Below are 144,179 nucleotides of genomic sequence, written 5' to 3'. Positions count from 1 at the left end.
TGGAGATACACACACACACACACACACACACACACAGGCTTACATACATGTGTACACACAGTCATGCGCACACATACCTGCGTGCATGATGTCCGCACACACACAAACACATGAAGTTCTTCCCTCATTACTGTGGCAGGAGTCACGTAGGGGAGAGGGGTTATTTTAGTGCGCGGTTTCACGGTGGGGAGGGCACTGCAGCTGGAACAGCTCAGTGTGGCTTCTTTACTGGAGGGTAGGACGTGAAGAGGGCCCAACACTCAGAAGGACAGAACCGGTCTGATTCCTTGACTGTTCTTCCTGAAATAAGTCCCCACCATGCTACATCCCTTTAGATTCCCCCATGTCCACATGAGTTAGACTGAGGAGAGATAGCTGGATTTGCTTCTCATAAGGGGAAGGATCTGGGGTACTCTGGGATTTCTGGGATGGTTTATTTGCTGATAGCATGGGACGTTGTCTGCATTGTTTGGCTGAGCAGCTGACTTAAGGGAGACTTTCTCAGCAGTACCCGCGGGTACAGTCAGTGAATTGCCTGTGTTTCCTGTTTGACTCTTCTTTCCCCTTCCTTAGAATGCCAAGGCATGTGAATGTTTTTTTCCATTATCACACACACACGCACACGGACACGCACACACTTTGGTGTTTTCCCAAATATTTTTTTAAAGGGCATCTCTTACTTTTTAGTTTCCAAGATTTTTAATTAAAGAAAACATAACAAGGCTGAGGATGTAGTTTAGTTGGTGGAGTGTTCTGTGGTATGCACCAAGCGCTGGGTTCAGTGCCCAGCTCTTCACCAACTGGGTGTGGCAGGGCATACCTATAATCCCTGCCTCCGGGCTCTGATGGTAGCCTCCCGGGATGGGGTTCTGTTTCAAAGGTCTTGCATGCTGATTTTGCTCTGTGAGCTCCCGTTTTAGGGAACTGATCCTGTCCCGAAGCCTGCCCACTAGCGCAGCCCAGCTCTGCAGACACTAGGCGCAACCTCCATGTTTGTGGGAAACCCGCCCTCCTCAGAGAGTCTCTCTTCATTCCTGGGAGCGGGACATCCAGCTTGGTGACAGCTGGGAACAGCATGTCGAGCTGAGAGTGACAGCTCAGTCACATGTAGAACTGCAGATGCTGTCTGACCCTGCCACTCAGGAAGTGGGCCTGGGATCTTGTTCTTTAAGGGGAGTACACGCCATTCCTCTCAGGGTAGTATAGATGTGTGGTCCCACAGTGGGTCATGGCCTCTTCCTTGGGCCTCATCTGGGACCCTGAAGAATCCTCCCACCTCACCACTCTATCTCATGCAACTGAGAAGGAAGAGTCCAAGACATTGTTTATGGAGTGTAGACGGGCCCTGAATGTTTAACTCTCAGAAAAATACAATGCACCGCATTTAAACCCTATTCGGCGTATGCCTAGATCCATGCATCCATGCTCCTAAGCGTGTGCTAAGTTCTGTGCACTCACAATCCATGCAGGGGCAGGTTTTAGGTTCCGTTAGTTAAGGCACACATGTGGGTATGGGGCAGGCCATTGTGAAGATCTCCAGCACTTCAGAGGGGTCTTACATCTCATCTCTGCTTGGATTGGGGAAGGAATCTAGGTGATGGGTGGGGGCTGGCCTCCAAAGGGCCTGGGGAACCCCAGCCTACCCCTGCAGGTCGTTCCTAAAGACTACACCCAGGCTCCCACAGACTGCTGGTGGAGTGTGTGGTGGGATCATCTCTTTCCTTCCTGGGGTGGGGGCTAACGAGGGGAGAAGAGCTCAGATTGCATAGGCCATGGGGGAGGAGCCATGACTGAGAACCTGTCTGTAGAAGTCACTCTAACCAGGGCTGTATGGGCCGCACCAGCTGAACAGGTCCAAGGGAATGAGGCCATGCAGGGTGATGTGCCCTACACCTGGGCGCTTTGTGGGGCATCTGATCACGTCATTCATCTGAGACTGTGCTCCAATCAATGCTATTTACACGTATCCTGAGAGCTATTGAGAAAGGTGTCTGCACCTTGACGAAGAGCGCCGGTGACGAGGGCTAATTATTGGTGGAGGAATGTCATCCTTTTCAGGCAGCAGAATCAAAGCTCTCCGGGTCTCCAAGCCATATCCACACTGCTTTGTGCTGCAAGAAAAGGGGTGATGGCGAGGAGCGTCTCCTCGTTCCTGAACGTGCGCTCAGGACCACTTCCACACAAAGTATGACTCACTGAGCTGGAGATTTCAGAATTAGCTATCGGCGGAGAAGCCCTGCTCCCCTACCCGGCTCTACTCAGTTCTCTCCATAGAGCTCACACCATAGGCTGGAATGGATATCGTGTCCCCGACGAATTACATCCAAGAAGGAAACCACTCTCAGAGCACTGAACACTTGTCCAACCCAAAGCTTAGGTGCCAAAATTCTCCAGAAACCATTCGAACAGAATGACGGCTTCCATAGTTGCTCAGGTTACGGGGTTTTCAGAGCCCCTGCTAACTGGGTGCTGAGCATCACGTCCCAGTTTGTAGCTGGCAGGAGCTACGTTAATTATAACATCATGATTGAGAAGGGCCTGCAGGGGTCATCGGTGCATGCACAGGGGGCTATCTGCAGCCTGAACGGAGGTATGACGGCAGGGTCCTGCCTGTGTGTTGAACGTGCTCGACATCCATCTGTTAGACAAATATTTACCAAAATGATGATGTATCCTAGTCATCAGATGCAACCCTTCTGGGTAAGATGTCTCTAAAGATGCACCAAGGAGTGGCCCCTAGGGAGCAAAGTGGGTGGGACCCGGAGGCCCACAGCACCCTGAATCTACAGAGATGTGCTATGCAGGTGTGAGTGGGACAGCCATGGGTCACACCCACGTGTGTGGCTGTTGACACACCCACGTGTGTGACTGTGTGGCTGTTGCAGCAAGAAACAGCAATCAGAGCAAAGGTCAAATGACCAAACTACCTGAACCCAATCATGGGGACCGCTAGGTAAACTAGGTTTATTCCAACCGCCAGATGTAGCAGAGGACCCAGCAGTTCCACATCTCTCCTGGGACCTGAACAGCATCTCACCATTTGCATAGGAGATAAGGAGATGTCGCAGGTGTGTGAATGTAGGGTTAAAAATGACAATAGCAGATGGAGCTGTGCAGAAGAATTTTGAAATAGTCACTTAGAGAGGGAAGGAGGAATTAGGACTGAGGGGGTCAAGACAGAGATTAGGCTGTTCCGTCGGGGCTAGGATGGTGTGAAGTTTCTAGAAGTCTGTCCTCATGATCTGCAAATGTTCAGTAAGCTCACACACACACACACACCTTCACTTTGGTAGCCGTAGAGGGTCCTTCTCCCAAACCCATCACTGGCTCTGGTGACAGGTTTCGGCTTTGGAGCTATGTAAATATTGTGCATAATTATACAACGAAACTAAAGTTTAGAAATTTCTAAAAATCGAAAAGCAAGTGCAGGGGTCACTCATGTTGTAGTCACCAGGCATCTCTGCCAAGTGGACTCTGAGATGAGGTCTCCTGAAGCCAGGTGTGACTGTGCACACCTGCCGTGACCATACACACCTACTGTGACCATGCACACCTGCCGTGACCATACACACCTACTGTGACCATGCACACCTGCCATGACCATACACACCTGCCGTGACCATGCACACCCGCCATGACCTTACATACCTACTGTGACCATGCACACCTACTGTGACCATGCACACCTGCCGTGACCATGCACACCTACTGTGACCATGCACACCTGCCGTGACCATGCACACCTACTGTGACCATACATACCTACTGTGACCATGCACACCTGCCATGACCATACACACCTGCCGTGACCATGCACACCCGCCATGACCTTACACACCTACTGTGACCATGCACACCTGCCGTGACCTTACATACCTACTGTGACCATGCACACCTGCCGTGACCATGCACACCTACTGTGACCATGCACACCTGCCGTGACCATACACACCTGCCGTGACCATGCACACCCGCCATGACCTTACATACCTACTGTGACCATGCACACCTGCCGTGACCATACATACCTACTGTGACCATGCACATCTGCCATGACCAAACACACCTACTGTGACCATGCACACCTGCCGTGACCATACACACCTACTGTGACCATGCACACCTGCCGTGACCATACACACCTACTGTGACCATGCACACCTGCCGTGACCATGCACACCTACTGTGACCATGCACACCTGCCGTGACCATACACACCTACTGTGACCATGCACACCTACTGTGACCATGCACACCTGCCGTGACCATACACACCTACTGTGACCATGCACACCTGCCGTGACCATGCACACCTGCCGTGACCATACACACCTACTGTGACCATGCACACCTGCCGTGACCATGCACACCTGCCGTGACCATACACACCTGCCGTGACCATGCACACCTGCCGTGACCATACACACCTGCCGTGACCATGCACACCTACTGTGACCATGCACACCTGCCATGACCATACACACCTACTGTGACCATGCACACCTGCCGTGACCATGCACACCTGCCGTGACCATGCACACCTGCCGTGACCATGCACACCTACTGTGACCATGCACACACACCTGCCTTGACCAAACACACCTGCCGTGACCATACACACCTGCTGTGACCATACACACCTGCCATGACCATACACACCTGCCGTGACCATACACACCTGCCGTGACCATACACACCTGCCATGACCATACACACCTGCCATGACCATACACACCTGCCATGACCATACACACCTGCCGTGACCATACACACCTGCCGTGACCATGCACACCTGCCGTGACCATGCACACCTACTGTGACCATGCACACCTACTGTGACCATGCACACCTGCCGTGACCATACATACCTACTGTGACCATGCACACCTGCCATGACCTTACATACCTACTGTGACCATGCACACCTGCCATGACCAAACACACCTACTGTGACCATGCACACACACCTGCCTTGACCAAACACACCTGCTGTGACCATGCATACCTGCTATGAGCATACACATCTGCCATGACCATGCACACCTGCCATGACCATGCATACCTGCCATCCTAGACCTGGGTGTGGGGGATCTAGAGTTCAAGGGTATCTTGGACTGCACAGTGACATTTTGTCTCAAAACCAAAACCCCTCATCATTGGCTACAGCAAACCTAACACAAATAGGACAAAGACAGGGTTTCTGTGTGGCCCTGGCTGTCCTGGAACTCATTCTATAGACCAGGCTTACCTTGAACTCAGATATCTGCCTGCCTCTGCCTCCTGAGTGCTGGGATTAAAGGTGTGCACCACCGTGCCTGGCTAGGACAAAACTGTCTTAAATCACAACTCAAACCATCAAACTGCGGGCCTTGCCTTCTGAGGCTTCCATCTAGAGACACAGCATATGACTGTGGTGGAATGGTGTGGCATAGGAGATCTGTAGTTGTCACCTTTGTGTTGTGACTGAAATGCCCGACAGAAACAACCTGGGGAAAGGTTCGCTTTGGCTCACGGTTTCAGAAGGTCACTACATTTTGGTAGGGGAGGCATGGCGGAACTCAGGTGTTGGGAATATGTGGTGTGAGCTCTTGCCTCAGCATCACAGAGAACAGAACAACAGAGTGGAGAGAAGCTAAGGTCTGCAAAACCTTCAAAGGCCTCCCAGAGGCTCCACAGCCTCCTCAAATAGCATAACCAGCCCAAGAACAGGCGTTGAAGAAATGAACTGGTGGGGGACATTTTAGACTTGAAACACAGACTTTCCAAAATAATCAGGGATGATGTGGTGGTTTGAAGGACGCTGGCTCCCATAGGCTCATTTGTTTGAATGCTTGGTCCTCAGTTAGTGGAACTGTTTGGGAAGGATTGGGAGGTGTGGCCTTGTTGGAGGAAGTGAGTCACTAGGGGTGGGCTTTGAGGTTTTGAAAGATCCATGTAAGATCTAGTTCTAGTTCTAGTACTGTGCCTGCCTGCTGCTGCCATGCTTTCTGCCATGATGGTCAGGAACTAACCTTCATTAGCAAGCCACTAATGAGATGTTTTTTTTTTTTTAAAGTTTCCTTGGTCACAATGTCTCTTCATAGCAATAGAATAGTAACTGAGACAAAGGATTGGGGGAAAGGTGGGGTGAGAGTTGTTGGCATGCAGGGAAGGCAGCAAGGTGGTGCTTAACACAGTCATTAAGCTTACAAAATAAAAACAACTGTTGCCTCTTAAATGAGGGTAAGTTTGCCTCCTAAGTTGGTTTTTTCTTCAGAGAAGGCTCTTGAGAGTAACTCACAAGGGACCAGTCCACATCCTTGGTCACCTTTCTTAGACAACCTAGAGCAGGGTTTGCTCCTTATAATATCAGTCTCCACGGAGAGGTATTTTGTCTGTTTTGTATGAAGAAGCATGACGTCAAGCAGCCTGCTCCAGGATGCTGCTCTTGTGTATGATCCATCTCTACTGCATGGATATGCATGAGCTCTCCCCATGAGCGATAGCATCTCCTGAAGCCACTCTAGTACAACACTTTGCTGTCCAACCAAGGAGCTGGCAGGGCTGGCTCCCGGGGGAGGCTCTACAGAAGACCAGCCCAATCATTTCCTGGTTTCTGGGTGTGGCCTGCCACGCTTGGCTTTAGTGTGTTAGTCGCATCTCTGCCTTCATCCGGGTCTTTCCAGCCCTCCGCTTTCTAGAAGATCACCTGTTATGCTGGCTGACTGTGACCGCATCTCAACCAGCCACACGTGTGAAACACTGTACAGAGCGCAGCCACATTCTGAACTGCCTGGATTGGGAGGGACTCGGCTCAGACTTGAAGGGGAGGTTGCTTGTGAAGATGCCCTCGGGGAAGTGGTGGAGGTCAAGGGCGGAAGTTCTGCAGTGTGGCGCAGGCTTCCTTCCCCAGACACCTCAGACCCTAGGTCACAGACAGGAGTCTGGAGCACACATGGGCACACTCCTCCGTGTGTGAACAATTCTTCAAGTGGGACCTGCTTAACAAAGCTGAATTAACATGCCTTTTCTTAGAGTATGTTAAGCTATTTTCTGTCCATTTGCGATCACTGTCAAAAACCCTAGGCCCAATATTAACAGACACAGGCTTGAGTCCAGAGGAGCAGAGGCCGGAGTCCCCAGGTTCCTGTGGCCCCGCACGATGAATTGGATTCCGACATGTGGATCGTTACAGGAAAGGAAATAGTTTATGGAGATAGATGCTGATGGTCACGGCCATGTTTTTCTTGTGGTCTGTCTTCCTCACATGAAGCCCAGGTGAGGAAAGGTTTCCAATCTCCTCAGAAAACCGACCTGAGCAGGCTCCATTTGTCATGTGAAGCTCGGTTGGAGAAGGCTTCCTGTCCCACCCTGCTGCTGCCTTTCCTGTGATTTCCTGGATTCCCTCCTCTACTTAATTCCCCAGTCTCCGACTTCCCCAGAGGCCTGTCAGGCATCTGTGTCTCCTGCCCCACCTTACCAGCTCAAGAGACAGGTGAGGAAGAAAATTATTGGAAGTGGTTGCATATTCCAGCGACCGCAAGATGTTTTCTTACTGAGGTGGGAGCTTTGGGATTAAAAGGAGACCGGCAGCAGGGGCAAGAGCTACGCATAATTAAAGGGTCCTGGCCAAGTCCTTCTGTTGATCTGGGTTACACCAGGCTTTCTCTCTAGTCTTTTCCCTGTCTCCTTCTGTGGTCCTTGTGGTTTTCATCCTCGACAACCTTCTAGGGCAACTGGGTAAGGGGCAAACACGACAATGTTGATAGACTCTGCCCATATGGATAAATATAAAATAAAGTGAAAAATTTAAAAGCTGATGTAAGCCATAAACTATGTCATCTGTCTGCATATGGACATCGGAGCATCTCTGGGAGTGGTGTTAGCAGTCCCCAAGGTGCAGTACCGTGCCCGCTGTATCTCTAGCCATTGGTGGATGAGTGGGCACAAAACCAGGCTAGTGTGAGGATGAGAACCTGTGCTTTCCCCAAGCTCCAACAGGGCTTTCCAACCAGTGGCTGATGGGTGGGATCTGGGCCTGTGCCCCCCCCACACACACACACTTGGCAGGACTTAAAACTGGCTTTCAACAACTCCAGTGGTGAAATCTCAAGGCTCAGTTGCGGCAAGCAGTGAAAAGCGGGGCGCTTTTCTCTCCAAGGCAGGAAGGTGCGTGAGGAAATGCACCAGCCAATGCCAGCATTTGCATCTGAAAAGGAGGAAACCGTGTGATTAATAAAAGACTCATCAAGCACGGTGCATCTTACTGCTCGCCTTTATTTCCCATTTTCCTTTCTCTGCCTTTCCGAATGTGTTTTCTGCTGCACGGTGAGCACCAGAGCACTGAAATTCTAAGGGGCTCTCCTTACGAAAACATCCAGCAGGGAAAAAACCGCAAGTAGCGTTGGCAGTTCCAGCTTAAAGTGGGCTGGAGAGAGTTTGTGGCTCATTTCTTCCGTCTTCTTGGAAGAGGCCAGTCTGAGAAATTACCTCTGGAATTAGAAAAAAAAAAAGATTTTTTTTTTGAAAAGGAGAAGTGTAAACGACCTGTTTGTAAAACCTTACAGAATTGAGTTGTTACAGGACACTTCCCGTGTTTTAAGCTCCCCTAACACTGAAGTCTTAAAGATAATTTTCTAGAAAATACGGTAGATAATCGCCTTTCTCCTTTTGTTACAAATTAGAAGTGACTAAACAAAACCTTAAATATTGTCACTATAGAAGAAGGATGTGGAAGAGAGTGCAGTATAAAACAGAATAATGTTTTTTTGGTTAAAATAACTTAGAGTCTTCCTTCCTTTTCATATACAAAATAAAAGTGTGGACTGGAGATCTGTCTGACCACGATACTCCCTGGCACACATCTGGAAGAAAACACCTTGCTTTTTTTTTTTTGTAACTCAATTTCTGTCCAAATTGTACCCGAAAGCAGGCTGGCATTGTGCTGTTTATCAGCTACACAAAGAACGTTCCTCGCAGAGCAGGCTGGCCCTTGAAGTGCAGCGACTCTCTGCAAGGGGCTGGGGCCTTACCGTTCCAGGGGAGAGCGGAATACTAATCACTCATTCTCTCCCAGACCGGCTCCAGGCCTGATTACCCTGCTCAGGAACCCTGGGCCAGGACTGGCTGGCTTCTCATCTCTTACAGCACAGTATGTATAGGTTTTGTGTTTTCGGGGGAAGAAGACCATATGCTGTCGAATAAGCAAAGCTACATTAATTAATTCTGAGGTTTTCATGGCTCTGCCCAGATCAATTGCTTTTTAAAAAATTACTCTCTCAAATATATGACTACAAACACACAAATTGCTAACTGAAGTCCCAATATACGTTCCTGGAAACAGACACTTCGCCAAGCAAAGATGGATGTGCGGTGTGGCCGCCCCTCCTTCCTGAAGTCTGTGCGAACAGGTGCTGCCCCTGGCTTGAGGCACTTTCAGGCCCGAGGCTACCTGTCTGTCCTGAACTTCCTGAGGGGCTGATGCAGGGCCAATCCAGGGGGCACCTCACAGGGCCAGCCCTGGAAGGGCTGCTGCTATCGAGCTGCGGCAGCGCCCTCTAAAGCTGGGTGGGCCTCTCATCAGTAGACTTTCATATTCTCATGGAAGAAAATTTTATTACAAATCAAATGAGTCTGCGAAACAAGTGGAGGCCCCAGCTGGGCACCGCGCACATCATACTGTGAGATGCAATCCACCTCCACCTTAATGCCAAGCAGGCCTGTGCACAGCAGACTCTGGTGGAGAGAATTTTCCTTTCTGGACAGCTCAGCTCAGTTTTCCCAAGGCATGCCTTAACATCGAAACACTTACTTTTCAAATAAACACAGGCAAGCACCCCCATTCTCTGCTAGGGGTGGCTCTGCCAACAACCCCATTGTCCTCATTTGCAAAGCGTGCAGGGCTGGAGGGGCTGGAGCAGGGTGGAGGTGTTCGATGATGTCAGAATATCCGCCACCGAAGAATGTCAACTCTCCCGCGGGCTGGGCCGGCGGGTGGCCCAGCGCAGGGCGGCCACTGGTGCTTTCTAACTCCGCCCTACATTCTTCTGGTCCGGTTCCCACCGACAGACAGGGCGAGGGAGGTCAGAGTGGCCGGGACAAAAGAGACCCCCTGCTGCCGGGCTTGGCTGGGCTGTCAGCACCACTAATTCAGGAGTTCACCTTTCATCTTCTAGATCCATTAGGGGTTAAAGAGAGACCCATTTTACAGCTGACAGGCTTGAAGGGGCGGAGGAGGGGGAGGGACGCAAAGCACCCTAAAATTTATAGCCTTCAAGCCATCTGCTAAAAATAAACCCGTGCAGGTTCTCTTTTCATCCATCCCCATATAATGGGATATGTATCTGTGAGACAGCATAATAAACAGGCAATTCTTGGTCGAGGGATATTTTCATATTGTGTGGTGAGGAGAGGAAGGAGGGAGGAACCCGAGAGAATGAATGTAAAACAGAGCCTCTTGCTCCTCAGAAGGGCGAGCGGGGTTCAGCAGCTCACCTGCAAACCTGCATCAGCCCTGTAGGCAAGGTGAACCCAGCGACTTTACTCTCTAGTGTGGGAAAAGATCTGTCTGGTGACAGTGGACCAGTCTGCTTGCATGCATGCATGACATACATGTATATGCAGGCAGTATTGACGGGAGGGAGGGTGGAAAAACCAGAGAAAGAAGCAAGACGGGTCTTTTAAGGAATCTTCATGTGTAGCAGGCTTTTCCCCAGCGGTTCCCAATCTGTCTTTTCTGAAACCAGTAAATGAATTAAAATGAATTAATTTAAAGTGTTTTAGCTGATGATGGACAATATGTCTCCCCAAATAATTCCGTCTAATTTCCTTTTAATCGGCATGACCATCACCTTCTGTAAGGAAGAATTTCTAACTACACTTAGATGGTATTGAAAAGGAAATTAGGAAGCTGTTTTTCTCCCTGTGAAGTGACATTCATAAATCAGAGGGTGTCACGGTGAACCATGTGTGTGGGTACACGTAGCTTCTGTGTGCATGTGTTCTCTGCATGTGCATGCCTATGCACCTATGTGTGCTTGTGTGTGATTTTGGATGTGTGTATGTGCTCTTGTGCCCAAGAGTGTTTATGTACAAGTATGTGAGTGTTGTGTATATAATATACATATGAGGCTTTGTGTGCACATGTACGTGTATACATGAGGCCCCTGTGAGGATGTAGTTGTGTGTGCACGTGTGTGTATACATGAGGCCCTTGTGAGGATGTAGTTGCATGTACACATGTGTGTGTGCATACATGAGGCCCTTGTGAGGATGTAGTTGTGTGTGCACACATGTGTGTGTATACATGAGGCCCTTGTGAGGATGTAGTTGTGTGTGCACACATGTGTGTGTATACATGAGGCCCTTGTGAGGATGTAGTTATGTAAAGGTACCTGTACTTGTGCATGTGTTGTTTTGGGTGCATGTGTTGCCTTGTGGGTAAGCGTATATGTTTGCCCTCATGTGTGTGTGTGTGCAATGCACGTGTGTGCATGCATGTGTATGTGCTCATGTGTGTTGGAATGGGCAGTTCTGCTCAGGGCAGTGTGAAAGGAATAGCTGCAGATTTGGGTTTGCAGTGGGCATGGGGCACTATTGGAAAATCTACCTTCTGAATACTCTTAGCTGGTATGACCAGCCAAAGAAAGCAGCCCAGGGGCTGGGGCGGTGTCTCAGGAGTTTGATTCCCAAGACCACATTAATAAAAATCCAGGCAGGGTGCACACTTGTAAGCCCAGCACTCGGGGAGGGAGAGACAGAGTTCCTGGGTCTGGATGGGGAAAGAATGGCTTGGTGAGTTCTGGTCTAGTGGGAGAAAAAAGGTTGACACCTGCTGAGAAAAGATGGTCAGCACTGTTCTCTGGCCTCTAGAGGAATGCATGCACACGCATACACACACACACACACACACACACACACCTCAAGGCCTGCCCCTGTAGTCTGGTGTACTTTAAGACTCCTTTAAACAATGGGATTTTTTTTTTTTTTTTTGGTTTTTCGAGACAGGGTTTCTCTGTGGCTTTGGAGCCTGTCCTGGAACTAGCTCTTGTAGACCAGGCTAGTCTCGCACTCACAGAGATCCGCCTGCCTCTGCCTCCCAAGTGCTGGGATTAAAGGCGTGCGCCACCACCGCCTGGCACAATGGGATGTTTTTAGAAGCAGGTTGTACCATAGGCACTTGTCCTTAGGCATAGATCCCTTGGCCATCCTGCTCCACCCCCAGAACCTGTGTTCCCTTTTGCACACATTTCTTTTAGCCTGGTCAGTGGCTAATTCTTCCCTCTGCCTGGTTTCTGTGGGGATGGAGCACCATAGGCTGGGCCTGTTCTCTGTGGACCGAATCCTCCCAGAACCAGGATCCTTCCAGCGTCCTTTCCCAGGGACTGCTCCACAAACTCTTCCATCCCAGCAGACTCTGGCTCCTTCAGATCAAAGTTCCAGCGTTTGGACCCGGGGTGTCTGCAGCTTGCCCGAGAGGGTGCACATATCTGTTGGAAGTTCTTGGTCAGGCGGGAGTCACAGCGGAGTGAGGAGGGGATATTCCAGACCAGTGCCCTCGCTGCCACACGCAGTCTCCAGGTCCACCTCTGACAGCTCTGACCAGGCAATCCTTCCAGCGGCTCCATTGTCCTCAAGTGGAGGGCGTGGGACGATGCACCTTCCCTGGGTTGCCTCCTTTTGTGACCAGGAAGTCCTCGGGATTGCTGAGGGAGGTTATTTTCAGGGGTGAGTGCCCAGGGCACAGATTTGGGAGCCAGAGAAGGAAGATCAAAGAAACCCCTGCTGTGGGTATCTCCTGCGTGAGTCTGGGAGTTAAAATCCCACCTCCACTTTCCTCTCTGCACCGAGTTCTCAGGGCTGCCAAGGACCAGACTGCTGGAGGCTTGGGCCACATGCTCACCGGGGACCAAAGCATCAAAGCTGAAGAACTGTTTCCTAGAGCCGCAGAGAGGCCACACATCCACGGAGACAGACGAAGGGCTGCTCACACATTGGGGCGGGACAGGTGGGATAAAGACAGGAAGGCTGAGGGTCCTCAGGGACAGGAAGGAATCCCCCAGCCAGTCTTTCCATGAGCTGGTGCCCAGTCAACGCTTAGTATATCCTCCCTCTGTCCTTCCTGGAGAATTCTCTTAGATTTTAAAACACTTGTCTGTTACTTGTGGTGACAAATGACTTCCTTACCTGTGAGGGAACACACGTGTGTTGGAGGTGTTTGGTCAGAAGAGAGTCTCAGAGGAGTGAGGAGTAGGTATTCCAGACCAATTCCCTAGCTGCCACACCCTAAGATGGACTCCTAATTCTATAGCTAAAAAGGGAAGTTAGTTCTAGTCTCTACAGGTGGGGAAACCGAGGACTAGGGAAGTGAACAGCCTTAATTCCCCAGTCACTGAAAAGCATGCTCCTGTATCCCAGCTCCCCTCCCTCCAAGAGTGCCTTCCCTGAAGAGGGTCAGATAGAAGCCACCAGGAACCTACCACAAATCAGAGAAATGGCCTTCACTGCAAATACAGGAAGACGTTTAAACTTTATGAGGTCGGTTCTGAGATGTAACAGGATTCCTTGAACCACAGTGTTACTTGGGAGATGTCCACTGGGGCAGACAGATGAATAAGCCCCGGGAAGAGACGTGGACATGGGTATATCCTGTCAGCTCCAAAGGCAGCTAAGGAGCAGCCAGGGTCCTGCCAGGTTGTTCAGGAGCCTCCCAGTTAGAGGGACACTGAAGCAGCCCTTGCCTTTGGAAACACTAGACGCAGCTGGCCCTAGTGCCATGGTCTCTAAATCATGTGCCCCTAAATCTAAGAGCAGGTGTGCTAGTATGAAAAGGCAGGGCCTCTGGGGGAAGTGATTGAGTCCTGAAGTTTCTCTCCTGTGTCTCACCAGAGGGTGATGGGCATACCCTTTGTCCCTTAGAGGACACAAGAATGAGCCACCCTGGACCCTGAGCTACAGCGGTGAAAAGGGAGATTCCTAGTCCCTTGTCCTGCCTGCCACTGAAAGCTGAGCTGCTCTGTCAGTCTGCTGGCTGACTCCAGACTCTCCCATCCTGAGCTGTGGCCAGTTCATGTTTATACCCCCTCAGCTGGACCCAGCAGGGACTCCTGACAGCCTCTTCAAGGAAGACAATAAGGGTTTCCTAATGCCCAGGGCTCAAGTAGGTCACTGCATGCTTGGGGTTTTTTTTTCCTCAGAAAATTCTTGAACGCACTTTCTAAAAGCGCTCTCTCTCTCTCTCTCTCTCTCTCTCTCTCTCTCTCTCTCTCTCTCTCTCCTCTCTCATCTCTCATTTTTCACATTCATGTACATACATGTACAAACCACTGTTGGTGAACTCTGATGCCTGCAGCCATTGGGACTAAGCATGCTCGGTAGCCCAGGGGGTCCTGAGTAACACTGGAGGTGGAGCTGGGCCTCTGTGCTCTTGGCTCTAGACAGGTTGAAAAACCAGCTGTGGTTTCCACCGGCAGCTAGGCTTGGGTGGATGAGGGCTTGTTCTCACTCAGAACTGGTGGCCTAGAGTCGGACGTGGCCCGGAGTGACGGGACTTACCTCCCAAGTGCTCCAGACTCGTGAGCCAGGCAGTCTCAGAGCAAATGGTTCAGTTTATTGACATTTCCTTCGTCACCTCTCTGACAGGAAAAAGACGATTTGATTCCCTTTTGTTTCCCTTGCCAAAATAATGAGGATGTGATGAATGTTTGTATTAATACCACTCCTCTCTCCTCAGGAGGAGGGAGAAAAGCAGGGAGGAGGGGACAACAGTTACCTAGGGATGAGTGGAGGGAGGAGAAGCTACGGGGAGAGAGACAGGTTCAGGGCTGGGAGTAGGGCGGGAGAGGAGAGGAGAGGAGAGGAGAGGAGAGGAGAGAGAGAGAGAGAGAGAGAGAGAGAGAGAGAGAGAGAGAGAGAGAGAGAGGGCTAAGAGGAAAGAAGGGAAGAAGGGAAGGAAGGAGGATGGAAGATGGAAGGGAAGTATGGGGGGAAGGAGGAAGTGGGGGAGAGTGAGAGAATTTTTCCTTTATTTGCATTGTCTACCAGTAAATTCCTCCTAGTGAGAGGACGGGAGGTGTGGGGCAGAGGGTAGGAAGGAAGGAGGGACTCCAACTGTTCATTCCTGAGTGGAGACAGGCTACTCAGATCTGGAATAAATGGGAAGAGCAGAAAATTAAGAGGGGAGAAATATTCCCATCCCCTCCCCCTCTTCCTCCTTAAGTTAAACTCAGAGCAGTTAGGCACCCATTTTCACCTTTGTGTGGAGAAACTGATTTTCGTGGGGCACCCTGCACCTCACGTTTCCAGTTTCTGAGATTTCTAGTCTCCGCACCACGCATGTGGAAACTAGTAATGGGCTTTGATGGGCTTCTTGATCCTCTCTCTGCTGGAACACACTGTCCAGTTTCATGAGCAGGGACAGAAGTGGACATGAAGGGTCACAGTCCCCTCTTGGGGTCCCGATGGTGGGGGAATCAGAATGGCTGGTCTCTGACCCCAGGATGCTCAGGACGTGGTACCAGGATGCTCAGGATGTGGTACCAGGATGCTCAGGGCGTGGTATCAGTATGCTCAGGGCGGGGCCCCAGGATGCTCAGGACACAGTATCAGGATTCTCAGGGCACAGTACCAGGATGCTCAGGGCACAGTATCAGGATGCTCAGGGCACAGTATCAGGATGCTCAGGGAGTGGTACCATTTTTCTTTTTTTACTTTTTTATTTTTGCAGGGTTTAGAAAAAGTCTTTCAGCCCTCGATTGCACAGGAGCCTCCTCTGATTCCTACTGATTCTCCTTCAAGTGAAATAATATCCACTTAAAAAAAAAAAGCCAGATGGAAAGCCAAGGACCCCTGCTGGCTACAAGAAGCCTGGATGTGGGCTCTTCAGTCTGAGTCTGCCTTGCTTGGGGGTGGGGGAGATGTGGTCCACAGCCAGCCAGGAACACAAGACAGCAAGAGGACTAGAGGACTCCAGCGTACGGGTCATGGCCAGTTAGAGGGTGTGTGCTCTAGGTATGTTCACCAGAAGATCTATACCATCTTTGAAACCAGGGACTATATATGGGTATCAGGAAGGAACCCGCATGCTGTGGGTCCCAGTTTTTGTGTGTTTGGAGGGGTGTGAAGATACTAATTAACTTCCAAATCTATAAAAATAAGTATTAGAAAATTCTAGAATAAGCACGGAATGGGTTACATAATGCTAATGATTGGGAAAGAAACAAATCAGCTGAAGACAAAAAGGACAATAGCAAGGGAAGTTCAACAACCTACATAGCCGAGACTGACCACGCCAGCTTGCTCCTCAGCTGTGGGCACTGGCTTTTAGTTGGACTTTAAAATGAAAACCCAGAGGGTGCACACCTGTGATCCTAGCACTGGGGAAACTGAGCGGGAGGACTGTCACAGAGTGAGACCGACAGAAAGATCCTGGCTCTAGATAAACAAACTTAATTAAAAACCCGGATATAGGCTCGTTGCAGAGAGCACACAACTGAATATTGATGTCATGAATATGATGAGGAAAGGGAACCGGGAAACAGCAGGAGCATGTCACTGTGTGAGCTGCTCTTCTTGGCCACTGCCAAGTGTTCTGTGGTGTGATCTTGTGGTGTGATTACTCCATAGCTCACTCACCCCTCAGCTTTCCCGGCTGGTCACGGTGGCGGCTGCCTGTGACAGCAGTATTCAGGAGACAGGTGCGTTTCTGGTTCAAAGGCAGTTTGGGTTACATATAGAGATTAAGTTACATACACACACTAATAAAAACAAAACACAGTACACGTATGCACACACACAGCCAACAGACTGCCCTGAAGATCTGTGCAAAAGCATTTGTAGGGGCACAGGTGCCCGTTGGGCATGGTTAGTGTGAACTGTAACTTGAAAAAAATCTAGAGTGAAAAGTGTTGTATTTCCCTGGGAAAGGCTTGTCACACAAGGGGGCTCATAGGAATGTGGCTTCCACGCATTTTTACAACAGAGGATCCTATGGGGAATGCAATGTGGAAACACACGGTCTGGGAGGGGCTGAGCGCAGCGTCTGCCTCACTGGCTTCAAGTCTGTGTGCTGGTGTGTGTGGAGACCACTTGACAAATCTTCACTTTAACCACACCCGGCAGGAGGGGAACACATCTGAGGAGTGATATGGGCCATGGAGTCCAGGGAAGAGACTCTGGGCTAGACTTTGCTCCTGGAGTCAAGGAGCCCAATTCCCAGGAAGGATGCAGCTGTCTAAACACAGCTGATGCCAATGCCAGGCAGGGGAGTTTCTAGAATTCACCTACAGACAGGCTCTGGCCCCATAGCTTTGCTGCCAAGACCTCAGACCCTCCAGGAACTGCTCACTGCATTCCAGTGTGCACAGACCTCAGCTCCTGGGGTTACACCATCTGCCCTAACAACAGGCACCACGTTCAAGATTTTCTTTGAAAAGAGAATTGTCTTTATAAAACTGCCCCCAATAAAGACTAAATAAAACTGTAAGTGGGACTGTCAAGACGGGTACAATGAGTACAGATCCTTGTTGCGGGAACCTGATGATCTGAACTTGATCCTCAGAAGCCGTGCAAAGGTGGGCGGAGAGAACCAGCCAACTCCACAAAACTGTCCTCTGACCTCCATATGTGCATGGTGGTATGTCTACTCACACACAATAATAATGTAATATAATAGTAATAAAGAAGTAGACTGTACACGTATAAAGGAAACGAAATACTAAAATTAGAAAATCTTAGGAGGTAGTGAAACTAATCCAGAGGTTCTCGAATATCTCAGGTGACCATCAGCAGAGAGAAACATTTGGGGTACGGACTTGTAAATGTACCTTACATTCACCTCTCTGTGGTGGTTTTGTTATATTCTGTTCTGTCTGAGAAAACGTTGGCCACCAACCCTCATGTGATGGTCGAGACGGGCCAGTAGTTTGCTGCCTCCTTTACAGGCACAGGCAAGTGTGTGGAAGAACTCACACATGTGCATACATGACTCACATGCATACACGAGTCCACATGTGGCACACACTTGCTGTCTTAGATATAAAATCTATCACTACTTTACCAGACTGGCAGCTGTGAGGCACAGGGATGAATGTGGGGCTTGGCTTCTGTTGCAGTTAGTGCCAGCTGTCTACCTGACACAACCTAGGATTATCAGGGAAAGAATCTCAGTACAGATTATAGACTGGTTGGCCTCTGGGCATATAGGTGATATATGAAGTCCTTCTGTATATGTGTTGCTTTTATTGGTTAATGAATGAAGCTGGTTTGGCCTATGGTAGGGCAGAATATAGCCAGGCTAGAAGAGGTATAGAGAGAGTAGGCAGAGTGAGAGAGACGCCATGTAGCTGCTGAAGGAAGACACCAGAACCTTACGGGTAGGCCACAGGCTGGTGGCAATACATAGATGAATAGAAATGGGTTAATGTAAGATGTAAGAGTTACTCAATAAGAAGCCTGAGCTAATAGGCCAAACAGTGTTATAATAAATATAGTTTCTGTGTGATTATTCAGGTCTGAGCTGCCAGGAGCAAAAGAGCAGTCTCCGCTCACAAATAAGGGGTTGTTAATTAACATGAGAGGGGCAAGCCCACTGTAGGTAGCACTATTCCTTAGGCAGGTAGTCCTGAACTGTATTAAAAAGCAGGTACAAGCCTGCCTGCCACCCAGCAAGCTGCCTTCTCTGTGGTTCCTAACTCATCTCTTCAGCTCTGAAGCAAATTTCTTGGTAAAGATACAAGCTAACAGTAAAAAACAGTAAGAAAATAACACTTAAACCTTTGGATCTTAGTTCCTGTCAGCTGCCCACAGGGAGGGTTCTACAACTGTGCAGTAAGATACAGTATACGGAATAAATAGGACTGTGTGGGACAGTCCTTGTCTTTATTCCCGGATGTTTCTGAGTGAGGACCGTTCAGGAAAATCTTATCCTGCCTTGGGATCTGAGGCAGGAGAATTGTCATTAGCTTTGGTGGGCTGGGCTACATGCTGACACATTAGCTATGTGAGATTCTAGCTTTGGGGAATCTTGATATGAAGAGCTCTAGAACCAATCCCCCAGTGTTTACCTCACTAACTCTGCCCATCCCCAAGTGCCCACAGAGATGCGGTTACTCTAGTGATGAGAGGACTGGAGTGGAGGCCAGAGGAGGCAGGAGCAGTTAAGGTCACATCACTCACCCTCCCTTCTCCCAAGTCTCCACCACTGCCATTCATACCCTATCCCTGCTCACACTTCAGCCCATTCTCATGCCACTGCTGTTCACACCCTACCCCTGCTCACACTTTAGCCCATTCATACTCCACTGCTATTCACACCCTACCTGTGCTCACTCTTTAGCCCATTCACACCCCACTGCTTTCACACTCCATCGCCATTCACATCAAGACCCCATTCACACCACATCCTCATTTACAGCATGCCCCATTCACACCCCCATCCCGTCACCCATGACCCAGTCACCCCTTCCCTGACAGCTTCATATCACCAAAGCTTACACTTTTAATTCTTAAATCTGTGTGTGGAAGCTCCAGCCCAACGCGTGGGAGCAGAAGAGTCTCATGAAGCCGGCTCCTCCTGTGGAGTCAGCTTCACTCTCAGGGCTGCTTCCCCTTGGCTGTTGGCCCAAAAAGTTATTTATAATCTGATAAAAATGAGCAGGACTCAGGAAGAGCTGAGGCACTCATTATATCAATAATGTTGATTCTTGTTCCTTCTGAAATTCTGAATATAGAGTTGTTCTTTCTACCAAGAACCTGGCATGCTCTTAGCTAGGCATGGAGCCCCCCCCCCCCATGGAGACCCTGGCTAAGAATAGAGCCCTTCCCTCTACAGGAAACCTGGCATGTTCACAGCTACAAGGGACCCATTTTTATCCAGCATTTCATATTCACAGTCTAGCCCAGTACCGTGCCTAGGATCTAGGGGACCCCAACAAGCATTCTCAGAACAAAGCATAAGGAGCAAGCTGACCAGGTAAGCATGTCGCTGCACTATGAGGCATGGCATCCGGTACACAGAATGAGCAAACTCCCAGGCATCTCACGGTTCACTCGCTTGTATTCATTCATTGATTCACCCAGTCACTCATTCATTCATCTGCACGCACTCATCACTGCTTGTATTCAATGGTTCGTTCTCATTCTGTGCACTCGTTTCTTCACTCATCAATTCATTCATTCACACTGACTCATCCCCACTATTCTTTGCGTTCTAGACCTTCAATGCCCTGCAAAGCGTATAGACAAAATGAACGTTTCTAAGAAGTGATAATCAGGATGTGATGCCAGCATAAACCTTAAAAGACACTTCATGTAGTAAAAGATTCTCGTAAGATGGACTCACACCAGGGTTGACAGGACAACATGCAGTGTGGGCAGAGGAGGCTGCTCTGGCCCTGAGCTGTCAAAACAGAGATGAGGGAATCCATAGCTCCACCCACCAGAGACCAGCCCTGGGGAGGCAAGAGAAGGGTCCGCCCCTGTGTGCACAAGGGCGAGACTGGTTCCTGGGACATGTGGGGGTATCTCATCCCCAGGTACTCAGGGATGACTGCTTCCTGGGTATACTTAGGGGTGATTTGTCTCATATGGAGGTGATTGGTCCCTGGGGACATGCAGGGTAACAGGTTTCTAAGATATATGGAGGTGACCAGTGCAGTGTGACCTCACATTAACTGTACCTGTGACAACATCTGAGCAACCCACCTGTCCCTGTTTCTGTCCCTGTTGCTGTGATAGAATGTAGTTGAACTTCTTTGGGTTGCCAGCTTCCGGATAATGATACGGAGACTTTTTAATAATTATGAAAGCTTGGCCTTAGCTTAGGGTTGTTCCTAACTTAAATTAACTTGTAGTTTTTAATCTGCATTCTTTTATGTGGCTCAGATACCTTTACTCTGGACGGCCCATCCTGCTTCCTCTGCATCTGCCTGGTGACTCTGCCTTCCTTCTTCCCAGAATCCTCTCTGTCCCCAGAAGCCCTGCCTAATCTTTCTGCCTAGCTATTAGCCATTCCGTGCTTTCTTAAACCAATCACAGTGACACATCTTCACACATGGTAAAAGAATATTCCCCAACAATAGAATGCCCTGGCTCACGGTACAAGGCGTAGTCAGTCACAGTGGGTGAGGAGTCACAGAAGGTGACTTCACACAAGGTCACATTTCCTAATATTGAGAATGGGGACTTGGGTTAAAAACAGTAAAACAATCCAGTAGTAAACTAGGAAGTGGGGCTGCAGTGTTCTTGTGCTGACTAGTTAAGGTTAACTAGACACAAGCTAGAGTTGTTGGGGAACAGAGAAAATGGGAAAATGCTTTCCAGTTTGACCTCTTGGCAAGTGTGTGGGACATTTTCTTGATTGATGATCGATGTGAGAGGGTTCAGCTCATAGTGGGCAGTATCACCCCTGGGCTGGTGGTTTTGAGTGCTATATGACAGCAAATTAATAGGAACGGAGAGATGGCTCAACTGTTAAGAGCACCTGTTGCTCTTGCAGAGGACCCAGGTTCAACTCCCAGCACCTGCGTGATGGCTCACAACCTTCTGTAATTCTAATTTCTCTTCAGGTGCCAGGATAGCATGTGGTACACATACCTGAAGGCAGAACACTCACATACGTAAAAAATAAAATAAATAGAACTTAAAAACAAAGAGTGCAGGCTGAGGAAACAAAGAGGAATAAGCCTTATGCAGCTCCTCTCCATGGCTTTGGCATCAGGCTCTGCCTTCAGGCTCCTGCCCTGTTTGTATCCCGACCCTGTCTTCTCTCAGTGATGAACTGTGATCTGGTAACTATACACTGATACGGTGCGTTATCACAGCAATAGAAACATAACACTCTTGCAGGGGACTCAAATTCGGTTCCCATCACACATACTGGGCAGCTCGTAACTACCTATAACTTCAGCTCCAAGGGATATGGTGTCTTCCTCTGGAGCCCACGGGGACATGTACTCAATGCATACATATAAAAAGGCACATATACATAAGTAATTTAAAAAATAAAAATGAACATTTTTAAAGGAAAAGGTAAAATTCAGGATATTAATTCTGTGGAGACTCAGAGCGACGGTTTGGAAACTGGGTCTAATACAGCCAGGTGGGTCTCAAGCTGGCCGAGGCTACAGTCCATCCCTCAGGGGTGGACGGGACCACACTGCAGGCCCACATGGCTTTTGTTATCTCATTTTAGGCAGTGCTGAAACTAAACCCAGAGCCTCTGGTATCCTAGGCCAGCCCTCTACTCACTGAGCTAGATCCCTGAATTTAAAGCCAACACAGCTGGGCGGTGGTGGCACACACCGTTAATCCCAGCACTTGGGAGGCAGAGGCAGGCAGATCTCTGTGAGGCCAGCCTGGTTTACAGAGCGAGTTCCAAGACAGTGAAGGCTACAGAGAGAATCCTTGTCTTGAAACCCTTTCCCCCAGAAGCCAGTGTCCCTGAGTTTTGGCTTCTCCACCCCATTTCCTCACTGTTCATCTCCTACCTACCGTGCATATATCTTGGGTTACACTGGCTCATTTTCTCTGGTTTCAGGTTGCAGCTGCTACACCTGCCACTGCAGATGCCTTGGTCTGAATGCTCTCTGCTCCTTGGGGAGTCTGTTCTTGGGATCCTATGTCTCCCTCAGTGCCTTGTTCAGGGAAGCACAGGGGACAGCACTCGAAGCATCTCATAGGGGTGACATTGCCGTTCTGGGTCAGTCTGAGTACTCTGGTCACACTGGTCACCATCACACCCAGATGCCCACAGAACACACTTCCCTCTTTCTTCTGTCCTGGAGAGCTATTTCATATTTTTGTCACTGTTGGGTTTGTTGTTGTTGTTTGATTTTGGGTTTGTTCGTTTTTTGTTTGTTTTTCACTTTTTAAAAGACACACAAATAGGTTTTAGCTGTTGGTCAAACCCAGGGTGCCTTGATGAATCTTTGGGTGGCTTCTAGGATACTGTGGTCACTCACAGTGACATGGGGAAGGGAAGAAACCAAAGCTGTGAACTCTTTCCCTAGAGTCCGATCTGTCCCTTCCCTCTTGTCACCTCTTTGCCTTCAATATTGTCATTTTCTCCTGTCTTCAGCATCAGGAGAGGGGTCCCATCCAACATCCACCTAACTGAGATAGTCCGTGTGGATGACTTTGTCTCTGCAGGGTCTGCACTGCTGGTCATGTCTAGTATAACCCGGACTATAATCAGAAACCCAGTCTGCTTTGGGGAGAATTAACAGAAGGAAGTGGCCCTTTTGCCAATTATGCTGTCCTTGTCCTGGCAGCCATGTTTGCAAGAACCCTTTTCTTCTCAGCGTGAGTGATGGGGAAGTGGCTAATTAAAAGCCCTCCCTGTTCAACCTCAATCTGCAGGGCTGGGCCCTCTAAAATGCTGGCAGTGTTAGCGGCGCCTCCCCCCAAAGGCTGGGAGTCATTTCCATCGTAAAGGACACCCGTTCCTGCCACGTCTCCGCATTGCTGGCTGGGTGGAGAATGCCCATCCAGCTGTTCTGTTTCCTTCGTGCTGAGCCGGTGGATGCATTTTTGAGCAATTATCTGGCTTGTGTTTTTGTTTTAACGAGTTCCCGGTAGCTCCTTGGGTTTTTTTTTTTCTCAGTTAATTGCTTGCTTCTCATCACGTTTATCCAGGACTTCAGGGGGTGGAGCACTCTAGAGCCACCTGTCCAAGGTCCTTGTAGTGAGGACATTCCTTAAGACAGGAGAGGGAGCTTTGCCTGGCAGCCTTGACTGTTGGTTCCGCCTCTCTGCCCTAAGGACTGTGAAGTCTTGGCGGCCTGTGGTTCTCCCCAACACCCACCCCTCAGTCAGCCCTCTCCTTCACAAGGACAAACTGGTGGCTGGAATACCTCAACCACACTGACCTCATATGACCTGAGTGGGGCAGGACTGGGGTAGAGGAGATAGGGCAGCTCTTTTCCACTTACATAAGAAGCCAGCGAGCGGTATGTGGGTTCTCTGGGAAGTCACACCGTAGATGCTCCCTGCACGTTTGGTCTGTCCCTTTGCCCTTGAGCTGCCTGGCAGGGGTGGCAGCTTTTCTGACCATGTGAGCTGGCAAAGCCGTGGCTGTCTCTCTGTGTGGTCCTTTTATTGTCTGTCTGCCCGGGAAATGCTCCAAACCTCAACTGTAGCCCAAGATGTCTAAAGTCCAGAACGCTGGCTGATCCAGGCAGCCGAGGAAGTAAACAGTTTTTCATGGACCTCACAATGGGCCCAAACAAGGGCTCTGTAGCCTGAGCGAGCCTCGGAGAGAACTCAGCGAGAGCATCTGCTCTGCGGTCCTGGCAGAGAGAAACTGGGAGCTTTGTCTCCCTTTTGAATAAGCCTCTAAAAAGCAGATTGGACCGTGCCCCACTCCAAAGTAGGCTGAAGTCCTACAACCCCAGCTCCTCCAGCAAGTGACCTTATTTGGTGATGGGGTCACTCAATACAGATGTAACCGGTAAAGCCGAAACGAGGTCACACTGGAGTGTGGAGGGGTTCACCTATCATAACTGGGTCCCTAAGAATGCATGGAGTCTGGATGGGGCACAGGGACACAGGTAAAGATAGGAGGGAGAAAGGGAAAGACAGAGGCAGATACGGAGGGGAGAAGCGAAGAGAGATAGAGGGAGGAGACAATCAAGGCAAATGACGGAGGCCGAGGTTTGGATTTCAGATCTGGACAGGCCCAGGACAGATCCCCTCAAGCAGAGAGAGTCCTGACTGCACCACCCTTGGGCCTCCTCTCGGGTCTTAAGGCCATGTAGGGCGCTGTGCTGGGGGAAGCGCCAGGACGTGGATCCAAGCAGACAGACTAAGCAGACTGTAGGAAGAGGGACGTCTCTTCACTTTGAGAGACGCAGAATTCCCTCCCATGTCCTGTGGATCTCACTGCATCCACTCGCCATGGCTGCCATGAAGGCTCCTCTCCCAAGTGCCCAGCTGGCAACCTTGGAACCGTCAGCCCCTTCTTGTCACTTTCCCATCTGAGTGTTCTATGTGTCACTCATCTACCTTCACCTGGTGTCTCTGATCTTCCAGGGCCTCCCTGTCTCTGGCCTCAGTGACTACTTCTTTATATCAGTGCCAGTATTAGTGTCTAGAATCTTAGGCCAGCCTGGGCCCTCCTTCCCCTGGAATCTGTTGTGGCTTCCATCAGCTTTCTGTAGATTCATTTCCCAGACTCAAGCCCAGGCTAGAAGTCTCACCTTCCCTCCGGGACCCACACACCTGCTTCTCCATCCACCCACACCGCCTTTGCTGCGCTGCGGCCATTGTCATTTCCTGGGCTCTTTGAAAAACCCCGCCCCATTTTAACCTCAGTCCTCCATCCTGTAAGTGGGGCTGACTCTCTTTCTGTAGAGTTCTTGTCTCTCAAAGATGTAGGAAGATACACAGAAAGCTGAGAGTGGGACAGGCAAGGATTTATTAAGTAGAGGGAAAAGTTCTCAGCGTTCTCGGCAGGAGGCCTTGTCTAGGGATTTCTAAGTGGGTTGTAAAAGAGGTCATGGGTTTTGACTGGTCCTTGGACATGTGAACTAGGTGAACAAGCAAGGACCAATCAGAAGAGAACCCACCAAACACGGAAGGGTTCTCGGTTAAATCTGTGGCTCCTCCCCAGCGCCTTGATGTTACCGAGGATGTGGGTAGGAGCAGGGTGCCCAGGAGAGCTGGTCCCTTTGCATTTTACCCTAGAGAGGCTATATATCTCTTGCTTGTCTCAGGCATGGTCCTGACTTCCCTATAGGTCACATCGACTCCTCCATTTGCACACACCACACCTTCTGCAGACATATTTTTTCCTTTTCGGACAAGGTAAGCATTTACAGCAGCCTGACTGTCCTGGTTGGAACTTTCTAGAAGAAAAGTTGCGCCCCAGGTGCCTGTCCTAAAGGCCGAACATGCTCTGGCTGCTGGGGAGATGCTCCAGGATTTGAGGGATTTTCCTTCCCGAGGATGGAGCTCCTATGGTGTCTTTAGAACTCCAAATGGGCTCCAGCTGGGGCTGGCTGGCTGGCTGGGAGGGTCTCAGAGAGGATCCCTTCCACCTTTTGTGCTAAAAGAACATGGCAAACATGGCAGGGGACCCCTCCTCTGTCTGTCCATTTTCTAACAGTCTTTGATCTGCCAGGATCTGCCAGGGATGCTCAGAAAACGGAAGGCCTGGCAGGGCAGTGCTGAAGGACTATGGTTGTCAGCTTCCTAGGAATGAAAGCCCTGGGTGGGGGAGGGGTTCTTTTCTGTCGTCCTCCCCTTCCCCCCAGATCATCTAAGCAGCTGGATTCACACCAGGGCCTCCATTCCTCAGTGTTTGGCTGCGGCAGAGGAACTGCACTGTGAATCATTGGGCAAGCCCTTAGCTGCTCTGGATCCCCAGCTGCAGCTCATGCTAACCTCAGCCACTCTAACAACAGCACAACACAGCTGCCTGCAGGTCGTGGGGTCGAAGACCTGGGCCTGCACACTCTGGACAGGTGACTTGGTCTTTCATGCTGTGTGTGGTCTACAGAGGGGCGGCCATGGAGGCATGTCTTCCCGTATGTTCCATCCTTTCTGCCCCTTCCTCAAGCCATACCTCAGCCCTGGCCTTTGTCCAACCCGAAACTTGCTCCTCCCAGCCACCATACTGTCTGGGAATCTTGTGGGAAGGTTCTAAAGCGAAGGGACAGGACTCACAAGACAGTTTCTGAAGGTGGCCTTCTACAGTTGAGGGATTCCCCTATGGGGGTGGGGCTTATATGCTCTTGGTAAGGCCAGATGCTAGCATAGGAGAGCCCAGAGTGGAGATCATTGTTGGACAACTTTCTGAGCCTGGACACTCAAGTCCTTGGCTTCAGGAGGCCAAATATGTTAATTTGGGCAAATATTATCCAAATGATCACCCACTTTTTTTTGCATGTATACATGTAGAGGATAGAGTTGAAGCCAGGTACCTTCCTCAATCACCCTCCCTTAATTCTGGAGGCAGCGTCTCTCACTGACCCTGAAGCCCACAGATTAGGCCGGGCTGGCCGGCCAGCAAGCTCCAGGCGTCTGCCTGCTGATTGTCTGCACCTCCCCAGCTCAGGCAACACATTGGTGCCACCACCTCCCACCGTTCACGTGGGTGCTGGGGGATCAAACTCGGGTTTACCAACGGAGCCGCCCCTCTAGTCCCAAACATCCACTTTAAAATGAGCGTCTTGAATCACTGGGTAACAGAATTAAACTAGTCTTCTGGGACAATCTAGAGGGTGAAAGTGCCTGGCGCGAGTGAGAAGGAAACACGGAACACACAACAAACCAGCTTAGGAGTTTATTAGAGAGAGCGTGTACAGGCCTGGGAAGTCAGTGTGCAGAGAGAGGGAGGAAGATGGTGTCCAGCTTTTAAAAGCCGCCTAGTGCATGCACACGGGGGGTTGACGTGGCTACGTCATATGCAGATGATGGGGTTCACGCATGCGCACAAGGGCTTAGCTGAGTCATACGTGGATGATGTAATCCACACCGCACATGGGTCATACAGGGGCCCTTTAACATCCTCGGGGGACATTAGGCACTTCTGCCTGAGGGCTTGTCTGTACCTGTGTGGCCCCTAGAACCCGGAAGTATCAGCCTTATGTGGCTGAAATCATTACGGAAGGTGATAGGGATTGAGAGAGAGGACAGTACTAATGAACTTGGGTTCAAGTCACTTAAGTTCCAGATGAGAAGTAAGGACTGGAAGATGGCCTGCTAGATGCTAAGAACTTGACAAGGTCCTGTGTGCCTCAGTAAGCCCTGGCTGGTGGACCACGGTCATAAAGCGTAGTAAAGGGACAGCATAGATAAGTGCACACCGTGACCTTTGCCGCACAGTAGAGGTCAAACCCTGCCACCCCCGAAACACCCAGTCCTTTACAAAAGTTGGCAGCGTGAGCCTTTAGTGTCCTTATTTACACGCTAGCACAGAAGAAAGAAAACCCCACGTATGAAGCACATAGAGGCCCTTTCAGTCAGATCTTGGAGAACTAATTTCAAATAATTATACAAACAGTTCCCACTTCACCTGGCAACTGGGAGAGGTGCTCCCCTCCTCACCCGCTGAACTTTCCATGACCCCTCCTTGTTTGCACCTCGCATGGAGAGCTGCTAGTGTATGAGGCACATCTGAGCATCCTCTGCATCCACAAGGCTCCAGAGGACTGAATCCTTAGGTGGGCTGGAGACACCCACATCTCATGTGGTCCCTAGGGTTTGCCGAAGAGAACCCTGTGCAGGTACACTGTGGCTGGGCAGACTCGCACCGGCTTAGGTAAAGCAATGTCTAGCCTTCTTTGGGAGATTTCTCCCAAAGCCCCAGAGGCCAATGGCTAGACTGGGGAACAGTGTGAACTCCTGGGGAGACTGGGCTTTTCCCAGTTGTGTGTCCCCAGGCTAAAGTTCAACTCATAAATCAGGCACAGTGACAGATTAATAAAGGCTAATAAGAAAACAGAATGACTGTAACAACATACTACAAAAAGATCTCTGGTGCTGTCTCTCTCCATCGTTTCCTCTGCCCTGTTTTCTCTCACAGGGAGCACCTATGGCTGCTCTTGGCCACACCCATATTAACAGCAACCCTCCACCCCATCACTTTGGTAGAAACCCTAGTCAACAAGATGATTGAGGTGGCTACTGAGTGACCACCAGGAGGACAGCATAAAGATGCTGAACTAAGGAACACCTCGCGAGGTGAGTGGGGTTCCGAGAGCCCTGAGATTCACCAGGCCACTAGGTGGAAGGTTAGGAATTTCTATCTCTAGAATTTTTCTACCTAACATTTTTAGAAACTGGGAAGGAGACCTCACAGGAGAGGAGGCTACAGTATAAGCTAAGACCCCAAAGCAGATATTTGCTGGGGCAGGTCTGTGCTCACCCACCATCTGTGTTTGACTCCCAGGACCCTCACTAGCCAGCAGACTTGGAGTTGCTTCATGGGCCATCTGAGACATCACCTGTTAATCTCCAGTGGTTGGCCAAAATAAGGCAACTCATGTGGAAACTCAGTGTGGAGCACTCAGAGTGGAGCACTCAGTGTGGAGCACTCAGAATGGAGCACTCAGAATAGAGCACACAGAGTGAAGCACTCAGAGTGGAGCACTCAGAGTGGAGTACCCAGAATAGAGCACACAGAGTGAAGCATTCAGTGTGGAGCACTCAGAGTGGAGCACTCAGAACAGAGCACACAGAGTGAAGCACTCAGTGTGGAGCACTCAGAGTGGAGCACTCAGTGTGGAGCACTCAGAATGGAGCACTCAGAATAGAGCACACAGAGTGAAGCACTCAGAGTGGAGCACTCAGAGTGGAGTACCCAGAATAGAGCACACAGAGTGAAGCATTCAGTGTGGAGCACTCAGAGTGGAGCACTCAGAACAGAGCACACAGAGTGAAGCACTCAGTGTGGAGCACTCAGAATGGAGCACTCAGTGTGGAGCACTCAGAATGGAGCACTCAGAATAGAGCACACAGAGTGAAGCACTCAGAGTGGAGCACTCAGAATAGAGCACACAGAGTGAAGCACTCAAAGTGGAGCACCCAGAATAGAGCACACAGAGTGAAGCACTCAGAGTGGAGCACTCAAAGTGGAGCACTCAGAGCAGAGCACTCAGCGTGGAGCACCCAGAATAAAGCACCCGGAGTGGAGTACTCAAGAGTGGAGCACCCAGAGTGGAGCACTCAGAGCAGAGCGCTCAGAGTGGAGCACCCAGAAGCACAGGAGGTTCTTCCATCCTTTTCCTGTAGGTACTTCAACCCTCGATGTAAGCTTACTCTCCAGTTTTAGAATGAACAGTGGGCCAGGCTTCTGCAAGTAGCCTGATCTCACAAAGGACTGAAAGACTCAGGCCTAGAGAGAGAAGGGCAGATTTTGCTGAAACATTTCCACTTGGCTCTGTGGTCTGCACCTCGAGCTGGAATCCAGCAGATCTCACAGCCCACGTTCACAGCTATGTTCACAGTGCTGCGAGGCCCTTTCAGCTGAAGGAACTAGTGACACGTGAAATCTAATTAAAGGGCAATTTATACATTTGCAGCTTTTCACATTCTGTGCGAACAATGATCGTCCACAAGCCACACAGTTAACTACAGTTTGCATTAAAGTCCCCCCCACTTGGGGGACATGTGACTAATTATTGTAATCACTTCCGTTAATATGCATGCCTAGCCTTTTGTGTCATGCAAATGTGACACCAAGCCAGCATGAGGAAGTTACCGGAAATCACTGACAGACAAAGACAAGCCATTGTGAGCACATTTCATTTCGAGCATAAAGACCCTCAACTTTTGAGACTGTGCTGTGCCCCCAAAGTCTGCTGGGCTGCTTTCCCTGGAAAGGCTCAGAGCAAATGCTCGGGAGGTTTCTTCTAGAAACCGAGACTCTGGTGGGCGCAGGGCTGGAAGGCTGTGAACAACTCCCCTGGCCAAGACTTCTGCAAGAATGGTGTGTTTATGTGGTCCCTGCAGGACTTCTCGCTCTTCCTCCAAGGAGCTATTTTAGCCTATCTTTTCTCCTCGTGTGAACATTTTTTTCCCCACAGTAAAAACTATCTTTCATTACATTGAGCTAGGTGCAACGTGAGGCATTATTTGAGCTGTCTTCCCTCCAGCAGGAAAACACCATTATTATCCCCATTTTTCTGATAATAAAAATGGAACATGGTAAAATAAAATGTGGAAAGGAAAAGCTGGGGGGATTTAATGCAATATTTGTCTCTAGTTTAGATACACAATTGTTGCCCTGTCTTCCTTTTTTTTTTTTCTTGTAAGTCTTCTTAAACCCAGGCAGCAGCCAGAGGGGCTTCCAGCTCTCTGCTGTCTGAGGTGGGTTTATTTTGTTTGGGTTTAAAGGTTGATGCCCCTGGCTCAGTACCTGGAGAATGTAGTCCAAGAATGGGGGGGGGGGGGTGCACACTCTGTGTCCAAATCCTATTCCTGGTGATTCTCCCAATGTGGAGGGCATTCAGGATGGCATGCCAGGCCTTCTAACGGTCATTTCTCTGTCTTTGGAAGGCGGAAACATCCTGGCTTCTGTTGACACTGCTGCCACGCTGAGCCATCTGCCAGGTCTCCACTCACTGGCTGGCTTCATGGAGCCAGCCTAGAGCGTATCCTGTAAAGCAACGATTCAGTACAAGGCGACTTGAGCCATTCCATGGCAATGCGCTTCTCTCAAAACTTCAGTCATTTACAAGTCAGACAGGATTCCTCTGCATGATTGGTGCTGCGTGGGACGATGGCTGCCTCTTCGGGTTTTCACACAGAACCTAGAACCTCCGGAGAGTGTACCAGCTACATTCGCCTGCACCCCTCAGGCCCAGGCAGCAGCCCTGTAAAGCAATAGCCCCACAAAACACCCTGAGTAGAGCTTGCTCACTTCCTGTTCTGGCCTAGAGCAGTTGTCTGGCCGTGGTTTGCCATCTCAACTGTGGCCCTTCCTGCTGACTCATCTCTTGGTTGCTGTCTATGTTTTGCTGTGAATAATTAGATCCATCTTGCTGCCTCTGTGCGTGGAGTATCTGGGGTCAGAACATACACAGCCCAGGTGTTATGGTTTAAGTAAAAATGCTGCAGGTCCCCACGTGGCTGCAGCGGGCAGCGGGCCATGAGACCACCACGGCTCCCTGCTTGGGACTCACTGCCCCTGGTGGCCCACTGCAGTCATTTGGGGAACTGCCTGGGACTAGATTCTTTTGAGACCCGATGCCTGCTGCCTGCCGCAACTTAGGGTACCTGTGGCGTGGTCTCATGGCCCGCTGCCCGCTACAGCCACTCGGGGAACTGCGCTGTCCCTGCCTGGGACTAGCTGCTCTCGGGACTCGCTGCCCGCTGCCTGCTGCCACTTTGGGGACCTACGGCATGGTCTCATGGCCCGCTGCCCGCTGCAGCCACTCGGGGATCCACAACATTTTACTTTTACCTTTACACCAGGCCCCTGCAGTCCATCTCAGGGCAGGACAGAGAGGGCGCGGGAGCTTTTGTGAATCAAAGTGGGATATAGGACAAAAAATACGTAACTGAAATCTTGGGGGGGGGGTCTCATCTGGGGTGCCACATGTTATCAGAGGATTTGGGTTTCCTTGTCAGAGTTCTTAGTCTGTTAATAAAAGAATTTAAGAATGGACTCACGGGGGAGACTTGAGGGCAACTTTTTTCGGTTTCAAAGAAAAACAAAAGGGCAGACCATCTGTGAGAACAGAGAAGAGAGAGCAGATCGCAGCACAGCAGCCGCAGTGAAGGAGCTGCACACGGCTACCTCCTCAGAAAAGGAGGGCGCTCCCAGTGTTTGGACATGCATATCCAATCTTTGGCAAATATCCAACATAATGAAAAAGAGATTAAGGAGAAAAAGCAAAAGTCATGCTTTTCTGAGTGAATTAGAGAAGTGATCAGGTTTAAGCTATGCTCGCATGGTTGCAACTCCATGGACCACTGCACAGAGAACAGGGATTCTAGAAAGAAAGTAGGTGACCTCGTTAAGGGAGTAATTAGTCCTCCCATCTCTTTAACATGATTTAAGGTGAATCCCTCTTCCTGAAGAGAGGTCCCTGACTGACTGGCCTGACTGGATTAACTCATCAGTGAGATGATCAGCACACAGGTCCATCCAGAGGCAGACTCCACTCTTTCCTCTAAGGGCCATTGATGCTGCTGTGGGCCTGCCTTCCTCCTCAACTCCTGTGTCTTTAAGCCTTAGGTCCAGCATCTCCCTTTAAGAGCCTTGAGGCTAGGTGAACTTACAAGGTTTAGGGAAAAGAGAGCAAACATATTCTGCTCAGAACAGGAAGAGAGGCTCACAAAAGCTGGCTTCTTGGAGGGGCTTGTCACCTCAGTCAGAGCAGCTTCTAAAGGCGGCCAGGCCAAATGGAGTCCAGTTGACTCTCTGACAAACCAGGCACTCCTGGTCCTAGGCCCAGCCTGCTGCTGAGCCCCGACTGGAAACAGGGTGTGTGATCTTCACACACACACACACACACACGCACCACACCACACACAATTTCTTTCTTCCTTCCTTTCTTTTTTTTTTTTTCGAGACAGGGTTTCTCTGTAGCTTTCGAGCCTGTCCTGGAAATAGCTCTATAAGACCAGGCTGGCCTTGAACTCACAGAGATCTGTCTGCCTCTGCCTCCCAAGTGCTGGGATTAAAGGCGTGCGCCACCACTGCCTGGCTTTACACACAGTTTCTTTTTATTATTTTGTGCCTTGGTCATTTTGTTCCTTTTTAAAAAGAAGCTTTTTATTTAAATAAGAGCTGAATTTTTCTTTCTTTTTTCTTTTTTAAAGTGTTGGTACACACACTGAATTATAAAACTAATATTTTCATCTTTCAGAATATATACATATGTATATATATTTTTGGGCTATATATATGTATTAATGTATACACACACATAGCAAATGACATTGGTACAGGTAGGAACGGCTCGAGGTAACACTGCTGTGAAACCCTCCTAAGTCATCGGTTTTGGGAGGTGGGCAAACACGCACATCAGCGTATGAAAACCTAGAATCCGGGGATCTTGTTTCCCAAATATGTCTGAAATCTGTCATATCTGCTTCCCTGGGACAATACAGAAGTGGTTCCCGGCCCTGCATCGCTATCCGTTTCCAGATAAAGGTTATCTGATTATAGTCAATATAGAATTTTCAAATTTTGAAACATTTTATTACTGCAATAATGGCTATTACCGTTTCTTACAGACATCCTATCAGAAGGTTTAAAAAATGTATGCTTTGGTTCGTGGGGGAGAAAAAAAAAAGGTCAAAACTTTTAAAATGTCACTACTTCTGCAGTTTTTGCATAGAAAATACACCGGACCAGTGGGAGGCCTCCCTGCCCATAGAAACGGCGGCAGCAAAGAATGTCTCCCCGCAGCTGAGTTTCCACTTTCGCCACAGCTGCGGGCTGCGCAGAAAAGCACGGTGGGAGCCCATTGTTGCCCAGCTGGGTAACAGTTTTCTTATTTTACAGTCAGCATCCGAGGGGGGTTGGGTGTCTCCTAAAGTGCCTGAAAAATAATCTATCTGCTGCAAATAGATCGCATTCTCCCTCCTCCTGGAGGAGCGGGAAATCTATAAATTGCGTCCTTCATTTGGACCTAGCCGTGTAATTAAACATGGCAAGCAAAAGCCACCCCAAACGCGAGGCGCAGATTCCGCGTGCTTTCCGAACCGACCTGGGATTTCGGAACGGCGCTTGCAGGGGGCCCCCCAGAGATTGGTGGCAACAATTGCGTTCTCCGTCTACCATCAGCCAACTGTTCCCTACTTGAAGGTCACCTGCCATAAGGCTGAAGAACGACAAACTAAAAATTTAATTTCAAGGGTTTGCAGCAGGCAGCGTCCCAGGCAGCGGTTCTTCCGGGCATCTGAATCCAGCCATTGTTTCCTGTGCCAGTTTGTGAGTTTGTACAAATCCGTGGTCGGTGATGCGGCGTGCCCAGGGCTCAGGAGAGCGCGCAAGAGCGCGTCCCTGGCCTCTGACTTGTTTTCTTTTGTTGTTTTGTTTTGAACTGTGAATGGTCCCTGAGGTTTTGGTTACCATGGAAACTCACTTTTTAAAGGTGAAGAGTCAGAGACCTTTGGCCACTGGACTGTTGGAATTCACTCTCTGACAGGTGAAGCAGTGGCGTCTTCACGTGATTCTAATCTCCAGGCTGGAAGGCACAAGGGAGATGGCCGCACTCTGTAAAACCCCTCTGCTTGTAAACCAGCCTGGTCCAGAGACCAAAGGAAGTTGTGCTGGCATCAGATCAGAGAGGTTTTCTTACCCTCCTTGGAGGTGGCCTGACCGGGAAATGCTTGTTGGGAATCTGGAAGTGGATCCCCTGGGACGCCAGTGGTGAGCAACCCAGGGTGCGCTGGCAGGTGTGAGCCTCCTTAGCCAGGAGACCCATCTGGGTGGTTCTTCTCATTGTAGGGAGTAGACATGGCCTGGGTGCAGCTTACTTGGTGCTTGCCTGACTGGCAGGAGGCCCTGGGTTCGACCCTGAACACAGAGAAGGCAACTGAACAAACAGTTGGTATTTAGGGCTTAGTCTCCCCAGGAGGAAGAGCAGGACCCTGGACTCATCTTCAGAGAACTGCCTCCAAAGTCCCTAGCTGGGAACACTCCAAGTGCAGACAGAACGGCTTCTCTTCACCAAAGGGGAACCTGTCCCACGTGCTACAGTGGAGGCTTGGGGACACTTGAGTGATTGTCTTAGTTAGGGTTTCAATTGTTGTGATGAAACACCATGGTCAAATGGTTTATTTGGCTACTCTTCCACACTGTAGTCTACCACTGAAGGAAGTCAGGACAGGAACTCGAATTGGGCAGGCACCTGGAGGCAGGAACTGATGCAGAAGCCATGGAGGGGAGCTACGCTTGCCCCTCCTGGCTTGCTCAGCCTTTGATAGAGAACCCAGGACCATCTGCCTAGAAGCACCACCCATCCTAGGCTGGGCCCACCCCATCAATCACTAATTAAGAAAATACCTTACAGCTGAATCTTATGGAGGCATTTTTCTCCTTTGAGGTTCCCTCCTCTCGATGACTTTAGCTTGTGTCGAGTTGATATAAAAGTAAGCCGGACCCTGTCTGTCCCTTGCTTGTGTTCTTCATTCTCAGACTGTTTCTCTGATTGCTTGACGATGTTGGTCTAAAGAAAGATTTTTTTTTCTTTTGAGCCAGCATCTTATTTTTATCCCAGGCTGGTCTCAAATGTAGCCAAAGATGACCTTCAGAAACTCCTGATCGTCCTGTCTCCACTTCCTGAGCGCTGGGATTACGTGCATGCTCCTTCATGCTGCTTGTGGTTCTGAGGATGGAACCTAGGGCCTTGGATATGCTAGGTAAGCATGCTACCACCTGAACCATGTGCCCAGCCTGAGAAAAAGATTCTTAACATGAGAGCTGGCTTCACGAGGAATAGACACAGCAAAGCCAAAGTGGGTGTGGGTGAGCAGAGAGGTTCAGTTTTTCTGGACCGCGTGATAGGCCTTAAAATGACCAAGGGACTGACCTTGTTCCAAGCCAAGCATGAGGGAGGGGAACAGCCTCTACCAGACACCAGTATTTCCGTGTGTGTGTGTGTGTGTGTGTGTGTGTGTGTGTGTGTGTGTGTGTGTGTGACTGAGCTGATTATTCCCTCCCTTCCTGGAATGGTAGAAGTAAAACCAACTTGCCTTACTGCATTGACCTTTGACCTGGATTTGTGGCTCTCTGGGTCCAGGCCTGGATGCAGATGATGAGGTGCCTGCTGCTGGCTGCCCACACCCTGAGCACCCTGAGACATGTGGCTTCAGTGCCCAGTGTGGCTCTGGAAAGAGCGGGGACACAGCTTGAGATGAGGGAAGCAAGCTGAGCGTGGGAGGTGGCACCTTCAGAAGGGGCGGGTTCTGAGCTCTCTGGAGGTTCTCTCATCCGGGGTTCTGTGACAGCGAGCCTCCTGCTGGCTCTGCTCAGAAAGGCGTGGGGGAATGCACAGTGCACATGGAGGATCTAATCCAGGCTTTCCCTCCACCCCAGATATTTGGGAGATAAAGAGGAGAAACACTGGGGACCCCCTTCCCAGCCCCTCTGCTAATTCCACCTTACTGCTCTCTTCTCCCCACCGCACCCCTGCTCACTGGCTGTTCCTAAAGACATGCAGAGTCCTTAAAAGATGAGCGTCTGCTCAGAAGACATAATCCTGAGAGACTAACAAAAGGAAATGATTTCAAACAAACCTGGTGTTCCTTTTCCACTGGGTGGATGTACGTTTCCCTAGAAGCAACATCTGCGCGTCATTCTCCTGCACGTTCATATCAACATGACAGCCTCTTTCACTGGCATTCGCCCTCACTCAAGGTAGCCTCGTGGACAAACTGGGAGACCTGGTCACCCAGGAAACGGAAAGAAGCATCAGGAGCCCTAGATGAATGCAGGAGTCTGGACCATGCCTCCCTGCTCACAGGGTGTTTGCTGTTCCTGACTCATAGCTACCATGGTTACTGGGGGACAGTTACAAGGTGGAGCTCATCTGTCCCAGTTTCCCAGCATTTCCTGGGTTAGCCTCTAGGTTTCTAGGACGACATGACAGCCCAGGCGAGACTGAGGCCTTTACATCCCACCCTCAGTTCACGGCAAGTCACCTGAACTTGAAAGCATAATTAGTAGAGGGACAGCCATAAGGTTTGTCTCAAGGACTAGGAATGGGAATACTGGTAATAAACCCTGGCACAGTGCGAGGTCGGGCAAAGCCAGCACAGACTCAGACACAGACCTTTGGATGAAAGAATGTCCCTGGGATACGGCAAGCTGGACGGACTCCAGGGATCCTTCTCATAACGTCTCCAGTTGGTTAGATACAACGGTGTTGTTTTATCTCGTTTTTATTATAAAATCGCACCCACATTTCCACTTAGAGAATAAGGATAAAATAAACCTGAATGTTAATCTTCCACCTGTTGCCGACTTCAAAAGGGGAAAATGTAAGCCAGAGAAGAGACACGGATAGCAGTGAGCTCTGTGGCACTGAGTTCATTCCAAATTAAAAATAATGAAGTTGGAGATTTGCAGTAAGAGGGATATGGTGTGTGTCTGTGGGATGTCTACTCAGCCCTCTGAACTGGAGATGCTGAAGAATCCTCGCCTGCCGGGGAATTAAAGGAGGGCACAGCAGAGCTGCAGGGTGCTTGCTTTGTATGAGGGAAAGCCCGAAGGAGAAGGGCACCTTCGTTTCATTTAGCGATTAAATGTCTGTTTCTAGCTTGAGCACAGAGCACAGCCATAATTACATGGAGAGGTGCAGAAATTTAACGTGAACAGAGAAAAAAATGGGAATAAATGCCAAGGAGCTCAAATGGTCCAAAGTGAGAAGAGAGGAAAAGATACAATGTAACGAATAAGAACCATAGAGTAAGACAAGGAAGAAAACCGTCAGGCACATCTGTTACTACACTAAATGTGAACAAGATAAATTTCCCAAGTGAACTCCAGAGGTTGTCAGACTGGGTTTCAAGAAGAATGCAGACTCATGCTCACATTTTCAATATGTCTCTAACTGTGTTGAGAAAAGCTACCAATGACTAAGGGGTAAACAGAAATGAGCAAATGAAATGGGAACATAGTGATGATCATACCAGAGACCTTAGGGGCCATGGCTTTGAACAGCACACAAGCAGGCAGCACTGTCATGAAACTCAGCCTGCCAAGATGGGTCAGTGACCAAGGGCAGATGGACACAGTGACAAGGCGGAAACAAAGACAGGGTGACAACTTCCATTGCAGAAACTAAAACACCCTGGGATATGAAGCCCCATGCAGTTTGTGTCAACGGGTGAGGGACTTCATTGAGAAACTAACTAGAACTTAGTGAGCTGTTCCTCCCATCGTGTGTGAATGACACTATCTTGGGCTTCTCGGGTATCATGGAAAGTACCCAATGCTAGTAGAGGTCCCAGGCAGCTCATTCTGCACAAGGCCCATTTGCTGGCAGACTTGCTCAGGGATACGTGCAGAGAGCACTGTGTTGAATCCTGAAGACAGGAGGGTCCTTAAACTTCAGAGCAATTTCTCCTGCTCATGAGAGAAAGGGCCATCGTTAGCTGTGTTCTTAAATGTGGGGCTCTTTGTCTCCATAGACGTTACCTGCCTTCATGCATAGTCATGTTTGTGAGTTTTATGTAAATTCAATCCCATTTTCCAGTTGACTAGCTGGCCATTTCTATTTGTTTTTTCTGTTTTGATTGAGTCTCCATTGACAGTGGTGCTTACATCCCAGCTCTGTCTCTCCCTAGCCTTTCTCCCGGAGCATTAACTATCACTAAACAAGTGATTAGCTCCACTTGGAGACAGCGGCTTGAAGCTACAGTGAGCCCTGTGACACACCCTTTGTTAAGTGAAGGTTGCTTCGCTGTCAGCAATAACCCATAATTTACCTGCTAGGGCGCTGTGATGCTGTTCTCTTCTGGAAAGTGCTGCCTCTTTCACTCCTAGCCCTGTGGTCCCAGATCTTATTCCAGACCCCATCCAGGAGACCGAGGCAGTGACAGCAAAGTTGTGGGTGGCTCCAAGGACCCCAGCAGCCCAGCAGTGGAGAGCCTGGGACACTCCTTTGGGGCCAGATTGATGTCCAAGCCTGACCTTCGCTTCTAGGAAAAACATGCTGCTTACCACATCATATGGTTGCTGCAACAAACCCCAGGAGAGCAGTGTACTGTGCACAGGTCACCCACTTTCTAGTTAAGCACATAGTCTTGGGAGCTGCAGGTGACTGTACGTTCAGCCCTTGCCAGTCTCCAGGGCCAGCAATTCCCAAAGTTTGGCAACTGTCTGCAGATGGCGCCTCATGAACAGGGAATTCTGGTTCACAAAGCTGATACCATGATGCCACCCACCATGATACTCCTCCACTCCATGCCTACCTTGGGAAAGTACCCTATCCCTAGGGAGAACCCCCAAGCCAGCAGACCCTTCTAGCCTCTCTGCTTCCTCCTTTGACCTAACTTGTTCTCAGATTGTGTCATTGGCCTCAATCTGGGGCAAGTTAAATGTCCCTGGGAATGGCCTTTTGCACGAGACAAAAAAAAAAAAAAAAAGTTCCATCAGAGGCTCTGATCCAGTTGACCTGAGATCGGAGTTCTTAAAGGCTCCAGGGGACTCTGGTGCTCAGCTATGTCTGAGGTTCCCTGGATTCAGGAGAGACCCTGGTGGGTCTCCCAGTGGCTCAAACCGTCTTTGAGTCTCTCCAAGCTTACCTTCATAGTCACATCTCCCAGCAATTACGTTAGTTACTTTTCTGGATCCTGTGATATATGCCTACAAAAGCAACTTAGGGAAAGAAGGAAGGATTGATTTTGGTTTGAGAGGGCAGTTTGTTGTGCTGAGGCTGTCCTGGAGGCGGGAGCAGAGACAGCTGATGTTAGGTCTACAGTCTCTAAGAAGCAGAAGGAGATGACTGCTTCGTATGATCTGGCTTCTTCCTTTCTACTCAGTTCAAGATACCAGAGTGCAGTATGGTACCACTCACCTTTGCAGTGGATTTTTTTTTAATTTTTATTTATTTATTTATTAAAGATTTCTGTCTCTTCCCCTCCACCGCCTCCCATTTCCCTCCCCCAATTAAGTCCCCCCCCCCCCGAGCCTGAAAAGCAATCAGGGTTCCCTGTCCTGTGGGAAGTCCAAGGAACCCCCACCTCCATCCAGGTCTAGCAAGTTGAGCATCCAAACTGCCTAGGCTCCCACAAAGCCAGTGCGTGCAGTAGGATCAGAAACCCATTGCCATTGTTCTTGAGTTCTCAGTAGTCCTCATTGTCCGCTATGTTCAGAGAGTCCGGTTTTATCCCAGGCTTTTCCAGACCCAGGCCAGCTGGCCTTGGTGAGTTCCCAGTAGAACATCCCCATTGTCTCAGTGTGTGGGTGTACCCCTTGCGGTCCTGAGTTCCTTGCTCGTGCTCTCTCTCCTTCTGCTCCTGATTTGGACCTTGAGATTTATGTCCGGTGCTCCAATGTGGGTCTCTGTCTCCTTTCATCGCCTGCTGAAGGTTAATATTCAGGAGGATGCCTATATGTTTTTCTTTGGGTTCTCCTTATTTAGCTTCTCTAGGTATTTGCTCTACGATGTTCATAGCAGCATTGTTTGTGATAGCTAGAACCTGGAAACAACCTAGATGCCCTTCAATGGAAGAATGGATGAAGAAAGTATGGAATATATACATATTAGAGTACTACTCAGCAGTAAAAATCAAGGGCTTCTTGGATTTTGCATGCAAATGGATGGAAATAGAAAACACTATCCTGAGTGAGGTAAGCCAGACCCAAAAAGAGGAACATGGGATGTACTCACTCATATTTGGTTTCTAGCCATAAACCAAGGACATTGAGCCTATAATTAGTGATTCTAGAGATGCAGTGGATTTTTCCTCCTTCACAGGATTGTCTCCTAGGCGACTCCAAACCTAGTTCAGCTGACGGTGAAGGGTGACCCTTACAGCAATGCCTTTCTCCTTATTCACAGGCATAGTACGATCTGTGTGCGAGGCAGTTAGTCACACACAAGAGAACTCTTTGGGGAGGACACAGCACTGGAGGTGACAGCTGCACAGAGGGGCCACTGTAGAGACACATGCCAGGCACAGAAGCCAAGAAGAGGGGCTCCTGTGGTGACTGTGGACAGCAGGGAGTTGACCCTGTGAGGATGGAGATGCCACCGCACAGGCTGCCCAGGAAGACATGCACTATGCACTTCATCTTCTATGTTTGACTTTACCCAGCCTCCTTATCTGGAAGCATATAGAACCTCAAGAGAAGGCAACCAAACCTTCTCTGACAACCTCCAGCTAGGCAGGCAGCATATTTCACCTGGGGATTCTCCTTCCCAGGATGGTAACTGCTAAACTTTATGGCAGGTGCCAGATCTAGAAGAAAGGCCCACCAGCTACTCTCTGAAATCTCAAACCTCCAGAAAGCTAAGGTCTCAACTGAGTCTCTCAAACAAGCTGTGAAGTCCAGATCACAGCACCTCCATCTGCAGTCTCATTTGGAAATGGGTTTGGGGTAGATTTGGAGTAGGACCCCGCCCCTGTTCCATGTTAGGCTTCTCTGATCCTTTCACAAGGATGCTGTCCTTCCTGATGGTTCAAGGGTGGGGCTACCTTAGTGGTCCCTTGGCATATCTAGGCGACTTTCGGTGCTCTGGTGGTATCCATTGGTGACACTTGTGTCCACTGAAAAGACCTTTGGCATTCCTTGGTGACCTTTAGTGTCCTTAAGCAACCTTTGGTGCCCCTTGGCATCCCTTGTCTTCCCTCAGTGACCCCCGGTGGCTCTTGGAAACCCTCGGCTGCTGTACTCACTGTTTTGTGTCATCGTATGGAATTTCCCTTTTGTGTATCACCCACCATGGACTAGAGCCCCCATTCCACATCTGCCACAAACCCACTTCCAGAGAAGGACACAGTTGGAGATGGAGGTGCTGTGGTCTGGACTTCACATCTTGCTGGAGAGAGTCAGTTGAGACCTTAGCATTCAGGAGGTCTGAGATTTCCGCGAGTAGCTGATGGGCCTTTCTTCTAGATCTGGCATCTGCCATAAAGCTCCCCAGCTACTGCCCGGGGAAGGAGACTTCCCAGGGTGAAATATATACCGCCTGCCTGGCTGGAGGTTGTCAGTACCAGAACCTTCCACCAGAGCCTGAGATCTGAGCACCCTGCCTGCGTTCTCTGTTCTTAGAGGACACAGATGACCTCTGCCCAGAAAGAGAAACCTCTGGACATTATTCCAAGGAATTCTAGGGCCAAAGACAACTTAAAGCCAAGTGCTAGATCCAAGGCCTTTGTGTTCTGTTGTCTCGCTCCACTGGCCGGACAGTGCAGGGGGTGGGAGGTGGGAGGGCAGCAGGCACTTGAGAGGTATTCCCAGCTCTTCCATTACCTTGATGGTGACCTTGTGAAAGCTCCCCCCAGCACCCCAAATGATTTCATCTCCGTCTTTAAAGTGCAGGTGGCTGTCACACAGATTTGTTTGCTCAGGTCTGGTTTTGTAAATCTCGCAGGGAAAGTGCCAGGCAGCTGTGGAACATTGTCTTATTAATAACCTCACGTTGGCACATGCTCACCCACGTCTCCTACTTCCTATGAATATTCTACTGAAGGGAAGGAGTATGTACAGTCACAGTGTCTGCTCTCCTCTGTCTTCCCTGTGGTCACACTGTCCCCGGGCAGCCTACACTTTCCTCCTTCCCCGTCAGAGCCCGAGCCTGGCTGTGACATCATACAGAAGCGTCTCTCCCCGTTGTCGTGGTCAGCGTAGGACTGAGGGCTCAGGTCACAGGCATTTACTATTCCTCAGTTCTCCAGGATGAAAGTCTAAGACCGCACTGGTCAGCTCTTTCTGGCCAATGGATGACCATCTTCCAGTTGCGTATGTGTGGCAGCGAGTGCTGGAGAGACAGAAGCCCTGTGTTGTCTTTTTACACTGGCCATGTACTCCATCAGGAGGACCCCATCCTCCCGTGACCTCACTTCAGCCTGATCATCTCTCAAAGGCCCTGCCATCGCACGGCATTCCTTGGAAGCTGGGCTGCCCATGTGCAGACCTAAAGGGGATGCAGGCACTGGCCAGTGAACTTCCTAAGCCTAGGATTGTTTTGTACCAACCTGCCTAAAAACACTGCTACCCCTTTTGGTGGCATGTTGGGGTCTTTGAGGCAGACCTAGGGACGTCAAGACCTCTGGTTCTTAGGGGTGGACACCTGGTGTGGACACAGCTCAGAGCTTTGGAGTCCAGTTCTGAGCAGTAAAAGGTAAGCGTTAGGCCTGCCTAGGTCTGGGTGGCCTGGCTCATCAACTGAGTTCTCAACACACCAGGGGCCATGAGGGGTCCTGACTAGGTGAACAAAAGGCCCTGGGCCTCTGTCTAGGCCTGTTCTGAGTTAGAGTGAGGTATAGAGTACTCCACATTGTCACTGAGACCCCAGCATAAGGGAGCCTCAGGAGGTAGCCCTGCATCCTCCCTTACACCAACATCCTTGTCTAATTCATGTTCCTCACACAAGTCTCTTGTCATCTTGGGAACAAACAAAAGCATCTCATACCAATGTCATACTTGTCCACTGCATCCCAGAACCCAGACAGCATCCATACCTCGTATCCTTAGGCAGACAGCAGCCTCAGGACTCAGCCTCGGCAGCCAGTGCCCCATAGTTCCTGGCAGCACATAGTGCCAGTTTTACATACTGCTAACCCATATCACCAGACAATTAGACTTCTCAAACCCTGTGCTTCCCACTTTGCAGTGGTTAAAGCATGAAGACGGGCAGGCACACTCTGGAGCCCTCCAACAAAAGAAACAAGCCTCTGCCAACCATCTACAGATGCTGGACTCCCTTCTACTCCATTGCAGTATTTCTGCAGCTGCCTACCCCAGTGTGAGAGAGCCTGTAGCTGCTTCAGGTCCTGTCCTTCCACCCTCGAAGCCTGGTAGCCTTTTGTTCTTAAAGTTGGATCTCTTGGACAAGATCAAATGCAACAAAGTTGCAAGGAAAATCGGATGTCTCAGGAACTTTTTCCTACTAGAGGTATTCACCTCCCACAAAACAAACAAACAAACAAAAAAAAAACTCATCCAATAATTTACCCAGCCTTCCCCAATATGTTCCACAGCCCTTACAGAACATTAAATGGTGCTTGGTGCCAATGTATTCTAGATTATGAGGAGCCCAGTTTTGCACCCCAGAAGATGTAGAGCAGCCCTGGAAAGCTTTGAATCTGAGGGATGGAATTCCTCCATCACACATCTCAGTGATGGAGAAGCAGATGGCTTTTTAAGTGTGGTGTTCTCAGGGAAGGGGCTCAAGGGTTAATTTGGTGCTTGACTCATTGAAACTGCTGAGTGCAAGGAGAACCCCGCGCTGATCAGATGATTATTCTCACAAGGGCAACAGCTGAAAGTTGATCTGGCCCACCAGGTAATCAGGGGAAGCCGGAGCCTCGAAGAGCAGAACGGCTCCACGAGATTCTATTACTTGTCGTCTTTCAAGCATTAGAATGAGATTATAGTAACCCTAAACTGACTGAAAACAGAAATCTGGCTGGCTGTCAAGTTCATTGTGTGTGGCTTTGTCACAGTCCAGATCCAGTTCCCCTGAACCTGCGGCAGCGATGTGGGAAGAAGGTTTCAAAGAACGCTGGACACCCTCTGGGGCGAGCTCTCACAAGCACACTTGCCTGACCGCTGTGCCCTGTTCGCTTGGGGAAACTTTTGAGGCTCGTTCCTTGTCACTTGGGATTTAGAACCTTATGAAATGATGTAGCCCCAGTTTCCCCGCCCCCTATCAGCAGCAGGCTTTCCATGTGTCCGGGATGCACACTATATGAATGAGACGGCACTAGTTCACACACCCACACTGACCTGCACCCTGAAAATGTAAGCAACGATTTTGGGGGAAGCCTCGGCTCCAAACGGTGGCATGGAAAACTCTTTCGGTCCTTTTTTTTTGTAGGTTTATTTTTATTGTTTTTAATTCTGTGCAGAGACATGTCTGTCTGTGGGTATGTATATGCACGTGCGGGCACCTGTGGAGGCCAGAAGCATCGGATCCCCTGGGCCTGGAGTCACAGGCAGTTGTGAGCTGCCCAGCGGTGGGTGCTGGAACAGAACTCAGGTCCTCTGGAGAAGCAGCAAGTGCTCTTTACTGCTGGCCATCGCTTCAGCCCCTCCGTTACTCTTAAAGATGCTTGTCCCACCAGAAAGGTGTCTTTCTCCTTGTTCCTGTTGGGCCGCTTGGCTGCATCATCGCCATACGGTTGGTTTAAGTGTGAGCTGCTCCTTCGCATATCCCACTGCTGTCTATTGAGCACACGCTGGTGCTGCTTCTGTGATTTTCTTTGGCATCTATCTCGGTGGCTTCCATGAACGCATGCTCCCCGGGACTGGAAAATAAAGCAAGAGGCTCCCCAAAGTCCTGTGCCAGCAGGGACTCTGGGGCCTGCCTGAGGGCCACAGCAGATTCTGAGCATGACGTTGCTCCACTGTGTTAGCTGGGTCTCATGCTGGGGTGGCTGTTCTCCTCAGCAAGCAGGATGGCAAACCCAGTCTTGAAAACCCTTTGGTCTTTAGGAACTGGCTTCACATAACCTTTGGCCTCTGCTCCCAGGGTCCTCCCCTATGAGGGCTATCTAACACCTTCAAGTCTTTCTAGTTTAGAGGCTGTTTTTTTACTTACACTCATGAAGGATTGCCACGCACCGCGCCCCCGTGTCTGCGCTCAGTGCGCTATTACCCAGTTTGCCAGCTTCAGGCAAGGGGGCTGGAGGTTAAAATACACAGACACACACAAACAGAGAGACAGCGACACGGGTCATCCTCAAATTCCCCAAGAATGCCCCCTTTATTGTGTTCAGGGGCAGATTATATAGATAGCCATGCCCCAGCCAAACCCACCAGAAACCACTCTCCTGCCATCAGGAACTCCCGAAGGTCTCGTGCTCAGAGCAGCTGTAGGCACTCAGATCAGGGGATTACAAGAAATTCGGGATCTGGCGTCTCACTGCTCCCAGCAAAGGATGTTGGCTGCCTCTAGAACAAGTGTCAAGGGGATCAGACCCTCCTGATGCATGAACCTATGCTGTGGTCTCAGTCCTCCTGAGGGACCAAGAGACTCCAGGAGCTTGGGAAGTGGAGGCCACCTGAGTCTGGATGGCACCTCTTTTCCAGAAAAGGAGACCTGTTACTCATACTACTAGACCCCAGGAAGAGGTGAGCTGAGATGGTTAGGACTGTGGCAACCTTTGTAGAACTTTCTCTCAGGCAAGGACTTGCAAGGACCTGAACTTGGTGTGCTGTCTGTGAAATGTGAACAAGTCCCACCATCTTGTCCTATCCCCTGGTCCTCATTCTCTTGCTAGATATCCAGTTCCTCAAAGGAGACAGTGCTGGAAGAAACACTCTGCCTGGGTTCACAGGACCGCAGTGGTGCATTAGGACAGCGGTACCTGGGGAGCCACTTGGCCTGGGTGTATAGGACCGCGGTGCCTGGGGAACCACTCTGCCTGGGTGCTTTAGGACCGCAGCAGGACACACACTCACTGACCTCCCTGGAGCACAAGTCTGTTGCTGAACTGGAGGGAGCCCAGGCTCAGAGCAAGTGTCCGCACCCACTTATTGAACGTCAGAGACTCTTCCTAGTGGGAGGGGGCAGCAGAGTGCGGAGGGGAAGGGTTTGTCAGGGAGGGCAAGGCCTGGTGTCTGATTAGGTTTGCCTCCACCGCTTCTGTCCTTCAGGAAAGGCCACCAACAGGGTAGGTGATAGATTCCGCTTTCCCTGCCCAGCTTTCTTCCCCACTGTGTCTGAAGAGCTGGCAGCTGCTTTCCATTCCCCGCTGATGGGGCGCAGCGAGGAGAAGCCTCGGGGTACCTCCCTCAGTGTCTGAAGAAGTAGGGTCTTGAGGGAGGTTTCCCTCTGCCACTGGCTGCTGTCCTGACTCCACTGTGTGGATCACCTCAGGGCCCTGAGGAACTGGTTTTATTGACTCCCTGACACCTCCAGGGCCCGGGTGCAGTGAAGGGAGGAGTGGCCTCTCCCCCAGCCAGGGTGGGCATCACTTCCTACTTAATAAATGCCCTGTTACCACCACTCAGAACAACAATAGCAGTTCTGTTGACTTCCTCACAGCTCTGCCCATCGCCCAGCAGGGCAGTGACTCTCTCCTCTGTGGGGAGCACGGGCCACCTTGTAAAGGTGGCACGGTGGAATCAGCCACCCAGTTGTTAGCTGCGGAAGTACAGGGACGGTTGCCCAGGTTTCCCTTCCCACGTAGAATGGCCACTCCAGGTGCCTCTGTCACCCAGGAGAAGCCAAAGGAGCATCCCATGGTGAACGGGCAGAGCTGGGCAGCTCTGCTCTCTCCACAGCTGTGGATGTATCCTGTCCTAGCGGAATCACTCAGCCCCACAGTGTGTGGTATTGTGATCTGTAGCAGAAATCAAGCGCCCACAAACGCCCAGTGTGGAACACAGTGTGAACCTCACCCCAGCTTTGGGGAGGAGCCACAAGGAACGTGAGCCCTGTGGGGGATGGAGTCGTCTGAGGGAAGCCTCTCAGAACTCTGGACAGGATAGGTGCAGATGTGGGGTGCGGGTTTGTGGCAGGAAGCTGGACAGCGAGTGAGGCTACTGCAAGACAAGGTGCTCGGGGGTCCTGCTCTCTGGGGAAGGAAGCCACAGAGCCCTGGGGGATGCGGGAGGGTAGAAGGTGGTCATCAGGCTGCTTGGAGGACCAAGAGTGGTACTCTTTCATAGCACAGCAGTCTGAGGAGCCGGCCTGGCCTGTGTGGCCAGCCTCCCTTCTCCATCCCATGGAGCTGGCAGGCATCATATAGACGCAGCAGCCCAACGAGGAGGGGCTCCTTCCTCTTGCAGATCGCACCTGCTCTATGGAGTTTCTTCCCAATGGACCTTACTCTTCTCTGGCAGGAAAATTTTCAGCTCCCATGACCCAAGGCAGAACACCACTGGGAAAGATTGCGCTAGATTCAAAAGGTTTTGGGCATCCGAACATCAGAACCCAGCACTTGGACATGGTCATTACAATCCTGTATCCTTAAGTTAGTGACAAATATTCTGTTGCATTGATTGTGAAGTAACTCACTATTCAGATGCTGACATCAGCATGCCTGTGGTCATTTGGTGACAAGTGGTGGTTGCTGACTTGTGTGTGCTTTCGACTGGAGTCCGAATAGAGGAAGGTTAACTACAGAGACATCTGCATGTGGGTGTGGCTGCCCATCCCGGGTCAGACAGCAGTGTCAGGCGTGACTCAGTCACGGGGAAGCAGTACTACGAGGCTAGAGGTGGACCAGCAGAGCAGGGACGTTTGTCCCACCCACCCGCAGTGACAGGCAGGCTCCAGCAAGCTTCTGACAGCCAGGAGCAGACAATTTGATCATCAGAGTATAGCAGCAGCAATGCAACTCAATGCATATGTTTAAGTCTATGAGTTCTTAATTAAACTGAAAAATAATTGGTGCCAGTGGAAGACGCTAATGAATGATTCATTATCTTAACAACCAGTAAATAAAGAGAAGATATCAACTACTTATCCCGCCTCCCCAATATAAACTACACAACTCGTAACCAGACTTAAAATATCTGGAAAATTTTTTTATTAAGGTGGTTAGTGGAGGAGAGTCGGTGGTGGCCTTAGGGTTTGGCCTTGCTGCAACCTGAAATGTCATCACGTGTCCCGAGATGCTGAGCCTGAGGGCATTCACAGCATAAAAGGGATGGGTTGTCTCAGAACCTTCAGAAAGTCTTCCTACCCTCTCTACCCCCAAGAGAATCTGGCCAGCCCCAGACCCCCATCCAATCACAGTTCAGAGGAAACACAGAGGAGAAGAGGCTGGAGGCACTAGGGAAAGCGAGCCCTGGGTACCTGGCCTCAAGGATGGCTGATGGACAGATAGATGGCTACTTCCCCAACAGTCATCAGAAGGAGAGAGGGAGAGCCAAGGGATGGCAAGTGAGACCTGCAACTTCAAAGTCAGGAAACATTTGGAAGCACAGTCGTGCGAGTCTTATTTTTATCTTGACTTGAGTTAAAAGGCAAATTGAAAGGGGGGAAATAAAAGTATTATTAGCAATATGACAGTTGACAGAGAAACAAACCAGCGCTGATTAGGTATTCTGTGGTGCTAGTGAATTAGTGTTAATTTTCACATAATCTCAATTTTAAAGAGAGAATCCTTTTTTGAAGATTCATTCCAAAATCTTTATGTACAGTCTTATACATTTGGGGTTTGCTGGGGGTGGGGTATGGAATCAGCTAGAACGGCTGGTTGTTGGCACTGGGCAGTGGGTGCAAGGCCGCTCATCCACAGAGTCCTCTTCACTCTTGCAGGCTTGACTGAGTTTTTAAATGAAACACACACACACACACGTGCATGCACAAACGCTTGGACACACATGTATAGATACACAGGCAGTTACAGGCTCACGGGCTCAGACAAGGATTACTTCCACAGCACGATTGTTCTGTGTGTGCCGTGTTCTGGAGTGCACACACGCTCGACATAAACACACCCAGGTATACCGTCGGCTCATGTCCTTAGGCATACATGCTCCGATAGTGAAACCCATGGTATGATTGCTTTCCCTGGTGAAGATAATGCACTCGGGAGCCAGCGAGGAAAAAACACGAGGCACAAAGTTGTGCTGCGAAGTTTAGGAAACTTTGGGAGGTTACAGTTTGACACGCTCAGATCTTGCCTTTAACAATGACAGAACGCTACACAAAAACACGGCGCTTCCTCCGGTATTGGGTCTTTATCTTGTCTTGACAGATTATTGCTGGTTAAATTGTAGAGCTGACTTAAAGGCAGGACTCTTCAACGGAGTCAGAAATTAAGGCTTCACCAAATGGTAATAAAGCTATTAAAAATGCAAACAGCAAACAGCTACCCTGTGCAGGTTAGACAGCTAATCCAAACTAGCAGTTTAAAAAGCAGAGCAATTACACTTTTATTTAAATGCAAGGAATATGAGCAAGAATAGAATGAGGAGCCTTGTTTAAATGCATTCTTTTGAATATTTATTAGAAATAATACATGTAGTTAAGCCACTTATCTGATTTCAACGAACAAGTAAAATGCAAAAGATCAATTTTCATAATTATAGCAAAGAAGTCTGTCTTTCATAAAAATCTCATTAATAACACCATTATTACTGAAAAAAATATCTCGGTATTATTATTGTTATTCTAATTATCAGCAAAATGCTACTGATAATGTTGTCATAAAATTTCCTTTTAGTATCCTATTAAGAGAGACCGACTAAGTAGTGGTTTAAGTTCAATCTAGACCCTAAGTGGCAGCATAAAGATCTTCTTTGTGTGTTTGGGAAATACATTCTGTGTATAATTACAGAGATCACTATGAGTTTGGCAAACAGGGCCTTATGAGGATGTATAGGTCCGGACGTGGTTGTGTAGCCACATGCCTGTGCGGGTGTGCACATCCTCGGAGCGCTGTGCTGTGCTGTGCTGTGCTGTGCGGGACGGTGGTGGGCGCTGTGCTGTGCGGGGCGGGGCAGTGGTGGGTGCTTGTGGGGCCCATGCCATCATCCTTTAACAAGATATGTCTGCTAAGTGGCCGAGAGGGGAAGGTGCCAGTAACGTTAATGTGTGTGTGAGGTTTTGCCTCATTGCTAGGTCATGTTTGTGCTTCTCTGAAGTCTTATCAGGAGACCGGTCCCTGATAGTGCAGGAAAAGTTCTACTGCAGGCTCTTGTAACCCAGGGTTCCCTCTCAGGGTCCCACGGGAGGAGGCGGCACTCACTCCTTGATTCCTGACAGTTTAGCTGAAGTGAGACAATGGCTAGCCCAAATCTTGGCAAATATTGCTTCAACAACACAAAATACAGCAGAAAGATCCCGAGGCTTCTGTGTACATAATGAGAAGTATTAAATAGGGGGAAGGATTTGAAGCAAAATTAACTATGCGGTTATTGTTGAGATTGTTCTCAGTTCCCACACCAAAAAACAAGCCAAAACAAAAAAACCCAAAAAAACAACCCACATGATGCCACAAACTCCAGTGTCTTTGTTTTCTCCCACCCCAGCTCTTGGGTGCACGGGCAGGGGACAGAGGAGTGCAGCGCCCTGCCTCTTGACAGGAGCGCCTTCTTCCTGTCTGGAGACCCACAAAGAAGCTGGTGATGCCTCCTGTGCTCGCCAGCACTCGGGGATGCTACAGTTGACTGATGAAACAAACAAAAAGTAAAGCACTTAATTTAATACCTGCGTGCGAGCATATTTAAATATCACTGTGCTGGCATGAATAAAAGCTTATGAATACGTAAAGCAGCCAAATGCTGAGCCCTGTTTAGAGTCAAAGCTAAAGGATTGCTTTGAATTGGAACAAATAATAATTTTTGACAATGTAAAGGAGTGGAAATAGCCACAATGAAGGAAAAGCCTTATTTTTAACTTTTCTTATTTGTGTGTCAGCTCACAGCTGAATACATTAAAAAAAATTCTGGAAAGAAGAGGTCACCTTGGGTTCCTATGAGGCCTGTCATGGCCACTCTGAGGATAGCGGTAAGGAAGCATCAGAGGGCTGCACCTTCGGGGGGATGTGTGCAATTCCGGGGTGTAGATTGGTTGAAGCTGCAGATGACATTCTTCTCTAGAGGAAGGTAGCTCCTCTCAGAAGCTTCCAGAACTCTCATTGTTAATATGGGCAGAGGGGACCTCAATGGGCGAGGCAAGGGATCTCCTTATTCCTGGGGCAGCCTTCCACCCTGTCAAGCAGTCCCTACACACAGCTCAGCTGCAAGGAGCCCTTGGTCTGAGAAGACACCATAGACAGTTGCATGGTAGAATAAAGATTTCCTGGATCCCGAGTGGAATCAGGTACCCCCATGTATACCTAATGACCCTAGGTCAACAAGTCAGCCCCCAGAACCACCCAAATCCAGGACTCATGACCTCTGAGTGTGCAGCTCTTTGTGGTCTCCTGCTCCACAGGCAAAGCTCTCGTCTCTGCTAGAGGAAGAAGAGATGTGGACGCTATACACAGTGCAGGAGACTGTACTGCCGCAGGATCCGCTCTGGGCTGGGGAGTCCTGGGTGGATGGATAACCTGAAGGAGGGTGTGGGGGTCAGCTAAGACCTGAGGGACAAGGACACAGTCTGATTGGGGGAAAAGGAGCCTAAGGCAGCTGGGAAGTCTCTCTCCAGAAGGCCCCTCCTGGTCTGTTCCAGGGAAGCACACGGGGAGGTAGTCTGGGAGGGACCCCGTGACCAGGAGGTGTGAAGGTTGTGGAAACCGGGCAGGAGAAGAATGGCTGATGGGAGCATCCCACAGGCCGAGACCTGGGTGGGGGAACAGGGGTTGAGATCCATGGTAGCAATGCAGTTTGAGGGCACCGAGACAGGAGCCAGACAGCAAGGGAAGCAGCCGAGGCAGGCATGCTGAGGAGCTCAGCTTCGCCCTCAACATATGCTCAGTGAAAACAACTCCACGCCCTCACACCTGGCACTGGGTAGTGGGCACTTCTGTAGACCAAACACAGCTTCTGAGGCCATGGCTTCTGTGGCTGGCGGGGAGGGAAAGATGGCCTTCTGATGTCTCTCTGCCACACACACCAGATGGCCACAGGTCTTTGTGGCAGTTGTCCCATATGGTGGTATCCAAGACAGCTGCAAAGGATTGGGGAAAGGGCCTGACCCTTCTATGGTGCCTTGAAGGAATGCTATCTAAGCAAGGACAGGAACGCTAAATGTGAAAGATGGTTTCTGCTCTGGGATGGACCCGAAGGAGCCTATGCGTTGAAGGCTTGAGGTCTCAGGGTATCGCTATTGTAGTTGGTAGAACCTTTAAGAGGTATGGGCTAGTGTTAGGTCTTAAGTCAATGGGAGCGTGTCTTCAAGGTGATATTGGGAGCCCAATTTTCCTCTTTCAGCTTCCTGGCCACAGTGCAGGGAGCAGCTGTGTTCTACCGTGTGTTCTACTCTGACCATGATGCTTTTTGCTTTGCCTGAAGCCCAAAGCTACAGACCAACCTACCATGGGATAATACTTCTGAAACTATGGGCCAGAATAAGTTTGTTAGGTTGATTTTCTCCAGCATCCTATAGCAATACTTGAAATATGGAAAAGTAACCAACCCATTTCTCCCATCTTCTTTTATTTATTTATATTTATTTATTTATTTGGATTTTTTGAGACAGGGTTTCTCCGTAGCTTTTTGGTTCCTGTCCTGGAACTAGCTCTTGTAGACCAGGCTGGCCTTGAACTCACAGAGATCCGCCTGCCTCAGCCCCCCGAGTGCTGGGATTAAAGGCATGCACCACCACCGCCCGGCTCCCATATTCTTTTAAAAATAGCTTACAAATAATTTTGATCAGTGCTGTTGAACTGGGTTGTCTCCGTGCCTGGCATCATCAGTCTGTGGCCCCAGTTCCTGTCTGTCATGGAATGATGGTTCTACGAAGGGCATGGGAAAACAAATGACTAAAAAAAAGCAAAAATGATCCAAGCTTGGCCGTCTCTGCCAGCTGAGTTGGAGTATATTGTTATCTATTTATTAGTATTTCCTTGAGAGATTGCTCTAGACACCTGGAGTTCTTCGTGTCAGAGTCTACCTGTTTCCCCGTCTGAGGAGCAGGCTAGCTGCGAGGAAGACATGAGCCAGGAGGAACCTGGTGGTAGCTGGGATACATTCTGCCTGACAGCCCGCCATGCTATGAATATGCTTAGTATTGACTGACAAGGGAGGCTCATTTCTGCTTCTGGTCACCCAGTGTCCCCAGGACTGTGTTCAGCACTGGGACACCTTCATTTATACCCTGACACCAAAACGCCACCAAAACGCCACTGTGCCTCTTCTTTTTAGGGAGCACTGCTCCTCATACATGGTTACTGGGACATTCAGAATAGAGAGAAGATATAGTTAGTACTCCTCTTGGGGCATCAAAGTCAGAGGAAGATGGATTGAGGCTGCTCACCTTGGCCAAGAGCTGTGGAAAGTTCCTCCAGAATCCGACCAGCTGTGACTTCCTTGGCATTAAACCAACATTTTATCTGTCCCTGGGCAGTTACACTAGTAAACACTAGGGGCATTTTTATCGAGAGCGGTTGTTGTTTTTTTTGTTTTGTTTTGTTTTTTGTTTTTGTCTTGCTAGGTCCCTCAGGCAGGCCTCAAACTCTATAAAACCTGGCAATCCTCCCATCTCTGCCTCACAGAGAGCAGATTGGAGGCCATCATGCCTGCCACAGGTGGAGCTTGTGAAAGTCTGATAAAAGCCAGGCAGGTGAGCCTAGGAAACAGTCTAGCAGCCTGGGAGCCTGTTTGCTCTGCACCATGCCATGGTCCGTGTGTCTTGGCCTTGGAAACATGACTGGGAGCGGCAGGAGACAACGACAAACACAAACAATATAAGGCTGGGATTGGACGGGCCTCGCACACAAATGGAGGTGCACGAGCATCCTGGATGCTCCACACATTTATTGTTTAGCATGAATGAGGATGTGGGCTAGTTCATCTCAGCAGGGGAGCGGTCTTAGGTGGGCATGATCGTGCAGTCATCCCGAAGGAGAAAGCTGGATGATGCAGTCAACACTTTGGGCAGGTGCTGCTTTTAGTTAAATGTCAATCATTTGTTAACATCGATACTAGGACTGGAGGAAAAGTATGCTATCCCCGTGATCTGAAATCCTTGTGTCCTTGACATGGCCGAGCTCATGTCAATGATACACGTTCACATTCACATTCGGGGCTCCATCTACTCCCACAACATCTCCTCTTCTAAATAAGGCACTTGGCAGTCTGGCTCCTTCACTTGCATGTATAATGCACACATACGCACACACACACACCACTCTCCAAGCAATGTACCTAGCAACCTTGGACAACTGCCCCACCCCCACTTATTCTATTTGTGCACCCCTCTTGAACAATAGTAAGAGTCTATTCTTTCCTAGTCACCATCAAACTTGGTGTGTATTCAAATAGATTGTCTACGCATGCAGGTATGAAGAACAGAGGGTCAGTTCAGCCTGAGCTGGTCTTGCCTATGTGTGCAGAAAGACAGACTGTCCTCAAGGTGAACTTAATCATCCTGTATTTATCGTCTTATGAATCAGATGCCTTATGGGAAAGGTCATGTAACAAAGGTCTCCATGATCTAAACTTGTCAGTCAGAATGGAGAACCCACTCAGTCAGATGACTCAGCAGATCAAGTATTTGCTGCCAAGTCTGACGACCTGATTGGGATCCTAGGAACACGTGTGGTCGTAGGAGAGCCCTGATTCCTGTAAGTTGTCCTTTGACCTCCACACCCTCATGGGGACACACCTGAATCCCAACATACAAACATACTCAAGCACACTCAAAATAAATACAAAAAATAAAAATAAAAATTACTTTAAAAAGTCATTTCTTCTCTTGATCCTTATAAAAGGAAACCCCAAACAATGATGAGGGCCTTTGAATCTCTTCACTCATATGCCCACTCCTCTTAACTTTTCTTCTTTTTTCATTTTTTTGAGACAGGGTTTCTCTATGCGTAGCTCTGGCTGTCCTGGAACTTGCTCTGGAGACCAGTCTAGCCTCAAACTCACGGGGATCCTCCTGCCTCTGTCCCCCAAGTGCTGGGATTAAAGGTGTGTGCTGCCTCCACCCACCTTTGATTTGGTTGAGAATTTTTTCTATGGCTTTGTCTAGCAGAAATTCCCTTCTACTTTGGCAAATCCATGTTAGTCTTCATTTGGATTCCTTGAGAAAGAGGCTATGAACTTGGGAACCACTGGAAGAGTGATAACCAGAGAGAGGGCTTTGAAAACCCTTAAAGACCAGAGGAACGGCTTTATTTCATTTCTCCTGCGTTCATGCACAGAGACGTCTCCAGGTGTCTCCTGGCCCACCAGCAGAATGGCCCAAGAAGACCTTGAGAAACACTTTTACAGGTAGCTTGGGACTGGTTGTAGAACAGAACTCTCTCAACTGCTACTGCTGCTGTTGCCTCTGCTTCCCCCCTCCTTCCCCCTCCTTCTCTTCTTCTCCTCACTGTCCCTGTTATTTGGGGGCCCCAACTGAGCTGCAGCCTGGTCACACTGGTGCTTGCAAGTTGGATCCTACACACACCTCATCTTTCCCTGTTCAGTGTGTCTATGGGTGCGGCCGTGTGCTCGGGCAATGGACTTTCTTTGCACAGCAAAGACACTGGAGCAATGTCTTGCATTAAGACAAGGGACCGTGGTGATTTTGCTGGCTTTACTGAACAGCCTAGCTGACCATGGAAAGACCAATGTTGCAAACAGCCTGTGTGTCCATGGTAACAAGCGGTTCAACATTAACTTTTCAGGATCTAAAGGAGGTAATTGCTTTCTTCTCTACATTTGTACAGTTCATAATAGCAATAATACTGTCCCACCCCTAGGTCAGACAACTCCCGGTGACTAATGACCAAGCGGCCGTTTTCATTTATGTGTTTTTTCTTAAGGGCCTTTGATTTCACCCCAGGATTTTAGACTCCTCTGGCTACTTGCTAACTGCCAGAAAAAAAAGTCCCTGTAGGTCACGATTGCCTCCACACTCTGGGTTTTAAAACACAGAGCACCCTGCTGTGTGGCCCAGGCCTGCTCCCTGTGTTTATGAGGATGGTTTAAGCACCTCTGAGAGACAGCATGCACTGTGGCGGACAAGAAAGGAGTAAGTCCTGTTAACAGCCATGGGGCTTGCCTGCATTGCAGTGATGTCGGCCCTCGGATTCCACAGTGGAAAGGGGGAGCGCCTTCTCCCGGCTCATCCATCACCCATAACGTACAAGGTAATTTCAACTCTCTGACCACACGTGGAGCATGGACCACCATCAGGTGTGTGCCAAATGGGAGCCAGGGGGATGCCTTCCTTCATCAAGAAGGCTGTGTACCACGACGAGGCACACACTCCTCTGCTGGACTGAGACAGCACTGACATGCACTTGCAGTCTTTGGAAGGGAGCCACCAGGATGGCAAGGAATGGAGAATCCTGTTGCTGAGCCCGCAGAATCCTGCAGAATGTTGTCTGCACAGGTACAGAGATCCTGAGACAGGCTGGATTTTTTTTTTTTAAAATCTCATTGCTGTATCAGCCAATGCAGTCCACACTGCGCTCTCTCTCTCTCTCTCTTTCTCTCTCTCTCTCTCTCTCTCTCTCTCTCTCTCTCTCTCTCTCTCACACACACACACACACACACACACACACACACACACACACACACACACTCCTTAAGCTGCTTGAAAGGTCAGGGTCGCTGTCTGCTTGCGGATAAGCCTCAAGGGAGATGGAGCAGATAGCTTTCCCCTGTGCAGACACCTGGGAGATCTGCAGCTCTTGTTTTTCCCTTAAAAAGAGCCTCAATCTTTGAGGTTGACAGTGGGCCTGGTAAATCTCCCGACTCCCAGCAGGATTTGAGATGGTTTGAATATGAAGTGTCCCCTACAGGCTCAGGAGTTGAATGCTTGGTCCCTAGCTGGTGGCACTATTTTGGGAGGTGGTAGGATCTTCAGGTGGTGGGGACTAGTTGGAAAAAGTAGGTCACTCAGGAGTAGGTCTTCAGAGGTTCTCCCTGTCCCTGGGTCTTCCTCTTTTTTGCTTCCTGCCTGTTGAGATGTGAGCCACATACTGCTGCAACACATTCTGCCTCACCACAGGCAGAGAACCAAGATCCAAATGTTATGACCCAAATCTCCAAGCCATGAGCAAAAACAAACAGCTCTGCCATTTGGATCGTTTCTGTCAGGACTTTTGCCACAGCCATGAAAGAAAAGGAGCACACCCCATCACACAGGTCCATGAGTCCGGGGTGGAGGAGGGTGTGGGAAAGGAGCACACCCCATCACACAGGTCCATGAGTCCGGGGTGGAGGAGGGTGTGGGAAAGGAGCACTCTCCATCACACAGGTCCATGAGTCCGGGGTGGAGGAGGGTGTGGGAAAGGAGCACTCTCCATCACACAGGTCCATGAGTCCGGGGTGGAGGAGGGTGTGGGAAAGGAGCACACCCCATCACACAGGTCCATGAGTCTGGGGTGGAGGAGGGTGTGGGAAAGGAGCACACCCCATCACACAGGTCCATGAGTCTGGGGTGGAGGAGGGTGTGGGAAAGGAGCACACCCCATCACACAGGTCCATGAGTCTGGGGTGGAGGAGGGTGTGGGAAAGGAGGACTCTATCACAGAGGTCCATGAGTCCGGGGTGGAGGAGGGTGTGGGAAAGGAGCACACCCCATCACACAGGTCCATGAGTCTGGGGTGGAGGAGGGTGTGGGAAAGGAGGACTCTATCACAGAGGTCCATGAGTCTGGGGTGGAGGAGGGTGTGGGAAAGGAGCACACCCCATCACACAGGTCCATGAGTCTGGGGTGGAGGAGGGTGTGGGAAAGGAGCACACCCCATCACACAGGTCCATGAGTCTGGGGTGGAGGAGGGTGTGGGAAAGGAGCACACCCCATCACACAGGTCCATGAGTCTGGGGTGGAGGAGGGTGTGGGAAAGGAGCACACCCCATCACACAGGTCCATGAGTCTGGGGTGGAGGAGGGTGTGGGAAAGGAGGACTCTATCACAGAGGTCCATGAGTCCGGGGTGGAGGAGGGTGTGGGAAAGGAGCACACCCCATCACACAGGTCCATGAGTCTGGGGTGGAGGAGGGTGTGGGAAAGGAGGACTCTATCACAGAGGTCCATGAGTCTGGGGTGGAGGAGGGTGTGGGAAAGGAGCACACCCCATCACACAGGTCCATGAGTCTGGGGTGGAGGAGGGTGTGGGAAAGGAGCACACCCCATCACACAGGTCCATGAGTCTGGGGTGGAGGAGGGTGTGGGAAAGGAGCACACCCCATCACACAGGTCCATGAGTCTGGGGTGGAGGAGGGTGTGGGAAAGGAGCACACCCCATCACACAGGTCCATGAGTCTGGGGTGGAGGAGGGTGTGGGAAAGGAGCACACCCCATCACACAGGTCCATGAGTCTGGGGTGGAGGAGGGTGTGGGAAAGGAGCACACTCCATCACACAGGTCCATGAGTCTGGGGTGGAGGAGGGTGTGGGAAAGGAGCACACCCCATCACACAGGTCCATGAGTCTGGGGTGGAGGAGGGTGTGGGAAAGGAGCACACCCCATCACACAGGTCCATGAGTCCGGGGTGGAGGAGGGTGTGGGAAAGGAGCACTCTCCATCACACAGGTCCATGAGTTCGGGGTGGAGGAGGGTGTGCATTTGTCCGGCCTCTGACCCCTGGGTAGGTTGGTGGAATATTTACGGGCCATGGGGAAACTCAGGAAACATGCTCCTTTGTACAGTTGGTACTTAGAGGTTTTTCAGCTCGTCACACAGGAATCTCTTCCTGAGGACTGGAAGGAGCAGCAGACGCCAAGAGGAGAGAGATAGGTGACAGTTGCTCCCGTGTGGGAGCCAACAGCAGAGGCTCCACTCAGTATTGCCTTAGGGTTAGAGGGCTCCTTCAAGGTCAAACAACAGACCTAAGGTGAAGAGGCTGCACACCTTGCCTAGATAATAGCTTGTTTGGCCTAGATAACAGGATGTTTGGCCTAGATGACTGGCTGTTTTGCTCTTCAATATTTTGAACTCTTGTTTGCTCCTGGTGTCAGGATAAAAAGGTCTTTTTGCCCTCCCCTTTGGCTTGGGGTATAAAAGGGCTATGAAACGTGAACTCCGGGCTGCAGTGTTCGCTGGCTGCCTTCCGGAGTCTACTCGATGTACATCTGTTTCTTCTCTCTCTGGTATTTCTACCTGCAGTTTCTCAATCTACACACCTCTCTCCAAGCGAGAATGAACAAGCAGGGTGGGACCCAGCACCGTCCAGCCCTCGGGCTACATTAGGTCAGTACTTATTCCTCGCGTGACTTAAAGGAGTTTTTTTTTCAATAATTTTTTTTATTACTTAAATACCAATCCAAATTCCCACCCACTCCCTCCCCTCTTCTCAGTCCCCTCTCTCTCCCTCCACAGATCCCCCACCCCTCCAACCCTAAGGGAGTGCCTTGTACCCCGCCCTGTGGAAAGTCCAAGGCCCTCCCTACTATGTCTAGGTTGAGCAAGGTTTACATCCAAAGAGAATTGGATCCCATGAAGCCGGTATATGCAGTAGAGACACATTCCAGTGTCACTATCAGTGGCCCCTCAGTCTGCCCCAGCTGTTAACCCCCTTCAGAGGGGCTTGGTTGTTCCCATGCTCTTTCACTCCCAGTCCAGTTGGAGTTGGTGAGCTGCCATTAGCTCAAGCAAACTGTCTCAGTGGATGACCCCCTCATGGTCTTTTTTTGGGGGGGGGAGTTCGAGACAGGGTTTCTCTGTGGTTTTGGAGCCTGTCCTGGAACTAGCTCTTGTAGACCAGGCTGGTCTTGAACTCAAAGAGATCCACCTGCCTCTGCCTCCCGAGTGCTGCCGCTGCCCGGACCCTCATGGTCTTTAATTCCTTGCTCATACTCTCCCTCCTTCCACTCTTCAGCTAGATCTTGGGAGCTCAGTCCAGTGCTCCGATGTGGGTCATTGCCTCTGTTCCTGTCTGTTGTTGGATGAAGGTTCTATGGTGATATTTAAGATAATCATCAGTCTGACTACAGGATAAGGTCAGTTCAGACACCCTCTCCTCTATTGCTTAGGGTCTTAGCTGTGGTCATCCCTGTGGGTTCTTGGGCATTTTTCTAGAGCCAGGTTTCTTGCAAACTCCATAATAGCTCTTTCAATCAAGATAACTCTTTCCTTGCTCTCATATCTGTCCTTCCTCCATCTCGATCATTCCATTCTGTCAAATTCTCCTCAACCCCCCTTCTCTCCCCTCAATCCCCCACCCTCTTGCTCCCAAATTTTTGTCTGATTCCAATTTCCAGGTGGGTCTATATATGTTTTTCTTTGGGTTCACTTTATTAGTTTCTCTAGGATCCTGAACTATAGGCTCGTTGCCCTTTGTTTACGACTAGAGTCCACTTATGAGTGAGTACACACCATATTTGTTATTTTTGGGGTCTGGGTTACCTCACTCAGGATGTTTTCTAATTCCATCAATTTGCATGTAAAATTCAAGATGTCATTATTTTTTTCTGCTGTGTAGTCCTCCATTGTGTAAATGTACCACATTTTCCTTAAGTGGCAATTATAATGTTAGAAGCTGCACCTCTCTAGTTACTGGGTTTGCCCTCAGTAACTAATTCTTACTCAGTGCCAGTGGCCATACTCAGAAGGAGGTGTTGAAAGACATGGCTTCCAGATCTTTCTTTTATCTATTCATCTGCTGCTGAACCATCAGGTGATTCCAAACCTGGGCTGCAGCTCCTAACCAGGGGTGAGCCATCAGTGGCTCTCTAACGTTCTGCTTTTCTGGATTCTCTAGTCATGTTTCTGATTTTTCACAGGACCACGTGTAAGGTGTTTTCAATAGCAGCTGTTCACATTCTGCCAACTACAGACAAGAGGCTCCCCCCCCCAACATTTCCTGCTCTGCTTTCATGTTCTCCCCACTCCCTAGACAGCATTTTAATTTATTAGGATTTTTTTGAGCATTAATAAGGCTTACCAGTTTGTTTAAACAGAAAGTAGGAGGCTAGTCTAAATAATGTATATCAGTGTTGTGACAGAGCAGTGGGGACAAGGTTTTCATTTGGAGAGCAACGGGGACAAGGGATGTGTTTGGAGAAAGGGAAGGGAGGTTAGAGAAGGCAGAGAGAGAGAGGAGTGGGACTGGCAAGCGGAAGGAAGACAAGGAAGCAAGGGAGAAGGAAAGTGAAGAACACTCCAGACAGTCGCTGAGCCATGCCCTAGCTGCACCCCGAAGTTCCATCTCCATCACATTTGGAGACACAGTCCAACTCAGTACAGAAACAAACAACAGGATTCATACCCATGAACAAGGGGATGGTTTATTATTGGGACAACTAGAAAGGAAACAGAAAGGAGTGGGTGGAATGTTCCCAGCTGCTTCACGGCTTCTTGCTCCATGTCCTGTTGCCAAGGTTAAGCAGGGTGTTTGAGGCCTCTTCAGCCCAGGTCTTCCTGAGGCTGGGGTGCAGAGATGGGAGCCCAGCATGTCGGGAAGCCATGCTGTCCTCATGACTATAGTGCTTTGTGAGCGTACCAACAGCACAGTCCACATCAGCATCTCCTGTGTGTGCCTCGAGGGCACAGCATCCTGCCTATAGGGAGGACCCTGTTGACAAGGAGCCAGCTCAGAGGGGTTAGGATGAGAAGCATGGAGATACACATGAACTGGAGCAATGCCTCCTGTGTTTCTGCAAGCACCAACCAGTGAGGGATATGGTCAGGATACAGAGGGCCAGGACAGACTGTGTTTCTAGTTGGGTGACTAGTGGTTAAGCAATGGTCAAGGGCTAGCCACAGAAAGTAACTCTCCTGGGGTGGCTGTAAGATTCTAGAGAAACTAGATTCTCAATGGGGAGAGAAGAAATATGAAGAAATTGGCCAGGCTGAGAGGTCAGACAGGGACCCACACATCCCAGAGCTGGGGCATCGTCCTGGCATTCCAGCCCCCACAGAATGATACATTGAGACCTAACATGGAGAGCTTTCTAGGCAAGGTTTGTTTGTTTGTTTGTTTAATGATGCTTGACTATGTTTCTGTACTACCTTTTCCAAAAGCAGAAAGTAGAAATAAGGTCACACACATATATTAATAAAAGAGACAGCATGGATAAATAGAACATAAGCAGAAATATCTATCCACTGTAGCAGGTAGATGATAGGGCTGTATGATGGTCACCCTTTTTTGCCAACTTGACATTTGGAATCACCATGGAAACACATGTGGCTGACCTGTGCTTTAGTTGAAATGACTATGACCGCTACAAAACACCAGGACCGCAAACAACTTGGAGAGGAAAGTGTTTATCTCATTTACACTTCCTATCACAATTTATCCTGGAAGAATGTCAGGGCAGGAACTCAGGCAGGGCAGGAACCCAAAGGCAGGAGCTTATGCAGAGGCCATGGAGGGGTGCTGTTTACTGGCTTGCTCCTCATAGCTTGCTCAGCCTGCTTTCTTTTAGAGCTCAGGCTCACCAGCCTAGGGATGACACCGCCCACCATGGGCTGGGCCCTCCCTCCTCAATCACTAATCAATAATCCTTCCTACAGCTGGATCTTCTGGCAGCATTTTCTTCATTGAGGTTCCCTCCTCTCAGATGACTCCAGCCTGTGCCTTGGCAGTCTGCGGGGGTGTTTTCAGGCAGATCAACTGAGAAAGACCTACTGAGAAGACCTACCCTGAGCATGCCCAGTGCCCTCTGGGATCCTAGAGTAACTAAGAGGAAGCTGATGGAGCACACCTGTGGATGCAACACAGCCAGCAGCCTCATGTGCCCTGTGGTCTTCCTCCAGGAGCATCCATGCGAGCCGAAAGGACTTCTCCCTCCCTCCCTCCTTCCTTCCTTTGTTAGACATTTGGTCCCAGCAGGGGAAAGAAGTGATGATACAGGTGGAAACGGGGTGGAAGGGAAGGGAAGCTTCTTGGGTATCTTTTCTTTCTAGAATAAGTGTCTATTATGCTATGTGCTTCTGAGTCTATGCATTCCTCATTCATGCTGCTTCTGCTCCGTACAAAATCTGGCATGGCTGTCCAAGCAGAGGCTGGGGAAGCCCTGGGCCAAATGCACTGATCCCTGATCCCTGAGCAAGCCAGGATATTTTTTTTTGTATCCCACAAAGCCAGTCTGTCCCGCAAGCCTGCAGCCATCCTTCTGCAGGCACTGGAAGACTAAATTAGAAGATTGGGAACGAGTGGGATGTGGTGGCACATGCCTGTGATGTCAGCGTGGGGGACACCAAAGCCAGGAGATTGCTGTGCAGCCATACAAGACTAGAGCAAGGTAAGGCATTTAACCTCACCACTGTTTGTACTCAATATCATATAAGAGTCTTTCCCCATGAGAAGAGATAAGGGAAAGAGGAAAACATACATAGACTGTGAAGAGACTACACATCTCTTTATCGCTACACACAAATATCATGTGATTGTTGCACACAAATCCTGCAGAATCTACATAAAATGTCCTAAAGCTAACGTGTGCATTTAACAGGAGCATATGTAGCAACGTGGAAGACGTGCATATATGATTAGCAAAAAAACCAACTGAGATTAGTGTTTACATATCCTTTCAACCAGATCATAAAAATGAAATACTTAGATGTTTATATCACAGGATAGAGGACAGAACATGTGTGTTAAAAATCATAGCATGATGAAAAAGGCCTGCACATAGTTCAGTATCTCTGTGAGGATCAGAAGATGAGAGCAGCTTGTCACCTCTGTGGAAATCCATCTGCAGACAGGAGGCTGGTTCTGAGCAATCCCTGGCAGGATTCCTTTGTGATGGACAAGCGGGTTTGAAAATTTACATGGAAAGAGAAGTTACTAGAGTCATAAAAATGGTTTTGAAAAAGCACAGAACTAAGATGACCTGATCCCCAAACTCAGTCCTGCAGCCCGCAACAATCAAGACAATGCAACGAGACAGGGATCGATTCAGGGGGAGGGAGTCTAGAAAGAGATGCATGCAATTGATTTTTGACAAGAGTTCAAAGATAAATGGGGAAGAGAAGGTCCTGCTGGCCAGGGGCTCCTCAAACCCTGGACGCTGCATGGAAAATAAACCCTCCATCTCAAGTTGAAAATTGATACAGACTTAAATGTAAAATACAAGCAATTTTAGGAGAAATGTAGGGGGAAAAACATTGTGTTCTTGGCTGGATAAACTGTACTTAAATATGATGTGAAAATCACAATCTATAAAGGAAACATTAAAATTATCAAAATTAAAAAGTTTGTCTCTGCTCAAATAACTAGTAACAGAATAAAGGGGAGAGATGCAGATTACCCCAAGACGTTTTTAAATTACTGCCCTGACAAACAGCTAAGCAAGGTGTAGAAAGAATTATCTAAATCCGTCAATAAGACCAAGCTGCCTGGGGGTGAAGTCAGCTAAATATTTAAAGACACACTCACAACGAAGAGTCAGAAGAGCAAGCTACGCCTACACAACCCTCGGGTACTGCTTGCTCATTGGTGAAGCGTGGCTGCGGCTGATACTCAGAGTCTGCTTACTGGTGGCGAACTTTCTCCATGCACTTTGGCCATGCAGCTGTCTTCTGCTTCTGTAAGTCACCCATCACCGATGCTTCTGTGAGGAATCCCAATAAGCCCACTGGTTCACCGTGTTGGGTGTTGCTGTCACCATCACCTTGGCTTATCATTGGTGCCTGTCCTACTTCGTGTCCTAGCGCTGTGATGAAACATGACCTAAATCAACTTGGGGAGGAAAGGGTTTATTTCAGCTTACAATGTATAGTCCACCTATACATTGGTGGGAAGGAACCCAGGGAAGAACTGAAGCAGATGCTTTCTTGTACCTCCCAGGATCCCCTGCCCATGGCTGGCACTACTCACAATAGACTGCGTCTTCCCAGAACCATCATTAATCAAGAAAATGCCTCATAGACTTTCCTACATGCCAATCTGATGGAGGCAATTTATTAATTGAGCTTCTCTCTTCCTAGATACATCTAGATTTGACAAGAACCAAATGTCGTAGTTCCCTATGTGGGTGAGAAGATGTTTCTTCTCATCCCTCCAGGAATTACTTCCCAGTGGTGAGAATCTTGATTTCACCATGCTCACATCCAAGCACACAGAAATATCTGTGCTTGTTGACACAGCCCATTGTTCCTATTCACCTACACCACACACACACACACCAGAACAAAGCTTGCGTTTTTGGAATTGTCATGAGAATACGTCATATTTATCATTGCTTCCTGCTATTTCCTAAAACAGCTGCAAAATGAACTCTGCTACTTAATGCAAATACCCAGAAGCCAGCAGCAACTATGCAGCACCTCCACATGCCTCGAGTGAGCATGGGCACAGAGCGCTGTGGTTCTATTTCTTCCTAAGTAAATGTTTTCAGAAACTCTAACAATGATTATGCAAATCATTGCACGGGGCGAGGGTTCTAGAACAATCACAGTACCTGCGGCACCTGTGTGGCATAGAATGGTGACTGGTGTCTGAAAACATGAAAGAGATGTCAATTAGTGATGGAGGGACAGTAGAAAGCCAAAAAAAATCCCAGGACTCATCTATCCTCAAAGTCTTTGGCTACACATGTCACTTTCATACTTCCTGGAAGGCCCACTGAAGCACAATTAATAAACACTCAGAGAAATTGGGGTTCAACCTGAAGAGCAGGAAAGCAAAACTGTCTCTTACCTCTGCCTCAGTCTGAAAATGGTGATCCTGCCTCCAGGAATCTCAGAATGAGACTGTGACTGTCTCTTCCCATTTTATAATCCTCTCTAGGGCTGGGGTTAAAGGTATGCACCTTCCAGTTTCTATAGCAACTAGTGTGGCAACTGGGATTACAGGAAGGTGTGTGTTATTACTGCCTGGTCTGTAAGGCTGACCAGTGGGCCTGTTTTACTCTATTTTCTTCATGCAAGCTTTATTTATTAAAATACAAATGAAATGCCACTACATTTACCCTTCTTGTCCAAAATAAAAAAAGAAGGCTATAACTAATATAAGGAAAAACTATATACAATAAGTGCAATAACTATATACAATATATACAGGCAATAAATACATCAACAATGTCTAGTTCATTTGCATTTGACAAATTCAGAGAAAATACTCCATATCTCTCCTATCTTGGTGAGTCCAAAGTCTTGTACCTATTTTACTTTCTAGCATAACTTGCTTTCTGTGTCAGGTAAACAAGAAAAACTATAACTATCTAGTCTTCAACTCCCTCAGAGACCCAAGAAGGAAATAATATTAACTGAGTAACTTGTAACCAACAACTAAACAAAGACAAACATCCATAATCCATTTTGGGGGGAGATGTGGGTGTAGTTTTCTAGGTTACTACCTGCTGATTGGGGCACTGATTTTCATATGGGGATCCAAAGAAAATTTAGGATTATGGTCAAGTCCTGACTGGAGTATTCTGTGAGGGTAGACAATCTCAGTCAACACTCTTGAGGCTGCTCTGGATGGAGAGCTCAGAGGAAACTGCAACAGAGGTGCTCTGAGACATTGGATCATCTGGGCCATCTGCTCCTATCAGAGATTTTTTTCAGGGGGTCTTTTTTGATCAAAACTTATTTTTCTTTACACAGAATGAATCCACAGCCTCTTACTTCCTGTGAAAACAAAATCAAAACCTCTTCTCCAAAGTAACATATCTTTTGACTTAAATTTTGAAGTCAGGGCATTTTCAAAATATATAGGTTGGATTAATCCAGTAGTATTTATAATCAAATGTCTTAGCAGCTGTTGCTCCTTCCTCAGCAGTCAAACAATTCAAAGACAACACAATCACCTACAGTATCCAGCTTCTCTGTGTGTTTTCTACCTTTATGTGGGAGCTAAGCTGGGGCAGATGGGAGCTGGGAGTGCTAGTTTTTCTCCAGAACCCAAGTAGCTAGGTTTGGGTCCAGTTCTGGCCTGTGCTGGTGGCTAAAAAGTCTCAGGCAAACTTTTTTTTTTTTGTATATTTGTGCCCCTAAAGCTGGGTGCCAAATGAAGTGTGATTAATAAAAACTCAGAGAGAGAGAGAAACTGGGGTTCAACCTGAAGACCTGAAAAGCAAAACAGCCAGTCACTGGCTCTTACCTCTACCTCAGTCTGAAAATGGTGATCCTGCCTCCAGGAATCTTAGAATGAGACTGTGACTGAGAGCTGTCTCCTTCCATTTTATAAATCTCTCTAGGACTGAGATTAAAGGCATGCACCATCTGGTTTCTATGGAAGCTAGTGTGGCTACTGGCATTAAAGGTGTGTACTACCACTGTCTGGTCTGTAAGGTTGACGGAGACGGGGGGGGGGGGCTGTTTTACTCTCTGATCCTCAGGGAAGCTTTATTTATTAAAATCCAAATGAAATGCCACTACAGCCCACCTCCTCTGTGCAATGACCATAGAGCAGGACTCCCATGGACCACCCATGACCTCCAGTCAAGCTCTTTGCACCACACTTACAGTGTGGATTTATGCTAAGACTTCAAGGGCTGGAGAGCTTTCTGTTTTTCCAGGGGATGCAGACACATGGCGGCACACAACTGTCTTGTTCCATGTTTATCTGACATCCTCTTCTGACCTTCCCGGGCATCGGGCAAACACATGGTGCACTTTCATTTGTGCAAGCAAATGCTCACACAATAAGTAAATCTAAAAACAACTTTTTTAGAACCCAGACTTTCTAGCTCTTGGCACCGGCATCACAGAGAAGGTAGTTCCTGCCTATGACAAATGCAGGTCTGTGGATGAAGTTAGAGCTTATTTTTCCCAAAACATTGACAAAGGGAATACACTGCCTTTTCAAGTTCACAGACCCTGTGTCTGTCTGTCTGCCTGCCTGCATATCTGTATAGTTATGCTTAAAGCAGGCTTGTACGTGTCCTGTGGTACCAGATAGGCCCCTTGGAGCCTCACCCCTAAAATAAGATGTGTTTCATTATCTCTTAGAGAATGCAAGTGAGGGATGGCAAAAATAAAAGTCATTTCACCATCAGGGCTACTCATAGGTTTCCCCATCTTCCTCCCCCATTTCCTCTCTCCCTCCCTCCCTCCTTTTCCCTCCCTCTCTTCCTCCCCTCCTTGCCTCCCTTCATTCAATTTCCTCTCCCCTTCCTTCCTCCCCCTTCTCCCTCCTCCTTGCCCTCTTCCTTTCCCCTCTCTCCCTTCTTAAGGTCTCTCTTCCTCTTTACCCGCACAGCCAAGTCCACCACGCTGTACAGAGCATTGGGTGGGAGACACAAGCCACCTTAAGACATGGGTCCTGCACGTCCACACAGGTCAGAGAGACAGAAAAAAACCCATGCTCACTCCCTTTGACAAATCCTGGGGAAGGCAGCCAGAGCCTTTAAATGGGTCAGGTGGGAGGCAGAAGCAAAGACCCTGTCATAGGTCTGAACACGGAGCAAGAAGACAGACCACATAGGCTCGACCATGGCAGGCGGGAGCAGAGTCCATCTGCCGTGTGCTGGCCCCACCGTGTGCTCCCCAAAGTCACTCTTACCACGTGAGTTTTCATAACCAGATTGCCCATTTTGAAGGGTGTCTCCATAGATCTATTTAAAGTCCCGTCTGCTGTGCAGTTCGCATTTGATATACGAGGAGTTTTGATTTCGTGGCTCATTTATTAGCCTTCATATTCAAATTCAGAGTGTGTGATTTCACTCCGAGATCTGCGGAGGACTGTGAGTGCATCGGGGACGCCTCTCACCTCAGGTGGTGTCCCAGTCTGAACCCATTGGAAGACCAGGCAGATGTGTCCAGCAGCAGCCCCTAGGCCTGCGGCCAGCCCTGGTGCTGTGGTGTCAGCTGAGTCTTGAGTCTGCAGCTGATGTCGAGCTCATTAAGGACCCCGAGGCCCTCCTGGCCTCCCCTGCAATCTCAGGAAGGGGCAGCTTCCCAAGAGGCCCCTGATTGGGGCTTGCAGGGCCCAGCAGGGGTCCAGTGGCTCAGTGTGACAATGCAGGGGTTTCTCTGCCTAGCTGCTCTGTGAGTGGCGGGCTCAGGGTCTGAGTGGCAGTAGCCAGTGCTGCCTGCTCCGGATGACTCCAAGGTGGGGCTGCCCATGATGCAGTTCTGAATCTCATCTCTTTCGCCTGATTGGCAATTACACTGCCCTGCTTGCTGCAATCAGATCTGAAATCAGCTCTGCCAGTCACCGAGTTGCCTCGCACCCCTGGAGCAGCGGCCCATGATGCGCCAGAACGGAGGGCTTAGAATAGGTGGCCCATTCCGTCCAATTTATTCTAAAAGCCCACCACCAAGGAACGACGACAGAGTCGGAGGGTCAGGAGCTGAAGTTTTACCTGCTGGCTTAGGGTACAAGGGAAAGGGTGTTGGTGCTCTGTGTGTAGATGCAAATAGAGTAAGCGCTGAGAGCTACAAGCTTTCTGTCATCAAAGGTCCCTCCCCTTCCCTCCCTTCCTTAGTTCCACCCTCCCTCTTGTTCCAGGAAGGACCTTGAACTAACCCAGTGGTTTAAAGTGACCTTGACTTTCTGGGATTACCGAGTGTGTAACACCTGGCTCTAGACAGTGCTGAGCCTGGACTTCAGGAGCCTCACCTGCAACACCTGCCTGTGCAGAGTTTCTTAAAGCCTCTTGAAAGGTGAACTTCTGTATTCTAACGTCAATAGCACCCAGGGTGGTGGAGGGCCATCCTCCCTAGCTCACCCACATTGCCTGCTAAAGGCCTCTTCTCAAAGGTGAACTGGGGGAGTTTCACTCTGTCTGCTCACTCTGTCTGCGTCCCTCAGGGCAACACCTAGCTGCAGTGTTGTGTGCAGAGGTGTGCCCTGCCATCACTGTAGGGGACTTCAGGCCTGTTCAGCCCCTCAGCCAGTAGGTTAAGGACATCAGCCTGACTGAGATCTCCCTGCCCAGGAATTTCAGCCAGGTGTGATTTGGGGAACCTCTCACTGGCAGGTTGTAGGGGGTGAAGCCACTTCATAAGCCAGTTCTCCCAGGCGAAGTCTTGACACACGACTCCCTTCTGTCCTGGGACACCCCCCCCATCCCTGCCTCTATTCCTGGAGCTGATCCCCCCACTCCTGCCGCCACCCCGCAGCCTCCCTGCAATGCCCTTTTTAATGGTGCTGCCTGCTCTCTGTTGCTTCTTTTCTCTTTGGGGCTCTGAGTCAGTGCCTGTGGCTACCCCAGCCTAGTGCTGCCAGCCCAGTACTGAGACTGGGTCTTCACCATTAGCTTAGGGGGACAAAGCCAGGCCTAATGCATCTGGCGAGGTGTCTTGCTGGCCTCAAACACCATCCAGGCTTTGCAGGCAGTTTCTGGTTTTCTAGTCTCCCCAGCTGTTGTAGGGAGCTTTGGGCTGCGTTCCTGCCACCCAGCTCCCAGCTGCCTGGCTAGCTTATGCCCCAAAATAATGCCACACAAACTGTATTCATATAAACACTGCTTGGCCCATTTCTATTCATGTGTGTAGCACCACGAGGTGCGCTTACCAGGAAGATTCTAGCCTCTGTCTGTCCTGGGAGCTTCCTTGTCTGCCCCGGAGAGCAGCAGGCGTGGCGTCTGCCTGAGGCATCTTACCTCACTTCCTCTTCCTCCCAGTATTCTGTTCTGTTTACTCCACCCACCTGTGTTCTAAGCTATCAGGCCAAGCAGTTTCTTTATTAATTAACCAATGACCTTCCTCCATCACCCAAATGCTGTCTTCACAGGGTCTTGGCCTTTCTGTGCATCCCGGCTCTCTCTCTGGTTCTTAAGATGTCAGTCATGGGGGGGTTCAGTGCTGCCTGCTAGGAAGGGACCACATCTCACCTAGACTAATTACAACTTTAGGGGTGGTGTTAATAGGGACACCCCCACCCCTGCCCCGAGACAGGGTTCTCTGCGTTGTTTTTTTTTTCTTTTTTTTGTTTTTTTCGAGACAGGGTTTCTCTGTGGTTTTGGAGCCTGTCCTGGAACTAGCTCTTGTAGACCAGGCTGGTCTCGAACTCACAGAGATCTGCCTGCCTCTGCCTCCCGAGTGCTGGGATTAAAGGCGTGCGCCACCACCGCCCGGCTCTGCGTTGTTTTGGAGCCTGTCCTGGAACTAGCTCTTGTAGACCAGGTTGGCCTTAAACTCACAGAGACCCACCTGCCTCTGCCTCCGTAGTCAAATCATCTCTCCGTGTGGACTTCAGAGACATTGCAGCCTGGAGGGAGACCACTGTGATGAGGTGAATTTGGCGGTAAAGAAATCTTCACACAATGTTTTGGTTTCCCGGTGTGTAGAGCACCTGTTTACACCGTAAGTGTGCAGCAGCAACCATGTCTTTAAAACAGAGCTGGGCATAGCTTCATCCGAAATCTCCTACAGCTAAGATGTGCTGGCAGTTAGCAGAGCTTTCAGAAAGATGGCAGACCTTCTCAAAGCACGTCAGCCACAGGCTGCAACAATATAATAAAGTGTAGGAGAAAGGGGTCTCCTGGGCTGGTTAAGGGCAAATGAACTCCCCATGGGGTCTCTGGCACATTATAGGAGCTGCTGTTTCTTTCTGTGTGTTTCACAATACAGCATTGGTGGAACAGAAGCCTCCCTCTTACACGCTGTCTCCTAAGTGCCACCAAAGGGTTGGATTACAGTGGGTGACACACACTTTTGGAAGGTGGTAGACCATTTAGTACAAGGGATGGGGAGAGGAGGCTAGGTCACTGGGACATATCCTTATAGGAGGTGTTGGGACCCCCCACCCCTTCTTGTCTTTCCTTTTTATTTCTGGTTGTTGGGCCTCTCCACAAGCCTGAAGACAATGGAGCTGGGTGACCACCAGTTGAAGCTTCAGACACCACAAGGAGGAATAAATCTTTTCACCTTCTCAGCTGCGATTCTCCGGGACTGTCATGGGGAGAGAAAGCTGACTGATGCCATGTTTGTAAAGCAATATGGACAGTGGGATGGGTAGAAACAGGCATCGAACCATGCAGCCTGGACCTGAGTCCAGTGGTGCCCCAGATTCTCAACCTGCAGGGTGGCTTTTGTGAGGTGAAAAGCTGCCTCGTGGGCAACTGAGGTCTGGCTGAGGTGAACCAGCTGAAGGCACAGCAAGTGCTGGCGTGTTGGCTGGGGTCATGTGACCTGGACACTGTCTACAGGTCTGAAAGAAGAGCTTCCTATCTTGCCTCCAGCTCAAACACGACAAACATTCTTTTGAAATATGGTGATTAAAAAAGAACTCAACAGAGGGACTGGGGAGATGACTCAGTCAGCAAAATACTTGCCAACCAATATATGCTTCCATCCCAGAACATAGGTGAGAAATCAGGCATGGTGCTACACACCAATCAGGAGGCTCACAGTCCACCACTCCAGCCAGTCAGCGAGACTCAGATTCAATGAGAGACCCTGTCTCAAAAAATAACATGGATAGTGATTGAGGAGGACACTCAGTGTCCACCCATGACAACCACATACACGCATACATATACACACAGACACACACACACACACAACACATGCCGGGAGCAAAGACCTGTATTTGGTTATAGTCAAGCCATCTTAGTTCACAAGTTAAGTAAGTTATTCAGAAGCCTCCATTTCTCTCCTCCAGGGTCCAGATACCTGATTCACGCCCTGCTGGTTAGGACAAACACACACGCAAACACACACATGGACAAAAATCAACAAAAATATGTGAATATTAAAACACAAATTACACATTTGTGTTTTAGTGTCAGTGTTTTAATTTAAACCCCATCACGGTGGGAGAAGCACTTTATTTTACCAAGATAATAACCTTGGTAATCAATGTTTTCATTAAAAGCTTGGAAAGCACTTCTGAGGCAGCGTGGCACACTCGTGCCCCACCCTCTCACAGAAGTACTTCAGCAAACAGAATCACGCTCAATCAGCCAGTCAAGTCCGCGCACACGGGGGTCGCTGTATCACGCATTCTCACAGGCTTCCTCCTGGCCTGGCGCCCACGAATGTGCACACTGTTCCACACTGCCCTTGTCAAGCCTGACTTCTTTACATCCTTCCTCCATCGAATGGATCAGACAGGCAACCCCTCTGTGTCTATTCAGCAGCATGAGGTCCAATCCCTTCCCCGCTCTCAACCTGCCTCTTCCAGAAAGACTGACTGTTCTCTTCATTCTGTTCTCCGGCTTTGTGCTTTAGAGTCAGACCCCACACGAACACAGCCTATCTTGCTGCCTGGCTGCAGCCATGCCCAGTTACCCCTCCCTCCCAGGCTTCTTAATGCTCATCTTCCTGCCCTCCTGCCTGCTAACAGCTTCCTGCAGACTCCTTGCTGGTTGATGCCTCCTACCTAGGATGGCTTCCTTTATCTTGTCTTGCTTGGTTGAGATCCTCAGAGCTGCCATGTTCTCAGGACAAGGTGACCATGCTCCTCCTGCCTCCCACAGAAATGCTCATTATTAGAGTTGTTCCGGTGTCCCTTAACCCGCATCTTCTCCTGTCTAATCAAGATGAAAACAGGCATGGGGGAAGGTACAGAGAACCTTTCAGGCTGGGGATCAGAGGCCTGTAAAGCTTCAGCAGAGGCATGAATAGCCTGGATGAAGGCCACCGCCTTGTGCCTACTTCTTAGACAAAGTCCTGGTTTTGCTGCATGCAGTGGACCAGCTGGGAGGTTTCAAGATGACTTAGGAAGGGCCAAGCCAGTGAAGTCCAGCAAGGACAGCAAGGGCCTTGATTCTAGGCATGCCTCTGAGAGCTTTAGGAATCCTCTCCTGAAGATATGACTTTCTTCACGATGTTTAATGTGCATTAAGAAAGAAGAAAGATTTATGCCAGCTCCTGTCTCACAGAGCCGACGATCCTCACCTGTGAGGGGCACAGGTGGCTGAGCACAGGCACCTAGATGCCACAGTGGCCCCAGAAGAGAAGCTCGGTTTCCTAAGGACACGGGCTCTCTGAAGCGAGTTCACAGCAGACAGGAAAAAGAGGCCTTCAAGCCTAGCTTGGGTGACTTTTAACTGTCCATCTCTTTTCTTTGGAAATTGGGTGCTCTAAGTTTTAAACGTTCTTTATTCCAGACCCCAGCCTCCAGCGTCTTTGTTTTCTATTTCTGTCTTGGCAGCTGTTTCAGCAGCATCCGCACCCACTGCAGCTGTGGCTAGCCGCTCCTCTAGCCTTCCGGCAGTGCCGCAGCTCAGTGGCCTCCCAGCAGGCGCAGCTTCTCTGGCGCCAGTGCTTTGGATCTCGTTGCACGTAAATGTCACCTTCCCATCAGAAACCCAGTTTGGACCTGAAGGGGAAGATCACCGTGGTTAGCAGCACTTAGTCACACAGCGCCATCCTCCTCCAGGGTCCCAAGCTTCCAGGCCACCTGAATGTCTTCTTGACATATTCTCACTGATACCTGTTGTGTGGACATCTTTGGAAATATGATCGCCTATGATTGCGAATAATTAAAATGCCTTTGGAACATGGAGCCAGTTGAGTTTGGTTGGTTGGAGGGCAACAGGGATTAGATCCAACTGAGGTTACTGGTTTCCCAAAACATTACCAAGAAGTTGGCTAGTGAAAAAACGCCCCTGGTCTCTGGCTTCAGCAAGCCCAGTCATTGTAGAAAAGCTCAGAGAACACCCTCCCATGCCTATACAACCTGGCCCGTTCCAGGGCTTTCTCGGGGGAGACATTCCGAGAACTTCTCTTGCTGCAGAAGCCATTAAATGAGAAGATTCAAGGCCAGGGGTGTTGGCCTATGGGCTCTCCTAGTGATGTTGGCCTCAGTGTCTTGAACAACCTCTTCCAGAATGAGAACAGTTGTCTGGGTGGCGTATTCTGGTTCTGCTGAAGATTCTGCCCTTACGTGGAATGTGTCTTGGGGTGGGGAAAACACACATGTGCATGTGCGTGTGCACACACACACATACACACTCCCTCTCTTTCTCACACACAAATACACACACATATACACATACAACACATACAAGCTTGGTGAACACCGAAGTATATATAGTTAGAACCACGAGAACTTTAAATATGTCTGCTTTCCTATGCAATTTATCTTACTTGCAAAAACATTTATAATTTGCTTACTGCCATATTAAAATCTAGATAAGACCCGTTTACAGGAGGCCCTCGTTCCTTTCTTATCTGCTTTTGAGACATCTTGTAATAAGACTTTTCCCCCTGGTCTCTAGTGCTTTTTCAATTTTTCAATCAATGCAGCTGACACCAGATAATTTCAACACAAGGGACATATAACACTGGCCCCATATGAGAGGTGACCTAATTTAGTGAATCTTGGGCTGTTTATCCACAATATCTTGCCTGTGAATATTTGAAAGGGCATAACCATTGTAATCTCCTGGGGTGGGGGGAGGAAAACAGAAGGCTCACGAGAGTCTTCCTGCTCACAGAAGATGCTGAAGCAAAGGAGGCCGTGATGGTACTCGCTACACAAACAGGAGAATCCGTTCATTGGAATTTCACTATGTGGGATCTGTATGCTTCTCCTCTGGCTCCTTCTCCCTCGACCCTCCCTCCATGCTTGCTCAGCATTCTGGTTGCTTTCTATCTTACATGGTTCTGGAAAAGCGGGGCAGCAGGATGTCAGGATGTCTGGGTGTCTTTCTTGGCAGTTATGTGGGTCAGCGCAAAAGAGAGCAAACACAAGATGTCACAGATGGACGAGCCTCGTCCAAGGGCACACCAACCACCCTGTGTGTCCAAGGCACCCTGTGGGCTGCTAACAGGAGGCTGATGTCTTCAGCAAGACATGTGCCCCATTTGAAGGGATTTCCTTAGCAATGATGAAAAATATGTAGCGTGGGGCTTGGAGTGTAGCTCAGCTGGTAGAGGGCCTGCCTAGCATGCACGAAGCTCTATGCTGAATCCCCAGCGCAGCCTTAAGTGGGCACAGAGGAACACACCTGCGATCCCAATACTCAGGAGGTGGAGGCAGGAGGACCGGAAAGAACTTCAAGGTCACCCTCAGCTACATCAGCGGGTTAGAATTCCACCTGGGATATTTGAGAACCTGTCTCCAGCAAACAAAAATAGACAGACAATGTGATTAGACACTAAGATGCTTCTATTCATGTCTTACTAGTTAAACGGAAAGTCCCAAGAATGATATTTTGCAAGGAGTGCACTCCCCAAACAAGCCATTATCAATTCATTTACCCATAGAGTCTTGATGATGCTGGGGATTTTATACATTGTCTCTTAGTGACATAGAATTCAGACAAAATCAGAAGAGTAAATGGACATACAAGTAATAGATAACAAGACTGCTCCTTTTATGATGAAAATAATTTGAATTTTATTCAAAATTATCTCTGAGATATTTCCAGTTTTTTGGCATAGTGGACTTAATGTCACATTTTCCTGGATTATTTCATATTGATTAATATCACCCCCAAAACAAATATATTGAATATATTGTGCATACTTCAAGCCTTATGCATGGGAAGCTTTCATGGTGTGTTCTAACAGAATCATTTTAAAGACAGTAAGCTTGGAGCAGTTTTTTTCATTTATTATTACCAAATGACAAAATAAAATTTCTAATTTTTATGACTTCACTTCCAGATATTTAGTATCTAAAATATTATATAGAGTACTTTGATATCTCTGGTATTAAATTTACGAGGACTTGCAAGATGGCTCAGCATTTGAATGTACTTAGTGCCAAGCCTGATGAATTGAGTTAGATCCCTGGAACCCATGGGGGGAAAATGAGAAATAACTGCTGCAAATTATTCTCTGACTTCCGTGTGTATCATGGCACCCCCCCCCCACAAGTGAATAAATGTAAAATAAAAGTTTACAAAGATGTTTCCCTGTGGCCTCCTTGGCTGAAGTCTGATTTTCATACAGTTCTAAAATTTCAACTTAGCCAAGGAAAGAATTTCTAGAAGGGACTCATTCTTGGTTGGGATAGACCGTTTCCACAGAAGGCAAATTCCTGCTCAAAATCCTTGTTTTGTTTGCGGCTAGCAGCTAGGTGACACATTTGCAGGGCAAAATGAAAGCTGGGAAGTGTCCAATGCTGACTAGAAGTTTGGAAATAACAGAGCTGCCCCGTGTAGGGCCATAGAACTTCCATAGCAACCCCGAGAGTCAATATTCCTCCACCATCCAGCATTGGTACAAGGTTCTTTCAAAGTTGCTGCTGGGTTTAGGGGCTGCTGGCTGAGATCACAATGTATTTAAACAGAATCAAAGCTAAAATAGAGAGAATATGATTTAAGCAATAAATAGGGAATGTGAAGCTCCTCTTGCCGCTCCCTAAAGCTGGAAGCTTTGAGTGACTTTGAAAAGAGCTGGGAGGGGCTCCGGCGGCCCCCTGCTGGGATTCAGGCTCAGTCCTTTCCCCTACTTTCCCTTCTCTTTTCCATTCCCCAGAGGATCCTGGGAAGGACACAGTGCCAGTGAGGAGGAGCTACCAAAGCCACCCTGACTCCCAAGAGCAGTGGCCACTGATGCTCACTTTAACAATGCCTTCTACTTGATCCAATACACCTCAAAACCAGATCCTGAAACAAACAAACAAAAAAACAAAAAAACAGAAGGGAAGGGCCTGGACTTTCTGGCCTTTTGACTCGCTCACTCTGCCCTGTGTGCCTGGCCCAGGGTTCTTCAAGTTCTGTAGCCTGAAGCTTGAAGGTCAGGTTCTCAGTCAGCTGAGCCAACTAGGGTTCAATGGATCCCAGCTGTGCAGCTGAGGAATGTGCTGAGCTTGAGCGTGAATCAGTAAAGGGTCAATTCTGTCACCTGTGTGTGTAAGCGTGCACGAGCATGTAAGGAAGTGAGACCACGTGTGTGGGAAGGGAAGCGAGGAAGGGCAAGTCCAGTGCAGCTCCCCAGAAATAGGAGGGTCCTTTGGCAGAGACACTTCTCTGGCTACAGCCCTACCAACCGTCCTACCCAGGACCTCTGCGGTCCCTCAGTAGCCACCTGAGCATCTGCAGGGAGACAGGCACTGCTGCAAACTGAGAAGCCCACCTTAATCATGGTGCTTACATCGGGCTGGCCTCCCATGACAGTGGTGTCCCTGGTTTGGGGCAGCCATAACGCCCAGAGTCAGACTGAATAAATAAGCCTCGCGGTCTATAGGCTCTCTTCTCTACCTCTTTTCCTACCGTTTGTTTCTCTCGGGTTTACAAAACAATATTTTATTGAACTTTACATGCATCTGAGCCCTCCCCATTCAGGCTATTAAGATTTGGGAAGGCTCCTTGGGAGGGGTGAGTGCACAGGGGAGGCCTTACCCAGGACAGGGGGACACGCTTGGCATCCTTTCTATTTGGGGGCTGATAGAACTAGAACCAGCCCAGTGGCAGTTTTCTTGTTGTTTACTGGGAACTTCCTCTACCCTGGGAGAAGGCGGAGAAGAGAGAGAAAGAGAGAGAGAGAGAGAGAGAGAGAGAGAGAGAGAGAGAGAGAGAACAGCAACAGAGTCCTGTGAAGAGGTAGGGAACAAGGGGACATGTCAATCCAGCAGGATGGCTCAGGCCTGTGATACTAGCATTCAGTAGGCTGAGACAGGTGGAGTGCAGCTTGTGTTACAGAGTGAGACCCTGTCTCAAAACAAAACAAACAAACAAAACTAAGACAGAAAACAAGAAAGCAAGAAAGAAAGGAAGAAAGGAAAATGCAGTACATTAGAGGTCCCTGGGACCAGTTATGGAAGGAGTGGCAGAAGCTGCCTTACCTGAAACCTTGAGCCTCCCCAGTATCCCTGGAGTTCCTCCCCAGTAGACTGTGTGCCTAGAGATCCGAGGGATGTACTCCCAGGTTCTGGCAGCAAGCAAACTACAGACCACCCACTGCTGGGTCCCCAGCTCATCTCCCATCCCGGGAACCACCAACCTCTAACCCAAGAGCATTCTTATCTGTCCTGGTTGGGGCAGGATAGGGTGGGGTGGGGGGCAGGGAGAGAGGATGGAAGTGAAACCAGGGGAGCCACTGAGGCTTGTGAAGGAACCCTGAGTTGAGGTGGTTTGAGAGAGCTGCGCCCACCGAGCCAGCCAGCCTGCTTGCTTCTCTAGAAAGTGAGACTTGGAGTTCAAGCTATGGCCGTCCACACCTGTGGCTGGCACTCCTGCCCCACCCCGATCCTGACGCCTTTCCAATTATTTAAACTTGCAAGCAGAGGAAACAGAAAAGCCTCAAGTTCACAGCTGGTTGAGCCAGGTGCGCCAGTTCAGAAGCCCAAGGACAGTTCCTCAAGTTTTCAAATCCCCTAGTACGAAGTGGCTGCAAACAGGCGCCTGCCGGCACCCGCCTCCTGTCCCCAACAACAGAAGCAGCTTTAGACCCCGAGACTAGTGGCAGACAGAAACACTCAAGAGAAGGCTGCTCATGAATTCGGGTCGTATAATTTTCAGAGTCTGATGTCTTGCAAGGATGACATGACTGTGGCAGCCACGGGTCCAGGGCGGCAAGTCTGAGCAGCTGCTCCGGGCTTTGAAAAGCCCGGGACAATGGGTGCACTGTTCCCAGGGCAGGCCGCAGAGCATTTGCATAGACGGTTCTGCCTGGTTGACCAGGGGCTGTTCTGCTCAGCATTGTCCACAGATCACTTCGAGATGGCAGAGGTGACAGGATTCAGGTGAGAGCTGACGCGGGATGATGTCCAGAGGGCAGGAGGAGGAGCTGTCCTGGGAACCTTGGCTTGAGCTAGTTTGCAGGGATTCACCTATTGGCATTTGAAGATTTCCTCTGACTGCTGGCGGAGAGGAACACGGACTCTTAAGAGGAGCTTGTAGGGCCCAGTTGGGAGCATTCCGGGGTACCCCCTCGTCTAACAATCTAAAAATGTGACGGATCAAAGGGTGTTTGCTCTTGGATGTTTGAGTTACTCTGCCAAAATGGAGGCCCAAGGCTGTCACAGTGTGAAATGGAATTTCCTCTTCTCCTGAAATGGCATCTTGAAAAACTGACACCAAGGTGGGGGTGGGGGTGAGGGCAGCCGAAATGTAGGGGGTTTGACTCCAAGTGACTAACCAGCCAGACCAGAGGCAGTGCTTGGTTTCACAAGCTGGTGACGGGTTTTGACGCCTCCAAAGGAGTTGCTGCATTGCAGCACCTTGGGCACCAAACGCTTTTCCCCTCAAAGCTGGGGCTGAGCCTCCTGGAGCTTTGGCACCACCTTTAACTCCGGTGGGTAGGAGGGGCTGCAAGACAAGGACTTATTTCCACGCCCACAGTTCCCAAGTAAATATTGCCTGTTCTTTGCTTAGAAGACCTAGATTCTGAAGGAGGACATTCCAGGGGAGGGGCCTAAGTCGCAGCTGGGTGAGGTTGGAAGAGCAAGTTGGGAGGGAACATTTTTCTGCAGCTAAATAGGCCACGGTCTGAAGCGTCTGCAGCAACATTTCTGTCAGGTCAAAAGCGCTTTATTCCCACAGGCAGTTTTGTGTTTCTCCTGGGCCGGGGTCCCCAAAAGTCTGTCTCCTTCTCTCCCACCTCTGTCCCTGCTCATCCCCACCCGAGCCCAAACAGGTGCTAGCAAAGGTGACGCATTCAGATCTGCAGGGAGCTGACCGGCTGCTGGCACCGAGAGACCCCAGGGGATGATGCTTCCGAGTTCCCACCCGTGTTACACTGCGGATTGCCGCGCTGCTCATCTTGGGAATATTGCGATTAATCCAGCCGCAGGTTTCCAGATAAGTGACTGCGATGGAGACTGTTGGCGAGAAAATAGACAATTATCCGCTGTTAGCTTTACATAAAGATCGCATTAACTCAAATTAGTTATCAGACAAAAGAGCGTCGGCAAGCGCACCCTGCCCGCCCGCGCCCTGCACGTGGGCACCTCGGGGTGCAGCCTGGCAAAACGTGGGACTGGGCTGAGACCTCGCGACGTGGGGCGGGGAGTGGGAGGATGCAGAGGGGGACATAGGCTGGTGTCACTCGTGCTGTGCTGACCTGGACACGGTGGGAAGGGCCTGCCCACGGGGTGGGATTAGCCCGCCCCTGAACTCCAGCGGTCTCACTTCAGTTGGTCCCGCGCTAGTCCCTTCTGCAATCTCTACACGCTGGGCCAGCCTGTCCCCGCAGCCGGTAGTCCTTTCTTCGCTGGCAGGAATGTTATTTGATTACCCTAGACGTAGCTCCTTATTCTCCACTGCTCTACTAGGTGCACAGGACTACCTGGTGATCATCCCTTCACGGCCACCGGCCACTGTCCCTCACACCGCCCTTTGCGGAGGTCCGCTCTCCGTAGAACTCGCAGACAGGAAAAACGAAGACGAGTGTGTGGGGGGGTGGGTATCAGGACTTGGAGGTGGGGAGTTGAGAGTGGCCTGAGGCAGGAACAGCTCAATGCGACCTCGACAACCGAAGTTAAGCGCTCTCGAGGAACAGCGCATCTTCCCCACCTTGGTTCTCCTGTATCCCCCCTTAGCGTGGACACCAGCGCTCACGAGCAAGATAGATTTCACGGACCGCTATCGGTGGGAACAAACACAGCGCCCAACATCCCGAAGGGCTGCAGCGCCCAGCAGGGTCCCCACTGCCGCGGGCGTACACTGACTGTGGTGCTAGCTCTGGGCCGGCCTCCCCGGCCCCGGGGTCCCGGGCCCCGCTGAATAGGGCGGATAATGACCCCCGGTTCCCAAGGCAGGCTCTCTGCTGCCTGGTGAGCCTTGGATTTGTGTGGTCCAAGCCTTTCCCAGCTTGTCCCATTCTGTCACCGGGATAAGGGGCTCCCTCGGCTCGTTTGCACCTGCGTCGCTTTTGGCTCCTTCAGGAATGCGCTGAAGCTTGTAATCAGCTTTGTGAAGCCATTGAGTGCACGGCTGAGTGAAACTTCCAAAGCTCGAGGAAAACTGGCCGGCTGAATAGGAGCCAGCATGGGGCTGCTCTCCAAGCCTCCGCGCTGCCAAATTCCAGCAGAGCGCCTCACAATCGCCTTCCCCACACTGAGAAAAGTGAGAAAAGAAAAGCGAAAATACCAGTCACCGGGGTTAGCTGTTTGTTCCCAGATTAATGGCAAGCGGCTCCCTCCTACTCCACCCCCTCCACAAAACTCACCAGTTCAGGAAATATGACAGGGAGGGGAGGGCAGTTATTAATAGCTCCCCAACTGATGTCACTCCCGGGGCGGGGGGCTTCTGGGGCTCTGGAGGGTCCTTCACTCTCAGTTGCTGAGATGAGCTTCAGCGGCCACGTGTGCTTTAGGCCTTACGGTTGAAGCGCATCTCTGCCTGAGCAGAGCTGTGGATCAAGCCGTGCAGAACTCCCAACCTAGCCTGAAGGTTCCAGGGAGAAACCACTAACCGCCTTGGCTCCTTCTACACAGGCCCAGCAGGGGCCCTGCCATCCTGGCCCCTCAGCAACAGGTGCCCTGGGCCGCTCTTCAGAGGATCAAGAAGATGGCACTCCCAGTTCCAAGACTGTGCTGGTCTTGGTGACTCCAGGGACAGAGATGGCAGCAGGGCTGCAGGTGTTTCCCCTCTGCTTTGGGCATCTGTGCTGTGATTTCCTAAGAGTCGAATCCTTCAGACAAGTATCTCCATGTGCCTCACAGACCCTGGCTCATTCTCCCCCACTCAAGATGAGTGAAGGCTCCTCTCTGGAAAACAAAATCCTTGCCAGCCAACAAAAGACCAGGCATCTTGCAAAAGGCAAAGCCATCCTTCTCGAGGCCCAGGAATTCCTGCCTTCCGGGCGGCTGCTCATCTAGCGAGGGCTCTTCCTTGTGTAGCCAAACCAGGTTCTAGAATAGTGCCTGCCATGGTCATGTGGAAGAGGCACAGATATGTGCTTACTGCATGGATGCTGGCTGGTCCGTCTCTGGATGTGGCCTGTGAAGAACCTTCAGGAAGGAAACCTAGAACCCTTCCTCTCTCAGTAAATCCCTGTAGGAATCCCCTGGAGAAATGAAAGCAGAGGCCACGTTGTAATCTACAGATAAAAACTTGCTTTTCTTGGCTGTGGGTTTTCTTAGCTAATTAATTCCTTCCCCCCTGCATGGGGAGCACAGTCACACGGTTTGTGTTTGATCTGAACGTCCATGTATGCCTTCCAGCAAAGAGAAGTTCAGTCCTGTGGGGTTCTTGCTGTAACACCTCGCTTCTGTGGGGGCCTCATGGTGTCTGACTGTGGCTCTATGCTATAAATAGTCCCCTGGTAGATCGAAAGGCTTAATGGGCCTCTTTAAATACCTAACTTGTTATAAAGCCCCGGGGAGAATAACATTAGCAGGCAGGGAGGGACAAGAATCACGTTCCCCCTGTAGAAGTCCTATTACGGTGTTCTCGGTTGCACTCTTATGGTGCAGAGTGGGCAGGAATTTTCCTATTTATATACCTTAATGTGCAGTGGGGGCTAGAACACACGAGACAGTCTGTATGAGCAAGGCGGAAAGTGAACTTAAAGAGGTCTAGGGACTGTCCCAGACTGGCTCAGGAACACCCTGCCTGCTGTGGGTGCAACAAGAAGGAGCATCAACTAGGGCACTGTCCTGCTTTTAAAGACACTTCATAGTCTGGTGGACTAGCAAGGGAACCCTCCATTTCAGATAGACCAGGAGGGACACAATCCCCAAACTTGGCACACCGAGAGAATGTGGGACTCAAAGAGAAGCTAACTGACTCTGAGGACCCAGACTGTACGTGCGCACTCTGCGACGCCCAGCTGCTTGAACATCCCAACGCATGCCACCCACCTTGACAGTCAAAGTTTACTTCTTCTATGGCGCAGTTTGACATGATGTTTTCAGCAGCACAGCCTTCCAGCCGCTCTCAGTAACAAGTCAGGAGGATCTGCAGCAATTCAGAAATTAGTGAAATTTTATTCCTGGTGGGGGCACTGGATTAAGAGGCCGGGAGAGTGTGAAGCTAGTCAACGTGTAATTGCATGATAAGGCTCTCACGAGGAATTTATTGGCCAAGTTGCTATTTCTATTCCTTCCTAATCTCGTTTAGCACATTCGTTCTCTGCAATCTGTCTTCATAATCTCCTGTAGCAGAATGGCAGCCAATGGAAGCACGCTTGTTTGGAGAGTGGGGGAAGTATGCAGAAGCGCGATAAACTGATGCTAATTACCCATATTTAGGACACCGAGTGCAGAAGATCAAGCTTTACAAATAACAAACCAGAGCCAGTGATGATGGCTTCCTTGTGTGGAATATATCGGAGGGGACCAGATAAGGGTTTCACGGGCAGCAGGGATTTATTGGTCAAAGGCTGTACCTTCCACTTCCCCACTTTTATATAGCAGTAAATTATTTCTGCTAAATTCGCCAGAACATCACTCTTTCATTTGGCCGTGTGCCGTGACTTGCTCTCTCTTTGTGTCCGTTCAATGCAAATCCTTGTAGTTTAACATCAGCTGATAAGAAACAAATAATTGAAGTCATAGGTAATTCCCTTTAAATCGTGCCTATAGGAGGGTCCCGGGAAAAACGAGACGAGGTAAAGAGCAGGGGCTGAAATGGAGGCAGCATCACCTTCAGCCTCAGACCACATGGCTAGCACCGTGAGCACACAGTGTTGGCTTCTGAATGTGACAACGACCTGCTTGTTGACAAGGAGAACTGTTTCTAATATCACACCAACAGAACCAATACTCCTATCTGGAAACCTGATCTTATAACAAGGAGGATGATGGTGGTGGTGATGATAGTGATGATGGTGGTGATGATGGTGATGATGATGGTGATGATGATGATGATGGTGATGATGATGGTGGTGGTGATGATGGTGATGGTGGTGGGTGATGATGATGATGGTGGTGATGATGGTGATGATGATGGTGGTGATAATGATGGTGGTGATGATGGTGATGATGATGGTGGTGATGGTGATGATGGTGGTGGTGGTGGTGATGATGATGATGATGATGGTGGTGGTGGTGATGATGGTGATGATGATGGTGGTGGTGGTGATGATGATGGTGATGGTGATGATGGTGATGATGATGATGGTGGTGATGATGGTGATGATGATGATGGTGGTGGAGGTGATGATGGTGATGATAATGGTGATAATGATGATGATCATGACCATCAAATAATATCTCCCCATCAAATAGTATTTCTCCCCTCACCACCTCAGCATTCCTTAGTGTTTGCCACTGGCCCCGCTCCCTCTACAACTCCTGGCTCAGAGAACAGTCACAGGAGGGGTCAGACTGCCAAATTGGTAGCAGGTGGAGGGTCATGGTGAGTTCTTGGCATTGCAATAGTTGGCTCCTATGAGTGTTAGAGGACACTGGACAGCAATCCACTGCAAACACGCAAGGCCATTTCACAATTTGTGTGTTAACTAAATGCTGCCAATGGCTTGCTTCAGTCTTGGAGACATTCTAGGGGTTGTGTCTGTAGCTCTTTCAGTTGGTGGTGGAGACAGCAAAGGGCATTCTCTGTCAGATACACGTGGTGAAACAGTATTGAAAAAAGGAAGTCCTGCTTCAGTTTGGGGACATAATTTACTACTTCTTGTTAAGAAGATAGCTGATCCTGTCACAAATTATTTTTCATCCTAGATCACATATGGACCACAGGTGATGTCGCGCTTACCTCCATGGACATGCACCTTTCCTCTGCATTCCAGCGAGCCTGGGGCGCATTTCTGTTCCATGTGTCCCTGTGAAAGAAAGGAAAAAAAAATGCAGTAAGGGCACATCAGTCTCCAGAGAGGGAAAAACATCTCATAGGTGAACCTTAGAACCCAAGGCTAAGGGACTAGAGGTTTCGTTAACTGAATAATGAGTCTATAATGGGTTGCCAAAAAATATTTAAAAAACATGCCCATTGTTCTGTGGAAGTTAACTTGTCATGACCTAACAGCTGTGCTAACAAGAGTGTGGTTAGAAGCTGCAGGGACTGACAGGTCACCACGGGGTCACCTGCAGACACAAGAAGCTCTCCCTGGGCTTTCTTCATTGTAAAGGTGGAATAAACGTCAGGCTGAAGCTCGCCAGTCGTTATTTTTGAGGTGGTGTGGGAAAGGAACCCGCTGCTTTAGAGGCTGTAAGTGACAGCAGTTTTACTGTTGGAGTCATTTCTACCCATTTCCTGTTTGATATGTCAGACCCTCATGGAAAAGTCCAAATTTGTCTGCTTGAGATATTCTAGCACGCTTAACTGCTGTTCGCCTGGTTTGGTCTCCACCTGCGGCCTCTGAGGTGGTCCCCTCGAGGCCTCTGAGTGGTCCCCCAGCCTCAGCTCCAGGCAGCACTCATAGTTCAGCAGCTAAAGTGGGTGATTACTGGCACATTTTCTGCAATTGATAAAAATCACAGGAAATGACGTTTTTATTAGTCATTGACTCCAAACAAACCCCTACAATGGATGTTATGACTCCAGATCTATTAAAAAAATTATTCTTCCAAAATCAGAACTTCTTGCTAGGCCTTAATTCCATGGATCTATCCAGCCTCGTTTTAATGTGCTCAGGGAATTCCTTAGACTTTTTTTACTTGCTGTGTGGAGGCTCGAATGAGCATCAGGTAAACACACTCAGAGACTGAGGACATAGATCTGGACAAGATCTAAGAGGCAGTGTGGGCAAGAGTCCTGGACTCGGGCTGAGGTGTTCTCCTGTGATTCGCCATGCCTGCTGCCTGGTGCAGACTGGACCACTGAGCCAGGCAATCTGAGCAGATAGAACAGCCTCTGAGAAAGTAAACACAGTCTCCTCCCCAGGAGGCCTTGCTTACCTGTGCTCAGATCTAGGCTGAGCCCTATGGGGTGAGCAGTAACTATCTCCACAGACTTGGGCAGAGAAAGAAGGAAGTTGCTATCAGTCATGGTGTGGGGCATGAAGAAAGGCATTGATGTGAACAATCACTGGGCAGCAGGGTCATGGGAGGGGGCTGCGTCTCACGGGCCAGGAATCCTTCCATAAGAGGCCTAGAACGGCACCCTGTAGGTTCAGTGCTGTCCTGTGAACAGCCCCATGCATATGGAGTCAGGCTTGCCAGTCCGAGGACTTGGGGTAGCAGTCTGATAAGAGGAGGGGAAAGGCTGAAGCTCACTCTGCTGGGGATGGGTTTCCACAGAGGAGAGAGATAAAATTCAACAGAGACAAAGCAAGAGAAGGGTCACTTGAAAAAACGCTAAGAGATTTGGATGGGAAGGGGTCAGCCATTGTGAAATAGCAACCAGGTGGGAAAGTTGTCTAATGATGTCCACTGTGGGGCATTAGGAGTTTATAGGGAGCTATGAAATGCCAGGTGGGTCTCCATGTGAGGTAAGGCGGAAGCAGGGTGGCCTCCATGGCCATGCTGGGCTCTGGTGGGATATGGAGGGGGCTTCAGAGTCTGGGAAGCTGGAAGGGGTGGAGAGTGGAGAGGGCAGGATGATGGAGGGCTGGGAAATGGGTGAAATGGATGTGGCGGTTTTGGCTGCTGTTGCTGTCACAGACCCCCTTGATCTTAGAACGGTCCTGTCCTTGTCCTTGCCCACATGGACAGCTCTTGCTCACCCTGTGCGACTTAGCCACACAATGCATTTTCAGCCTTGGACTGGCTCACAGTTCAATCTCCTGTCCTTGTTCTGAGGATCACTGTGAAACCAGGCAGAAGAAGATTCAGGGGAAGGTGGAGGGACCCCCTTTCTCTCAGACAGTAGTAGGAGGACTGTCTGATGCTGATGCATCCCAGGCACCAGAAGGGTACCAAAATGTTGTCAGACTTTCTTTGGGCCACCAGTTCCCAAATAATAACATGGAGATTTCTTATTAATTATGAAAGCTTGGCCTTAGATTAGGAGACTTGTTTTCAACAAGCCCTTAAAACTTAAATTAACCTGTTTATATTAATACATTCTGCCATATGGCTTCTTACCTCTCCTCAGTACTGTATGTTTGACTTCTGCATCTCGCTGCTGATTTCCCACCTCAGACTCTCTCCCAGAGTTCCAATCTTTCCCTGGAAGTCCTGCCCATTCTCTCCTGCCTAGCTATTGGTCACTCAGCTCTTTATTAAGCCAATCAGAAGGCACCTTAGGCAGAGACACATCTTCACAGTGTACAAAAGGATTGTCCCACAGCAGTGAGATGGAAGTTTCCAGTGTCAGTGTTATCATAAAGGAAGCCCCAGTCCTGGCATCATGACTAATGTACAGACGAGCTCACACAGGACATTCACTCAAAGGGGCTGCTCTCTGCAGAGGCCCAGCCCAGGAGTTGTTCTACACTTGGATAATTAAAGGGCAGTCTTGAAGGATAAATCTTAGGTCTGAGGAGATGGCTCAGTTGGTAAGGCGCTTGCCATGTACTTATGAAATCCCGAGTTCGAACCCCAGCACCTCTGTAAAATCCAGACATAGTAGAGAGCAACCGAAAAAGGCCCAGGTCATTGACCTCTGACCTCCACATGTGTATGTGTGCAGAAGCACCCAGACATACACACACACACACACACACACACACACACACACGATCAAGCTAATCAATAATCATTAAAAAATCAGACATTCTGTAATGATGTCCACTATGTCCAGCATACAATAAAAAATTATTAGCTATGGCAGGAGACAGGAAATGAAAGAATTCTATGAGAAGTAGCAGAGCTGAAAAGACAGAGGTGGTGAAGGGGCCCACCACTGCGAGGAGGGAGAGCACCACTGTGAGGAGGGAGAGCACCACTGTGAGGAGGGAGAGCACCACTGTGAGGAGGGTGAGCACCACTGTGAGGAGGGTGAGCACCACTGTGAGGAGGGAGAGCACCACTGTGAGGAGGGTGAGCACCACTGTGAGGAGGGAGAGCACCACTGTGAGGAGGGAGAGCACCACTGTGAGGAGGGTGAGCACCACTGTGAGGAGGGAGAGCACCACTGTGAGGAGGGAGAGCACCACTGTGAGGAGGGTGAGCACCACTGTGAGGAGGGAGAGCACCACTGTGAGGAGGGTGAGCACCACTGTGAGGAGGGAGAGCACCACTGTGAGGAGGGAGAGCACCACTGTGAGGAGGGTGAGCACCACTGTGAGGAGGGAGAGCACCACTGTGAGGAGGGTGAGCACCACTGTGAGGAGGGTGAGCACCACTCTGAGGAGGGTGAGCACCACTGTGAGGAGCGTGAGCACCACTGTGAGGAGGGAGAGCACCACTGTGAGGAGGGAGAGCACCACTGTGAGGAGCGTGAGCACCACTGTGAGGAGGGAGAGCACCACTGTAAGCAGGGTGAGCACCACCGAAAGGAGGGAGAGCACCACTGTAAGGAGAGACAGTGACTATGAAACCTTTTGAAATTTCAGACCTGAGTGATCCCCCATCTGCCAATGCACTGCCCGCCATGTTCTGGCAGTAAATACAAGTGTGAGACAGTCGTGTTGCATGTATTCCAGCCTTCTTCCTGTGAGGGAGCTCATAACTTCCCAAGTGGATCCTGGGATGGCTAGTCATGGTTGTCAGGTTAACAGCATCTGGTGTGAACTGAAACACAAGCCAGTGAGTATCCTTGTAAGGGATTTTTGTTTTGTATTTTGAGACAGGGTCTCTCTCTGTGTAGCTATGTAGACCAAACTGGCCTCCAGCTTAGAGATCTGCCTGTCTCTGCCTCCCCAAGTGCTTGCTTGATTGCTCTCTCTCTCTCTCTCTCTCTCTCTCTCTCTCTCTCTCTCTCTCTCTCTCTCTCTCTCCTATTTAATCCTGACTGTCCTGGAACTCGCTTTGTAGACCAGGCTGGCCTCGAACTCACAGAGATCCACCTGCCTCTGCCTCCTGAGTGCTGGGATTAAAGGCATGCCCTGATACCACTTGGCTTCTAAGTGCTGTTTCTCAATTAGACTATTTCAAACAGGAAGACACACCCTGAATGTGACCTGCACCTTCTGGTGACAGATAGGATACGAAAGGCACCTGCGAGGAGGCTCATCAGTTAAGAGTGCACACTGCTCCCTGCATTTGCCGAGGACCTGAGTTCAGCTCTCGGCATCCACTGCTGACGTCTCTGCCATGGCTCTGCCTTCTTCCCTTGACATTAGAACTGACTTCTGCAGGCTTCCAGTGTAGACTGGAGATCAGCAGCTCTGCAGGAAGCCTCCAGGCCTTCCACAGCAGACTGAGACTGCTGAGACATCCGGTCCCACAGACCGACCGACTACCAGATTCTCTGCCTTACTGTTGGGAAATAGCATCACTGTTGGACTTCCCAGATGTCATCCTGCAAACCCATCTGATAGATGCCTTTTAAATCTATATATTCATTCTGTAAGTTCCGTTTCTTTACAGAACGCTGACTAATACAGATACCGAGTGGCACAGCCATAGTGCCTACTGACGATATGTTCACTCTCTGAGACCTGCTGGTAGATCACTGCCTAAGTGAAGGAGCTAGCAGCCATGTGAAGCCACCAAGTTTAACCCCTGATATCCTCAGCTGCAGCCATCAATACATTTTGAATGGTATTAGTATAGATTGTAGTCTTGTAGTCAATTTTGTAAAAATCTGATTTACTTATTAGTCAATCTGAAGATTTGACTCAACTTCTGGAGCTGACAATGGCTCCGGATTGAAGCTGGAAGAGCTGGAGCAGTGAGGAGTGGGGTGGGCTTAGTTTCTCTTTCACTTCATTAGATATGATGATAGACGGCATGAGGGCTGTACCTATGCACAGAGGCTCTTGTAGTTTCCAGAGCGAGGAATTGGTGAGACAGTTTATTATATCTGCAGAGGGCGGGGCATGCCCACTCCTCACTCGGGTGGCCAGGCCTGGATATCTGCAGAGGGCAGGGCATGCCCACTTATTACTCAGGTGGCTAGGCCTGGATATCTCTGCTCGTGGGCAGGAAGCTGTTTTTCCAGGAAGCAGCCCAAACGAGCCTAGTGTGCATTCCTCTTGTTGAGAAGGATTTGAGGAAGGAGCGTACACCTCAGCCCAATATTACCCTGGTGGGGTGGCTGCCGCACACAGTGGACAGTTCTCCTCTTGCAGTTTGTGCTGTTGCTGACCTGCTACTCACCCAGCTCCACCTGCTGTGTTCCTGTTAGATAAGCAAAGGCACCCCTATCCCGTTTTTCTTTATTTTATTGAAGGAAAATCATACCATCAGATGGCTCCAAACATCGTGTTTGACTCGGTGTGGTGATGCACACCTTTAATTCCAACACTCGAGAGACAGGGGCAGGCAGATCTCTGTGAGCTCGAAGCCAGCCTGGTCTATACAACAAGTTCCAGGCCTGCAAAGTTCTCCCACAAGGAAATGGATGGTGGTGGTACACTCCTTCAATCCCAGCACTCGGGAGGCAGAGGCAGGTGGATCTTTCTGAATTCAAGGCCAGCCTGATCTACAGAGCAAGTTCCAGAACAGCCAGAAACCCTTTCTCAAAAAAAAAAAAAAAAACAAAAAAAAAAAAAACAAAAAACAAAACAAAACAAAAAAAAAACAAAAAGAAAAAAAAACCCACAAGGAGAGTTTCAGTTTGAAGTTCAGGCACTCAGTAGTTCAATGAGAAATTGATTAGATGAACTTATAGGATTAAGAGCTCGTTTGCTAGGTCAGCATGGAGCTCAGAGACCAAACAAGGTTTGCGATGTTCTTTACAGGGCCTCCCAATCTGGTTCAGAAAAAAAAAAAACAAAAAACAAACAAACAAAAAAAAACTCCATGAGCAGGACCTGCTCATGGCATCTGTTTTTACGAGAAAGGAGGGCTCTTGGGTTACTCCACGGACTCGCTCTGGCAACCGTGAGTAAAATCCCGACTGTATTATTTACAAGGATGGGAAGACTGCAAACCCAGGATGTCTCTTCAGGATGGGTTTGCCATCCAGGAGCACTCAGCTGAGAACAGGTGTCCTGGTTCCTATGTCATTAATTTACCAGGGCACACAGCTTAAAGCCGGTGTCCCTCAGACACCTGCCACCTGCTCCCCTCACGCACCAGTGAATGGTACCTACCATATCTAGGCTTTTAAAATGCAAGCGGGTTTTTGTTGTTGTTGTTGTTTGGGTTTTTGTTTGTCTGGCCAGGTTACTAGTTATATATTTGCCAGCAGCGCAAATCTTTAAGACAGATTATAGGACAAAGAAGCCAAACCAGCGCAGATGCACTCTGGACTCCCACCAGGGTGCTGTGGACAGGACTTGGAAGATGCCTGCTTTAAAACTTGGAAACTGAGCAACTCCTAGCCAAGTTCAGTGGTTTGAAAACTTGGTTCTTTTCTTTCCTTTTCCTTCTCAGAAACACCTTAATATGAGAATTAGGTAGTAAAAGGAAGGAGAGAGGAGGGAGGAGGGGGAGGAAGAGACCTATGAACGACACGTGCTGTGGGTATGAGGGATGGGAAGAGGTGGGAAGACTTAGGAGAGTCAAGAAGAGATGCACAGAATCTTTAGAAACAAACCAGTTCTACTGTAGAGCCAGAGGAGCCCAGATGACAACATTAGGTTCTGAAGCCCAGATGGAGAACTGTTGGTCCTGAAGGCTCCTCCCTAGCCTGGTATTGGCAGCTATCCCACCTCCAACACAGCAGGTTTATCTGCATAAAACTAGGCCAAATGGGCAGTAAATACCGAGGCCACAAGCGAAAGGTAAAAACAGAACGAAAACAATGGTTAGGTGAAGTCCACAGACTGGACCACAGGTCCCTCAACACCATGCCACTTGGGACCAAAAATGCCTGTTGGTGATGCTGAATTCTCTGCAGAAGAACTCACGAGGGAGGAATAACCATAAATAGATGATATTGGGCATTCTTGCAACAAAACAGGTGAGTCGTAGGCTCCTGAAGAGCCTCCGAGTGTCTTGTAGCCCACACCTGAGGCTCCCCCAGACTTTTTGATTGTTTGCTTTAAAATATTAAGACATGTTAAAGGTAGCTAGACCGTCACAGAAGGCCTCCATATCTAAAACTAACAGACAAAGGAGATTCAGAGAAGGTAATAAAACAAAATCAGTACAATATTTAAAACAAAAAAAGACAGGGGAAAAATATCTGGAGTATAAAAGCATGATTACCAAATTAAAATAAATACGGAACAAGGAACTTTGTAATAAAATGAAACCAGAAGAGAAAGAGGAAAACAGTAGAAAAAACTATGAGAATCAGAAGATGGTACAGAGCTAACAACCTAATGAGAACTTGATAAAAAGAGAACAGAGAAAATGGCCTTTAAAGACATAATTTACACCGATTTCTCAGAATCGGAGTGTATGTTTTTCAAGATTGAAAGAACACACCAAATTCCCAGCACGACGGGTAAGAAAAGGCTCAAGTCCATTGACAGCACTGTGCAATTTAAAAAACCAGAAATTAAAGGAATAAAAACCCAGAAAGGCCATGGATTGGATTTTAAACTCAAACAAGAGAAACAAAGCAGGTCACACGCACAGGACCAGGAGTCAGCGTGGCCTGCTTAGAGCCAGCCAACAGGCTCCCACTGAGAACCAGACTCCTGGCCGTGCTCTCCCTCTGACCGCCACGCTCCAATCCACGTGATAACACAAGAAAAAGAATGTGGGGTGGTATCCTCTACCTCAAGTTCAAAAGGAAATAGCTTGGCAAAAACAGGACAAAGGATGCACAAGCTGGTGATGGAAACCTGCAGAAGATGCTAAGAACAAAGAGTATTTACACAAGGGGTCGAAAGAGGGACATTGTGAAGGCGGCCATTGCTCCAAAAGTCATCTGTGAATTACAGCAGCTCTCACCGTTGCAGAGAGTACGTGCGATGCTTTTGTCTTTTCAGCCCTAAGGCGTGAACTCAGAGCCTGGTATGTGCCAAACAAACACCCCACCGCTGACCTATGAGCCCCTCCTTTAAGAGAAGTAGAGAGAAGGTCTTGGTAGGTTGGCCAGTGGGCCTCCTTCCTTCAGCCTCTGGAACACCCGAAAGCAGGGAAGTGAACACCATGCCTGGCCAATGGGAAGAATTTCTTTGCTTATATTTATTTGAGGGGACAGTTTCAAATTTTACAAGGAAATTCAAAATACACAGAAGAATTTAAACACCTTGGGGGGGGTACAAAATTGGGTAATTTACACTACATTTTGTTGAGAATTACTGCAAACACACACACACACACCAGGACTATGCAATGTTGGCACAAAGACAGATCAATAGATCAATGTTGCAAACTGGCTGATAAAAATAGACCTGGGTACATACAGCCAACTGATTTGGAGGAAGGGGTCTCTCTCTCTCTCTCTCTCTCTCTCTCTCTCTCTCTCTCTCTCTTTCTCTCTCTCTCTCTCTCTCTCAAGACAGGATCTTAGTATGAAGCCCAGGCTAGTCTGAAAAGACATAAACATCTACTCCCCAACTTCTGATCCTCATGCCTTAGTTCACAGGTGGGGATTATGGGTATGGGCCATCACATCTCCAATTGATTTTTTTTACTTATTTTTATTTTATATGTATATGAGTGCTTTCCCTGTATAAACGTCTGTGCACCCCATTAGTGTCTGGTGCCAAGAGGTCAGAGAGGATCATCAGATCCCCTGGAAATGGAGCTACAGATGATTCTTACCTGCTATGTCAGTTCAGAAAAAAAATTTCACCAGGGTCTTCTGCAAGACAAGTGCTTAAAGCCTGAGCTGTCTCCCAGCCCCGGGCCTAATTGATTTTTGAAAGATGCTGAGGCAGTGGATGGGGAAAGGATGATGTCTTCAAAATGCCAGGCTAGGACAAGTAATCCGGGGCAGAAGATGCCCCCTTCTCCCACATGACTGAGCACTGCATGAGCAGGGAGTACCTGGTGCTGAACATCATTTGACAGAAGTTCCTATGAGGTGGCAACTCCCTTTGTCCTGACTACTGGAGAGCCCATTGGCCCATGGGATACTGAGAACTCAAATATGGCTCCCATGAGGCAGTACTACGTTATTTTATTTGTTTGGTTGTTTTTGGACAGCACCAGCTCATCCAGAATCCACTGTGGAGAACAGGCTGGTCTACACCTTATAGTGATTCTCTTGCCTCAGCTTCTTATGTTTGGGATTACAGTTGTAGGCCACTATGCTTTGCTTATTTAACTCGATAGCTGCTAAATTAGATGTCTGTGTTTTTAGATTTCGTTATTTTATGTGTGGGTGTTTTGCCTGTAGGTATTTCTGTGCACAATGGTGCATGCTGGCCCTCAGAGGCCAGGCAAGATAGGTGGATCCCCTAGAACTGGAGTTACAGATACTGGGGAGCCATGGTGTGGGGGATTTAGAACTGGAGTTACAGATGTGGGTGAGCTGGAACTGGAATTACAGATGTGGGTGATCTGGAACTGGAATTACAGATGTGGGTGATCTGGAACTAGAGTTACAGATGTGGGTGAGCTGGAACTGGAATTACAGATGTGGGTGATCTGGAACTGGAATTACAGAGCTGGAGTTACAGATGTGGGTAATCTGGAACTAGAGTTACAGATGTGAGTAATCTGGAACTGGAGTTACTTATGTGGGTGATCTAGAACTGGAGTTACCAGCGCTTGTGAGCCATGATGTGGGTGATGAGAACCAAACCCAGTCTTCTGCAAGAGTAATGGGTGGTTTTAACCATTGAACTATTGCTCCAGCTCCCTACACATTAAGTTTAAATAGCTGCATATAACAATTGGCTATTGAATTGGACCACACATCTTGGGGTGAACTTGGCAAATAAAACTATAGTAACTTGGAATTTGGTAAGGATTTCTTAACTATAAAACAAAAAGCTTGGAGTGTAAAAAGGAAAATAGTAAATGAGGTCTTCATCAAAACTGCTTAAAAATATTTCTTTTTCCAAAAGGTACAACATCTGCCAGCCAGCTGCCTTGTGTTCAGAATATATAAAATCTCTAGCAAGGTCTGATTCACACCTGGAATCCCAGCATTTGGGAAGTGGCAGCGGGGGTCAAGAGTTCATTGTCAGCCTCACATACAGTAGACCTGTCTCAACAAAGTCAAACAAAGTAACTCTTAGCCAGGTGGTGGCAGCAAACCCCTTTAATCCCAGCAGAGGCAGAGGCAGGCATCTTGGTCTACAACGTGAGTTCGAGGCCAACCTGGTCTACAGTGTGAGTTCCAGGACAGCTAGAGTTACACAGAGAAACCCTGTCTCCAAAAATAAACAAACAACAAAAAAGTAACTCTTAAAATTCATAATATAAAAGCAACCCACAAATACGGCTAAAACAGAACAGAAAATTTTCCCCAAGAAGATGTCAGGATGCCTAAGGGGCATCTGGAAAGATGATGCAAGGGTAAGTAGTAATTAGGAAAAAGCAAACTAAAGCTCCAGTGGGATAAAGCTACACGTTCAGTCATAGAGCTAAGACAAGAGTGTGGATATGGATGTGGACACACAGAACCCTCAGACCTGGCAATGTCGTCATGCACCAGTCAGCAGAGTCCTTGCTGAGCAAGCATAAGGCCTTGCGTTTGACTCCCAGGATACAGAAGAGGCTGTACACACTTGAAATCCCAGCACTTGGGAGGTGGAGGCAGGAAGATTAGGAGTTCAAGGTCATCCTCAGCTTGGGTAGTTTGAAGACAGCCTGAGTCAGACCCTGTCTCAAAAACATAAGTAAAAACACTTAAAGTTTTTTGCAATTTAAATTAAACAAACATATTATGAGATCTGCCTTTCTACTTCCATGGGTTAACTGAAAAGAAACGAAACACATTGTCCTTACATGAACTTGTATCCAAATTCATAATGCAAAACTGAAAACAAGCGTTCACAGTGGTGAGTAAACAGACTGAGGTATAGTCACACAGGAGAATATTACTCAACAATCAAATGAATGAATGAATGAATTTATTTTGGATGAATCTCAAAATCATTATGGTAAATGAAAGATGCCAGATTTTTTTTAAAAAAAAGTGTGAGAGAGTTTATAAAATTCCATTCATAGAAACTTGCAAAAATTGCAAAACAAAAGTGATGAAAGGCCTGTGGTTGCTATAGATGGAAGCACTGTGGGGGCAGAGGAGAATAAGACAAAACTTGGGGGTGGTAGACGTGTTCACTGTCTTGATTATGGTCCCGTCATTTTGTCAAACTATTTTAGGCACAGCCTTCTTACAAATCAAGTATCCATGAACACACACACACATACACACACACACATACAGACTTATCTCAAGTAGCACAATAGGTGAGAAGACAAAATCTCAAGGGAATAATCTCATACCAATATTTCACCTTGAATCTTATACCCAGCTAAAATACCACTCTTGTGTTGCTATCATTTAGAAGACATGATCTACAAAATAAGTGTGGAAGGCAAAGTGACAAAAACCAAGGGATCCAGTGGGCCTGGGGATGTAGCTCAGCTGGTGCCACTCCCAGCACCACATAGCTCGGAAGTGGTCATACAAGCACACAGGAAGGAGAGGCTGTAAGAACAGACTGCTTCAAGATCATTACCGCTACCCAGAGAGTAGGAGACTAACGTGAGATACATGAGACGCTGTCTCAAACAATATCAACAATGATTCCAGAAATGCATGGTCTACATGGGAGAGAGATGAGCCAGCCTGTGAGGGCAGTGGCCAAGCCCGAAGCAAATCAGTACACCGTGGCCTGGGAGGGCTGGCACCGAGAAACTGAACTGTTGGTGTAACCATTGTTTAGCACTGTTACTGTGCAAGGAACACAAGAAACTAAGCAGGTGGACGATCTCACAAAATAAGACCATTAGTGACGTTAGAGAACACAACCCCACAGCAGAGGTAATCCTATCCGGCTTTACCGTGGGCTCAGCCACGAATCACACTGTCTATTCGAAATAAACCCCAAATACCAAGGGAACGAACCAGGGTGCACTAGCTGTGAGAAGGATGGGTGGGGAGGAGTGAAAAGAACAGGGCAGACTTGGTTGCCACAGAGGTCTGACTGGATAATGGTTAAAGCGAGCAGGTCCACGCTAGGCAACGCTGGCGTGGAATGCAGGAGTATGGCTGCAGTGATGTGGGGGAGATGACCAAAAGATGGAGGAGCTGCTGCTAGGAAATGCGGCTGGGGTGGGTGGAGCATGGAGCCGCTGGATGCCGTGAGAGCCTGGCAGTGCTGTCGGCTTTCTGGAAAATGTTCATGTGAATTATATTAATCATAAATGCTAGACCCTGTCAGCTCTAGATTCCTTAACAATACATCCTTTGGTAGATGATTTAGCGCCTGGTTTCTTTTGAGGGCCTGGCAGAGTTAAGTTAGAAGGTGCACCCTTAACAGGCTGGAGGCCCAGGGTTCAACCCGGGCTTACTGTACGTACTGACTGCTCAGAAGTGTGGGAGGATTGAGGGACGACTGGCAACAGTTGTGTGGCATTGTCTCCGCACCACGCTCCTCCACGGGAGTCAAGGTGATTTACACCGGCACATGGAGCTCCACAAAAGGAATTGGATTAAGAAGAAGAAAAGGTGAGGTAAATCTGGCACCCTGGAGCGGTGCAGTTCCCTGCCTCTGTGACTGCCTCGGAGGGGTGAATGTCACATATGGTGCTGCCCTGACCCCATGACCATCTTTCTCCTCCAGCCGCCTGCTATTCCCACCACACAGGAAGCAGATTATTAACCTGGGTGACTCAGGTCAGCTAGAGGGCAGCTGCCCAGTTGTGTGAAACGCCCGCTGCAGAGACCTGGGAGACACTGTACTGTGTGAGAGCTGCAGACTGGAGTAGCTGTGTTGAGGGGAGATGGGACCTCACAACGCAGCGTTTGCCAGAAGAGATGGTCACAGCCGGCAGTGAACACCATGGCTGGAGTGGCAATTCCAAGAAAGAGCTGGAAACCCTCACCTAGGACATTTGGTGCCTAGCAAGGTCTTTGCTGGCAGATAGGTCAGGACAGGGTCATCTGTGAGGTGCTCGGCTAGTGACATCTGTTCTTTAAAGAAGGGTTTTTTGGGAAATGTGATAGTTCAGTCAGTAAAATGCTTAGCACAGAAGCATGAACACCCCCTTAAGAAAGATAGGTGGGATGGCATGCAAGTACAGTCTCGGTGCTGGGGAGTGACAGACAGACCTTGGAAGTTTACTGCCCGGCTCACACAGTCTGGGTGAGTTCCAGGCCAATGACTCAAAAGTAAGAGTAGGCAATGCCTGAGGCATGGCATCTTAGATGGACCCCCACTATGTATGTGTGTATACGGACACATGCACATCTTCTCCCGCATAAGACATATATACACACACATACAAGCACACAGAAGAGAAAAAAACAGAGAAAAGAAAGAAAGGAAAGGGACTCTAGAGCAGGCATTAACAGGGCCTTTACTACATGAAGACAGAGGCAGAAAGTTGATGCTGTTTCTACAAGCCAAGCCATGCCAAGGTCCCAAGGCAGCACCAGAGGCCTGGGAAGTGTAGACTCATCTTCACACAAGTCAGAAGAAACTAGCATGTGCCCATCTTGAGTCCAGACTTCTCCCCAGAATTATGGAGTACGAGTTTCGTCCTTGAAGGCTCCCATACTTCCAGTATGGTACTCTGTCATGGGAGTCCCAGGGACCAGCCCCGGGGGCAGCTGCATGGCGGCTCACATAATCCTCTGACTTGAAACAGTTCCAGCCGTGTTTGAACAGCTGGATCCTAATTCCAAATCTGCTTGGAATCTTTCTTCTGCTCCTTCCAGGCTGAGGGGCGGTATCTGAGGACAGGGGTCTGCCTAAAGTTCTTGGCCTTGTCAGCCTCAACTCTCCCTTTTTAGCCTGCATTCTTGGCAGTGGCTTCTTCTGTCTCTCTACCTTTGGTTATCTCCTTGCTACTCTTCTTTCTAATCCCTTTGACACTACAGGTGTCTCTTGGCCTGAGTTATAGTCTCTCCTTGTTCCTAGGGTCCCCTCTTTGTGAATGACACAGCCAAGCTTTTAAAAAAGTAACATCTCCTCACGCATGAGCAATTAGAAGATAACGACAGAGGGCCAGCATCAGCTTCACCCCCTCAGATGGGAGCTACCTCAGTGAGATGCAAAACACTCCGTCCGTTTTTGCTGGGCTTTGGAGGGGGCGGGAGGAAACAGAATGGAGTCAGATTCTATTTTTCGCTCAAACAGGAGCCAGACTGTCAGCTGTCTTCGTGGCTTGTTTGATTCTTGCTCTCCTCAACCCCACCCCTCAATCTTCCTTAACTTTATTCAACAAAACAGAAGAAGCAAATACAATTTAAAGGAGCAAAAACCTTTTGCAAAAAGTAATTTAATATGCAATGTTGAAATATCACTATCAAAGGAAGTATTTTCTCATCCTTGTATATATTCGTTAAACATACAAGGTAAACTATTTGGGAAAAATATAAAATAAAAACACTGATCAAACATTGGGATTTCAGGGCAACGGTGTACTTCACAGGCTTTCCCTTTCGCTCCGTGTTGGGATGGAACTCAGTGGCTGGTGAATGCCAGGCAAGAGCCATACTTGTCCGGCCCTCTGCTCTGAATGTGCTCCTTCACCTGCTGAGCCCTGGGTCACCTGGTGCCAACGCCATCTCTTCTGTGCGTGCACACACACACACACACACACACGCTGCCCACACACTCAGTATCATAGACACTGTCACCTTCCTGAACTCGAGAAAAGAAGAACGTGTTGGTCTCTTGAGATTAGACCAGATGGAACAAAACAGAAATAAAAAGCGGGGTGGTGGGGAGAGTCTTCCCAGCTTTGTACCGAAGGTCTCTTCAGGCAGAGAAACAGCTGCTGGGGGGAGAGTAGACATCTTGGTGTGGGGGTCATTTGCCCCCCAAAGTGACAGGAAGCTAACGACACTAGTACCTGGCAGCAGAGCTCACACTTTAGCTGTGTTCCATTATCCCCAATTTAAATCCGGTTATGTTAATGAGGAAGATGCCAAGGTAAAAACTTTCTCGCTCATTTAAATAAATAAATAAATAAGTCATTTATTTCGGTCTTTAAACTGAGAATACTATTAGAAATGTCATCTCAATTTCAAAACACTGACTATGAAATTTGGATAATAAAGTAAATTATCCACTCTGTAAGGGAAATTATATAAAATTCTTAAAAAACTAATTAAACCAACACTTTATTATTCCAGAATGAATACATCACCTCTGGCAATTATTCGCAGAAAATATAAAGTTGTATTTCAAGCCACAGCTTAAATTAAGCTGTGCAACTTCACGAAGGCATAAGCAACAACTCGTATTTCTAAGTGAACCTGTGAGCCGAGGTTAATGCTGCAGCAGACAGCATAAAATTTCACACCGTCCACGGTTCCCTGGCTGTTGCGAATGCCTGCTGGTTCTGTCCAGCGCTTGAGACCCAACAAGTTAGTGTAGTGTTATGATAGTTTGACAATCATTAAATAATATACAAAGATTAAAATAAATATTTTTCACTCTTAAAAGAATAAAAATTCTCTCTCCACTGCAGGCATGTCTAGCCTGTAGCCCGTGGGCCACATGCATTAGATGATAATTGAGCACGGCCAGACACATCTGAAGATCGCAATGGCATGTCACAGCACCAGAGGTTTGGGACACCTGCATTATTGCTTTCTTAGCCACTTACACTGCTCTGCTGAGCCCTGCCAGGCTGGTGTTGGCAGTGGATTTCCTGGTGTGCTCCACTGTCCCCACAGGAATCAGTTTTAACACTTAAACTGTCTGGGATGTCACCGGCAGCCTGAGATGTCACCGGCATTTAGTTCCATGTTCACACGGAGGCTGAGAACCACCTCCAGCCAGGTGTCTACTTCACACGGCCTCTGAGATGTCCTAGATTATAAACCCTGCACTGTTTTCTTTGACTTCCCTATGGGATTCTGAGGAGTCTGCAGCTTGGGGACCTGGAGCAGAGAACAGAGTGGGAACATGGAATATGCACAGCTCCACCCTGGGGCATGGACCTAGCTGCTTCCTGAGCTCCACACAGACCCCTCTACAGCCGTATCCAGTTCCGTGTTTAGGGATTTCTACAGGCTATGTATTCAGATTCACACAATAAGGGCTAATAAATCATATACCTGGAGCTAAGTCCATTGGGATAGCTGATAAGCCATGTCCATGTGGGTCTCACAGTGTTCAGACACCTCCACACCAGGAGCCCTTAAAATCCCTGCAGGGCAAGGTGGGACAGCAGTATAGGGGGTCGGATTCAATTCCGGCCACTGCCCATTTCTCCTGCTTTAGCTCCTTTCCAGGTGCCTGAAGCACTCTGGTGCAGAGAGGGCTCGGCCACGGGGTCCTAAAGGAAAACCCATCCTAACACCCTGTGCCATGACAGACCACCCTGAACGCACCAGGTGCCCAAGTGTGCAGCAGGCCTCCAGGACACTCTGAAGCAAAGGACAAGCTCCCCATTGCTCATCTCTTACTGAGACTACAGCAGAATCTCCAAGCCCTTCTCTGGCTTGGAGGCACACCCCTGCCCTGCCCAGCAAGGAAGCCAACCCACTCCTCTGTCCACTCCTGCGTCTGTCAACCAGCTGCTCCCTCTTATAATCAGGGAGCCAGATCCTCAGTCAGGAACTCCAGAAGAACACCACAGGGGTGCTGCTCCCCTGTCCCTCCTCTGCACTCAGAAGGCCAAGGGGTTCCTGGAATTAGGCCAGCCTCCTCTCCACCGGTCCTGCCGTCCTTGCATCTGTCCCGTGAACTCAACTCACATCAACGATCATGTCATCTCTCTGTGACATGCACAGAACCTGGCCGTGTTGGGAATGACAGCTTCCTGCAACCCCAAATCAGGCATAGCTGCGGGGCTCACAGCATGTATTTGTTGTCAAGTGCTGGGTGATGTTGGGGTGTCTGTCCCCATGTGACCTCTGCACAGGGTACATTCACCCGGGAAGAACTTCTCTCAGGCAGTGCCAGCAGTCGGGACTGCAAGAGTAAGGGAAGGTGACCCTCTGGGAGCTAATTAAAATAAAGAAGTCATCTGAAAACGCTATCATAAATGCTCTCCGCAGATCTATCTATTCGAACAGCCTCATAAAACTGTTCCATCTCAGAATGCCTGCTATTGACATTGATATCAAACTTGTAGCCTGGGAATTGGCTTTGCACTTGCCCGTTTTTTTATATTATGTCTTGATGGGTGAAACCGAATAATCTAATTTGAACTGTGACTTTGCATGGCATTCCATTGTTAGAAATGGTGACTGCGTATGATCTATTTACATTAGAAGAATACAGCGTCATCTTACTTTTTTATGCTGCATATAATTTCCCTTAGCAAGTAGAGAGAGCATGCCATTTATCCAAATTTCATAGTATTTTAAAATCAACACTATGTTTGCAGTCCTTTTCCCCCCTAGCCCGGAACACTGAAATAAATGATTTATTATTTTAATCGAGCATTTTAAAATTGAAAATGAAAGTCTTCCCATCCTCTCTGGTTTCAAATATTCTTACCTGTCAATCATGTACTGCATTCACTGTGGGCGGTGGCTGTACTTATCAGTACAATGAAGGTCACTGTCACATTGGGCCCTACTGGACAAGCCATTTAATCTGCACATAACACGTTCACGTACACAGGTCTTCCTGCGAGACTCTCACAGGGCATACCCATTTCACAGATGTAGTTCTGATACATTTGAGGAGAACAATGTGGTCATATTGTAGGCACCGATAACTGGTGTTTTGCCATCTGGCTAGCAGGAATGTTTCTGGTCAACACCAGAGTTGTGTCAATCCAGTTCATGCATAGACAAACCCACTTAGTTAAAAGAAGGCATCCGGAAAGACTGTCTGGTCCCAGCAGGCCTGTCACTCAATGATTTCTGAACACACACGTGTGTGCCTCCCTCCCCTGGGCTGCTAGACTACCTACCCTTCAGGAGACCCAAAATGCCTTTGGGAGCGGGCTCAAGTGGGCTGAGTCGGCCAGCAGAGGGAATCAAAACTAGGCTCCATTGCTGCCTCCCAGGCACAAGATCCAAATATTGCAACTCCAGAAAACTCCCTTCTGCCACTGTTGGTTTTGCTCCCTCCACCCCCGCGCAAAAAAATCACCAACTGAAGAACTGAATGAGCACTCTATAAATACCAAATTGCTACTCTTAATGATTTTGACATAGCCCTGGTAGTAGCCCATGGTAAACACACACACACACACAGTGTCATCTGCAAACACAGACTTTCCAAGTGTCCTCCGGGGTCACTATCAGCATCTCTTTGACTGTGCCTGACACAGGGCAGATTCTTGGGGGCACTTGCGGTCAGCCTGTATAGGTCCTGATCAGAGCATGGAGGATGAGAGACCACCACCCTTGCAAAAGCTCCAGATCTGAGTTTGGTGTGGAAAGCCCGGTGCAAAGTCACCATAACAAAGCCCGCTCTCCTAAGGACCCCATCAGCACTGCCACCAATCACGGTGGCCAGGCCAGATGCTCAGGGTGTGTCCTCTGGCACAACTCTACAACATGACTCCTACCTGTGTGACACGGGACTCACCCAGGAGGCATGAGCCCTGTCCCGCTGATGTTGGAATCATGGGCACCTGGTAACAGGCATGAATGACGTCTGCCGAACAGACAGGGAGTGTGACAGCTCTCCAGTAGCCCTGAAGCCCCTAAACACTGGTGGCGGGGGAGGAGGGGATCAGTGCATCCCACTTCTGCTATACCTGCCTCCTAAAGTCCCAGTTCTCCACTTTACCTGACTGTTCCTGGAAGCCTCCTGTGTGCTGCGCTCTGAATCCCCTGTAGGATATGTCCCACCTAGGTGTTTGGTAATTTTGGTTTCACATCTGAGCTACAGACCCGCAGTTGAGAGTACTCTATTTTTCAAGTGTAGAGAGCCAACGTCCAGGTTAACCTTCTCTCTTTGGTTCAGTGTAGAAACAAAGGGTCCAGCTCTGCCCAGCACAGGTTCGAGTCCCTCCATTTACTGAATGTGCTTGTGGGTTTAGCTTTTTAAAGCTTGACTGTGAGGTCCTCTTCCTTGTTAAACATGCTCACCTGGGTGTCCTCTACTCTGCTGCTTAGAAACAAGACACTGGTCTCCACTTTATTATTTTTTCCTAGAAGATCCTGATGCTATTTCTAACTGGTGTATAGCTGGCTTTTCTTTTTTTAAATCTCTAGGGCATTTTTGTCTGTGGATTCCCTGACTCACGTGAAACTGGGCTTGGGTCTTGCACTGTGCATGTCTCTTTGCACTCGGTGTGCAGACCTGACTCTGGTGCCACCGCTGCCAAGTAACGTCTCTTGTTAGCATTTCCGGGGTGCTGGGAGAGAAAACAACGTCTGGGTGATGGCTCTTGTCAGTTTCCCCATTGTCAGGCCCCATCTTACGATCCTCCACACTCACAATATTTCCCCACTGGGAACACGCCTGACATTGCAATTTCTCACAACTGCGGCTCCGCAGTGAATGCCTAATTCCCGAAACTGCAAAATCTAACAAAAGCTGATTTTTTCCACTGATTTGACTGGCTGACTATTCCGAGGCTTTGCGTGTGGTGACCTGCTGTTCTCCACAAACAGCGCCTTTAATGTGCCCACACGGCTGTTCTGAAGTGGCTGAGGGCAATTAAACCCTCGGGAGCTGCCCGCGAGGCATTGGGGAGACTCGGTGGCCAGTGTCTCTGCCACGGACAGTTTTCCCCTAGAGATCATTTAACAACATCCTGGTCTTCGAGTTTGAACTTTGAGCTGGGAACATACTTTCTACCTACCTGTGTGACAGGCCACACCATGTCCACTATGCAAGGATGTGTGAGTTCACCAAGAGTTGTATCAAAGAAAAATAAACACAAAACAAAATAACAAAGAAACACCTAAAACCCGCTCTGCCTTCTCCTTGCCGGTGGTGTTTGTTTATGTGCATGCACAAATTTAGAAGAGCTGGCCTTTTTGTGCTTCTTATTTTTACTACCCAACATATGCTCTTTGTCTATGACTATACTGCTTCCTTGAGCTCTTAACATATTTCCCACACTTGCCAAACATTACCAGCGGACTCGTCCCGGTAAGAATGAGTCCTTGGGGCTCTAAGGAACTTCATTCCTTGTCATCCAGCTTCCGACTGCTCCACCACGCCAGGTTCCAGGCCTCCATCAGTCTAAACAAATAGCGCATTTTGCCCTCACCCCGTGTAGAGAACCAGGTCGGCAACAGAAACCGCAGCCCTAAGGCATTTCAACAGCACCTCACCCACAGCTCCCAAAGAGAAGGACTGCCAAGAGTCTAGCTCACCCCAGCTCTCAAGAACTTGGTCTTAATTTTGTTTTACTTATTTATTGCTGCTTAAGTATGCTCAGCTGTGTTTATAAAGCCTCTGCTTCTTAGGCAGAGGCCTATGCAGCTTTCCTTAGACTCAAATGCCAAAGAGCAGCATACAAGCGAACCCCCAGACTTGGTCAGAGCAGACATTTCCCTGAGATCGATACCTCTGAAGGCATCTCGTCGTTGTCTAGGCCCAGACCGAGGCCCAAACGATCTCGCCTGTGACTGCTGCAGCCCAGGGCCTAGTTCTGCAGCGAGGAGGGCCACCCTGCCTCTTCCTTGACCCTGCTTTCCAGGAGACCCTGACTCCCCTCCCCCACTCTGTGCCCACTTGTTGCGGCCTCGCCTGGGACCTGTTTGGTTCCCCCACTGATTGTGAAAGGGTTTGGCTTGAGCCTGACCCCAAATCAGAACTTTCTCCACTGTAATCCTGTAGTCTAGCGCAAACCCTCCTCTCTTAATTCCCCCAAAGGCCTCCGGGCAAGCGTGGACGTGAGCAAGGTAGGTGCCAAGCCCATACTTGCTACCCCCGCAAGGATGGGCGAACTCGAAGAGGGGATGGATCGCTCTGAACCTGCGCCTCCGACGGGGCAGCTATGCCGGAGAGTGTACGTGGGGAGAGGAGAGGGGGCTCGGAGGCGGGAAGCGGACCGCGCTAAGACAAAGGGAGGGCCTGTCGAGGGAAAGCCCGGCAAGAGCAGAGGCTGCAGACGGAGGGCTAGAAGAAAGGAGGGGAAGGGAAGAAGTGGTGGACCAGAGGGTGTAGAGAAGGACGTGGGAGAAGAGCGAGCTCGGTGCGGGATGCAGCTGGGAGCAGAACCACAGAAGCCTGACTTGGGACACGGGAGGCAGAGTGCAGAAGTCCCGGCTCGAGCACGTGGGATCCTGGCTACAACACCCGGGACGCAGGGCGCTGTCAGTGGCCGCACTGACCGCTGGCTGGTTCTGGGGGTGGGTGAAGCCAGGTCCTGCAGGGCGCAGCTGGAGGTGAAGGGCCTAGCGGGGGAAGAGGGAGGGCGAGGGGGCGGAGGAGGAGGGAAGTAGCAGAGGGAGGGGTGTGGTGCCCCAGCCTCTAGCCCCAGAGGCAGCCTGGCAGCTGCCAGTCCACCCGCCACCCCGCGCAGAAGGACTCTGGCGCTCTCTCCCCGGGGGCCTGCGCAGTATCCTCCCCCCTATCCGCCGGAGGCTCTCCATCCCGCCAACTAGTTCTTGCGCCAAGGCCAAGTCTGCTTTTTTCTTGAACTTTCCCAGGACTCTAACCTAGGGTTGGATTCCACCGCCGGCTCCCGGACACCCGCTGCGGAAGCTGGGTGGGGAGGAGGCGTGACCAGAAAAGCACAGGGGCCTGAGCCAGCGGTGCTGGACCCTGGCTGGACCGAGCTTGCTTTCCTGCGTACCCAAAGCACGAGTGCTGGGGAGGGCTTTTCGAATTGACTGGAATTTTCCGGAGACAGAGTGTGGCAGTGCCCAGTCTTTGTTGGGGGGGTAGGGGGAGGGGAATGAAATGCGTGAATATGAGTGTTATTCTTCTCCCACACGCATGATTTTAATAGACCTATCAGTCACATCCCGACACATCTGCAGATCAGGCGCGCTGCGCCCGCAACTCCTTAAAAAAAAATTAATTCGTTTCATCTGCCTACTGGTGGGTTTGAGGGAGGGTGTCAAAGTCTCGGTGGCAACAATAAAAACGGGGCAGTGAGTTTTTTGTTTTTTTTTGTTTTTTTTTAAGTGAGGAAGAAAGAAAGGGGAAGAGGAGAGAGGGAAGGAGAGAGAGGAGAGGGGGCAGACGGGGGCTGGGGGGGGGGGGAACGAGACCATCAAGCAAATCACACTGCTTAGTTTACCGGTCAGTTTAGAAGCCACTCTGGTGCCCTACACAAAGTTATGCAAACTTTATCCAGCCGCCACAAAATACTGCTCCACTCGCCACAGATGGGAAACAAAATCGCACTAGTAGAATGGAACACAGCCCTGGCACTGGAAGTGAATTATCAAGGGAAAACGACCACAAAGAATCTCACGTGAACACAAATGTGCGTTGCTTGGTTAGGAACTGCATTTAGCCCTGAATTGGGCTCCAAGTAAGGTCTAGGAGAAAATTATCTCCACTTATTTTAACTGGAGAGAGCCTGCCTGGATCTGGCCTCAATCTTGAGAGGAGGCCTCCCTAATCCTCTGTCTTTGTTTTCAAATTAAGTCATTAGAGACTTTCTCCTAGTCTCTCACATCAGTAGAACCCAAAGGAAGGTGGCTTGGAGGCCTGGCACAAAGAATTCCAGCTAACTGGGTGGAGCTCAAATAGGGAACACAAAACACAAGGAATGAGGGGGCTGAGCTGTCTAGTATTTGCAAGATGACTAACTTTATGTGGTGTGCTTCACTTAAAGTGGGCCATAACTCCTGTGATGGTGAGCCCATAGCCAAGGCACAGGAACCTCAGAAGCCCAGGCATGAGAGAGGTGAGTGTGGCTATCCCTGCCTCCCACTGAAGCTGCTGTGGTTGGGAGCCGGTCAGCAAAGTCCCTTGTATATTAAGGGGAAGGTGGGCTGGACCTGAAAGTCCCCTAGAAGTTCCCTGAGGTGAACGGGGCTCTTTCCCTGACTGCCTGAGTGCGCTCCCCTCTTGGACTCCTAAGCAAGTAAACCAGTTCTGGAAATAACAGAGCAAAAACCCTAAAAGAAAAATGAAGAAAGGGAAAAGGGGGGGGGGTCATTTTATTACCTTATCAGAAAGCAGTGGGCATCATTCCTGAATCTCTTGCAATCAGGTTAAGGAATGAGGGGTTTAAGCAAAATCATCAAAATTACTTTTTTAAAAAAAAAATCATACATGTCACTTGTAAGATTAGCATTTATACGAAAGGATATTCTCCAATGTAGGCTGAGCTAAGGTCTTACTGAATCGGTAGAGTAAGTCTACTTTAGAATAGCTAGTCCATACTCATTCAAAAAAAAAAAGAAAAGAAAGAAGAAAAAGAAAAGAAACTAAGCGGGAAAATGAGGGGAAAGAATGCTGAAATTAGTATCATTTTCCACCTGGACTTAAGGAAAATGTCCTTCAAAAAATAGAATTTCATCCTAATGTCATGATTAATTTCAAAACATATTTGCTGCATATAAGTTTAAATGCAATATTTAATGCTGTCAGATTACCTGAAGACAAAGTTTTACAGAAAACTTTAAATTCCAGGAAAAAAAAAACCCTGCAATATACCAATAAACACCTAGAAAAAATATAATTAAAAATATTTAAAGCATCAAACAACCTCAAGATCTGGTCAGGAATAATAAAACACTGCATTCTGTGTTTACATTCCCTAGCAACCTGCATCCCGTTTCACACAGGAGAGGGGGGGGGTGCGTGTGTGTGTGTGTGTGTGTGTGTGTGTGTGTGTGTGTGTGTGTGTGTGTAAGAAAATCCGCAAATTTATGTTGCATTTTCCCAGAGAGGAAGAGGGAGGTGTTGGGATAGGACCTGGGTGAGGGACACAGTGGTGGTGCGCTCTGGGTCAGGATTGCTTCCTTGAACCACTGGAAGGTAATTTCACTTACAATCCCAATTACGGAGATATCAAAGGCACGCTGTCTTGGTGGTGATCGTTGTCCCCCATCCTTGGCCTCGTCCCACCAGCCCCATCATTGAGCACCGTCCTTTCTCCTTCCAACCAGGACCAAGCTGCCTCAAAAACTGCTACAGTAGGGGGAAGGGCAGAGCCACAGCAAAGAAATGCAAAAAGAAAAAAAAAATGCCAGGGCCAGGCAGTTAAACTGCGAAACTATTAGGAAGTACTTTGTAGTTACTTCCCTCTTGTGTTAACTTCAACTCTACAGAATAATCTCTGGAGTTTAGCTTCCTCTTTTCCCACTGAATAAAGCCATTGAAACGCTGCCCTCCGCTCGGTGGGGCTCCCTTACTCTTGGGCCCTATTGATAATTTCTCCGTCAACAGATTGCTAATTGTATTTTGAGCTCATAAATCATGCATATAAAATTAGCACGTTTCAATTTCATAGGGAAACGGCCTTTTCTCTCTTAGACGTATTGATTCAAATTTTGATGCATTTTGGAAAGGGGGGGGGTCTCTTTTTGTTTTTCTTTTTTAGATGAAAGACTTGCAGGCTATGTACATAATCTGACTCCTCCCCCCCCCTTACCGCAGCGCCTAAAATAAAAATGTCACAACGCATTTACAAGAAATAATACAAAACAAAACAAAAATGGAAATGCTCGGATACAGAGTTTTACAAAACCCAGAATATATCTCCACCGTCTGAGAGGGGATCGCGGTATAAATGAACCAACCAACCCAAAAGAGCGGTAACAACTACAAAAAACTTGTAAATGTTTGGGTCTGCCTTACTACATTTATAACAAGTGAGAACAGCTCGAGGTCAGTCACTCAGGCCTCAGGCAGAAGAGCCGGCGGATAGGAAACCCGGGAGAAAGTTACAGTGCCGGCAGTCATACAAAAGTTGGCATCGCCTCGCTGGGTTTTGTCTTTTGTCCTCCCGAGCCGAGAAAACGCCGTGTGCCTCCTCTGCGGACGATAAATACTGTACAAAAGGTCTCGTGAAAACACCAAAGTTCAGTCTAAGACGCCAGTCTGGTGTCAGCGCCTCGGAGTCCCGGCAAAGGTGAGAGAGAGGGCAGATGTCACCTGGTGCTCCGACCTCCAGAGCTGTCTTTTTACAGGAACGTGGAGTCGTCTGTACAAAGTCGAGCTCTGGAGGCTCCGGCGGCGCAGGCCTCACGCTCTTCGTCGCCGCGTCGGCGGCCTCGAGCCGCAGTGTCCCCGGCGTCCCCGCGGCGCTAGATATGCGTCAGGGGCACCGTGCCGTTGACACCCGCGCCCGCGCCCTGGTAGTGCTGTGGCAGCGAGTGCAGTCGGCTTTGGGCCGCGGCAGCCGCTGCAGCCGCCGGGTCTCCACCCTCGCCTGCGGGCAGGTACATGCTGATCATCTCGCGCAGGTCCCCGGGGCACGGCGCCCGCGAGTGAGCAGGGGCCGGCGGGCTGCCGCTGGGCTCTGACTTGACCAGCGAGCCGAGGGCACCGAGGGCACCCGACGATGCCGCCGCTGCAGCTGCCGCGGCCGCCACAGCCGAGTTCTGGTGCGCGCCGCCAGCAGCGGCGGCGGCGGCTGCTGCGGCGCCGTAGGGGATGCCACCGTAGCCCGAAGGCGACGCGCTCATGTAGCCCTGAGAGTTGGAGATGGGGCTGTACTGCAATGCGCCCATGTCGTAGCGGTGCATGGGCTGCGGGTTGTGAGGATGCGCGTGCGGATGGTGCGGGTGCGGGTGCGCCGGGTGCGCGTGAGGGTGCGCGCCGCCCGCGCCTGGGTGCTGCCCGTAGGCTAGCTGTGCCTCCTGCATCATGGCCGCGGCTGCAGCAGCCGCGGCTACCGAGCCCGGGTAGGCACCGTTGGCCCAGCCGTTGACGTGCGCATAGCCGCCTCCAGCCGCGCCGCCCGGGCTCTCCAGGCGCTGGCCCACCGCTGCCGCCCCGACGCCCACGCCCACGCCCATGGCCACGGCTGCGCCACCGCCACCTGCGCCGGCCGCCAGCAGCCCACCGGCCAGCGAGTACTTGTCCTTCTTGAGCAACGTCTTGGTCTTACGGCGCGGCCGGTACTTGTAATCCGGGTGCTCCTTCATGTGCAGCGCTCGCAGTCGCTTGGCCTCGTCGATGAACGGCCGCTTCTCAGCTTCAGACATGACCTTCCATTCGGCCCCCAGGCGCTTGCTGATCTCCGAGTTGTGCATCTTGGGGTTCTCCTGGGCCATCTTGCGCCTCTGTCCGCGGGACCACACCATGAAGGCGTTCATGGGCCGCTTAACCCGATCCTGGTTGGCCTTGGTGCCCCCGCCGCCACCGCCGCCCCCGCCCCCACCACCGCCCCCGCCCGCCCCGGCCGGGCCCGAGAGGTTCGTGGGCGCCTGGGCGCCGCCGGGCGAGTGCAGGTCGGTCTCCATCATCATGCTGTACATCTGGGCGGTTTGCGGGTTCACCTGCACCGCAAAGAGAGGGCCTGGAGCATAGACGGCCGGGTGGGGGTGGGTGGGTGGAGAGAGAGCCCAGAGAGACTGGGGGGGGGTTGCCTAACAGAGAGAAGGGGGTTGGGTGGAGGCAACAACAAAAAAGAGGCAAAAGCACACGCACTTAGCGCGGGTCCAGCTCGTAGGTGGAAAGTTTCTCTGGGTGCACAAATCACTTGCCAAAGAGGCCGTTGGCCGGGATCATCGCTGCCGCCGCTGCCGCTCCTGCAGTCCGGGCGCTCTCAGCTGAGCTGTGCAAACAGGTGCAGTCGTGGCCAAGTTGAGGTTCCACTTTCTGGGTTTGAAGCGGTGCCACCGGGCCCGACACCGAGTTCGTTACCTCTTCTTGGTTGCTCGAAGTCTCTTTACTGTGCTGGCTTCCTTGGCAGCTTCCAACTCTGGGGCCGCAACTTCTAGCAGGGCGGCGCGCCGCGTGCGCTGGGCATGTGCTGGTCCCAGGTGCCTGGGGGGAGCCAGGCGCTGAGGGGGACTCGAAGGGGGGTTTGGAGGGGGCGATCACCGTGCAGCCAGGGAGGGGGTTAGGGACAGCGGTGCGAGTGCCAACGCGTGCAGAGAGCCAGAGAGCTGGGCCGCTGCACGCAGGACAAGCTGTCTGCTGCCTGCCTGGGGCCGTGCGCTCGGAGCGGAGGCACACGCGGGGCCGGTGGCGCGGGGGGCCCAGCAGCCATACGCCGGGCCCGGGCTGCCATTAAATGAGCGCGCCGCGGCCAATGGGAGCCGGCGGCGGCGGTGATTTGCATGGCGCGCTGGCGAGTGACGTGGGGAGGGAGTAGATACACTGGGCGCGGGCGGCAGAGCAAGGAGGTGGAAGAGAAGGAGGGGGGGAGCAAGGGCAGGAAGGAGGGGGAAAAGGGGGCGCGGGGGGGCGGGGTCACAGCCACACTGCTTCCTGAGCGCGCGCGGCGGCGGCGACGGCGGCGAACTCGGAGCTCGCCCCCTTCTCCTCTCCCCGCCCTCGCGCTTCGAATGATTAACGATTGGGTTGAAAACCTAGAGGAAGAAAGAATCGCTGTCGGGGGAGGCGGGGAGTGTGGAGGGGGGTGGAATACAGCCTTGGGTCCTGTTTAAATGCGCTTGTTGGAGACCCAGCTCCTCCCCCCCATCCCCAGCCAGCCAACTCTGTGCCCGCAGGGAAGGGGAAAGTTGGAGGTAGAGGCCGCACTTTGCACTCAGCCAGAGTGCAGAATAACGGTGGTGCCAGAGGAGATCTTCCCAGGGGCAGCTTAAGCCCAAAGCACCACTGCTGGTTTCCAAGCTAGGCAATCTCCCCCACTCACGGAGCTCAGTACATTCTCCAGAGCCTGCTCTAGCAAAGACCTTTCCAGCTCCAGGATCTATAATTCGGGTCTGGATGGAGGTGCGGCCGCTTTTGTGTGGTGCAGGGATCATAGCTCCCTTATCTACCCTGAACTTTCTTGCGGGGACGGGGGGGGGGGTGTCTTTTAATGGATCAGGATGTTATAGTAAAAAACTCTTCCCAATTTACTTTTTCTTCTTGAATTCCTGCGAAGGTCAAAAAAACAAGATCTGGAATCTAGTTACTCCAATAGAAAAAAAAAAGTTAATTGAAAGAGCAAAGGAACCTACCCCACTCTTTCTGGAGCGATTCTCCCATAAGCTGCTTGCCAAAGGCCTTCGAAACTCTGTACTCAGGGTTTAGAAGGGGTGCCTCTGATCGCGTGACAGTATTGCCTTTTTGTTATGTTTTGTTTCTTACTACGTTGTGAAAAAAAAAAAAGGCCAGTTCTGGGGATGAGCAAAACATAAACCACAGACGGCTGTAATTCTTGAATCTCAGAACGAGTATGCTTCTGGGATGTTCAAGAGATTTCCAACCTAACCTCAGACTGCCATTTCCAAGAGAAAGATGGAGATTTGATTTAAAAGCTTCTTCCAGAAAAACCCTTAGAGTGCAGAAGTTCTTCCGCCGTCCTGGGGCGGGGTGGGGTGGGGGTGGGAACAGAGGGTGCCTCCAGAGCTCGCTGTTGGGCTAGGCTGGTCTGCTGGCCTGCAGACCTCCCGGTGTGTAATCCAAAGACTCTTCTGTGGCAGAGATAAAGGATAATGGCAAGAATAAGGGTGTTCCAGTATATTGGGCGCTGAACATGTGACTGTTCTTTTTTCTGTTAACAAAAAATAGCTGAGGCTGTGAATTTCCCGACCCCACTGCTCCCTTGCTATGATTATTACATGTTTATTTTTTATTTTATTTTAATCCCAAGTTGTTATAGCACAGTGCAACAGCAAAGCCGACTGAGCTTTCATTTCAGGCCATCCAGTACTTACTAGTAAACTCATCAAATAATATAGAATTATGCTAGAAACATTGTTTCATATTTTTATAAGCATCTAGGTTATAGACTATTTTTCAGCTACTTTCTTATTTCAGCAATCAAGTTTATTAAACCTTTTGATTTGTTTCATGAACTCCCTACAAATATCAGTTACATTGTAAATGAACAAAACGAACAGGAATATTGTTTAAGAATTTGGTAGAGCCATTTTCCTTTGATAATCTAGGAGGCGATGGGTGTGCAGAGATCCACTGTGTTAGGGGAAGTCAACAAGACTGAAATAAAAGAAACGGTTTACAAATTATAAACTATATTATCCACTTAGCAATTGAAAGATTTCTTTCCTGTGCTTTTCAATTTAGATTTTAAACTAAATAGCCAGAGACCCCCTGAAAATGCTTTGTATGAATCAAGCTTGGCACATTATTTTCCATATCAATGGGGCAATTTATTTTATAAACACCCTGCACTCCAGTGAGCTTTGCAGGAATGCTTTATGCTTTGGGGAACTTGGATAGATGACTTTGAAATGGTCTCATTTCTTTCTACCAAGCCCTGAACATTGTTTCCAAATGGGATGTTACCCTTGTTTCCCAGAACATCTAAATAGTAGGTAAATGGCGTCACATTGCAGGCAACCATGTTGGTGCTTGTCACTCAGGGCACGGCACTTCAGAAGCCCCATTTAGTAATAAACTGTTGCCAGCCTAAGCCAGTAAAAACCCTATGGGTGCCCACCTGCAGAAGTAGGAAATCAGAGATGCAGGTGTAACTTGTTGCCAAGTGACAGAAGATTGGCAGCATCAGCCTGTGCCAACTAAGTGGTGGTGGGCATGGTGTGCCAGACCTCCTTGTGCCTTCTATCCTGGCATGAGCAGTGAGAAGCTTTGCAACTGCTGTCAGTGACAACTTCTGGAAGCTTCTGCTCCTTGTTTCTTCTATGCTCACTTTCCCCAATGGCTCTTCTTACAAAAAAAAAAAGACTAAAACCAGTTTGATAAATATTTTTGTCTGCTTCCCATTCTCCCGACCAGCTTGGTGGGGCTGCCTCCCAGTCCACCAGCCTAATGCCATCCTACAAACTATATCCTTGAGGATTTGAAGACTGACTATACTATGTCCAAGTAACACTAGAGAAAGCCCAGAATCCAAGGCAAGGATTGGTTTCACTGATGACTGACCAATTTTACTCTCTCAGCAACTCAGAAATTTCACTGTGCCATTGCTCAAAATGCCAAAGACCGACTAGAAAAGTGACTAAGTTTTTAATCCAACCAGTGGTTACAATCCTCAGAAAATTCATGTCGACCCATTGCTAGAGGAAATGATGCATGCATGTAGTATATGTATCTGTGTCTGTATATGTAAATGAACATAGATGAATTATGAAAGGGTGTATATATGGAAATGGTATGTTTAAGCTTTTGCACAAAAACCCTGACTTTCAAATAAACCGAGTCCTGAATTTTAAACACCTGGGTTTTAAACTTGAACCCCTGGCATAGAATAACCAGTACTTTCACACACCTTTGTGCTCTTGAGAAATCTTTGACTCACAGAGAGCCCCTGTAGACAGAACCCCTTGTTCCCTTTTTTGGAGGACTGGTTCTCAGACATCTATATGTGGATTTCTATGCTCAGCGTTAGTCTCAAGCTTCGAACAAGTTGTGTAGGCTGAGGTTCTTGGGAACCGTGCAAGACTAGAAATTATTCAATGGGAGGTCCAGACTGTCTGCTCTGGTGACAATCCCCTGATCGTGCTCAGAACAAGATTGTCTAAAGGTTGATGGGGCACTTGGACAGAGGACACGACTACCGGTAACTGCCAGGGGCAAAGACTTCCAGGCTCTGCTCTGATGTACCTTCTAAAGGCTGAGAGAATAGTTGAAGACCTCTAGCGAGCCGGCAGTTTCTAGGCTGAACTGTGGAGGGAGAAAGTAATGTTTAGGAAGAGGCCCCAAAGTAAACTCGGGAGAGGGAAAAGAACACTACAAGTTGGAAAAGAGCCTCCGAGGTCACCTCCACCAACAGGAGGCGCAGATTATAGGCCACGTGGGAGGAGAGCAAATCCGAGAGGGGCGGGCATGGAGGTTGTGACTCCATCCCGGGACCTGCAACAGGAGTGGTGGGCAGCGCTCTGGGACACCGCGAAGCCCCTAGGCCTGTCAGTGTGGACCCTGCCGCGGCGCGGGCCGCGATCGCCGTCTGCTGGCCGCCACCACCTTCTCCGTCCTCGCGGAGCCACCTCGGACTGTCACCTGTGTGGCGGAGGCGCCCCTAGCCCAGCTATGGCTATCTCAGCGTCACCTGAGGGTTGGCCGCCCGCCAGTTCAGTGTTTGAGTTTTAGCGTGCGCCTCTGACCCCGGTCAGGGTGGTGGTGGGGTGGGGGGAGGGCATCTCTACTCCTGGGTCGTCTCCAAGCCCTCTCAGCCGATCTCCTGGGCCCAGTCCGGACTAGTTTGGGGGATTCTTCGCAAACAGCCAAAGGTGCCCAGTTACAGAGTTGTGTGGTTCGTTCGTTGTTGCTGATTTGTTTAAAAGGGGGAAAGAAACAAAATCGAGATAAAGGGGAGAAGTCGGGGGAGGGGACAAAGGAAGATAATCACTCGCAAGTGAAGAACTTTGGGAGATCCCGCGCCTTTACCAGTATTCCTCACAGCCCTTCTCTCCCGAGCCGCTCTCAATTAGAAAGCAGACTCCTCTCCTCCGAACGGGCGCCTGAGTTTAGAGAGCCGCTGCAACTGCGCCTGTGGGAAAGGGGCAAATAAAGTACTCGCGTCTAGGCTTCCAGGCTCCGGTTCCAGCTGTGAGCGTGGCGACCGGCACACACAACCCAGAGCTGCACTGCGTGTGCGTGCATGCCTCCTGGTTCTCTGGGTGGAAGCATTCGGAGAATCTCTGGGAGCTTCGAGTAGGGGCTCACCCTGTGAGCAGTGCTCACACATATAATTCAAATTTCACAGCTGACCTGCTCTGAAAACCTCAATCAGCTTCTAATTGAAGGGAAAACAAAATATTGCTTCCCTACAGCAGAGCTAACGATTTAATCATTATATCAGACATTATAGCTTTTAATTAGGCTAATGCTGATACTGTATGGAAAGAGATAATTCAACACAGTTCTTGATGAATTCTGTAATTGGGTTAACGGCGGAGCAGTCGGGGGAGAGACGTCAATATTCAAGCTGCGTCTGTAGCCACCAGGTTTATGAATGAAAGAGGGAGGAAAGCCTGGAACCCGAGGGGGCATCGCGCCCTCTCTCCCCAGAGCTGCGGGTGCTGGAGGAAGAGGCGACCGAGATGCCAGCGGGGCTGGGCCGCTGCTGGGTGCCAGGCCTCGCGGGTTTGGAACCGAGCGCCCACTTTTGCCGCCTGAAATCTGACAAGAATTTCAGCAGGCCTACCTTGCTGATACACCTGGGCACCAGATGTCCGAATCTATCCACTTAGCCCAAACCCATTCCTACCGGAGGGTTGAGCCTCCAGCATCTAGCTATTACTTGCCTTTCCATCTAGTGCCCTTTGAAAGCGCTAACGATGACCATGGCTCCGACCCATCGCAAGTGCCGCCTGGGCGTCCACAGCACAGCGCCCCTGGCACTCTGCAGAGAACAGCTCTACCCACGCGGTTCTCTATGTGCACCTTGGGTGCGCCAGGCTCTGGTGGTATTGCAGACTGTTGGCATTCCTGTGTCAATGCCGACAGAGAAAGGGCAGATCTAGTGGGTACCCAGGCTTGTGCCCAATCTTGTGCCCCTTGCCCTTGGCTGAACCGGTTGCTTGGCCTTGGGCTGCAGAAGAAGGTTAGCAATTAGAGGGTGTGGGCCAGCTTCCCTTCCTACAAAAGAACGGGAAAGAAAAAAATCCGTTTGGACTCGCCTGCGGGAAGCAAATTGTGCCAGGGTGACCCCCTCCTCTCCCTTCTCATTCTCTCTGCCAAGTAGGGCCTGGACTAGATGCTGTCTCAGGGTCAACCTGCCACGGCGCTCCAACCGGCTTCTCTGAGGTGCCGCCTTCAGTTGCGCTGGGACCGACTTTCCTTGCCACCCTCTTTTGCCTTTAGATTTCTACCACACTCAAAATCTGTGCTCAAGCTGCTAATCGGAATCTGACCCTGCTTAGAGGTGGGCTGTGGTGAGCCTCGGGCTTTGAGGAGAGGCGCAAACGCCTCTGTAATTTGGTTGCGCTTTTCCGAAAAGTCAAGGAAGCGGCCTTTCCGCTGTTTTAACCCAGATGTTTTCAGGGTGTAATTTTTTTTTATGTACTTTAAAAATTTCTGCCGCCGTTCTTAAATTTTTCTCTTAGTCTTTGGTTTAACTACATCAGCACAATATTCTCCTTCAAGATAAATATACTGTATTGTGATTCATCCGTGTCGTATTTTGTCAGCAATTACTGCAAAATTAAATGGGTCACTGTGAAAGTTTCATTTACTCAACCCCCCATAATTAACAGTTTGAATACACCTTTTTTACATTGTGCAAAAGTTGTAATTTTCCAATGCATGTTGTGTCTTCCCGATAAAGAATGCTGGTTAAGTTAGATGTGATCATGAGAATTCAAAGCTCTCCTCCCAGTGGAGGGGTGCTGGGCTTTTCCCTAAGACCATAGAAAGCTCGTGCACAAGATCAAACTTTTCTGATCAGTGGAGCTTCGCGACTGCTCAAATACAGATTTGCAGAGGGTAAATGCGGAAGGATGGAAGGGGTCTGATTAAGGGACATTCCCAAAGAAACCTCTAACACCAGAATTCTTAGGCTGAGCAGACAAACCTGCAGTATCTGCTGCCTGGAGATACTGGCGGGCAAGGTGAGTTATGACACACTAGAAGGTGGGAATGGTAACCATCCCATCCTATCTGAAATGATGCTTCAGCCCATAGAGCCCAAGGGCATCCCTGACCAGGGCTGTGTGCAAGAAGCCGCCTTTGGAGTACGCATGGCCCTCTCTCATATTCTCTCTCATTAGCCCCCAAATAGAAAAGGCATCCCTCACAAGAGGAGACAAGTCATAAGGAATTTTTATATGAAGAGGAATACCGTGAAATCAGAGATGCTATGTTTTTTTTTTCCCTTCCAGGCCATGCCAGTTATTGCAAATTAGATTAGCTGCACAGGCTGCAATATAAACACGGCACGAGGTTCACGCCAGTGAAAGCCCGTCCACTCCAATCTTGCCTTTCATCGGAACGGCTCACATAAATCACATCTTGTCCTTTAATACACTTTTCAGTGAGATTAAAACATCACTCTGACACAATTTCAAGCCCTTTCAGTCATATGCCCCGCTTTACTTCAGAAAGTAGCTAACAGGAAAAGGGGGTCTGCAGATATCTCCAGGCTGTGGGGAGAACTTCGCGGCCCTGTGAGGGGCTAATGGAGGACCCCTTGGCCCCATCTGAACGCCATTCATCTTCCCTTGCAAAGATACAAACCAGCTGGTTCTCCAGCAGAAATCAGATTTCTCTGGGGTTGGAGAGAGAGAGGCCAGTTGACTGACTGTGTGTGCACAGGGGCTTTTGGGGGCAACACTCTCCGGACAGGGGGGTTGGAAAAAGATCATGGCCCACCTTCTGGGGGCCCAGGACTCTAGACCTTTTGGGGAAGGAGGTCCAAAGGCACAGGGGCGGTGGGGGGGCATGTAGGGTTTCAGGTGGTCTTTGAGTCCTAAATCTTCCCTTAGGAGTGGAGGGGAAAAGAGATGAGGTTACTATAAAATTGGCTAAGAGCTAAAATCAGTACCCCTCACTGTCTCCCCAAAATGACTCCTCTCTCCCTCAGGGACTGGCCACCTGGGTCAGGCGCTGAATTTGAATTTCAGAAAGACAAAGAATCCTAGCAGGCAACAGGAGAGGGGTGTCTGGACTCCAGCTCTTTTCATCCTTTCGTTTTCTCAAATTGTGCTTGTAACTCAGAATGCCCAGACATGACTTCTGGAGGGCAGACTGGACACCCCCCCCAGGGGGCTGCGCCTGTTGATTCTCTGCTCAGTCAGCCACGGGAGTATTCTCTCTCAATACCCCTGCAGGGTTGGGTTCATTGCTGGGAGGAGCAAGTGAAGATAGGAAATCCTGAAGGTCACCTCCTTCCATCTCAGTCCCTCTTTCCAGCCCCTTACTCAGTGTCTAAGTCTTTGGCTCTATCTCTTTTACTAGGACCCAGCAGGAAGCCACCTGGTGACTTTCTGTTCAACTTCACTGGGCACCTGAACATCCCCCATGGGAGTCCTTGTTCAGGTAGAGCCACCCTTGCTCCACTCAAAATCTCATATGCAAGGAAACCTGACAGAGTCCAGGGAAGAGGGGCAATTCCCCTCTCCTCAGGATTCTGAACTTGACCGTAGGCGGTATTCACAGCCCAGTTCGACTTGGCCTGTGGCCGATGTCCGCGGTTTCCACTCTGCTACCAGTGGCATCCACCCACCAGGCTGCAGGGGATAAGACTACTGAGGACCAAGCAGGACTCCTCCGGCTCCAGCCCAAGCCACTGAGGAGGGGAGTGTTCCTGGGGTTCCTCTGAACCTACTAGGGTGCCGTGAATGCAGCCCCCTTCTAAGGCCAGCTTCTCACAAAGGCGCGTCCAGAAAGCCGGGCCCCTCTGCACTGCAGGAAATCAATGGCACAAAGCGAGCTTTTAATGGGTTAATTGACTAGAGGCCTCTATCGCGTTCAAACACCTGTTTCCTGCCAGCAGCGGCGGCCTGTCTGGTCTCTGCCTAGGTCGATGCTGCAGGCTCTGCCCCGCCTTGTTCATCGAATCTAGGCCACGCCGAAAATTCATCTCACCTCTGAAAGTCGCGGCATACTCCACTCGCTGGCTAGTCGAAATGGGCAAAAGAGGGGGCAGATGAGGGTAGCCAACTAGGGCCTGGAGACTTCTGAGTGCGCCCAACAAGTTCAACCCAAAGCCGAACGGTGCGCTTTTGCTTGACGAGGGAGGACCCACTACCCAGGCAGGGTCTTTGGGTCCCGGTTACCCCTACCTAGGGCGGCCCCCTCAGCTGTGCGTACTCAGGATCGCTCTCCAGGAGTCCTCCTCTAGTCGGCGCGACTTCCACCGCGCCAAAGCAGCTACTGGGCAGGCACCCGGTCCAAAGGCTCTCTCTGAGTGTCGAGGGCTCCCGGATGATTGATTTTCTTTTAGTAACAGAATTAATACAGTCAAGTCTGTCGGTCAGTCAAAGTTAAATTGATTCTTTGCCCAAAACACCTCTCACCAAGTGGCACGCGCTTCAACATGTTAATTTTTAGAAGGTTATTTTCAACCCGTGGGTTAAGTTCTTGGCGCTGCCTAAAGTGGTGGCACAGAGCCGCCAGCCTGGTCTTGGCAGGGCCGGGGGCGTGGCAAGGACAGACGACCCCAGTGGTAGGGGCACCAACATCCACTAAATCTTGCCCCCAAGGCCACTGTCTGGACCTCCCTCCACCTCGGCTCCTAAGGGCGATCTACCTACATATGGCTTGGGACAGTTGGGCGGTGGCCAATCCAAAAGGCTGAGGAGCAGCAGAGTAGTGAACTCACAGATAAGAAAATGACCAGTAAACCCACGAGACCGCTTGCGAAGGTCACCGCCTCACGGGGCCGCTCAGCGTTGAGGCCAGAAGGCTGCGAGCACCTAGCATATCCTCTCGGAAAGGTTCCGCGGTGACCGGCTCCCCTCCCGCTCCTCGCCCGCCGCCTGTCCCTCCTCGGTTGGTGAAGCTCCCGCGCGCGCGAGTTCGAGACACACTTACAGTTAGTTCTTCCTGCAGCCCGGCGGGTCCGCACCGCTTGGCCGGCCTGTACCTCCGCAGCCCTGCCTGGTTGCGGGCCGCGTGGGACCGGGGCGCCCCGCAGGCCCAAGCGCACGCGCTGAAACCCGCGGACCCCGGCCCGGCCAAGCTCCTGGCGGCGATGGCGCCCGCGCCACGCGCACGCACACTCACACGCTCACCCCCGCTCGCACACTCGCTAGCACAAGCTCCTCGCTCCTCGCTCGGCACACACACTCGCAGACGCACACACTGCAGGCGAGAGAGACAAGAAAATGAAATTTATTATTGATAGAAAAGACTCGCAAGACAATTTCAGGTTATTGTTTCTCTCTGGAAAAGGGGGATCCCGCCACATAATGAAGCGCCTTTTGTGTGGCACTGAACAATACCAAACAAGTATTCTAATAAATAGCCGCGTTTTTGTTCCTGCTCGGCAGTGAATAGAAGGGAGCCGTTGCTTCGCTAGCAGCTGGGACGCCGAGGCGAGCGGGGAGGTGGAGCCGCCGCTCGCCCTCTTCTAGCCGCTCCCCAGCCGGGTCCCCGCCGCTCCCCCATTCGCCCTCGCCTGCAGCCCCTCCCGCCGGCCCGACGGCAGAGGTTCGAGACCCTGAGACCGCAGGGATCCCGTACCTTCCCCCAGGGGCGATCGCACTCCCCCCTGCCCCGCCCGTCGTCAGCTGTCACTTGTGGCATCCCACGAGCGGCGACTTTCACCTGGAGCGGCTCTCCCGGCTTTCCCTACCTCTCGTGGGGGGGGGGACGCCCCCATCGGTACTCCTGAGTCAGCGCGGTCATTGAGAGGGATCTGAACGGCGCACCCCCTCCGCCCCCTCCGCGATCTCACTGTGGGCTCTCTCGGCTCTGTTCCGGGCTGGAGCTTTGTTGTCTCACCCAGGGGATACCTTGACCGTGGGCGCCGAGCCAGGCCTCCCCCGGAGCAGCGAGGGCAGCACCCCCCCACACACACCCGCGCTCCTCAACCCCCCCTCCCTCCAGTGCTGCTCCCTCTACCAAGGGGAGCAACAGAACGAAAGCCGGTGTCTAAAGATTAATGGGTGGACACAAAGCTCTTCAGGTTTTTTTTTTTTTTTGTTTTTTTAAAAAAAAAAAAGTCGCCCGGACTGGAGTCTGGTGTCCCGGTGAGCACGGCGGGAAGGAGCCCGGAGTAGCTGCTCCGAAGCTGTCGCCACAGGCAGCGAGGCCAGCGAGTTTGCAGCGGAGTACCCACCCTCCCTCCCAATATTCTGTCACTCCCTCTCATGGCGGGTCCCTGTACCCAGTCTTTGCTGTAAGGCTGAAGCTGCCCGCCAGCCCATTGCGAAGTATGGCCTTGTGGCCCCGGGAGCCCGGGAGTAGTGCCGGAGAGAACCACTGAGAAGGCGCCGGGTTGCCGCCGCTCAAGTTTCGCTTCCAGTTTCTCTCCGCTACCCGGTCTCCCTCTCCCATTAGGTCACCAACTATGGGAAGATGTCAGCACTTTGGACTTAAGACCTACACACTCGGTGGCACCTGGAGACGTCTCAAAAGCAAACTTTTTTTTTTCTTAAGGGGATGACCCCAAGTTCTGCCCAAAGAATTTACAATTCCCTGACAACCTAAGAAAATATGCTAATGTTAAAAAGAAATGTACAAACACAGCACACGTGACCGTATCAAGCGTTTGCTCACCCCATCGGGGTGCTGTGGGTGTGTACTTCTCCTGTGGACACACGTATGCCTCTCCCCCTCCCCCCACTGCTGTCAGCTGAGGTTTTCAGCAGAACCGTGACTGGCTCTAATCTCGGAGACAAAAACCCACATGACTTTCCCTCCATGGATCTTAATCTAGGCAAGCACTTTGTCATGTGTAAATTATTTCTTAATCGGACTGAGAGGTTTCGAAGCGCAATTCAGGACTTAGTGTTCTGGGAATCGCCGAAGATTGACGTGCTGCCTAGGAACACTTGCCCTGGTAGAAAGGCTTCCCTGCACCAGACTCCTTGGTCTGACAGAGAAGGAGGAAAAAGCCGGTGGTGGAGTTCCTTGGGGAAGCCTTTTTTTTCCCCCCAATCCACCTCTAAGAAACCCTTGGAGTTTAAAGTAATTTAGCTCAGTTATTCCAAATGTCGGTAACACCAGGGAGAGGGACTTTGGTCCTGGCTGTTTTTTTAAAACCCGAGTTTGTGCAGGAATCTGGGGGCAGGAAATGCGGAGATTCTTCGGAGTTGGAGCCATTCCAGCAGACACGGGAAGCTCTTTCCTTTTGTATGGAAAATGGAAACATTTTGGAATCCAGATTTAAAACTTTGACTTATATTTTACATGTTAAATCACTGAAAGATTGGGTACAACAGCGCATAAAGCCTCAGAACCTGCAAATATTTGAATGGTTTTTGTAAGCGGAGCAGCTGCCAGTCAGCTGGCTTTGACAAGCTGCCACAGTTTTGTCATTTAATAGTGGGTGTTAGCCTAAGTGCAAAACACTCTGGCAAACAGATGTCAAACCCGTATCAATGGGGGTTGTGAAGTGGAGTTTAACCCACATCACGGGGAACTGGTTGTGCACACCAGTGCAGAGAAGATGCAGGATCCTGGGAGTCACAGCCTGGTCCTAGGCACTGGACAGAACAACTTCGGAAGTCTGTTCAAACCAGGACTTGCCTCTCCGGTGCTAAAAGGGGAGAAGCCTAGGGTCAACCAGTTTTGCAGGTTCTGGGGGTGATCAGATGGTATGCCTCTCCCTCGCTTCCCTGTGTAGTCCCCAGTTCCGGTTCTGCAGACCTTGGCTGCTCTTTGCGAATCCGAATGGACACTGCAGAGAGCCTGGTGCCCACGCGCTTTCCTTGGCCGCTGCAGCAAGCCTTTCTCGGCTTTCAGAGGGAGAGTGGGCCTGCCGAAATCTCAAAAAGGCCTGTGGTTGAGGCAGGGTCCACAGCAAATCTATGGCCACCCTAAGTCTGAGCCAAGGAGGTCTGGAGCCTAGCGCAGAGTGCCTGCATTAGTGTTACTGGCGGACCCGGTTTTGTCTACTGCCATGGAAGACAGAAGGAACCAAAAGAGGCGACATTCCGAATTCAAGGCGGAGATTCGAGAGAGAACATCTTTGTTTAGGTTCCCAGAGGCCGTCCTATCTGTTCCTGTCTTACAAGGATCCTCCTCTTAAGGTCTGAAGGGCCAGCCAGACATTAAGTGAGGTTGCATAGAGAAAGCAGCTGGAGGGGAACCCTGTGGCGTTTGTATTTCTCCACTGGGGCTTCTAGTACTTGAACTTGGTTCATGGGTGAGGGTGTCTACACTTTCTCCTCCATCAGAAGAGGATTATTCAGCAGTGAGAACTTGACTAATAAGGCTGTGCTTTTCCTGAAAAATCTGTCCAATCCATCTCCTCCTGGTGAAGTGCAGCTTGTACACGGGATGCCAGCCACCCCTTACAGACCCGGGCCCCAAGCCATGTGATCATGACACAAGATGATTCATGACACAAGATGATTATTGATAGGTAGAGTCCTGTAGTTTTGCACTTGGCATGTATTGTCCCTTCCTTTGTCCCCTTGACCTGTTAGCTCCTCGTTTTGTTTTGTTGAATTTACACATGGAGTTTGAAGGGGGGGTAAACATTTTAGGCTGTACACAATATGGCCTAAGAAGATTTAGGAGTTCAGGGCTTCCCTCCAGAAAATCGGCCTCATTGTGCAGTCAGTGTCTGCTTTGCAATGAACAGTGATCAGAGCCCTGGCGGTGTAACTTTCTGACTCTCAGATCGGCAGAGACCTGTTCCTTCTTGTGCCAGATGAATGACACACAGCTGACACAGGCCTTCCTGGTCCCTATGGTCTTTTCAAGGGACTGCAAGAAGAGCATGGCTCACCCCTCCTTCCCTAGCATACAGAGCATTACTCTGGCCCATGCCCCTCGCCTCTCGGTGCCATTGGCTTTAATGATGTTTTAATAGAAAAGAGAAAGCAGACCTGTAAGAATTTTTTATTGTTAATTTTTTTGAGACACCGTTTCTCTGTTCTGGAACTCACTCTGCAGACCAGACTGACCTCAAACTCAGAGATCCCCGTGCCTCTGCCACCTGAGATTAAAGGTGTGCACCATCACACCTGGCTGATAGATAAGGTTCTTTAAAAAGCAGTTTCCTTGGGTCCATAGGACTAATTAATTCTGAGTGTACCCATGGCACACGCTTTCACCTTCTGCCTGAGATCTTGATCACATGTCTCCCACAGCACATTGCTTTCCTGGAAGGAGAGGTAGAAACAGGACAGGGGTCCCCTTCAGCAGGCATCCCTGGTTAGTAGCAGCAGTGAGAACATCTAAGCCTGACACAGGGCAAACCTGGACAGGAATAGATCTTCGTTAGATACACTCTTATGTATGAAGGACGAAGTCTTCAGGGGGAAGGGGAGTAACTCCGCTCAGTGTCTCCATGGGCCATGCTGTGAAGATGTTGTACAAGATCCATAGGGTTTCAGGTTAAACAGCAGCGGGATTCAGCAAATTTAGGAGGGTTAGCACCCTGGAGCCAGAGCCTTGAAGGTTGCAGAAGACACAGGAAGGATGAGGAAAGGCATCCTTAAAGATGGCCACACCCCCTCAGTGTGTGTGTGTGTGCATGTGTGTGTGTTTGTGTGTGTGTGTGCTCTTGCAGGGGCGGGTGTGTATCTCTTTACTCTCCTTCCTTCCTCCCTCTCTCCCTTCCTCCCTTCCTTCCTTTCTCCCTCTCTGCCTCCTCCTTTCCTCCCTCCCTCCCTCTCTTCCTTCTTTGCTTCCTTCCTTCCTTTCCAGTCAGAACTAATTACAACCTTCTTCGGATATATTTTCTTACTACTCAGAGCAATAGAACAGAATGGATTCTATCCTCTTAAAACATCTTTACTTGTAAGTTCCACGAACATTCCACATCCCATTCTTAAAGAAAGGATCACAGGTATCCTAGGATAGCCTCAAATTCACTATGTGGGCAATAATGGTCTTGAGTTCTTGATTCTCCTGTCTTCTGCATCCTCAAAGCTGAGACCACAAGTTTGCACTCCCATTCCTGGTTCTGCACCTGCCATGCTTTCCTAGACTGAGCAGCCTTGTGGGCCTGTTTTCTGAGCAGTTCATCCAGGGGTGAGTCACAAGGAACAAACCTACTTATTGGTTGAATATCTGTCTTTGTGTTTTCTGTTTGTTGGTTTATTTTTTTGTTTTTCTAGACAGTGTTTCTCTGTGTAGCCTTGGCTGTCCTGGAACTTGCTCTGTAGACCAGGTTGACCTCTAACTCAGAGAGATCCACCTGTCTCCACCTGTTAGGATTAAAGGCGTGTGCCACCACTGCCTGGCTGTGCTTTCATGTTCAACTGGACAAAGGACACAGCTTCTTCCTATTATTCCTTTTCCCTGCTCAACCCATATAGCAAACCAGATACAACCAGAACCAAGCCCAGAGACTGTTGAAGAGGAATTAAACTCAAAACCTTCTCGGACTCAGAGCTGGGAAGGGCCAGCACTGCACTTCCTTCCAGTTCTTGAAGCTAGAAGCAAAGTGTCGACGATGGGAAAAGACCTCACCAAAGGAACACGCACCGTCAGTGGCCAAGAGCTGGAGCCCTGTCCGACAGGATGAGTTCTCAGACATAGGCATATTATATGTAATGTGATATAAACAGTACAGCACACTGTTAACAACATTTATGATACACAGAATTATATAGTGTGCTAACTAAAAGCCCGTCTCAATTATTAATTGAATTTCTTTTGGAGAGAGGGTCTCATGTTATCCAAGCAACCAAAGATAACTATGAACTCCTGATCTGTCTATCTCCACATCCCAAGTGCTGGGATTACAGGCATATGCCTTTATATCTGATTAAATTATTAACAAATTAAGTGTGTGTGTGTGTGTGTGTGTGGTGTGGTGTGGCACATTTTATGGGAGCCAGTTCTCTTCTTCTATTTTGTGGGTCCTGGGGCTTGAACTCAGGTTGTCAAGCTTGGTGGCAGATGTCTTTACACACTGTCATCTCACCTGCCCAATTAACTCATAATTAAGACAAATCCATTAGAAAAGTTAGAACAATCATGTGATATTTCTAATGCTTATTGACTATGCTTCTTACCACTATAGGCAGAATGATACTAGTGTGAGAAAAATCTTGACCAGTCTTCCAGACTTAAATTCTGGAAGCAGGTCACTGCAGAGGGTCTGCAATCACCTGAAACCCCACAGGTGTTGACTTATTTGTAGAGAGATGAAGAAATGGCAGAGTGGGCATTTGTAAGACAGCCTGTGTCAGAGCCTGGCTTTGTTCCATGCTGTGTGGTTGTGGTTGGCCTTCTTCAGCATCTCTAGTCCTTAGTTTCCTGACCCTGAAGCAGAGACTGGGCACTGCAGTGTCTTGAGAAACAAAGGACCAATCTGATGGAAAACACAGGCTTTCCTTAGGGTTGTGCTCAGGTTGCCCATCCATGCCCTGGTCTTCTTTAGGTCTCGGTGTTGGGAAACAATGGACAGGGAACTTCTCTGGGGAGGTCCCACAGGCTCACCCAGGCAGTATGCTATGGGTGGACTTCCTCCGTGCACTGGCAGTGTCTGTCTGCAGTGACTGGACACTCTGGTTGGTCTTCATGTGCTTCATGTGTCAGTGGGCACTCCCTTTCTTGGGGGGACTTAAACATATGCTGCCCATGGTAGCAATAGGGCACCTGGTTATGTACTAACTTATATTTACAATGTCTTTTTGTTTGTTTGTTTTAGATAAGAGTGGCTGTATCTTAAGGTTTATACTAACCCTATTGATAAAGGCTTATTTCTTTATGCAAATTTATACAAAGAATTTACATGTCATATTTTATTCATAGAAGCCCCTAATTTGTTCAGGTTTTTGTTCCTTTTTTCAAAATCCATCCACCCATTCATCTATCCATTTACTCATTCTCCCTCTCGTTCACCCATCCTTCCATCATCCATCTATCATCCTTCCATCATCCACCCACCCATCCATCCATTATCCATCCATCCATCCATTCACCCACCCATCCATCCATCATCCATCCACCCATCTATTATCCATCCATCCATCCATCCATTATCCATCCATCCATTCACCCACCCATCCATCCATCATCCATCCATCCACCCATCATCCACCCATCCATCATCCTATCATCCATCCATCCATGCACACAGCCATCTATTCATTTACTCACCAGTCCATCCATCCATCCATCCATCCATCCATCCATCCATCCATCCATGCACACAGCCATCTATTCATCTACTCACCAGTCCATCCATCCATCCATCCATCCATCCATCCATCCATCCATCCATCCACACAGCCATCTATTCATTTACTCACCAGTCCTTCCATGCATGCATCCATCCATCCATCTATGCACATAGCCACCTATCTACATATCTGTTCATCCATCTGTTCATATATCCATTAGTCTCTCTATCTACCCTTCTACTTATCCATTCATCCACATAGCCCTATCTATCTATCTATCTATCTATCTATCTATCTATCTATCTATCTTCTATCCATCTATCCATCCATCCTTCTACATAGCCCCCCATTCTCTCTCCATCCATGTATCTTTCCATCCATCCATCCTCACACCCACTCACTCATTCGCCTTATAAATATTTATGGATCACCTGCTATTTGGCAGGTATCATCCTAGGCCTTGAAATGAAATGGAGGAACTGAGAGCAAGATCAGCCTTGGTCCCTAGAGAATGTGGAGAGAATGTGTAGATTGGTTTGGTGAAGTCTTCTAGATAATTTTTTGGAACAGCTCCTCTTTGTGCTTCCTCTTTACACAGTTTGTGTTTGGTTTCTGGTGATCCCCCCCCCCACGCACACACTTTTTCATAAATTGATGACCACGTGGCAATCATGAAAATTCTCGGAGGGAAAATCTTACTCCCACCCCACCCCGGATGGGAGCCTATGAATTGCTGAGGCTTCTGAGTGATTCAGCCTGAATCTTCATCACACTGTGGCCACTGGGCTCAACAATAGTATAAATTCTGACAGGATACTGGCTGGGCAGGTTAAGTAACCAGCTTTTCAAGGTGAAAAAACAATTGTTGATTGTTTCTAGGATCATTTTCCAAATATAATGTTCAGTGGAATATTCTGTCATCAGTTAAGCCTTCAGGGTGAATCTGTGAACTGGGTACAGGAATAGACCAACCTCAAACATGTGGGAAAAGGGCAGGAGTACCCCATGTGTCAAGTGCTTGTCACTGTGGGGACTGTCCCATTTCACCCTGTGTCCACAGGCACTAAATGGCCACGGCACAGAGGGACGCTGCACCCCGTGGGGCAAGCGCCTCCTGTTACTTAAATTCTACAGCTTTGGCAGAGTCCTGGGTATTAGGAACTCAAAGAGTGATTTCATAAAGAAAAAAAAAGTGTAGTTTATACCAAAATGGAATAAACCCCCTTTTGAGCAACAACAATCTGCATAAATGCTTTAAGAAAGCCTATAATTATGATAAAAATGTTGCTCAAAGTTAAAATTATGAAGCAATCAAGATTTATAAACACTCTCTCATCGACTTTTAATCATTCTTTCTTTTTTATGTACAAACTGTACACAATATATGGCGGCACCATACCACACTATACATTTTATTTTCAGTAATTTAGCTGAATAAAACGTATGTGACGTGACATTGAGCGGCTAGGTTATATCGACATATGATGATGGGCGGGTAGCTGTTTCTGGTGTGTGCACGGTTATGTTTGCCTCTCGCATCTTACACAGAAAAATGCATGCCTTGACTGTGGCGGCAGCTCCTTAGAAATTCTGATTCATGCGGTTCCATTTAAGTCCAGAAAGTGTGACATGGGGATAAATATTAACTACTTCTTGCCTAAGAGAAAAATGTTTTAATTGCCAATAATTGAGGATGAAACTGGTCATCATAATCAATATTTGTTTATAGTGGGCAAAACTTTCCCATTTTGAGTAGCTGGAAATAAGCAATTAGGTTAGCGTGTGAAGGGCTGACCCAAAACATGAGCTATGGATACTGTATTTGAAACCTTTCCTTCAATAATTTAAAATGTTTAAGCTCAAATTACAGAGTGAAACCTAGGATAAATCTCTCCCTCTCCCTCCTTCTCTCTCTCTCTCTCTCTCTCTCTCTCTCTCTCTCTCTCTCTCTCTCTCTCTCCAGGAACCTAACACACACAGGCAATATGTACATACTCCACCACTGAGCCATGCTCTAATACATTTCTTACAACGATATCCAGTAAGAGAACAATGGCAAGCAGCATCTGGCGGCTGGTATGTGTCATCTTGTGGTCTGTCCTCATCCCCTAGAATATTTTTAATCTTTGACATCAACTCTCCTTGTGTCCTAACTCCCTCTAGGTACTGGCCAAGCTCAGTTCATTCTAGAACCCCCCCTCCCCCAAGAAAACAAAGCACAGCCACAGAAAATCTTGTCTGTCAGAGCAGAGGAACTTGTTGGTGTGAAGGCAGCAGGCAGGATCCCCTCATCTGGGCATTAGAAAGGAACGGAAGAATCAGCAGAGGCCCCCAGAGCATGGGTTCTTGAAGGCCTGGATCCTCAACCTGTTTCCACGAGCTCTGAAAAGTTTATTTACTCTGGTTCTTGGGGAGACTCCATCAGAATGGATGATGCTCAGGCTAGGATTTGGGCACCCAGCTGAGCTGTATGGGTTTCCACACACCGTGGTGCTGGGGACGCTGGTTTGACTCCTCTCCTCAAAGATGGAATGCCAGACATAACCAGGCCTCTATCACCATGCATGGCTTTTGCTGTAGATGCCCCACTGCCCCTGGCATGCCTCTTCTACCCAGAGCCTTCTCTGCCAGCCTGCCCTCTGCCTTGCCACAGATTCTCCTTGACCGTTTTACTGGGCGATGGTTTTAGGTCTGGCCTCATTTCCCACATCACCTCCCTGAAGAGCCATTCTCCCAGGTAGCACTGAGGCTTCGGTTCTCACTGTCACTGCTTTTGACAAATGGTGTCCATTACTGTCCCAGCCACAACTTTATTTTTTATGGTTGGTTAGCATTTGACTTTCCCCCGCTAGACTGTGAGCTTCATGGGTGTGAAGATTTCAGCCCTTGTTCTGGCCTGTATCCTCAGTGCCAAGAATGTTTTGGATACTCACTGTGTGTATGTTGATAGGCAAGTATGAGCAGCAATGAATAACTATTGCATTGGAGAGCTGGGCATAAATACTCTCTACTGCAAAGAGCGGTCATAAGTTGTGGGAGGCCATTACGCCCAGCAGGCGATGGCCACCATGCCCATCAGGGAACGGCCATCTCCCACACACACGATCACTGAAAGACAGCTCATGAACTGAGCTGTTCCCTATATTCTACCTAAGGACAATCTCCTGTCTGTGGTGCAGAAGGCAGAAACCCAGAGAGAGTGTCTTAGTTAGGGTTTCTGTTGCTCAGAAGAGACACCATGACTGTGGAAACTCTTATAAAGGATAACATTTAATTGGGGCTGGCTTACAGTTTCAGAGGTTTTGTGCATTATTATCGTGGCAGGTGGCATGCAGGCAGACGTGGTGCTGGAGAAGGAGCTGAGAGTTCTACCTCTGGATCTACAGGCAGCAGGAAGTGAACTGAGACACAGTTCCTCCAACAGGGTCACTCCTACTTGAACAAGGCCACACTTCCTAATAATACCACACCCTGTGAGCCTATGTGGGCCAATTACAACCAAACTACCACAGAGAGATAGCAACAAGCAGAATTCTGGGCTCCTAGAGCAGCTAGGCTGTGTAGGTGACACCGTAGAGAACAGAGACCATTCAGCCTGAAGCCCCAAGAGTCTTCATAGGGTCCCTCCCAAGACTGTGGCTCAGGATGAAGCTTTCCAGGCCAAATCAATGCTAATCAAGTCTGACTGGGAGTTGATACTGAAGCATGGGAACTGGAGGCTGAACGGGGTCAGGGTACAAGACCTGCAAAGTTGGATGTTAAGGTTGATGGAGTTGATTAGAAATCCTGGAAGCCCTTGGAGTGGGTAGCATGTGTGGCTGCTGCTAGCCTACAAAGACACATGGGACATAGGATGGACAGTCAAGTATGGCCAAGTGAAAGAGTCTGACACACTGGACTTCTAAAGAGAAAATCCTGGCTAACTGAAGCCAAGTTCATGGCGATTACTCTATGATCAACTGCCTGTTGTCATGGCAACTGGCACAGTGAAGGGGACCATCACAGAGCCCGAGGCCTCTAGAGCACATCCACAGAGTTCAGATCACCAGACAGACAGACATCCACAGACAAAATGAAAGAGGAAGAGACAGGAGCCAGTTAATGGACAACCAGCTCTTCCGCTTGGCAAAGACTGTCATGGATCTTCTAACATCCTCAAATATAGAAGGAAACTGGAGAATTAACAAGTGGGAGAGAGTGGGGATTTCAGTGAGATGGAAATGACTGAAGAACCAAGTGGAATGTGTACAGCTTTAAGAAGTAGTTTCGCCGGGCGGTGGTGGCGCACGCCTTTAATCCCAGCACTTGGGAGGCAGAGGCAGGCGGATCTCTGTGAGTTCAAGACCAGCCTGGTCTACCAGAGCTAGTTCCAGGACAGGCTCCAAAACCACAGAGAAACCCTGTCTCGAAAAAACAAAAACAAAAACAAAAAAAAAAAAGAAGTACAGTTTCTTAGTTCAAAAGGTACCAGGTGGGCTTGACAGGCAGTAGGTAGGAAATGTAAGTGCAATTAATTTGAAGGCCCCAACAGAAACCACATGCTCTGAAGAGAGAAAACAAATAAAGAAAGCTGCATAGATCCTTGGGGACCTACAGATGGCATCAAACGGCGCAACACGCACACACATACAACTTCGTAGAGAAGCAGGTGATAGTGAGACAGCCTTGGTTCTCTTTCTTAGCAAAATGATGGTCAGAGAGTCACCTCGTCTGATGAAGAAGGCAATTCTCAGATCCTGGGACCAGTCAGACTCAAAGCAAGAGCATGTAAAATATATAAACAGTAATATTAATGCCAGGAATGTTGCAGATTAAATGGCCACATGGAGGGTCAAGGGGAAAATGTTGAAACCAGCCAGAAGACAGGCCATGTCGGGAGTGATGAGCTGCTTCACCTGGGAACCCAGGGGGGTGGGAGGAGAAGGCAGGAAGTAGTAAAGGCATCAATACACTGACTAGTTGGCCAACACCAAAGAGGGAAGAGGGTTTAAGACATGTGACATCAGGCAGGCTGGCGGTACTCAGCAGCAGCAGACCACACCATCGAATGCCGACTTGCACCTTTCCCCACAGGAGGAAATGACACTGGCTAGGAATGAAGGACTTTCTCTACACTGTACTTAGGAGATCATTGGAGAGTTCGTAGGTCCTGTGTGGGGTCGCATCCTCGGCCTCACGAATTTCTTTCTTCTTCTGTTCATTTGTTTTAAGTGAGTCTGCATCTGTAGTTCTGGCTGGCCGTAAGACTCAGCAATCACCCTAAACCAGCCTGCTGGTATTCTAGTGTGAGCCAATATCTGGCTCACTGTCCTACAGAATGTTTGTTATACACAAAACAAGAGTCAAGCCTGGAGCGAAACCACACTATACTCTGAATGAAACATTCCAGCATAAAGCTATATGAATAGGTATTTATATCTTTATTCACTATATATCACTGTATATACATACAAACACACACATACATCTATACCTATACACTTACATATATATGTATGTGTATACACAGTGGTATATATGCATACATATGTACATGTGGTGATATATGGTGACATATATACACACATGTGTATATAAGCATATGTACATCTCTCTATATATGCATGTATAGTGTTAACAACCCATAACCACTGAAGACTTTTTCAGTTCCTCCTTTTCCCTGTTCCTTTTTCCTTTATCCCCTCTTTTCCATTATTGGTCATAAGGCTTTCCCATAATAACAGAAGGTAACTCACTAGTTTTGGTTCTGAGTCTTCTACTTTAAATGAATTGCAACCTGGAATGAAAGCAAGTAAGCAGCATGACTGATTTCAGCACCTAGAGAAAGGATATGTAGTCACTGGAATATGTACAGTGTGGCCTTGGAGAAATTTTCCATTCAAAATTATTTATTTTCAAAGATGGTTTGTCCCCTGACTTTTGACGTGATAGTTGATCCACTCAAGTCAGGACGACTAGCATTTTGATTTTTTTCTTTGTTTCGGGACCCCTGAACTCTTCCATCTCGTTCACCCCGTATATAACCTGCATTGGAAACAACACAACCTACTGCGCCATGACTCTACTTTGTGACCCGCTCTCCAGCCTCCTTCTATCCATCATCCCAGTCTCTAAGGACCAATACTTTCCTCCTGACTTACGTGACGTCAGCCTTTTAGCTTCCACATATGAATGAGAGCACGTAGAATTAACCTTTCTGGGCCTGGGTTACTTCACGTAACTCCGTCCATGTTGCCACAAGTGGCAAAGTTGTGTTTCCCGTGGCAGAATAGTATCCCATTGCACGTACACATCATATTTCCTGGACCCGTGTTTCTGTCTCTTTGGCTAACTTGTTGTATTGCAGTCTGTCTTTTCCTTCCGATCCAGTGATGCTTGTTTTCTTTAGTTGAGCGCTCCACCTTAGAAGCATGAATGTTTATGACTTTGAGTTTCTATTATTGGACTGATGTCTATATATGGTGACTCTGTTTCTTCCTATAGTTTATTTTAAAACTTCCTCTATTTTTATCTAACATAAGCAACGTGGCTCCAGCTTGTTGTTGACTTTCTTTTGTAAAGAATTACCTTTCACTTTCTATTTGTGTGTCTTTGCCAGGGGAAGTGAGTTTCTTGCTGGCAACACATCATTAAGCCCCTCCCTCTGAGTACATTCAGCTGGTCTAATTCTTTTAGTTGGGGACTTCAGCTGTTTGCATTTAAGGTTATTTTTGATAGTTAAGGAATCATTTTGTTTTCTTTTTCTGCTTTCTGCACACCTTCATTCTTCCCTTGTTCATGTTTTTGGTTTAGAGGGTCTCAGAACTGGTAAGGTTTCACTTTCTTTTGTGTATCTGATCTGTTGGTAAATTTTATATTTTTATGTTTTTTTATGATAGCAAATTTTATCTATTTTGCCTTGAGGTGTCTACATTCCATAAGTATTTATTGCAAGAACATCTGGTGGTGCTGAATTCCTGCCACTTTTGCTTATCATTTAAACTATTTTTTCTTATTTCATTTTTGAAAGACAACTTTACTAAATGTAGTATTCTGGTGTTCAGTTTTGTTTCTTTCAGGAGTTTGAATCTGTCTCTTCATTCCCTCCTGGTGTGTGAGACTTCTCTGCTGGTTACTCTGATGGGGATTCCCTTATAGCTCTTATATAAGACTCAATATTTTCTTCTTGTTTCAAGAATTCTCTCTTTGTTTTGGACTTCTGACTGTTGGTTGTTATATACCTCAAAGTTGACACCATTTGGCTTGAATCAGACTTTGGACCTTCCTCAATTAAAAATATATCTTTTCTGTATTTTGAAAAGTTCTACTTACTATTTAATAAAGTGAATTACTATAGATTTATATGGCCATTCCCTCCTTTAGTATCAAAGCTTGCTCATGAAACAGTGTACCATACATTTTACAAGCTTCCTTTACCCAGTTAAATTTATTTTTCTTTTATTTAAAATTTTTTGTTCTGTTTTGGTCTGATTCATTTAAGAAGACCAGCAGTGAAGTTCATAAATTATTCCTCCTTGCCTGATAGATATTGTCTGCTGTTGAGGCCACTCATTGTGCTTTTAAAACATCAAGTTCTTCAGTTTTGAGACTGTGCATGTTTATCTGCACGCGTGTGTGTATATGACAGTCTTGCATATGTATTATTGCTCGGGCTGCTCCGTGCTTTGTTGGGTTTTGTTTGTTTGTTTGTTTTTGAGACAGACTTTCTCTGTGTATCCCTGGGTGTCCTGGAACTTACTCTGTAGACCAAGCTGGCCTCAAAGTCAATGAGACCCACCTGCCTCTGCCTTCTGAGTGCTGTAATAAAAAGCACGGGCCACCACTGCCTGGTTTTGTTTTGAGACAGGGTCTCTCACTGTCTTAGGAATCTGATATCCTGAGACCACAGGCTCTACCTCTCTCTCCTATCCAGCACTGTGAATACAAACACTCAGAGCTGCTCCTGGCTTTTTAACCTGGGTTCCTAGAGTTGTGCTGAGATCCTCCTGCTTGTTCAGTGGGCACTTTACCAACCGAGCCATCTCCCTCGCCCAGTTCTAAGACTGAGTCGTTTCTGTGCTCTGTCTCCACCGCATTTTTTTTACGCTGTGTGTGAAGTTTGTCCAGAATTCACTGAACTGTCTGTATTGTCTAGTATCTTGTTGGGTTCCCTTCTAAAAAGCAATTTTAATTACATTCCAAGGAACTTATCTGTTTCCTTTTCTTTGGTGTCTGTTGCTAACTTCTTTGGAGGTTTCATGTTCCTTTTCTTTTCTTATGCTTCTCGTGTTTCTGTGTTGATATCTGCACAGCTGACAGTTCTGTTTCTGCAGGCCATGGTGCTTCTTTGGTGCATTGTTGCATGTCGGTGTAGGGGTAGGACACATTCAATGTCTGTGAGCCCGGTGGAAGTAAGCTGCACCAGCAGGACCTAGGGTAGCACTGTCAGTCTCCCCGTGCTGCAGGGCTGCCTCTGGGATTCTTTGATTAACTGAGCCATTCCAGGCGGAGCCACCCAGCTACTACTAGGGCCATAAGTGGGTGATCAAGGGAACTTGAATTGATCCCCAGTGACACTCCTCCTCCAACAAGGCCACACTTTTGTAATCCTTTCCAAACAGTTCCACCAACTGGGGACCAGTGTTCAAGCATATGAGCCTATGGAGGCCATTCTCATCCTAACTACCACATTATGTATGCATGCATGCATGCATGCATGTGTATATATGTGTGTGTTTGTCTGCCTGTAGCCTTATACATGCATGTATCTACATGTGCTCATGTATATGTGTTTGAATGTTTTCATGTGTCTATACACGTATATGGATGTGTGTACACGTGTGTATGAATATGTGGGCATGTGCACTCACATAAATGTATATGTGTAATATACATTCACACATACATGTATATGCCAGGCCTGCATGCACACACACCGCTCGTTCATCCTCTCCTGATGAGATGCATTTACAAAGGTTTCTTTCCCTCCAGGCTGTGCTCTCTACCCTTTTGCCAGATGGCCCTGGAATACTCTCAGAAACCGAAGATCTTCCATGTATATAAAATCTGAAAGTCTCTGTTTTATATGACAGCTAGTCATTAACCATGACAGTCTATTATATTAAAAGACCAGCGATGAACTAAGTCTTATTTGGCTCATGTAGACAAATTTGCTTACATTTAAAGAATAATGGGTATATGATTGGACATTCTTTTTTATTGGTACAATCACAGGGCTTTTTAATATGCTCTCTATGCCATTCAGGAGGTGCCCTTTGAACTCTGCATCTTGAAAATTAAACACCCTGCAACCATCAGTTCAGTGGCTGGTTGATGGGAGACTAGACTCCTGGTCCCTCTACAGCCTGAATCCCTACAGGGAAGAAGTCACGTGGCTCTCCAGCAGGTTTTCAGATTTTCCTCAGAGTCTGGTATTTCCTGGAAGAGTTGTAGCAACAGTCTGTGCAGCATGCTGCTTTGTGGAGGCTCATCAACGGATCCCCAAACAGAAGGGAATAAAAATTTCTAATTATTGTTTTTGATGCTTTTCTGGAATGTGTGCTTAAGCTCAGCATTTTACACAAAGATTCATGGTTTTATGTTTTAAAATAATGATAAAATGCATTATGATATTCTTCCAAGCCCACTATCTAAGACAATTCCGGAGTTATTTCGGGGTCAGAATCCTTTCTCCCTTAGCCGAGCATGTAAATATTTACATTTCCAATGCCTGTTTACTCGCTGCCATCCCATGAGGCTTTGTCCTTGAGAGAGAGAGAAAAAGCCGAACTAGTTTCCCTGATTAAAAAGTATAAACCCACTTTTAAGTCTATAGACTTCCTAAAATAAACAGACAATCGCATGGACACTTCCTTCGTTAGCCACTGCTGGAGAAAGGAGGGGCGTGGAAACAAAGTAAATATCCACGGACAGCTGTGGATACGGCGGGGAAGCAGAGAATTGGGGGTCACAGCTATCCACGGACGACTGTGGATACGGAGGGGAAGCAGAAAACTGGGGGTCACAGCCGCAGACCTTGGACAATCAGCCTCAAATTAATTTTACTCCTCTCCTCTCTGGGTTTCTCCAGCCGCTATTTACAAGCTGTCCGATTTTATGGTTGGAGTCGTCTGTACAGAACAGGCGGCAGGAACCTGAAGTTGTCTGTACAGAACAGGCAGCAGGAACCACAGAACAGGCGGCAGGAACCTGAAGTTGTCTGTACAGAACAGGCAGCAGGAACCTATTTGATCCGCTGGTTTCTTGGCTGTCTGTAGCCGCTGCTCAGCTCCTGATCAACTTTCTCTGTTTACGGAAAAGATAGAGATGGCAATCTTCCCAGGCGCTCAGCCTGGGTTCGAACCAACGGGGCACCCCCTGCCATCCCATGCTCTGGGTTGAACTATTAGGTATCTCCGGCCACAATTGGGTCTGACACGTGGGAGAGCACAGAGAGCTGCAGCGAGGTAAGTACACCTGAACCACTGTCGCTTGGGAACATCTTAAAGGGCTCTGGGAGGATTTTTTCTAAATGAAATATTTGTAAGAAGGGTTTTATCCACACTTGAATTCCTTGCTGAAGGAAGAGTTACTTCCAAGAAGAGCAGACAGGGTAGCTCCCAATAACTCGCCCAGAGGGTACTCCAAGAAGCCAGGCAAATGGAAAAATCAACAAAATGAAAATTTAAAGCAACAAAGTGGAGCAGGTAGGGAGTAGGCAAACTAGGCAGACGGCAAGCTCTGTGAGGGAACTTTGCTGAGGTGAGCTTGAAACTGACAGGGGCCAGCTAGGAACCCACTGTCTCTGCTGGGACAAAGGCTGCTCACCCAGATGATGGCCTTCTGATGTCACAAGCTCAAAGTCCCCTGTGGAGAGGTAATCCCCCCACCAAGGAACACTTGACCTGCTAAGAGGCACGCCAACATCTGTACCCATCCTTAAGCAGCTCCCCTCACCCTCCCCGTAAGTCTGGTCCCTACCAGCAGGTGGGAGGCCAACTAGAGCACTTTGCCTGCCTCTTCAGTGGGCGGTGTTCAATAAAAACCCCTTCTTGTTGCAAATATCTATCTATCTATCTATCTATCTATCTATCTATCTATCTATCTATCTATCTATCTATCTAGATATATGCAGAGCATTGTCTTTCAAGCATGATAGGCCCCAGCTTAGCATCAAGGGAGTTAACAAGATTGTTGAAAATGCCTGCCCCCAAATCTGGAGGCCTGAGTCCAGAGACGGGAGCCTGGCATACGGGGCCATTTGGGGTTTTGGCGCTGCCTGGAACACAGTGGCTGAAACCTGGACCATGGCAGTTGCTGTGGAATTTGAGGTCTTTGCTAAAAGAGACCCCAGCTCTAGTCAGCATTGCATCCTGCAGAGCTGTATTGCAGGAGTAGGGGGTCCTGGTATGTTTAGCATTGCTCGGGTCCAGAATCCTGGTCCCCACTGATGAGGAAAACTTCAGGTCTAGTCTTTGAGAAAGCTGGCCCCAGGAGCACCACAGAAGCATAAAGAGTTCCCGTCAAGAAAGACACAGTCCTGTACCTCACGAGATTTCGGTTACTCTGAAGATGTACGTCATGAGCTCATAGTCCAAGATCGTCAGACTACTGTGACCCAGACAGAAAAACCATGTTAAGAGGGCCTTGTGACTTGTGTATAAAGTTTAAAAATTTGAAAGGAAAAATACGATCGCACAATTAGGAATTCACAGAGGGGCTGGGGATATGGCTCGGGAGGTAGAGTGTGCACTTAGCATGCATGAAACCCTGGTTCCACTCCAGCACGGCGTAGCACGGGTGTGATGGTACACAGCTGTAATTCCAGCAGCCAGGATGTAGAGGCGGGAGAATCAGAAGTCCGAGGGCTTCTGCTGCAGAGTGAGCCTGAGGCTAGTCTGGGCTATCTGAGACCCTGTGTCCTTGGTCATTGGTGCCTCCTGGCTCATCTCTCTGGCCATTGGCCCTCTGTCACATGGTGTTCTTTAAGTCCATCTATTTCCGCATGGTCAGCTTCCTTGGGGTGGCTTTCCTAGTCTCCCGAAGACACCAGCCATGATGGATTGGAACCAGCTTTCCCACAATATGACTTCAGCACACCCAATGGCACCTGTGAAAGCCACGTTTCCAAACCTGGCCACATTCATGGGTGTTTGGGGGCAAATCTTCCTCAGGTCTCTTTGCCCAGGCATGGTGGGCTAGAAGGGGCTGGACTGGAGCCCTAGTGTACCAGACAGCCTTCATCTTCCTCCCGCACCAGCTCTCAGGTGATGCCCCTGAATTCCCTATTTCAGCCCAGCCTCCCTCAGGGCGGAACTTCACTGAGAGGCCAGATTCCCACAGCTCCTCTTCTGGAAAGAGATGAAGTGGCTGACTTGTGAGGCTTCAGTCTCCACCCCACCCTCCAGTTCAAATTCACTGTTTCTTCGCAGAGGTTTTTGTCCGCCAGCTTCAACCAAAATTAATGGCTTCCTGTCATTTTTATAGCTCTAATTTGTTGTGACTTTGGTAAGCTGGAGACATAAATACATCCTTGATGAGGCTCACACATTTTTTTTTCTGCAAGAAATTGATGATTTGGTTAGTTGACAAAGAATAAGGATCTGGCCTTTCATCATAAAGATGAAGATATCAACGTGGCAAAGAGATCGGCCCTCTTTCCAAAGAGCATGTGCCTGCGTCAGTTAAAGGAAACACACCGTCCCCGTGCATATTCCACGCATGTCTTCTCTCGCATGTTTGAGTGAGCACTTGCCCACTGTAGAGTAGGTAGGGATGCAGGAACTTTCTCAAAGATGTAGAAGGGGACAAAGGCCACAGTGACAATTGCAAGGGGCTCACATATGTTGCAGCAAGCACAGAGGCTGTGATTGAGGGAAGACCAAGGGTTAACATGGAGAGTCTGGAACCTAGAAGAAGAGGGAGAAAAGTACTTGCAGGCTGGGTAAGAGGTAACCAAGCTAGATAGATGAAAGGAGGGACAGGGCTCTTGGATAGTGATGGTAGGCTGGCTGTCTCCCAACCCTTTCCATATTGATGACACTATTATCATCCACATATTCTTACTTCTAATGCCGCTAATTGTGATAGACCGGATTGTGAGGTGGCTTCTAGCAGGAAGGCTCAACCTAGCAGATCACCCCAGACCACTGTTCAGATAAATACAGAGTAGACTTCTCTGTCGCTTCTTCATGGTGGCTGGGTTAGGAGTGATTGACTCTTTGCCGTGGCAATCTAAAAGCTGATCATGTGAACATGGCGACAAAGAGATTTTAGTATAATTAACAGTGCTTGAGAGGCTGCGGTGTTGGAGAGCAGTGACGAAGTTAGCGGATGTTCAGTGTCAGAGCTGAGCCAGAGACGGACAGGGGGACTTCAGCGACCCCGAGCTGTGTGTGTCATACTGAACACTGTGGTCGTCTCCCCGGTTCAGTTTTAGGGGCATTCATAGAGCATGTGGGCCCTCCATTGACTCGGCCTATGACAGCTGACAGCCCAGAGCATCGGGCAATCTCAGTGAATGCTTTCTCAGCCTCTGTCCAATTTTATTATAAAATAGCCAGACAAGAGAAATCCAACAGCTTTACTTTCCCTGGGAATGTCTCCCAACCTCTGGGAGTAGTTTTGTTTTTGGTTTTCAGCATTAATTTTGTTTCCTCAAATTTTTACTTTTCTGTAAATTTATTTTTTTCTTTTGGTTTTTCGAGACAGAGTTTCTCTGTGTAGCTTTGGCTGTCCTGGAATTCACTCTGTGGACCAGGCTGGCATCAAACTCTGAGATCTGCCTGCCTCTGCCGCCCTGAGTGCTGAGATTAAAGGTGTGTGCCACCAATGCCAGGCTCTGTAGATTCTTAACAAAGCTTTTAATAATATGCTTCTGCTTTGCATACCCACACAAGAGTTCAAAACATTTCTTCTTCTGATATGAGGCAATGAGTACAGAGACATTTTCACAAGCTGATTTCCGATGACCAGGGATTATCTGGTGTTGGTTCACACACAGCCAGGTTGTGAAATGTCCTGTTAAACTCAGAGCTGTGTCAGGACCAAATCATCCTGCTACTTACAGCCTTGAGATAGTTGGCAACATTAACACCCCATGACTCGACTTCCCCAGCTATAGATTAGGAACAAAACGTTCTTACAGGGAGAGTACGGTGTTTATGACTTTCATCCCATCCCAGCACATGGGAGGAGGAGGCAGGTGGTGTAGTCTGAAGCTGTACGCTTGTTTCCCTGTTGCTCTGACCCGAAATAATCACACAGACACTATTATTACAACACTGTGGCCTATTAGTTCATGCTTCTTATTGGTTAGCTCTTATAGCTTAACCCATTTCTATTAATTTGTGTATCGTTACATGGTTGTGGCTTACCTGTAAGGTTCCATCCAGTGTCCAGCA

The 144,179-nt window shown here is 49.1% G+C and overlaps 1 protein-coding gene and 1 long non-coding RNA gene across 2 annotated transcripts; both read right to left on the bottom strand.

Moving 5' to 3' along the window:
- Positions 1–76,723: 76,723 nt before the first annotated feature.
- LOC142857618 (uncharacterized) lies at positions 76,724–122,740 on the bottom strand. Its single transcript, XR_012911841.1, has 6 exons — positions 122,579–122,740; positions 85,957–86,023; positions 84,102–84,198; positions 82,466–83,305; positions 81,359–82,353; positions 76,724–81,116 (listed from the first exon to the last, which is right to left on the bottom strand). It is a non-coding gene; the product is annotated as an uncharacterized LOC142857618 (long non-coding RNA).
- Sox1 (SRY-box transcription factor 1) lies at positions 110,722–113,226 on the bottom strand. Its single transcript, XM_075986168.1, has one exon. It carries the CDS (start codon positions 112,480–112,482, stop codon positions 111,307–111,309), a length of 1,176 nt encoding a protein of 391 aa, XP_075842283.1. The 5' UTR covers positions 112,483–113,226; the 3' UTR covers positions 110,722–111,306.
- Positions 122,741–144,179: the final 21,439 nt, after the last annotated feature.

The sequence above is a fragment of the Microtus pennsylvanicus genome, chromosome 9 (assembly GCF_037038515.1).
Source record: "Microtus pennsylvanicus isolate mMicPen1 chromosome 9, mMicPen1.hap1, whole genome shotgun sequence".
In the NCBI taxonomy this organism is placed as follows: domain Eukaryota; kingdom Metazoa; phylum Chordata; class Mammalia; order Rodentia; family Cricetidae; genus Microtus; species Microtus pennsylvanicus.
The sequence above is the reverse complement of the archived record's forward strand: the minus strand, read 5'-3'. Positions and strand labels throughout refer to the sequence as shown.

Bases quoted from the DNA above. Each gene is read 5' to 3' on its own strand.
- Sox1 (XM_075986168.1), bottom strand. From the start codon at position 112,482: ATGTACAGCATGATGATGGAGACCGACCTGCACTCGCCCGGCGGCGCC.